Source organism: Lepus europaeus, chromosome 7 (assembly GCF_033115175.1).
Source record: "Lepus europaeus isolate LE1 chromosome 7, mLepTim1.pri, whole genome shotgun sequence".
In the NCBI taxonomy this organism is placed as follows: domain Eukaryota; kingdom Metazoa; phylum Chordata; class Mammalia; order Lagomorpha; family Leporidae; genus Lepus; species Lepus europaeus.
In genome coordinates, this window is record NC_084833.1 from 22,772,734 (window position 1) to 22,916,912 (window position 144,179).

The 144,179-nt window shown below is 38.6% G+C and overlaps 1 pseudogene; it reads right to left on the reverse strand.

Annotated features, from left to right (window-relative positions):
• Window positions 1–86,426: 86,426 nt before the first annotated feature.
• Window positions 86,427–87,904, reverse strand: LOC133764356 (importin subunit alpha-7-like; annotated as a pseudogene).
• Between the last annotated feature and the right edge of the window lie 56,275 nt (window positions 87,905–144,179).

Genomic DNA, 144,179 nt, shown 5'->3' on the forward strand with positions numbered 1-144,179 from the left:
GAAAGAGAAAGAGAAAGAGAAAGAGAATCTTTATCCACTGGTTCACTCCCCAGATGGCCACAATGGCCAGGGTTGGGCCAGGCTGAAGCAAGGAAACAAGAGCTTCTTGTAGGACTCCCACAAGTGCTCAAACTGTTTTTTCCTCATGTTTCCCTAACCTATAGGATTCATACTATCTTACTTAGAAGGAGAAAGTACTAGTAAAAAAAATTATGACATCACTTATGTCTCTAATGCTTTCAGAAAGAAAACAAAATCTTTGGTTTTTAAAAGAAATAGTCTAGCTTAATGTATTACTATCTCTGCAGCAGAATAACACAGAATGACTGTGGAAGCAGCACTGGACTTACACCTGGCCCACCGGACATTTTTGTACTCTCAGTGAGCTGGCTCCTCAGGAAGCCCACCTATAGACACAGCTCTACTCCTTCCTCCCCTCCTTCCTTCATCACAGCCCCTCTCTCTACCTCCTTTTCCCCCCACTATACTGAGGAACCCACCAGGCCGCCTTTTAGACTCTGCCCAGAGGATATCCTAAGACATACCTCTTGACTTCTTTGCAGCTTGGGGTGAGTCTATGCTCTCCAGATGTTTTCTTTTCTCTTTCTGCTTCATGGTTCAACTCTTTGAAGAGTTACACAAATCAGGTAACCCTTCTCCCTATAACTCTACTCTCAGGTAGTCGTTTATGGTAATAAAAAATTAAATTTGAAAATTCAAAGACAATAAATCGCAGGAGAAGCTCGCTAGTCTCCAAGTCACTGTCCTGCCTAGTACTCAGTACAGTGTCAGGACTGTTATGTTCCAAGTCGCCACGCAGCCTCAGCATTCTAAGAGTATTGATGACATCACTCTATTCCAGGGCCTCAGCCGGTATTTAAAGGTCTAGAGCATGTCCACAAGCCATTACCTGTGTCGATTTATTTTGTCCAATGCTAACTCTACTGTTACCTTGAATTTTTGATATTAAATATAAGAGACAGAGGACCTGGATTAAACAAAGAAAAATCTTTTATGCACATAGGGAACTTGTATTACTTAATCTCTCCAAGGGTGAGGACATGGCAATGCAAAAGAGGATTTGACTTACAGTCATGTTTTTCTCAGGACGATCCACATCAGTGTGTAGACGGTAGGCAAGAAGAGGCCTCTAGAATCCCATGTTCATTGCAGCACTACTCACAATAAGCAGGAACTGGAAATGACCTAAGAGTCCATAGACAGATGAACAGAACAGAAATTGTGAGATACACACACACACACACACTGGAATATTACTCAGCTTTAAAAAAGCATGAAGCCTTATCGTTTGTAGCAAAATGGATGGAGCTGGAGGTCACTATGTTGGGTGAAATAAGCTAAACACAGAAAGATAAATATAACTTAACCCATTGCATATATCAAGTCTGAAAATGAAAAGAAATTTCACAGAAGTTAAAAGTGTCATTTGGAGGCCAGAAGCTGGGAAGGGAAGTGTGAGGATGGAGTAAATAATTAAGACTGATTGCTGGCTATAGATTACACCTATATACAAGTAAGAAGTTCTGGGGTTCTAGTACATAGTGAGATGAACACAAATAATGTTAATTTACCACATATACTTTTGTAAATATAAAAGAAGAAAGGATTTTTAAAAATATTTTAATTATGAAGAAATTTTAATTGCTTGAAGGGGCAAATGCATTTATCCTGATTGGATATTACACAATGCACACATGTAATGAAACATTACATGATACCCCATAATTAGGAACAATTTTTATGTTTGATAAATAAAATATTTTTTAAAAATGTGAAAAAATTAAAATAAGATCGTACTGGCATAGAAATGAACAGATAGATTAATGGAATATAGTATTGAGTCCAGAAACTAACCCATATACTTACAGCTAATTTATTTTGGACAAAAATTCCATGAACACACATCAGAGAAAGAATATTCTTTTTGGGGGTCAATGCTGTAGTGTAGAGGGTAAAGCTACTGCCTGATGTGCCATCATCCCATATGGGCACCAGTTCAAGTCTCAGCTGCTCCTCTTCCAATCCAGCTCTCTGCTATGGCCTGGAAAAGCAGTAGAAGATGACCCAAGCACTTGGGCCCCTGCACCCGTATGGGAGACTTGGAAGAAGCTCCTGGCTCCTGGCATAGGATAGGCTCAGCTCCAGCCATTGTGGCCATTTGGAGAGTGAACCAGCAGATGGAGAGCTCTCTTTCTTTTTCTGCCTCTGCCTTTCTGTAACTCTGCCTTTCAAATGAATAAAAAATAAAACACAATAAAACCAAAATTCAGAATTTAAATTATACTTTAAAAAATATGCACTTTTTGATAAATGGTGTTGGCAAAATTGGATATAAATATGTGGAAGAATGATTAGATCTCAACCTCTCATTATAACAATCATCTACTCAACAAAAATCTAAATGTAAGGTTTCAAAATATGAAACTGCTAGAAGTAAATATATATATGGGCAGAACTTTGAGACAATAGTATCCTCCATGATTTCTTTTTTTTTTTTAATATAAGCCCCATAATACAGGCAATAAAATTAAAACTAGGGGCTGGCACTGTAGTACAGTGGGTTAAAGCCCTGGCCTGCAGCACTGGCATCCCATATGGGTGCCAGTTTGAGTCCCAGGTGCTGCACTTCCGATCTAGCTCCCTGCTAATGCGCTTGGGTAAGCAGTAGTGTTTGGACTCCTGTATCCACATGGGAGACCTGAAGAAGCTCTTGGCTCCTGGTTTAGGCCTGGCCCAGCCCTGGTTTTTGCAGCCATTTGGGAGGGAACCAGAGGATGCAAGATCTCTCTTTCTTTGTCTCTACCTCTCTATGTAACTCTACCTTTAAAATAAATAAAATAAAACTCAAAAAAAAATTAAAAAAATAAAACTAGACAAATGAGACTATATTAAACTCAACAGCTTCTGAACAGGAATGGAAACAGCCAATAGAGTGAAGAGATTTTAAAAAATGAGAGAAAGTATTTGCAAGTGACTTATCTAACAAAGTGTTAGAATCCAGAATATAACATGAACTTAAAAAAAAAAAAAAAACAAACTCAGCAACCAATGCAGTTAAGAAATGGGAAAAGGATTGAATAAACAGCACTCTGAAAAAAAGAAATGCAAGTGTCCAACAACTATATAAAAATGCTCAAAATTATTAGTCATTGGTGAAATGCAAATCAAAATCACAAAGAGATATCACTTAATTTCTATTAAAATGGCTATTCTCAAAAAAACAAAGTAACATACACTGGTGAGAACTTTGAGAACAAGAAATTGGGAATGTGAATAAGTACAATCACTGTGAAAAGTGTGGAGATTAATTTAAAAACTAGAAATAAAATCGATAGATGATCGTGCAATCTCACTACTATTTATCTAAATGTGAAATCATTTATCTAAAAAAAGATACCTGCTCAGCCATATTTATCACAGCACTATTTACAATGATTAAGATATGTGATCAAAAAAGATGTCTATCACCAGACGAATGGATAAAGAAAATATTGTATAAAAACTCAATAGAATATGATTAAGTCACAAAAAAGAATGCCAATGACATTTCAACAGCATGGACAGAACCGGGGAACAGCATGTTCAGTGAGATAAGTCATGCATAGAAATCCAGCTACTTCATGTTCATGCTTTTATGCGGAGGTTAAAAAAAATGCTCAACCAGTACAGAGAATTGTGACTATGGGAGATTGAGAGCGATAAGTGGGGATAGAAATGGTTTGTATAACAGGGAAAAATCAAGTTTATATCAAAGAAATTAGTGTATAGTGTTATATACCACAGTGGGAGAGTGTAGTTTCCAATGGCCTACTATATATTTTTATGAACAAATAGAAAAATGTGCTTCAAGCTTCCAAACATAAGGCAATGACAAAGAAGGGGGGATGTTATTATCATGATTTGATCAATATGTATTTTATGGACATATTGAGATGTTAATCTATAGCTCACAAACATGTATGATTATTAGCATATTTTTACAATTAGTTTTAAAACTAAAACTAGAGGAGGAGAGGTGCTGTGGCATAGTGGATAAAGATACCACCTGTGGCTTCAGCATCCTCTATGGGTACTGGTTCAAAACCAGCAAGTTCACTTCCAATCCAGCTCCCTTCTAGTGTGCCTGGGAGGGCAGCGGAGGCTGGTCCAAGTGCTCGAGCCCTTGCACCCACATAGAAGCCCTTGAAGAAGCTTCTGGCTCCTGACTTTGCCTGGCCCAGCTCCAGCCACTGTGGCCAACTGGGGAGTGAACCAGAAGACAGCAGATTATCCCCACCCCCACCCCCTCTGTATCTCTGTAACACTGAATTTCAAGTAAATAAATAAATAATTTTTTAAAAAAAGATAAAACAAAGCAAAAAAGATATAGAGATATGCCAAGCATATATGAACCAAAGAAAGCATTGATAGATTGATAGCAGTCAAAAAAAGAATATGAACTGAATGTGTCCATATGAGTGAAACATTTAAGGGACAATCTATGAAAAGGCTATGACAATTAAGAATATGTAGAAATTCAACAACATAAATTTTGAAGCATGAAAAAAATCCCAGAAAATTGAGAATTACTTAAAAGAATTGATAAACTCATAATCGTACTGGCAGAAATTAACACCTCTCTCTCAGAAACTATACATTTCCAAAAGTTGTGAAAAGTATTTGAGTAACATATACACATACACACACACACACACAACACTACACTCAACAGAGAATATACTTTCTTTTTTTTTTTTTTTTTTTATTTGACCGGTAGAGTTATAGACAGAGAGAGAGAGAGAGAGAGAGAGAGAGACAGAGAGAGAGACAGAGAGAAAGGTCTTCCTTTCGTAGGTTCATTCCTCAAATGGTCACTATGGCTGGCGCTGTGCCGATCCGAAGCCAGGAGCCAGGTGCTTCTTCCTGGTCTCCCATGCTGGTACAGGGGCCCAAGCACTTGGGCCATCCTCCACTGCCTTCCCGGGCCACAGCAGAGAACTGGAACTGGAAGAGGAGCAACCAGGACTAGATCCCGGCGCCCATATGGTTAACCAAATGAGCCACGGTGCGAGCCCAGAGAATACACTTTCTAACGCATGCACACATTATATTATCTGATTGAGAGACCATTAAATAGACACTTATTATTAGATATAGTAACTAAAGTTTTACAGGTCTGAAAAATTTAAAAATATGCAATGACTGATTAGAGAATAAATCACCAAAAATTATGAAGTGAAATAGGTGATAGTAAAAATATTGAAATATTAAATTTATTTTAAAATATCCATATTTGTGATACACACCTTAAGCAGTATTTGAAAGTTATCAGTAGTCTTAAATATATACTAAAAGTTACTGAGTTAACCCTTTATCTAAGAAGTTAGATAAATTAAAAATTTAAAAATTAAAGCAAGAAAACTATAATAACACAACAAATTAATAACCCATGAAATAATTAATGGAGAGGATATTTTTAAATTCTCTTCCATTGAAAGCTTACAAACTGTTCTTTTAAAATCTAAAGCCTCAAGGAAGTTTGATTTAAAAAGATATGTACAAAATTAATGCATTAATCATATAATGGAACACTACTATGAAGCAATCCCACGGAGCTATTCAAGTCTGGGTGTGTCAATGTAGCAAAATCACAAAAACATATGCTAAAAAAATGACCAAAGTTGTTGAATGGTAAAAAATCTCTGTAGTTTGTTTAGTTATCCATTCAATGATGTTTTATATATTTATATAAAGTCTTCAAAAAATTCATGGTAATATGTATGATGAAAAGCCTATACATGGATTCCAAGTTTTTGCATCAAAATAGACTTATCTTTTTATTCCATGTTTTGTGAATTTTTATGTACCCTATTCAGAGGCATGTGGAAGTATTTGTAGATAATTATGTAATTACCAATAATACACTACTGATGTAATTATGAGGACTTTAAAAATCTATCTTTTAATACATTATATACATATACATATGGAAAAATAATTGTAGGCTAGTAGCTATGAAAATAATTTTAAACCTGATCCATTCTCTCCATTTAATTGCTGTCCATAATGAAGCTCTATAAGGTAACTTCCTGATAATCTCCATCCCTCACATCTCACCATGAGACTACCAAGTCTTCTTCACAGAAAGGCCAGAACCACGGCTGATACACAGAATTGATTCCTTGTAACTATAACCTTGAGAAAAGTAAAAATGTTTGTTTTTACCAGTGTGTGTCAGGCACTGTGCTAGGTGTTTCACAAATATTAGTTATCACCATAACTTTTAAAGGCAGAGATTATTATCTTTAGCTTGAGATGACAAAATTAGATTGAGAGAGGTCTACACACTTGTCCAATATGTCACAGTAAGTGAATAATACAGGTAGAGTTTAAATGAAAGCTATTTCACCTCACATTCTAGACTCCTCCCAACCAAAGATATTAATCAATTATTTATTGTTAAAAAGGCTTCTCACCTGAATTGGTGGGCCTGAATATGACTCCCAAGATTTATGTGTTGGAAACTTGATCCCCAATTCAGCAGTGTTGGGACAAGAGGTCTTTAGCAGGCATTTAGGTCATGAGGACCCCACTGGTGTTTGTGGATTACTGGAAAAGGTTCATTAATCTTCGCCCTTTCTGCTTGCAAGGATTGAGTGAAAACTCTGTCACATGATGCTAGCACCTTGATCCTGGACTTCCTGGCCTCCAGAACTCTAAGAAATAAAAATTTTTGTTCTGCATAAATTGCCCAATCTGAAGTATTCCATTAACATGAAACACATTAAGCACATAACAGACTAAGACACTGACGTTAACAACAAATACCTTTCTGAGGTCTCAGTTGCTCCTCTGTAAAGTTGAGCCATTGGAGCGGGTAACAGCTACAGTCTTCCCAGTCCAGAGACACAAGCAACTCCATTTCTTCTCCAAGACATTTTCCAAACCAGGCCATGATCTCCAAGCTCAATCATGCTCAGCCACTTGGAGAGTTTTTAATTTCAAGGCAGGGACCTCAAATTCAGGTCCCTGACTGGATTTGGACTTTGTGACAGGAATGGACTTTGTTATAAGCTTTATAGATGGAGTTGAGAACCCCATCCTGACTTTTCTTTCTTTTCCCTTCTGTGTACCCTACCCTTTCCCCAGTGCCTCTTTCCACACCATGCTTCCAACTGGAAACAGAATGATCTTTCTAAGAACTTCCACTTTGACTATGACCCTATTGGAATAAGATCAAAGTCAGCGAACTCTAAAGGCTTCCATAGCCCTGGCAACTCATGACTAGAGCCTAGGGAGATTACTGACGCCATGAACAGGAGTGTCAAATTGTTAAGTCAGCAACAGGAGTCACTGTGTACTTACATCCCATGTGGGATCTGTCCTTAATGTGTTATCTCATGTGCAGTGATGCTATAACTAGTACTGAAACAGTATTTTTACACTTTGTGTTTCTGCGTGGGTACAAACTGATGAGATCTTTACTAATTATATACTGAATCGATCTTCTGTATATAAAGATAATTGGAAATGAAAAAAAAACTGGTGTTAAATTGGAAATGGCATAGAAAATTAATTAATTTTTTATTTAATTTTTTTTGAATTTTTTTTAAACTTTTATTTAATGAATATAAATTTCCAGTGTACAGCTTATGCATTACAATGGCTTCCCCCTCCCATAACTTCCCTCCCACCTGTAACCCTCCCCTCTCCCACTCCCTCTCCCCTTCCATTTGCATCAAGATTCATTTTCAATTCTCTTTATATACAGAAGATCAATTTAGTATAAAGATTTCAACAGTTTGCACCCACATAGAAACACAAAGTGAAACATACTGTTTGAGTACTAGTTATAGCATTAAATCAAAATGTACAGCACATTAAGGACAGAGATCCCACATGAGGAGCAAGTGCACAGTGGCTCCTGTTGTTGACCCAACAAATTGACACTCTAGTTTATGGCGCCAATAACCATCCTAGGCTGTCGTCATGAGTTGCCAAGGCTATGGAAGCCTTCCAAGTTTGCCGACTCTGATCATATTTAGACAAGGTCATAAAAGACAGAGTAAGGATAGTAACCAATGATCCTAAGAGTGGCATTTACAGGTCTGAACAATTATACAGCATTAAGTGGGGAAGAGGACCATCAGTACACACAGGTTGGGAGTAGAGCCATTGGTGGTAGAGTAGAGGTTATGATTACAAAGGAATGAGGCCCAAGTGCACTAGACAGGGCCTAGAACAAAGGACAGAGTCATTATTAGAGGAGCTAAGAAAGGTGCTGTCTAAGCTACAAGTAATTTTTCTGATTGAGAGGCAAATAGAACCTGATAGAAGGGGCTTGATAACAATCTGGTGGGCTTTAGGCCTTGTAAATTCAGAGGCCCAGACCCATCTATCTCTTCACATGGGGTATATCCTAATTAATTTTTTAAAAAAAATATTATGTAGGATCTCTGTCTTTAATGTGCTGTACACTCTTATTTAATGCTATAACTAGTACTCCAACAGTATTTTTTTCATTATGTGTTGCTATATGGCAGCAAACTGTTGAAATCGTTACCTAATATATACTAAACTGATCTTTTGTATATAAAGAGAATTGAAAATGAATCATGATGTGATTGGAAGGGGAGAGGGAGCGGGAAAGGGGAGGGTTGTGGGTGGGAGGGAAGTTTTGGGAGGGGGAAGCCATTGTAACCCATAAGCTGTACTTTGGAAATTTATATTCATTAAATAAAAGTTTAATTTAAAAAAAAAAAAAAGACATCGCCGTGGGACTTCATTGCTATGCAACTTCAGTATCTGCCCAGGGGTTTCCAGATAGGGTCTAAAGATGACTCCCAGGCCATTCCGGAACTGACTGTAGTCCCGACCTACAACAACTCTGCAGCCACTCCGCACCAGCAGCCCACAGATCATCTGACCTGCTGAGAACCCTCCATGCACTCTCACAACACTAAGCCTAGACTCACTCTGCTTCCCTCTCAACTAGAAAATCTTCCCATCCTGTTATTCATTCCATCCACTCACTCAGCTTTCAAATCCATTGTCTTCCTTCTTCACTGCTCACCTTCACACCTCACTGCATATTCAGAGAATACTTTTCTGATTCCCTCAGGTGGAACTAAGAGTTCGCTTCTATGCACTCCTGTATGTTGATTAGACAGTTATTAAGGCCCTCACAACACTTACTCATTAGGAACACATGCTTTGCTCACCTCTGAGACTCTGAGCCCTGTCAGAATTTTGTCATTTACATTCCTACACCCCTAGAGTACATAATATGTAAATATGTAACGATCCCCATAGGAGCAGGTGTTCAGCTTAGTTATTAAGATGTCAATTAGGATCCCCAAAGCCCATATCATATTTCCTGGGTTCAATAACCAACTCTTGCTCCTAACTCCAGTTTCCAGTGAATTCAGACACTGTCAATGGTGATGGCTCAAATTCCTGGGTCCTTCCCATGCACGTGGGAGACTGAGAATGAGTTGCCAGCTCCAAGCTTTGGGTTCATCCCAGCCCCAGGCATTTCAGGCCTTTGGGGAGTGAACTAGTATATGGGAGTGCTCCTTCTCTCTCTCCACTTCAAATAAATGAAAATGAAAATTTAAAAATTAAGATAATTGGCCCACATCGTGGCTCACTTGGCTAATCCTCTGCCTGTGGTGCCAGCACCCAGGGTGCTAGTCCCAGTTGGTGCGCCAGATTCTGTCCTAGTTACTCCTTTTCCAGTTCAGCTCTCTGCTGTGGGCCGGAAGGGGCAGTGGAGGATGGCCCAAGTGCTTGGGCCCTGCACCAGCATGGGAGACCAGGAGGAAGCATCTGGCTCTTGGCTTTGGATCGGCTCAGTGCGCCAGCAGTAGTGGCCATTTGTGGGGTGAACCAACGGAAAAGGAAAATCTTTCTCTCTGTCTCTCTCTCTCTCTCACTATCTAAGTCTGCCTGCCAAAAATAAATAAATAAATAAATAAGATAATTAAAATGTTGACAATTAAACAATATATTTAAAAATCTATCTGTACCCACAATATTTATTGGATGGGAAAATGTGAATACTATGTGCAGGTTTCATCATACTTCAGATTTCTCATCAGGCCACGAGGGAGTAAGAGGAAATTTTTAAGGGCTGGAGCTGCGGCATAACAGATAAAGCTGCCCTTTGCAGTGCTGGCATCCCATGTGGGATCCGGTTCGAGTCCCAGCGCTCCACTTCTGATCCAGCTCTCTGTTATGGCCTGGGAACACAGTAGCAGACAGCCCATGTCCTTGGGCCCTTGCACCCATGTGGGAGACCTGGAGGAAACTCTTGGTTCCTGGCTTCAGATCAGTGTAGTTCCAGCGGTTGCCACCAATTGCTGAGTGAGCCAGTGGATGGAAGACCTTTCTCTCTTTATCTCTCTTTCTCTGCCTCTCCTTTTCTCTCTGTTTAACTCTGACTTTCAAATAAATACATAAATATTTTTAAAAAGATAAGAATTTACTGAATACTACAGGAAAAAAGTTGCCAGCCATGGATTTTGAATCTAGCAAAGCTATCCTGCAGATCTGAGGAAGACTTAAAGAGCTTTCCAGGTAAACAAAATCTGAGAGAATTTTATCACGACCAGGCCTGCATTACAAGGAAAGTTAAAGGGAGGTCTTCAAACTGAAAGGAGACTTCACAAGAAAATATCTGAAGCTAGAAAACTCACCAGTTAGAGTAACTAAAGCAACAAATTCAGAATATTCTAGTATTGTAAACATGGTGTGTAAGTCAATTCTATCTTTACTGTGCAGTATAAGAAAAATTTAAATTGCTGCACTAAAAATTCTCAAAAGACAGGCAACCTTGAAAGAGGTCAAATGTAACATCAAAATTCAAAATGTGGGGAGAAATGGAGCACAAATGTAGAATGATTTATCAGGACTTCTTGTCTCCCTTTTTTTTTTGTTTGTCTCTTTTTCCCATTTTTATAATGAATGTTAAGTTATTGTCATTTCAAGGTATCTCTTTATAGCCAACAGAAGATTACTGTAAACCTCAAGATAACCACACGTGAACTTTACACATAGACTTACTACTAATAATAAACAAGGAATCACTAGAGTAAGCCATCTAACCACAAATTAATTTTGTAATACCAGGACAAAGAAAGAAAAGAAGTAAAGCACAAAAGAAGATTCAAAATGGCATTAGTCAGAGCTCATCTATCAATAGTTGCCTTAAGTTGTGGCGTAGCGGGTAAAACCACCACCTGTAGTATCGGCATTTCATATTGGCGCAGGTTCAAGTCTTGGCTGCTCCACTTCCAATCCAGCTCTTTGCTACGGTCTAAGAAAGCAGTAGAAGATGGCCTCTGCACCCACATTGGAGACCTGGAGGAAGCTCCTGGCTCCTGGTTTCAGATTGGCACAGCTCCGGCAGTTGCAGCCAACTGGGGAGTGAACCATCGGATGGAAGACCTCTCTCCATGCCTCTCCTCTCTCTGTGTAACTCTGACTTTCAAATAAATAAATAAATAAAACTTTTAAAAAATAATTGCCTTAAATGTCAATAGACTGCTTTCCCAGGTACATTAGCCTGGAGCTATATGTCACGTGGAGCAGCTGGACTCAAACTGATGCCTATATGGGATGCCTGCATTGCAGGAGGTGGCTCAACACACTCTGCAATGCTGGCCTTTCAATGCACTATGTTTAGTACAAAGAAATGTTAATGCTTGAAAGGATAAATATGTTTAGCCTAACTAGGTATTACACAATGCACACATGTTATAAAACATCACATAGTACCACATATATATATATATATATATATATACTTTTTATATTTTCATTAATTTTTAAAAAAGTTTGTAAAATTCATGTGACAGAAATTAAAACAGCATGACACTGGCACAAAAACTGACACACCGTTGATTAGAACAGAATACAGAAGTCAGAAATTAGCCATGTACAGTCAATTGATTTTTGACAAAAGTGTCAAGGATATATACTGGAGAAGAGATGGTCATTTGAATAAATGGTGCTGAAAAAACTGGATATGCATCTGCAGAAGAATAAAATTGAATCTGTATATTTCTCTATATGCAAAAATTAACTCAAGTTTAGTCAAACCCCTAAATGTGAAAGCTTGAATTATGAAATTGCTAGAAGACATGGGGGAAGCCATTTAAGACATCAATGTAGGCAAAGATTTTTGGGGTAAGTCCTCAGAAACACTGGGAACAGAAGCAAAACTAGACAAGTGGGTTTATATTAAACTCAGAAGCTTCTGGATAGCAAAGAAAACAGTCAATAGAGTGAAGACATCAAACAGAAAGTGAGAAAACATTTGCTAGTTACTTATAAAAAAGAATTAATATTCAGAATACATGAAGAACACAAAATAACAAGAAAACATCTAATCCAGTTAAAAAATGAGCAAATGACTGACTAGATTCTCTAGAGAAGAAATGCAAATTACCACCAAATATGTGAGCAATGCTCAAATCACTAGCTCAAATCACTAGGAAACACAAACCGTAATCATAAGTTATTACCTCACCTCTGTTCAAATATCTATTATCAAAAAGGCAAAAAGCAATGAATTCTAGTGAGGATATAGAGAAAGGGGAATTTTTTATATATCTTGTTGATAGTAATGTAAATTAATAGAGCCAATACACAAAACATTATGGAGATGTATTTAAAAAGTAAAAGTAAAACTGTCAATATGATCCAGCAATTCCACTACTCAGTAAATATTAAAAGGACATGAAATAATTGCATTTAATATATACCTGGACCACCATATTATTGCAGCACTGTTCACAATTGCCAAGATATAAAATCACCAATATATCCATCATCAGATAAATGGGCAAAGAAAATGTGATATAGATTATTCAGCAATAAAAATAATGAAATAATGTAATTTGTAGCAACATGGATGGAACTGGAGACCAACACATTCAGTGAAATAAGCCAGACACAGAAACCCAAATATGGTGTGTTCTCTATCATATTTGGGAGCTAAAGAACTCAACCTGAACATATAATGACAACTATTAGAGGCCTAGGGTGAGAGGGGAGTATAATAGGAGTTTCGAAATGGGTACCTAATAACAGCTAAACAAAAGGAACAAGTTTATAGAGTTACTCACTATAAGGGGAAGACTATAGTTCACAGAAACCAGTACATATTGTATAAAAAATGGAAGAGAGAAATTCCAAGACTGTATTCTTAAAGTAATGTCAAAGAAGGGGAGATATTGATTAACCTGATTTGATCAATGCACATTGCATATAGGTGTTGAAATGTTACATTGTAGCCTATAAATGCATACAACTATTATGATTTAAAAAGTTACAAAACTGAAATACACAAATAGAAATAAACATTAGCAATCACAGAAGAATGTTTCATCTCTACTGGATGATATGAAAAAATGGTGTACATAGCTTTGCACACAAACAGGCTGAGTAGACTCCATCCATCTGTAGAATATATTTGATCATGGCAAACAGCTCTTTTGGAAAGACTTGGTCATTCTTGGTTCTTGCAAGCAATAACAAAGTCCTTTTTCACCTGTCTACATGACATGGTGTACTCCAGAGAGACAGACGTACCTTGACATGAAAGCTATTCTCTCACCCTTTCCTTTATATGACTTGTCAGAAGTGTAAAAAATGAACCAGTCAACAATGGGGTGAAAAATGAGCTTGGGGGTTACAAGTTTTAATCGACTGTGATGATGTCTGGGAGACATTTTCATTATGTGATAGTGGAATGGGGAATAATGGAGACTTTTCCTTTTGAGAAAAAAAAACACCTTGGAATATTTCTTTTTATGTTCCCTGATTAAAGACCCAAGGTTCTTTCAGTATTGGATATTCACCTTTGAAACCCAAAGAATTTGAGACCATTTCAGGGAAATAGACCAGAGAGTTTTTTATTTCTCAGACAGTTGATAATTCTGTGATATCATCAGCAGAGAACAGTCCTGGCAGGTTTCACGCAGAGTATTCTATATTGAGTAGAGTAAAAATCCAATGATAAGTCAATCTATATCTGAGAAGATATGAAACCCTTTTAAATGGTTCAGAAAAACATCTTTCCACCTCTCCATCCTTTGATATTCATCTGTCTATATAATCTGTACATCCATCATGCTAACTAGTCAGAAGCCACTGCATAAAATGTATTCATTTGTTGCATTATAATACATACAACATTCTAAGAAATTTGTTGGAACTATGAGATAGAGAAGTTAAAATATAACTAAAATCAGACTGATAAAGGAAAACAAATCATCTACTCCAATATAATCTTTGTAAAGGTAGAAAATGAAGTAATACTAAGTGTATTTTCCAAGACAGCAAATTTGTACAGCCATGACCACCACACAAAGCAAATTAGTAGCAGATCCAGGGCTAAGACTTAGACCACCAAACTCTTAAAGACTGTATCTGCTCTTTCTGTAAGAATTTAACTATGGAAGGAGAACCAACATATTTGGCAATTTGAATTTTTAACTGTGTCAAACATGTTGATATTTTTATGTAAAAATGTATATAATGCAAACATACATGATAAATATTATAGCCTTATACTCTGATATAATATATACATAATATCATATATACATATATTATATTAATATATGCATTATTATGTATAGCATTATACAAACCTTCAGAAAATTCATAAAAAATAAAATTAAAAGATAAGTTGACTTTGGTGAAAAAGTTTTGGAAATCCATTAATAGGCTTTTCATAACACATGTTTCCCATGAATCTTTTGAATATCCTTTGCATATATGAGGTTCACAAAATTTTGCATCAAAATAAATATAATTTTATTAAATATAATTAAAAGTTGTTCAACATTGATGTGTATATGCATATATGTACATATATGAGTATTTATATATGTATATAGTATTCTATGTGGTATATATAGTATAAGTGCTATATATATCTATTATATTCTTATGTGAATATATTAAGTATATACTATATAAGTATATAATATTATCCACAGTACATATTACATAATAAATAAGAAATTTACATGACAAGGGGTTTTATGTTTTTGGAATAGTAAGAAAAAGCTCCTCAGTAAATATAAATATGAACATACTTAGTTTGAGCTATGATTTTGAGTAAGATTTAGATAAATGAGGAGCAGAGGCAGAATTGTTAGATGGAAGGCCATGGATAAAAGGAGTGGGGTCATTGTAGCTTTTAATAGATTAATGATATGACTTTTCTAGCTGTACAAGAAGTTGAGGCTGGCAAAAATGGCAAATATGTATTCATTCTCTGATGATAAACTTCAAAACTCTAAAACTTGGGGAAGTATTAGGTAGCTTTTGTATCTAGTTGTTTTGTTGTTGTTTAATTTTAATGCTACATTTTATTTTGGTCCAGTATCTTTCTTTGGGTTTGAGTTTGTCTTGGTAAACTGCAGGAAATTAAGGCATCCTTGCATGTATTCCCCACTTTGGTATCACCCATGAGGAGAGCATGGTGGTGTCTCTGGAAATCACAAAGTGTTCAAACTCTCTAAATATAAATTAGACTGTTTTTCAGGTTGCAGTGAATAGTTTCTGCTAGTGCAATTGGCTTGCTACCCCGCCCCCCACCAACAGCTCCCTTCAATATGTATTGGAAAAATCTCCACAGCTTTTACCCTTGTTGATCAGCATGGCAGACCCCTACTAATTCCTAAGCTGCAAATTAAATGCTTGAGGCTGAACAGAGATCAGATTAAAAACTTCACACTTCATAGATATCAGCTCAGCAGGAGCAGTCAGACTCTTTAAGCCATCTTGAAGGAGCGAAAACAGGCTGCTCTTGTCTGGAAACCCATTAAAGCAGGATCTGGAGGAGCTGTAATGTGATATTAAAACTAATTTCCTACAGGCTAAGAGGTATCTTAGAAACAATAAATAGTAATAATAATAATCTACTGTCTTGTCAAAACATGCTTTACATATACATTAATATAATTTATTATTTAACAAGAACATTGACTATAATCTCATTGATATCTACCAGAGCTTTATGAAATAGAATTAATACTACAATGGGCTCATTTCCTGAGGGACTCTGATGCAGCATGAGACTGTTTATAACACAGTGTAAGTTGACTTGAGATATAACTACTCATAGTACCCTTTTGAGCTGTCCTTTTGATACATCTTGTTAGTAAAATCATCTCGATGGGAAGATACAAATAGATTAGAATTGCCAATTGGAGAATCCGAAGACTTAATTTTTGAAAGGTATTGATTAATTAATTAAGTAACATAGTCCTAAAATAGACCTAAAAGGAATACAGACATTTTTATTGACAAAATGGTACTAGCGGTCCCTATTGTTCTTGTGTTACAGAATTATCTGAATTTATTTTCTCATATTCACTTTATATCATTCAGTAACTCCTAGAAACTTACTCAGAACTATTGAGTTAGGATTTTGTTGCCTTTAACAGGTGTCACAACAAAGCCCAATTGCTAAGAAACAAATATTTGATGCTATTGGATTGTTAATGTATAATGTCTAACAACAAGGCTTCCTACCTGAATTGGGCCATCCCTGTTATTCATCTTGGCAGAAGATTCTGGCTGCTAGTTCGACAGTCTTTTTATCATCGTTGTTAGTAACAGAATCTGCATTTTTTAAAGACAACCTTACACTCAACTTCATAGGAATAATTATGCTGATTAATTCAATTGTAGTGAATCTATTCTCTTCTTCCAGTGATAGGACAGAAGTGGACTGACACTCCATTCTATCCATAATAAAATAAATAATCATCTAGAGTTTTTGGAATAAAATCTGCCTAAGTAAAAGAGACAGTCCTGGAGATGGGCTCCCAGAAATTCTGTTCATTATTTGGGTACTGGTATAAAAATATGATACTTGGTGCCACAGCAGCTATATTGCCACTATGCAAAATTTGGCTACCAGATGAGCTAGCAGATGTTGCAATGACAAGACAAGTTATGGTGGAGGCTAGAATGGGATAACATGAAAGAAACTGAAAATGCATGAATGGAATAAAGTAGTATTTTAGAAGAGAAAATCAACGGACTTTGTACATGATCCAAGGCTGTCAATGAAAGAGAAGGAAATCATGATAACTGATAAGATGACTCAAAGATATAATATAGAATGAGAGGAAAATGAATTTTGTAAAATACCAAGAGTAACACCCATTTAACTTTCAGATAAAGAAGGAAGAAACCAGGAAGGCACTGAATAGTCAAAGAGGAAGTGATAAATTGGCAAGTAAATGGTCACATGAAATTAAGGGATTAAGAAGTTGTTTCTAGGAATTGAGGATGGTCAACACTAATATGTGTGGAGTGAGAAGAAGTCAGGAAATGCAAGTTTTAAGAGTATCTAGAAGATTCCATTATTAAAAGGCCATGTTGTCCCTGGCATGAACATTTCCACTGGGACTCTGGTTCTAAGGGGTATTAGAAGCTTTGAAGGATGTAGCCACTTATCTGAAAGGGTCCATTAATCTTCTGTGATTAGTCCCTCTAATATGAAGAGCCCTGGCAGCTCTGCCAGCCAAGACTTGGGTCACTGGAGTCAAAAGGTGCCAGGTCAGATTTGAAGCTCTTGTTGGCTCTAAGCTAAAAAGCGCTTCACTCAGCCCAGCTTCCGAAGTAATCACTGCTGAAGAGGGGCTGGCCAAGTGAGGTCAGCAACATTGCAGGCAGAACTGTAAAATAACTAAAATCTTTTCTTTTGGAGATGCCACCTACCTTCTCTTCCATCCAGTTCTCCTTCCAGGCCAGCTAGGGAATGGAAGACTACAGGGTGCTTTTCGTAAGGAGGTTCACATAGATAGGTCTGGACCTCAAATATATCTGGCAAGGCCTTAAAGCCCACCTGATTATTATCAAGCCCTATTTGTAAATTTCTATTTGCCTCTCAATGAGAAAACTTGCTCATGGTTTAGACAGCACTTTTCTTAGGAACTCTAATAATGACTCTGTCCTCGCTTTTAGATCCGTGATTTTAATCTGATTGTCAGTTTTTACAGACTTGATTCTAGGTGGCCATGCACACAAAACCTCAGATGGAAGCAGTTTCTGCAAGCTGGCACTGCACGCCCCTAGAGAGCCATCTCCTGCTGAGAAGCCACCTCCTGCTGCAACCCTGTCTTGACCACCCTTTCCAATGACATTCCTTTTCAGCATGAAACAGCCAGAGCGATCATTGTCCAGTCCCCCTAACAGATGTTAGGGTCCATTTTTGTTGAGGGGGGAATGTGATGAGTCAGAAGGTTTAATAGGCAGTCTGGAAACTGAGGGTGGAAAATGTACTCCCTAAAAGCTATCCTTAGCAGGTCAGAAGTACCTGCTTGCCCACTCCTTGGGAGCTTCCAAATTTACCATGAGAATAGCAAGGGTGTGATCATTCCATATTCCTGAGTTTACAATTTATTGTGAAAACAAGTTACCTAACCCACCCTTCTGGATGTTTTTTGTTTGTTTGTTTGTTTGTTTTATTATGAGCAAGCCAGATAGGATAAAGGTTTGTAAATCAGGTCTTTTGTTGGGCTTTGTCCCTGACTTGTAACTGAATGTCAATCAAAAGTGTGCTAAAAAAACTGCCCAGGACCACTTTGGGTTTTTTTCTCTCTTAGAAACCCCTCTCATGCTACTCTGGATGGAGGTCTTGCTTTTTAAATAAAAAAAAAAAAAAAAAAAAAAAGAGATGTCAGCACTGCTGCTGTAGTCTGCCCTAAGAGTGTGGGGCCTGCATATGACAGAAAATGCCAAGTATTTTTGACAGTAAATAAGAATAGGAATGTGATCAGAGATGAGGAGCTTAGGAGACAATGTCCAAGGAGGAGCCCTGGATTTGAGATCCAATGTCCATCTGTAAGTGAAGCAGTATTTCAGAATCAGAAATATCAGTGGGTCTAGGGGAATCAGGCAGGTATCTGAAAAAGAAAAAGCCATTTTTTCATTTAATTCTTTATCTTTCTTTGGATCATTTCATCATCAAACATGATTTTAATTACTGTTGGTGGGTCTGACTTTAAGACTTAACACTTGCTTTGTCATCTGCATTTTGCTTTTGAGGTTTAAGCCCATATATACAACTGTCTGTAGGGCATCTGTTTTTAAATGTCTCACGAACACCAAAATCCAACCTGAAAAACTGAAGTAATGATCTTATTCAAATCTGCTTCTCATTTCCTCTACTCGATTGATGGCATTTTAATTCATCTAGTTGGTTAAACGAGAAATTATTTGTTGGTTGTGCATTTTGCTTTTTGTTTGCTATCTTCTAATCATAACCCAACTCATTGATTTCATTTGCTAAATACCACTCAATTTCATCTCTAATTTTCATCTTCCTTAACATTATCACATTCCAGACTACTATTACCTCTTGTCTTATCATCGCATAAACTTGCTTACTTGCCTGCCTATCATAAGATGTGGCTCTTGACAATTCACTCTGCATAATGTAAGCGAAATGATAATTGTAACATGCATAATTAGTTTTGTCATTCTCCTTATTAAAACACTTCAAAGGCTTTCTAGTGCTCTGTGGATAAGGTCCACTTTTATTAACTTAATTTTAAGAGTGCTATAATCTGGAGCTTGCTTATCTCTGCAGTATTGTTTTACACTGCTCTTCGTCTTTCTTCTAATTCCACCCTCACTGACCTTTCTTCAGTTCCTAAAACAGAAAGCTCAAAAGTTCTGCCAATCTATCTGTGCATAAAGCACAGTCATTGAAATAATGTATCTCCTTCACACTGTCTTTTTGCATATGTAGTTGTAATTGCTGCTGTGATTAATAAAATAAATACTTTGAAAAAATTACTGAATTGATATGTAGAAATAAATACTGATTCTCAATTCATAAAAAAAAAGTTCTTCAGGTGAGTATTCTACCTCTCTATCAATTTTGATTCAGTTATCTTATTAGATGTGTTCCTTCTGCAATCTAAATATCCCCAAAGAAACTATTCATATTTCATTTTAATTAGAATTATTCACTTTTTCTTCACAGATATAAGAAAATACAAAGCATTCTGTCTCATACAGGACAATAAGCAGAGAAATTTTCAATAAACAGTATTGATTAACTGAACAACTGGAAGATAACAACCTTTATCTTGAATTTAACCCTGTCTTGTAATATCTTCAATCATATTTGACATTTTTTTAAACATGTATTTTATTCATTTGAAAAACAATTACAGAGAGAGGAGGGGCAGAGATAGAGGTCTTCCATCCACTGGTTCACTCCCAAGATGGCTGCAAGGGCCAGAGCTGCACTGACCTGAAGCCAGGAGCCAGGAGCCTCCTCCAGGTCTCCCAAAAGGGGCCCATGCATTTGGGTCATCCTCCACTGCCTTCCCAGGCCACAGCAGAGAGCTGGATCAGAAGTGGAGCAGCCGGGACTAGAACTGGTGCCCATATGGAATGCCAGCACTTCAGGCCAGGGCTTTAACCCACTACACCACAGTGCCGGCTTCCATATCTGATATTTTCTAACAGGCATGCCACCACTCATGAATACCACACTTAATGTAGGTGTACCTCACTGATGATGCCATTCTTCTGTGCTGAATCCAGATAGGGCTTTAAAATCTCTCTGAACTTGATGGCCATTACAAAAAACTGGAATTGGCAAGTGGGATAAAAGTTTTTCTTCCATATCCTGGACGACACAAACTAAATACAAATGCCCTTAAGTCTGTCCTATGTTCATAGTTTTTATTCTGCTCTGGGAGCATAAGAAACCTGCTTCATATGAAATAATGTAATTCTGCATTTTAGATATGGTTCTTGGCGTGGGTGTTTGATACAGCAGCTAAGTCACTACTTGTAATGCCTGCATACCATTTTTTTTTTCTTTGACAGGCAGAGTGGACAGTGAGAGGGAGAGACAGAGAGAAAGGTCTTCCTCCCATTGGTTCACCCTTCAATGGCTGCTGCAGCTGGTGCGCTGTGGCTGGCGCACCGCACTGATCCAAAGCCAGGAGCCAGATGCTTCCTCCTGGTCTCCTATGCGGGTGCAGGGCCCAAGGACTTGGGCCATCCTCCACCGCACTCCCGGGCCACAGCAGAGAGCTGGCCTGGAAGAGGGGCAACTGGGACAGAATCCGGCACCTTGTCTGGGACTAGAACCCGGTGTGCCGGCACCACAGGCAGAAGATTACCCTATTGAGCCACGGCACCGGCCATGCATACCATCTTAGAGTGCCTGGTCCAAGTCCCTGGTTCCCCTGCCTCTGATCTAGCTTCCTGCTGATGCCAAACCTGGGAGACAACAGATGATGGCTCAAGTCCTTAAATTCCAGCCATTCATGAGCAAGACCTGGATTGAGTTCCAGGCTTGCCTTTGGCCTGGCCCAGCCCTGATGATTTGCAGGCATTTAGGGAGTGAATAGTGGGTAGGAGTTTTTTTTTATCTATTTATACAATTATCTGTCGCCCCCCCCCCTTTCAGATACAATGAAAATAAGTATATATAACTTTAAAAATAAAACACAGTTCTAAGAAAGGCCAAATTTTTTTCTTTAATGATGATATCTAGATGATACCCATGCTGGTATTCATTTCTAAGTGCCTTGACAATAAAAGGGGGGAGTGGTTCTCTAAAATCTTTCATCAATCAAGGATTTCATTCCACAGAAGCTTACTTACTGCATGTTCACAACTGTGAACAACTGTGGTAACTCCAGTGATTTGGGCTGTACCCCTACTCTAGAATTCACATTCTATCCAGAGGGCAGAATCCTATAAGGATCTAATGACAATACACAGTGAGTGCTTTAACAGAGTGATGCACAAAGTTCAGTGGGAATATGTAGGAAGAACACATTAATAATGACAGAGACAATAAGAAAGATTCCATGAAGAAGTGGCACCTGGGATGGAACTGTGACGCCAAGAGAATGACTTCAGTTCTTCTCTGCACAACTTTACAACTTACTTGTAATTCAGACAGGGTCCTCTTTACTCCAGAGATAAATGCCCTCCTGCCTCCTTCCAAAATCTTCACAATCTTCCCTTCCACTCTCTATTTTAAACCAATGGCTCTAATTCTTATTTCAGAGGGAAAAAATATCTAAAAAGAAATTCCCGGGGCCAGTGCTGTGGCTCAGGTTAATCCTCCGCCTATGGTGCCGGCATCCCATGTGGGCACCAGTTCTAGTCCCAGTTGCTTCTCTTCCTATCCAGCTCTCTGCTACAGCCAGGAAAAGCAGTAGAAGATGGCCCAAGCACTTGGGCCCCTGTACTTGTGTGGGAGACCTGGAAGAAGCTCCTTCCTCCTGGCTTCGGATCAGCTCAGCTCCGGCCATTGCAGCCATTTGGGGAGTGAACCAGTGGATAGAAGACTTCTCTCTCTCTTCTCTCTCTCTCTCTCTCACTGTCTGTAACTCTACCTCTCAAATAAATAAATAAAATATTTTTAAAAAAAGAAAAAGAAATTCCAGAGGTCCCCAACACCTTTTTATTTGATGAATTCCCCAAGGCCCTATGATCCTTTTATACCTACATGGTCTTACCCTACCCTCACCCCCACCATGCTCCACCAAAATGCTGGTTCTAGGCACATGGGCCTCCTAGGTATGCCTCTCCAGAAGGAACATATTCCTGCCTGAGAAGGTTGGTGCTTGCTCCGTACCAAGTGTGAAACCCTTTCCAAAGGTATCAAAGACACTTTATCTTTCAGTATCATCAAGGTTGCAGCTGAATAGCTACTCTGTAGTTAAAGTCAGTCCTGACCACCCTAAATGACAGGACATTATCTCCTAACCCTCTTTTATTTTTTTCCATACCTTTTATTTATTTTTAATTAATTAATTAATTTGAAAGAGTTATAGAGACGCAGAGACAGAGAGAGAGGTCACCCATCTGCCGGTTCACTCCCGAAATGGCTGCAATAGTCAGAGCTGGGCCAAACCAAAGCCAGGAGTCCCAAGGTTTTTCTGGGTCTCCCATGTGGGTGCAGGGGCCCAAGAACTTGGGCCATCTTCTACTGCTTTCCCAGGCCATAGCAGAGAGTCAGACTGGAAGTGGAGCAGCCAGGTCTCGACCCAGCACCCATATAGGAAGCCAGCACTGCAGATGGTGGCTTTACCTGCAATGCCACAGCGCTGCCCTCCACACCTTTTATTTCTAAATACCACCTACAGTTTTTATCCAATTATCTCTGTTCCCACTAAAAAGTAAGCTCTATGAAGACAGAAACATTAACAGTCTTGTTCACGGATACTTCCCCAAAGATTATTAGTCTTATTTATTGGTGTTGTCCCACCACCTACAATAAAGACTTTCATTATTATATATTAAATAAATATCTTTAAATGAAAGAATGGACTGAAATAGTGTAAGTTAGCAAATAAGTTACATCTGATAAATAAACTGAGTATGTTCACACTAGGTGAAGTAATAAATTTATAATGGATAATTCCATACAGTAAAAAAAGAATATCCAAGTTAACAGAAGCAATAAGAACAAGACTTGTTCCTTAACATCTTTGTAGCTCTTGAGTGCCTCCAGTGTCTGGCAAACAGTAGATGGGAAGTTAATAAATGAATGATAATAAATACTGAAATTGAATCAATTGAAGTCCATTAAATGAAACTTAAATGTTTCATTCTATGGGACAATATTTTAAATCAATATTTCATGATAGAATCATGTTATAGGGGCCAGCATTTTGGTGCAGCAAGTTAAGTTTTCCCTTGGGATGCAGGCATCCCATTTTAGAGTACTGGTTCAAGTCCTAGCTGTTTCACTTCTGATCCAGCTCCCTGCTAATGTGTTCCTGGCAAAGCAGTGGTGATGGCCCAAGTTCTTTGCTCCCTACCAACCATGTGGGAGACCCAGATGGAGTTCCAGGCTCTTACCTTTGGTCTGACCCATTTTTGGCCACTGGGGGAATGAACCAACAGATGGAAGCTCTCTCTCTTTAAAAAAAAAAATAATTAATTGATTGATTTTTTAAGGAATACAAATTTCCTAAGTACAACTTTAGGAATATAGTTATTCTTCCCACCATACCCAACCTCCCACCCATACTCCCATCCCTCCTCCTTCTCCCTCTCCTCTTCCCAGTCTCACTCTCCATTAAGATTTTTTTTTTGACAGGCAAAGTGGATAGTGAGAGAGAGAGACAGAGAGAAAGGTCTTCCTTTTTGCCATTGGTTCACCCTCCAATGGCCGCTGCAGCCGGCGCATCGCGCTGATCCGAAGCCAGGAGCCAGGTGCTTCTCCTGGTCTCCCATGCGGGTGCAGGGCCCAAGGACTTGGGCCATCCTCACTGCCTTCCCAGGCCATAGCAGAGAGCTGGCCTGGAAGAGGGGCAACCGAGATAGAATCTGGCGCCTCGACCGGGACTAGAACCTGGTGTGCTGGCGCTGCAAGGCGGAGGATTAGCCTGTTGAGCCACGGCACCAGCCAAGATTCATTTTCAACTAACTTTGTACCCAGAAGATCAACTCTATACTAAGTAAAGATTTCAACAATCTGTACACACATGCAAACATATACACAAATTGTTTGAGAACAAGTATCACAGTTAATTCTCATAATACAACTAATTAAGGACAGAAGTCCTGAATAGGGAGTTAGTTCAGTGATTCCTGTTGTTAATTTAACAATTAACACTCTTATGTATGATGTCAGTGACCACCTGAAACTCTTGACATGAGATGCTTGGGCTATGGAAGTCTTTTGAATCCACAACGCCATCAGTATTTAGACAAGTTCATAATCAAAGTGGAAGTTCTCCTCCCTTTAGAGAAAAGTACATCCTTCTTTGATGGCCACTTCTTTCCACTGGAGTCTCACAGAGATAGTTCATGTAGAATATTTTTTTTTTGCCACAATGTCTTGGATTTTCATGCCTGAAATGCTCTCAAGGCTTTTCAGCCAGATGGGGAAACCTTAAGGGCTGATTCTGAGGTCAGAGTTTTACTTAAAACAATTGTCATTCTGTGAGTTTGCTGTGTGGACTTCTTCCCATGTTGGGACATTCTCTCCTTTTTAATTCTGTCTATTATAATTACCTGACACTTGATCCTATTTATATGGTCACTTTGATACTTAATCCTATCTATATATTCACTTTAACACTTAATGTGATCACCTTAACACTTAAGTGACATTTTTATCACACAGCTTAATGGGATTTGGGGTCCCATGACAAGTTTTTTAAACTGTACACTTAGAAGTTAGTCCTTAGAAATGTATGCAGAACCATACAGATATACAGTTACAAATTTCCTTCTCCCTCTCTTATTCCCATTTTTATTTCTTGCTGAGATCCATCCTCAATTGACTTTATACACATATGATTAACTCCATGTTAAGTAATGAGTTCAACAAAAAGCATGAAGAGGAAAAAGTAAAAAAAAAAAGTTCCTCAACAGGCAAGACAAGGGCAGCCTAGGTCATCCCATCTCAATGTGTCAGTTTCACTTCTGCAGATTTCATTTTAAGTGCTCTATTCGTTCTCGCATATCAGGGAGAACATATGGTATTTGTCCCTTTGAGACTGGCTTATTTAATTAAGTATGATGTTTTCCAGATTCATCTATTTTGTTGCAAATGACTGGATTTCATTTTTTTTTACTGCTGTGTAGTATTCCATAGTGAATATAACCCATAATTCATTTATCCAGTTTTTGGTTGACAGGCATTCAGGTTGGTTCCATGTCTTAGCTATTGTGAATTGAGCTGCAATAAACATAGGGATGCAGATAACTATTTTATTTACTGATTTCATTTTCCTTGGGTAAATTCCCAGGAGTGGGATGGCTGGGTTAAGTAGTAGGTCTATATTCAGATCTCTGAGGTGTCTCCATGCTGTCCTCCAAAGTGGCTTTACCAGCCTACAATCCAACCAACAGTGGGTTAGGGTACCTTTTTCCCCACATCCTTGCCAGCACTTGCTGTTTGTTGATTTCTGTATGAAAGCCATTGTACCCGGGGTGAGGTGAAACCTCATTGTGGTTTTGATTTGCATTTCCCTGACAGCTACTGATCCTGTACTATTCTTCTTGTGTCTGTTGGACATTTGGACTTCTACTTTTGAAAAATGTTGCTTTAAGTCCTTCATACATTTCTTCATTCGGTTGTTTGTTTGGTTGTTGTGGAGTTTCTTGATTTCTTTATATATTCTGGTTATCAATCCTTTATCAGTTGCATAGTTTGTATATAATTTCTTGCATTCTGTCAGTTGCCTCTTCACTTTCCTAAGTGTATCTTTTGCAATCTAGAAACATCTCAATTTGATATAATAGCATTTGTTAACTTTGGCTTTTACTACCTGTGCCTCTGGGGTCTTTTCCAAGAACTCTGCTTATGTCTGTATCTTGCAGGGTTTCCCTGATGTCCTTAATAATTTGATGGTGTCTGGTCATAGATTTAGATCTTTAATACATTGTGAGTGGATTTTTATTTAAGGTGTAAGGTAGGGAATCTTACTTCATACTTATGCATGTGGAAATCCAGTTTTCTCAGCACCATGTGTTGAAGAGCCTGTCCTTGCTCCAGAGATTTATTTTAGCTCCTTGGTCAAATATAAGTTGGTTGTAGATGTTTGGATTGATTTCTGGTGATTCTATTTGCTGTCTATCACTAAGCCTTTCAAATAAGTAAAATCTCTTTTTAAAAAGAAAGGCATTTTATAGAAGTTTCTGCAAAACAAGATTCTAATATGTAAATATTTAGCATAACTGTATGCATAGCAGTCTAGGGGCAAAAGTTAAAAAAAAGCAGTGCTTATTTCTAGGTTATGACAGAAAATGAGTCATCTTATACTTTTTACATTTTCAGATTTTTTATAATTATTTTTAAATTAATGAATTAAACATGTATAAAGTCATCATGCATGAAAACAGGACTGGAAGAAGAATAGGAAGGAAACAGAGGAGCCTTAAGTTGCCTTTTCACATTAATACAGTTTTAGGGACCATTTGAATGGTTAGTATTCATATGTTGTGCTTAAAGGTTGAACTTCCATCAGCAGTTTCAAAATGTCGCTTGAACTCCTGTCAAGTAAAGAGATATTCATTCATCTTCATCAGCTATAAATTTGGAATCCAAATTCAATTTTAAAATATTTATTGAGCCCTTAATATGTACCAGGCACTCAGCCAGGCCTTGGAAACACAAACAAGTCATAGTCCATGACCTCAGAGCTTTTCATCTGGACACGAAGCAGACCCGTTTTAAAGAAGAAAAGGCAGGATGAAAACAAGAAAACAAAACCACCAAATTTCAGTGTATTTATTATCATGAAATCTATGTGAGGGCAGAGACCAGTCTGCCTTATCTGCTTGGGCATTATTTCTGACAAACTTAGTGTGAAAACACAAAGGGAAGTCAACAGCTATTTGTTACAGTTTAACTCGAAGTACAAGGTACTGTGAAGCACATGCCTTCTTCAAATGGAACACTGCTTTCTAGTAATGCTTAGTGACGATTGCATTAATGTCAATTATTAGGTCTGTTTTTAAATGGGCTGGGCTTATATTTAAAAAAGTAAAATCTCACTGATTGCATGCTTTGTTTAGCAGGAATGGGAGTGTAATGGCAGGTATAAAGCCTCTTTAAAGACTTGTAGCTAACTATCTTATCTCACTACATATCACAACCTAGCTCTTAAGAAATATAGAAATGGGGGCTGGTGCTGTGGCATAGGAAAGCCACCAACTGATGTGCCAGCATCCCATATGGATGCCCATTTGAGTCCCTGCTGCTCCATTTCCTGTACAGCTCTCCCGCGTGGGAGACCAGAAGAAGCTCCTGGCTCCTGGCTTCAGATCAGCACAGCTCTAGCCATTGTGGCCATCTGGGGAGTGAACCCTTGGATGGAAGACCTCTCTCTCTCTCTCTACCTCTGCCCATCTGTAACTCTGCCTTTCAAATCAATCAATAAATCTTAAATAAAAGAAATGAATAAATGGATAAATGAATATGCAGAAGAGACAACATGGAAAATAAAAGTAGCATATTTGAGAATAACCTGGATTTTAACCATGACTCTTTAGTATGGCTGGATGATCAAGAGTTAAGTTGCTGCTGAAGCTGGCAGATAAATCTCAGAATTACCATGGAAATTAAATGAAGTAGTATAAGAAAATGATATGAAAATTTGAGGTGATAAGTTTGGTATATTGGATTGCTCAAGCTCCCAGAACAAAATACTACAGATTGGGTGGCTTAAACAACAGAAACTTATTTTCTCAAAATGCTGAAGGCTAGATGCTGAAGTTCAATGTGTAAGTAGTGTTAATTTCTTCAGAGGCATCTCTCCTTGGCTTATCGATACCCATGCTTTCCCTGTGTTAACACACAGTCTTCCCGGTAGTCACGTGTGTGCTGATCCCACCATGATGCCAGTCATACTGGATTAGGGCCACTCTAGTGATATCTTTGAACTCAATCACTTTTTTTAAAAAAGATTTATTTATTTATTTGAAAGTCAGAGTTAAACAGAGGGAGGAGAGGCAGAGAGAGAGAGAGAGAGGTCTTCCATCCACTGGTTCACTCCCCAATTGGCCACAATGGCCGGAGCTGCACAGATCGGAAGCTAGGAGCCAGGAGCTTCTTCCGGGTCCTCCGTGTGGGTGCAGGGGCCCAAGCATTTGGGCCATCTTTCTGCCTTCCCATGCCATAGCAGAGAGCTGGATCGAAAGTGGAGCAGCCAGGTCTCAAACCAGTGCCCTTTTGGGATGCCGGCGCTTCAGGCTAGGGCATTAATCTGCTGTGCCACAGTGCCGGCCCCACTCAGTCACCTTTTTAAAGGATGATTATCTCCAAATAGAACTGCATTTGAAAAGTACCGTGGATTAGGACTTCAACATATAGACCTGAGGGACACAAATCATCTGATTAAAATACAGGGTTCCTTTCTATTTACTCATTGCTGTATTTGGTGGCATTTTGGCATTCTGAGTCACTGAAAAAGTTTGCAGGTGAATTAAGTACTCCCCCCTCTCATTGCCCCAAATAAGGCCAAGGGATGAGCCTGATGGATAGTATGAACCTTCTTCTTTGGGATCAGTGGTTATCTTCTTAGATGTAACCTTGGTTTAATGAAGATACATTGTGCCATTTTAGACCCTATAGCAATTCTAAAACGTGTTATATATTTATAGACAGCCAAACTTCTAAGCAGAAACAAATTGGGGTTTAACCACTACATTCAACTCATTTGATTACTCTTATCACTCAATTTCAACTAAAATGCTGAATAAACCAGAAGCAGATGTAATAAAATGAAGTACCCAGATGCCCCATGTTGCAGAACATACTGATTGCCCTGGCCTGGCTCAGACAGGTGCAATATTACCAGCATCACTTTCTGTACATAGTAAAATTGATATAAAGAGCAGCTCAATAGAAGAGATACAGTCTGCAGTGAAGAGTTTATAACACTTGTCATAATGGATCTGTCAGAAGAAAAAATGTTTACAGTTCATTGCAGAATATAAAATGTTTGCTAAATCAGCAGTAAAAGTCAAAGCTCAGATAAATTTGCAACAAGGGTAGCAACACAACACAGTATAACATAAATACACCCAGCAGGAGAGTAGGAGGGGGAAAAGCAGCAACAACTTAGTTCTGAGTAGGATTTGATTTATGTCAAAAATAAATATAATGGGTATTAGGAAGATTAGTGCATGGGAATATTAACACAAATCAAGAAGTTCTGTGCCAAGCAGGATTGCTAGCCTAACAATAAACAGTGCCAATGCCAGGGAAGGTGTTTAAGCCTCTTCCTGAGCTTACTCAACCTGGGAAGTTGCTGTATGTGGAGTTGCAATGTAATAACAGCTAGTGGTGTTAGGACATCCAATTGGAATTCAAATACGTGGACTATTGTCTGAGCATATATTCAGCTCTTCCTAGATAAACAGGAAACTGCTGGTTCTGGGTTTTGAAAAGGAGAAAAGAAGAAAGTGATGAGGAAATGAAGAAAGAAAGAATAAAAGGAAAGACAGAAGGAAAGAAGGAAGGGAGGGAGGGAGGGAGGAAGGAAGGAGGGAGGGAGGGAGAGAGAGAGGGGGATAGCCAATGCTATCTTAGTAATTGACTCTTCTTTGGAGGTAAAGTGCTGGGGAATATATGTAGGGATCTACACAGTAACAGAAGGGCTTAGGAGTTATGTGGGCCTGCTGTGATTCTCCCTTCCTGGTATAGCTGTGTGGATCAGAAGTGATCAACAAATAGAATTTGGAAAACTCATACTCTTTCTGTCCAAATTTGTAGCTCCTCATGAATGAATTGTCTTTGTCATTAAATATGTACTATGCATCCTCCCATGAGACATGGCATCCCCTGCAGCCAACCCCTGGTCCTGGAGTCTGGGTATATGTTCTCCCTGATTGCAATTGCTGCTTCCAAATCAATTATTCTCCTACCTTCCTAAAATTTCCAGCATACAGATTTATCATTCCCACTTCTTTACTCCTTTGCCACATCCTCATTCTTTGAAAATGTTGGTCTTTGTTCACTGTTTCACTCTCCAACATTACAGCCACCATATGCAACCTACATATTATTTTAATTATCTTATCTTGGACTTTTTAATATTTGTTTATGAAGGGAAGTTTTATACATGCGCACACACACACACACACAGAGAGACAGAGAGAGAGAGAGAGAGAGAGATCTTCCATCTGTTGGCTCACTTCCCAAATAGCTACAATGGACAGAGTTGAGCCAAGCCAAAGCAAGGGTCCAGGAAGTTCATCTGCGTCTCATCCATGGGTGTCAGGGTCCCAAGTACTTGAACCATCTTCTGTTGTTTTCTAAGGTGTTTTAGTATGGAGCTGGATTGGAAGCAGAGCAACTGGGGACTTAAATTGGTTCTCCGATACAGGATGCCAGTCACAGGAGGCAGCTTAGCATGCTGCGCCACAACACCAGCCTTTGAGATCCAAGGATCATGTGCTCCACTCTACATTAATTACATAAAGCTATAGTCATATTCTAGGAATATTGGCTGTAAATACAATCCTGCTATAATCTAAATTTCAGACATTTTACATTTAGAGCATCATCTCATTTTTCCGAGTTGCTCCCTACAGCTCCTTACTATAACAAATTTCCCACCCTACCATAACCTTCTGCCTTTTTACCACTGCTCCTTTTCAATGTCCTCATTTCCTTCCATTTAGTTCCTAATTTTAATTCTTGGGCAGTTTTGATTTAGTGACTCATCATTATAATAACTACCTGTGCACATCTTCAATTGCCCTGCTCATTTTATATTCTCACCTGACAAAAGTATGACCTTGACTATAGCTGTCTTACCGGCTCCTGGCTAAATATGGCTGGAGAAGAAAATATACAGCCATCATGCCTGGTCTCACGTTGAAGTATTGACTACAATTTTCAGATGGACTCCTACTTTTGTCCCCAGTTTCTCTGAATTCACTCTCCTACATTCCTCATTCACACTGTCCCTTATTTTCCTTAAGCATCCACTCTTCTCTTTCTTGGCTGTTTGTCCTACGTTGCAGAGGAAGAATTTCCATAATTTCCCCAAAGCTATTTGAATCTTTACTCATGTATTTTTACTTTCCTCCTGTTAAAATAAGAACAGTTAATTCTTCTCAATGGGATCAACATTTCCACTTGTGCATGAGTGTTACCCTCACTTTCTCGTTTAAGAAAACCATTCCAGTTAATTCTGGCTTTCCATTATTAATATCCCTTGTGTACCAGATAATTGCCACACTCTTATAAATCTGTGATTATATCTTCCATTTTAATCAGTAAAAACAAGACTTGTCTGTTGACTATAATCTCTACAGCCATTGTCACCACGTTTCCTCACCACTCCACAAACTGCCTTTGTACACATCAACATCAGTCTTCTAACTAAAGAGTCCTCGTTCTAGTCATGTTACCAGAATTTTAACCCTTTCTTTAACCCTTTCTTCCATCGACTTATTAGGAAACATAATTGTTGATTCTTTCTTGTTTTATTGGTCTCTCGATCTTAGTGTCCTTTACTAGACGCTTTTCTCTACCCAGTAGCTAATATTCTCAATTTTGGTCAGGTATTGTGGCTCAATAGGTTTAGCCACTGGTTGGACTTATCAGAGTGTCTGAGATCCAATTCTGCCTCCAATTCCAATCGAACCTCCTACTCATGTGCACCTGGGGAGGCAGCATATGATGTGTTAAGTACTTGGATTCCTGCCAGTAAGGTGGGTGACCTGGATGGAGTTCTGGCTTCTGGCTTCAAGAAGAAGCCTATTCCAAGCCTAGCTGTTTTTGGCATTTGGAGAGTGAACTAGTTGATGGAAGATCTCTCTGCTTCCTTCTCCCCTTTTTCTCTTTCTCTCCCTCCCCCCTCCCTCTCTCTTTTGTACTCTCTTTTAAATAAACAAGCTCAAGAAATAAAATTTTCAATTAGCTGTAGTCATTCTCTCTTCTTTCACCTAAAGTCATGGATTTAAATGACACTTCTCTTCTTGACCCACAAATATGCAAGGGCACATCAAAAAGTTCATGTAAAATGGAGTTAAAAATTATTTTACTTTGGTGCAAAATTCTGCATTCCATACAGATTTTGGTAATACAGATTTTTCCATGAACTTTCTGAAGGTACCTTGTATATATTTATCACAAACTGCTCTCCTGAAATTTATATTCATCTATAAAAATTTTCTATTAAACTTTCACACTTAGATGTATAAAATCTATCTCAAACTTTAACAAATGAATAATTCCTGATATCTTTTTCCTTTGTCCCCAAAAGTCAGTATTCCCATAAGATGATAACTCCATCCTTCCAGTCTTATGAGCAAAATCATGAAAAGAAAGTGCCAATGGCTAATTTGCAAACTTTCCTTCACCCTCAGAGACACATGATTCAAATCTTGATCAAATCTTACCACACTAAACTAATTCGTAAAATTATAGGATTATAACACATTTGAGTCTTTCGAGATTATTACCCTGGTGATTACTTATAGGATCAAGCATTTGGAACTCATTGAGGAGAACATTTATGGGCACCGAGTATAAAAGCTAAAGGGTCTTCAAAGCTAATGGGTTCCATGATCTGACATCAACTCTTTCCACTCAGCTGCTTTCTTACTGAATTTATGCATGGAAGATAAAGAGTAATTTGAAGGTTTAAGAAAGTTCTGTATGGGTCACAAAACCCCAATTAAAGATTCATTTATTTGTTTATTGAACATGACAAAGGCAGAGGAAGAGGCACAGGGAAAGAGGGAGAGAGGGAAAGGGAGGGAGTCACACACACACACACACACAGAGAGAATCTTGCATCCCCTGGTCAATCCCTAAATGCCTTCAACAGTCAAGTTGGGCCAGGCTGAAGCCAGGAACCAGGACCCCAAGTACCTGAACCATCAGCTAATGCTTCCAAGGCACATTAGACAGGAACGGAATCAAAGTAGTTAGGACACAAACTATCACTCCAATATTACATGTAAGTTTCCCTAACAATGGCTTAACCTACTATGCTACAGTGCTGGCCCCATTGCCAATTGATTCCTATCCTGTACCCTTTCTACATACACATGATTCTTGGTGAAAATTGTCCAATGAATCTGACCATCAGTCTAATATAAAGATAAATGCTATTGGCCAATGTCATTGTGTTTCCTTTCATCGTCACACATATCCAGTCAGCCAACATGTTATGTTGGCTGTATCCAGAATCCGATAAAATCTCACCAGTCTATACTGCTCTCCTCTTGATTCTAGCCACGTTAAACTCTCCTCTAGCTATAATAACAGACTTCTAACTAGGGTCTCTGTTATTTTCTTGTCCAACGCCTCTTCTCAAAACCTCAGGGGAAGTGTTCCTCTCACAATATGATCAGGTTATGCCACTGTTCTGCTGAATAGCAGAAGAATCACCTCAGTGCCTTGCTATCTCAGCCAAAGTAGAAGTCAAACATATATGGTGATCAAATAGGTCCTACTTGGCCAGATACATGGTTTCCTCTATTTTCTATGTGTTAGCACCCTAGTTACTCCTTGCCGATGAAGTACAGTTCTGATTTCTACATACATACATTGCATCTACAGTTTTTTCTGCTGGAAAGGTCTTTCTCAGAGTATCTGTGACTTTTCCATTCACCTTCTCCAGGTCTTTACTCCAATAGCATCTTTTCAATGAATATTTCTTATCAAATGTTTCAATCTTTCTCTCTTTCTACTTTAGTTTTCTTCATACTCCTTAACAGTCACTGGCATATAGTATATAATTTTACTGCCTATCTTTCTCTAGTACAATATAAGTTCTACTGGGACATGATTTTTCTGTGTGTTTTATTCACTTATGCATTTCTAGGATGAAGAATAGCACAGCATTGCTAAATGTTCAGGGAAGTTTCATTAAAATGCATCAATTTTTTGGGAGGGCTACCAAAAATACCATATGTAGTTAATAATCTATGTTTTTCACACATCTTATTTTCTGAGCCAATGTATTCATCTGCCTGGTCCTGTGAATCCTCTGTTAATAGAATATAGGTAGTTCTGTTTACCAGAAAGTGCCCGGTTGATTTTACTTATCCAGAGGAGGCATCCAGCAGCCATTCTCTAGCTTATTTTGTGGTATACAAGCCTATCCTTTTGCCGCTAAGTCAGACCATTTTTGTTCATGAATGTCTTAAAAATCTATCTTTGATGGTTGATTTCCCAAGCCCTTAGAGTCACATTTAATAAATCACTGGATATGTCCTACCATGGAAATAAATTTGACCTTAAGAAGGAATCCCTGAAGTTACTAATGGCTGAAAATGGAATGCTGAAAACATTCCCAGAAGCTGTGGCAAAATGGTGAAGAGCGCTGGTTGCATATAACATTGGTTCCCATACATACTAATATATTGGGGGGAAAAAAGAGACCTCTATTCTTTCATTCATTCACTCACTGAAAGATCTACTTACTAAGCACTAACTGAGGATGAGGGTACTTTAAAAAGTTCATGGGAAGTATAATGAGAATGAATATTGGGGAGTGGTGCTGTGGCATAGTAGGCTAAGCCTCTGCCTGTGGTGGCAGCATCCTGTATGGGCACTGGTTCATGTCCCCTCTGCTCTTCCAATATAGCTCTCAGCTAGGCCTAGGAAAGCAGTGAAAGATGGCCCAAGCACTTGGGCCTTGGCATCCACATGGGGGACCCAGAAGAAGCTCCTGGCTCCTGGCTTTGGATTGGCTCAGCTCCAGTCACTGCAGCCATCTGGGGAGTGAAACAGTGCATGGAAGACCTCTCTCTCTGTCCCTACCACTCTCTGTCTGCTACTCTTTCTCTCAAATAAATAAAAAAATAAATCTTTTTAAAAAGATTATATATTTCTTTTGGTGCAAAAAAGTCTGAAATACATGCATATGAGGAGTTTTCAAAAAGTCCATGTAAAATTCACACTGAGAAAAACTAGGCATGAGTTTCAAAAACCTTATTTTACCAGAATAAACTTATCTTTTAATTCCATTTTCTATGAGCTTTCTGAAGTATGCTTGTGTGGATCATTGTGGCAGGTAATAGAGATATGATAAGGAGTAAGACTTGGTCCTTCTAAAATGGTTAATCGTCAACTGTGGGACAAGAATTGGATGTAAACACATAAATATGAACTTGTGAGTGCTATTTCAGAAGTAAGAAGACAGTGCTGTAGGAGCACAAAGGACAGAACAAACAGCTCAGCATGGGAATTTGGGGGACACTTCACCTTGGCTTCAGCACTGATTTATGTCTAAGTAGCTGAGCTGTTTCTACAGAAAATTATAAAGAAATTGTTGGCATAATGCATCATTCTCAATGGGTGCTCATTGTAACATTTTAAAATGTTGTTTATGGCAGGACTTTGTGTTCAGACAAATGAATGCCTCAAATTGTTTATTTAGCTTCTGGCATATAGCAAATCAAGCTCTTGTTCAGAAATTATGAAGACTTAGTTATGTCTTCAAGAGATGTGTATTACTCAACTTGAAGACATTTTAAATTATTTAATTTATTTGAAATGCAGAGATACACAGAGAGAGAAACAGACACAGAGACAGGGAGAGACAGAGAGAGACAGAGAGCTCCCATTTGCTGGTTCACTTCCCCCCCCAGATGCCTGCAATGGTCAGGGAGGGACCAGGCCAAAGGCAGGTACTGGGAACCCAATCCAGGTGTTCCACATCAGTGACAAGGTCCCAACTACTTGAGCCACCACCTGCTGCCTCCTATGTGGATTAGCAGGAAGCTGGAATCAGAAGCAGAGCTCGGAATGAAAGCAGGCACTTCCATATGAAATGGTCTCTCGATTGGTGCCTTAACTGGTAGGCCAAATGTCTACCAACTTCAGAAACTTTTAAATGATTGAAAATAAGAACCCTTAGGATAAAATTCATTTTGGAGTAAAATGGTTTAGCAAAACTGATTGTCAAACAGACTCAACATAGTAATCAAACACAAGTGCTCAATAAAAGCTGATTTTTATTTGACTATAAAACTTATTGATTCCTTGAACAAACAAAAGCATTCTGAGAGCTTCAGTGATCAGGGATTATTGAATTTATGTATATTTAAGTTCATTCTGTCACCAATGATGTGAGTCTTAAAACTGATCTTACCACTGCCTGAACAATACATATTTGATCACTCATATCAATATATATTTCTTTCTGAACTTTTGGAGATCCCCTAAAATAAAAACTTAAATAACACATTAGCTGGAAGTTCACAAAAAACATAAGAAATCCGGAACCTGATTTGAAAACTAGCTATGGGAAGAAATTTGTGGTTCTGTAACCAGGGGTGTTGAATTATAAGGACCTACAGCTTATTATTTAAATTATCTACATTTTAACTTCTTTCTTCAGAGAGGAGAGATAATATCCCCCCCCCAAAAGAAAACCTCTAATGTTTAAATAAAATAATTCTCATTAAGTGGTGGGCTCTGAGTAATTACTCATAAACGTCAATCCCTTTGACCTTCCATTTCTTGAAAATATTTTCTAAGAAAATTACTGTGGGAGGATACAATGTCTAATAGGATGAGCTCCTTCCATGAATGAAACCAGCACTTTGATTTCAGAGTTCAGAAAGGTTAATGTCAGTATTTGTTATAAATACCATCAGTAATGACCTGTACTGCCATTTACATCAGTGCACAAGAATACAAATGTCTGTGTATACAGAAAACTTCAGGAGGTTTTATAAAAACAGTGAAGACAATGGGCAATGCCACAGGAGGAACTGAATGTTAATTACAGAATACATGTAGTATAGCTATGTGACCTTGTAGAGGTAATTGTTTAATCTATTTGAGGTACCACCATTCACATAAAATGGAGGATAAAACACCTCAATTTCACACGGCATTTGTAACAATCGAATCATGTAATATGCATTAAGTACTGAAAATAGGCATGATTTTTTAATGAGCCTTTAAATGAATAAACAAACTTATGCAACCTTCAAGAACTTCACACCTGCTCTCTCATTTTGGTTTTCCAATTCGATCTGTAATTGCTATAATTGTTTGGCACGTCTTATATTACAAAACTTTTGAAAATAGTTTCTCCAATAATTCCAAATATCTTCACAGTAGGTTGCAGGCATGCTCACTAAACTTACATTTCTGTTTATCAAACACCACACAGTATTGCCACTAACAATATAGAAATTATAGTTCAGAACATGCACATTCCTAGGATTTGAGATGGTCAGAACAGGAAATGGCTTTAGAGCTATTTCCTCTACTTCCCTCATTAAACAAGGTATTGTGCTCATTCAGTTCCTCTTCACCTGAGACTTAGAATGCAATTCATGCAAAACATTGGCCCTATACAAGATGTGTTTGACATTAGCTCATGATGAGTTTCAAATCACCTTCAGTTCATGATGGAACATCATTTTTCTTTGATTGCTGACTAGTTCAACTGATGTATGAAAGAATTCCTTCTTACCTGGGACTTTAGATGCAACTGCATTTCAATATATGAATTTTACTGTGTGACTCCACTCCTTGACTTTTCTGACTCTTATTGCAAAGTTTGGATAACTGACTTTTTTTAACTTTTATTTAATAAATATAAATTTCCAAAGTACAGCTTATAGATTACACTGATTTTTCCCTCCTATAACTTCCCTCCCACCCGCAACCCTCCCATCTCCTGCTCCCTCTCCCATTCCATTCGTTTCAAGATTCATTTTCAATTATCTATATATACAGGAGATCAATTTAGCATATATTAAGTAAAGATTTCAACAGTTTGCACCCACACCGAAACACAAAGTGTAAAGTTCTGTTTGAGTATTAATTATAGCATTAATTCACATTGTACAACACATTAAGGACAGAGATCATACATGGGGAGTAAGTGCACAGTGACTCCTGTTGTTGATTTAACAATTGACAATCTTGTTTAGGGAGTCAGTAATCACCCGAGGCTCTTGTCATGGGTTGCCAAGGCTATCGAAGCCTTCTGAGTTCACCAACTCCGATGTTATTTAGACAAGGTCATAGTTAAAGTGGAAGTTCTCTCCTTCCTTCAGAGAAAGGTACCTCCTTCTTTGATGGCCCGTTCTTTCCACTGGGATCTCACTAGCAGAGAGCTTTCATTTAGGTTTTTGTTTGTTTGTTTGTTTGTTTGTTTTTTCCAGAGTGTCTTGGCTTTCCATGCCTAAAATATTCTCATGGGCTCTTCAGCCAGATCCAAATGCCTTAAGGGCTGATTCTGATTCTGAGGCCAGAGTGCTCTTTGGGACATCTGCCATTCTATGAGTCTGCTGTGTATGCCGCTTCCCATGTTGGATCAATCCCATCAAGGTGGCATGTACCAAGGCCATCTCACTAGTCAAAGTGATCAGTTTCAGTTCACAATTTATCATAATGATAGGATTAAGAGTCAAAGGGATCACATAAGCAAGACTAAAACTAATTGATAGAATTAAAAATTTGGATAACTGACTTTAGTCAAGTGACACATTGTTCACTCTCTAGGATCAGTCAACTTCATTTCTCTTTTCTTTATTTGTAACAGATGATAACTTATTTGATATCAGAGATTATAGTTTAACATCTCAATAAACTCAATAAATATTAACTTTTAAAAATAAAGTGTACAAATTCTAGTTAATTGTTACCCAAAAGATCAATGGGAAATAACTAGTATTTGTTGCACTAATGTCTTGCCAATTGCTATCCTTTGCACTTCATTCACACCTATTAACTCTTTCCATCTTCACATAGATAGAACTATAAAGTAGGTAATATTATATGGGAATTTTACAGATAAATAAATTGACTCACAGATTTCAAATAATTTGCTGGTATTCATGTATTTGGTAGATAGCAATGTGAGGATTAGAATCCAGGTAGAATGAGTGTCCAATGACTTACAACGACTCTATAAGGCATCTGTAACCTATATACAATGAATGAATACCTTTCTAAAAAGATTTGTTTATTTATTTGAAATAAAGAGACAGAGGACAGAGTGAGAGAGAGTGAGAGAGTGCAAGAAAGATATCCTTCACCTGCTGATTCACTCCTGAGATCTTCTCAACTGCCTGGGCTGGACCAAACCAAAGCCAGAAGCCAGTAGCTTCATCCAAGTCTCCCATATGGATGGCAGGGGCTCAAGCACTGGGGCCATCTTCCAATGGTTTTCTCAGACCATTGGCAGGGAGCTGGATCAGAAGTAGAGCAGCTGGGACACAAACCAGTTCCTATATAGGATGCCAGTCCTGCAGGTGGAAGTTTAACTTACTATACCTCAAAACGCCAGCCCTCAAATGAATATCTGAACCACATGGATCTCTTAAGAAGTCAACAGTGAAATAATCCAGGTACATTCTTGACATAGTTGTTTTTATTCTTTTTATTCCTTTCTTATTCTAAATTTTCTGTTTTATGCACTGCATTATTAGCAAGTGTTGTGCTATAGATAGCTCACCATAATATGACCCCTGTGTAATGTTGTTTAAAGAAAAATTTCCTCCCAGAGCTAACTAGGTCCCATAACATTCTCCTCAAATTCCTTCCTGTCCTTGTCAGCAGCAGAATCAGCAGCTCTGGCCAGGAGTGTCAGTAAAGAGGCTTGATTAAATATAAATATGTCTGTGGAGTCATATTTAAGGCAAACTTTTTAGGTCACCACTGTTGGGAACAGAAAATGATTTTGGATTTCAAATATGAGATTAATTTCTAAATAAATGAGGCTGAAAACGAGAGTATATGGTACCTATGGGCATCCTGAATGCAGAGATAGAGAAAAACATATTAAGAACAGTTTTAAAAACTTACCACATGAAATACACTACAATATCTTTTGTTTATTGTCCCTCATAAAAAACAAGTCCTGCTAGGAAGACTGGAAATGAAACATGCATAACTTCCACTAGTGGTGCTACTTAAAATGAAACAGAAATTTCTTTTACCACTCACCTATCTTTCTAACCACAGAGGAACTAAAATAATACAAATAAAAGACAAACTTTGAACTGATGGAGCCTATACTTGAAGTTTTCCATTAACATTTATATTTTAAAGATAAATTGAGAGGATTTCTGGCTCCATTCAAAATAAAGTAGCCAATTTCTTTCAGGTGCTCCCTCCTTAAAACTAAAAGTCTGTGGAAATAACGCAAGAAACTTATACAGGAACATGGAAAGGTGAAAAGATAGTAAGGAAGGGGATTGGCTAAGTATCATGAGACATGTAGAATGACGTAGTGGTTAGTTCCCTGGGTTTCCTTACAGGCTCTATATATCCAAGGCAGATGCTGTGGAAGCTTCCAATCCAGAACTGCCAATAGACCAAATGAAGCTCTGAGAAAGGCTGTTAGCTTTAGTTAAGTGACTGGGGAAGTAGTAGTATAAGGATGCAAGAAAAGCGTTTGGGCAATACAGTCATGAGTCATTTAACAACAGGGATTCATTTTGAACAGCAAATTGTTAGCTTTCATCAGTGCAAACATCAGTGTGCACTTACAAAAAAACTAAGAAGGGTATGACATCACTAAACAATGTAGTGTTGTGGAAGCAGTTTTGTGTATGGGTTCAGTCCTTGACCAAAATGTCACCCTACAGCCAAAAACTGATGGGCAAAACTACAGCCTACTTCCCAGGCTTTAAGAAGATGTGACTGAGTAGTTAGAGTCCTACCACTGCATCCAGCCAGCTAAATGAGAGGCACAGACAATAGCGCCATAATTCATCTGCTTTTTAAGAGTAGTCCCTGATAATGAGCTAATTTTCTGTCTTTAGCTCAACGCAAATATGTGGCACTTGTTTCTCCAGCCAGCCAAGGTAGTATGTGTTGGTCTAAGTCAGGATATGGTTCTTCCCCCAACCAGCAGGAATACGCCATTGTAGCAGGTGTCAGCAGTTCAGTGGCCAGTTGAGTATCTACCCCAACCCAGCAGCAATGGAATTTCACTAAGTTGTGCAAGGCAGGGGGAAAACAGGAGCCCATGTTCCTCTACGCTTGGTGTCTATGGGATCTGATAGAGTGGAACATTCACAAACCCACCTGGTGCCAAGGAGATGAACAAAGAAACTCAAAACATGATTGTTAGCACTCCAGGTTCAGCCACGTAAAATCTCCATCTCTGTTGCAGGGACTAAGTGGGAGTGAGTCATCATCCTTATCTGTCTTTTTTTTTTTTTTTTTTTTGACAGGCAGAGTGGACAGAGAGAGAGAGAGAGAGAGAGAAAGGTCTTCCTTTGTCATTGATTCACCCTCCAATGGCCACCGTGGCCGGCGCGCTGCAGCCAGCGCACTGCGCCCATCCGAAGCCAGAAGCCAGGTGCTTCTCCTGGTCTCCCTGGTCTCTCATGGGGTGCAGGGCCCAAGCACTTGGGCCATCCTCCACTGCACTCCCCGAGCCATAGCAGAGAGCTGGCCTGGAAGAGGGGCAACCGGGACAGAATCCGGCACCCCGACCGGGACTAGAACCTGGTGTGCTGGCGCCGCTAGGTGGAGGATTAGCCTGTTGAGCCACGGCGCCAGCCCTTATCTGTCCTTCATGAAACAAAATGAGGTGGTACACGATGGGGAATGATACCCTAATAATTGCTTTGTATTTACTTTCTTCAATTCCCTATTAACCATGATTATTTCTTCAATTTCCAAATAAAATACTTGTGCTGGAATCCTTAACATAGAGCCAACTTCTCAAGGATCCAAGGCATCATTCATCTAGTATTGATTCAATATTTTCTAAATTCAGAGTATTATTTTAGGAGGTCATGCATTTATGTTAAAACGGTGTGAAGTAAATTGCCTCTACTCTCCAAAAGCTGTTATTTCATTGGAAGATACAGAGATCATGTTATTAATAGTTTAATTTAACTGTAAGTGCCATGAGGAGAAAAGAAATGACACAGGGACAATCTATCACTAATAATATATATTAAGCCTAATGGGATTCATTGCAATCCCATCCTCTCATAATCTGATTTCAATCCAACCTCATGAACAGTCCTTTAACACCATTCCAAAATTTTTTAATGTCTTGTCAAATGGTAAGTTAAAGTAACACACATTTATTCATTCAATAATTCATCTGCCAAATAAAACCTTATTGAGAAACTGTGTCAGAAATTGTATTAAAATTGATGTTATACTGGTATCATGAAGTATTAAATCAAAGAGAATGTAACATCAGTCAGAAGATGAAATGTATATCTAAATAGAAGAAAGTGACAGAAGAGAGAAAAATCTCAATGAAGGCTGGAAGAATAGGGGATTTCAGCTTTGAAGAAATCACTTTTCACCAAAAATAAAGGAGGAAAACAGCAGGGTGCAAAGAAGGAATCTCCTTTTCTCAATTTTCACTTGCACATTTAAAAAATTGAAAGGCTAATAGATTCCTCCATCTTGTTGCAAATGACTGGGTTTCATTGTTCCTTACTGCTGTATAGTATTCTATGGAGTACATGTCCCATAATTTCTTTATCCAGGCTACTGCTGATGGGCATTTGAGTCTAGAAAAAATACTTAGCATGCACATTTCAATTTATTTTAGTACATTATCCATTGTCTATCTCATCTAAATAGTTCACATAAACTAGCAGGATAGAATTGTGAGGGACTTAATGTGGACTGCAGTAGCATGGACTGTGCCTTCTTTGATGATGGAATCAACCCCTTATTTCATTATGCTTTTGTATATCCCCTATATTAAACCCCAAGCCTCATCATCCTGATATTACTGTGATGAGTGACTGCCAAATCAATTTAAGAACCATTGCACTGAACAGCAAGAAATAGTTAAATCATACTTTGGAGACTGAGTTAGAACAGACTGTGATGTGTGCTTGATTTAATCATTTCATTCTATTGAGACAGAGAGAGAGAGGATCCGAAGTGTGAGTAATGTAGTAAAATTCCACATGGGACTCCCCTTCTTGGGTTTGTTTTATAATACAATAGTTCATCCCTTGAATTACAACAGAATCAAATAAAGTAAATTTATTTTATTTTATATTGTTAAAAGATTTATTTATTTATTTGAAAATCACAGAGAGAGGAGAGGGAGAGAGAGAGAGAAAGAGGTCTTTCATCCAATGGTTCACTTCCCAACTGGCTGCACCTGAAGCCAGGAGCCAGGAGCCTCTTCTGGGTCTCCTACGAGGGTGCAGGGTCCCAAGGACTTAGGCAATCTTCAACTGCTTTCCCAGGCCATAGCAGAGAGCTGGATTGGAAGTGGAGCAGCCGGGTCTTGAACCGGCTCCCATATGGGATGCTGGCGCTTCAGGCCAGGACATTAACCCTCTGTGCCACAGCTCTGGCCAAGAAATACCTTTATTTTGTTCCTTGTGACTCTTATCTGATATTCTCTCTCTCTCTGTCTCTCTCTCTCTCTCCTTTTCTCTCTCTCTCTCCCTCTCTCTCTCCCACTCTTCCTCCTTCTCTCTCTCTCCCCCCACCCTTCCTCCTTCTCTCTCTCTCTCTCACTCCGTGTGTGTGTATGTGTGTGTATTTCATATATGCCACAATGCCAAACTATACCGAAGACATTGTTTGCTTTACCTGTGTTATCTTCTCCTAAACAATTCAAATTTCTCCTGTGTATATTTTTGCTGCAGTTAACATGACAGTAATAAAATCAGAAATTGAAGAGAATATTGTTTAATATTTTTCTTTATTGCTAAATTTTGCTCAGTTGCATAAGGACAAGGCTATACCAAGCTTGCTCATCCCTGAGTGTCCAGTTTTTAACAAAGTGCTTTACACAAAAATACTTGTTGAATGAGGATTGAAATGCCAAGAAAGCTGATTTTTTAATATCAATTCATCTCAAAATTTAACACATATAAAGATATCTTGGTCACTCTCTTCTTCCCCAGCTAAATATGTAGATGTATTAAACTGGATGATTTATATTTCCAACAAGTTCAAAAGTGATGACCAACTTGCTACTTTGGGTACTGTACTTTGGATCAAATTAGTCTACATGATGTTGGAGCATAGCAGTTGCAGAAACATATGGTAATCTTATGTATCTGAACTTGGTTCACTGTGGCCCCCACAGCACATTTCAGATATTGTGCATAGTGGTTAGGGATTTCTGGTGTCCCCATATGAATAGTGAATCTCTATAAAAGATTATTCTTTGTTATGACTTATTTGGGCCAAGGGTAGCCCCAGAGATTATGAAAATCTCTGCATATTGTTACTCTATACTCTGACTATAGAAAATATCACTTGTGATGAGGATACCTTCATTATGATTTTAAATTTCTTCCTTTATACCAGTGTCTGTCTATATAAGTCACAACAAAGTGATGATCAATACTGTTTTGCTTCTAGATGTTTCCTGCCTACCATCCACAGACTGATAGTCAATCCTGTATGTCAAGTCAAATCCAAGTATATGTGCCATACCATATCTCTTATTGATGGTGCTACTGGTTTATCTTTCTACTGCCACCTCCCTGGTTGCAATTTTCTATTCATGATGTCCAGTTTCAGAGAAGTATAAACTCAATTCAAGTATTTATTGCAATAGCTATGGGGTTACTGACCTTCTAGTAGCTGCAGGGAATCAAACTAACTCCAAGTTATTCCTACACATGACTGTTTTAAGAGGAATGGCTTTCCTACATCTTAAGAAAGTGAAAACACTAACTCAGTTGGGAAAGTTGGGAAACAGAAAGTATGAGTGCATGTAAGAGTATGGAAAACACTGTTACAATTGCTGTGGTTCCTGCCCTTATTCTCATGAGAAAAAGGCAGGCTGCAATTCTATCCCTTTTTTTATCATAGACTTTCTGATGTGGCCTATATGTAAGTCTCTCTGTTCTAGATATGGCTGTCCATAAGTGCCTGCTCCAGAAAATAATCCATTCTTATGGATTAAAACCTTCATCCTTTTTTACATCAAATTACTTTGGAGCTCTGCAATCTAATACTCCTTTCCATGAGGGCCCAGGATTCATTGCTTGCCATTCCTAGTCATTAACATATTTTCCTGGACTACACAGAGTGGAAAGGTAATTCAAAAAGTTTACAGATAATGGCAATGAAAGATAATTTTGTTTGGGCAATTTTTTTTGAATCCATGAATATACATATTTTCTTCAAGCATCTACAAGTTTATATCTTTAAAACAAACAAAATAGGGTTGTCACTGTGGCACAGTTGGTTAAAGCCATGGCCTGCAGCACCAGCATTCTACACGGGTGCCAGTTTCAGTCCCTGCTGCTTCACTTCCTATCTAGCTCCTTACTTATTGCACCTGGCAAAGCACTAAAAGGTTGTCCACATTCTTGGGCCCCTGCACTCATGAGGGAGACCCTGAAGAAGCTCTTCATTCCTGGCTTCCCCCTGGCATAGCCCCAGCCACTGCAGCCATGGAGGGAGTAGACCAGCAGGTAGAAGATATATATATATCTCTCTCTCCCTCTCTCTCTGTCTTTCCTTTACTCTAATTCTGCCTTTCAAACAAATAAATAAAAATCTTTTTTAAATAGAAAGGACTTATTTAAAAAACAAACAATCAAATTAATCAAATGAAAAAGCATATAAGCATATTCTTTGGCTGATACAGTATTTGATTCAGAGAAGATATGATTGGTAGAAAGTATATTTGGATATTTTACTCCAAGGTTCTAGTATGCCTCTGGTGACAATATACTCTTAGAATTCACGTTTGTCAGTGCTCTGATATGACTGAAGAAGCTGATGCGTATTATAGACTATCATCAATAACCCATCCTTCTTATTGAGAACTTACCATTATCATGTGCTCTGAACTACAAATGACCCTCCCCACGACCCCTTTACACCTTCAACTAGAGTGACTGTTACTTATTGTTACTCTTTTAGCTTAGTTTGTTCTAAATCTGGATTCCTGTCTATGAGTAAATCATGTTGGCTCCCTAGTATGTGGGATTCCCCTAATTAATCAACACTTCATCTCCTGCATTGATCTGTCCACACTTTCTTTTTAGGATTTGATTCTCCCTATTGGTTACTTTAAATACACACTTCCACTATTCAGCTAGATAGGGTTAGGTTATCACTGTGTCCAGCTTACACACTGTGAAGTGTGTGATCCCGACCTTCTGAGAGCTTTGTATGAATATACAGATTAAGGACTGGCATTATGGGTCAGTAGGTTAAGTCTCCACTTGCAATGTCAAATTCCATATTGGAGTGCTGGTTCAAGTCCTAGATACTCCACGTCCACTCTAGTTCCCTGCTTATACACCTGAGAAAACAACAGAAGTAGTTCAAGTACTTGAGCCCCTGATACTCACATGGGAGATCCATATGAAGTTCCTGGCTCCTAGCTTCAGCCTGGCCTAGCTTTGGCTATTGCAGCCATTTGGGGAGTGAACCAGAAAATGGAAGATCTCCTATCTCTCCCTTTCTGACTTTCAAGTAAACAAATATACCTTAAAATAATATACAGATTAGATTTCTGTTGTCACATGTAATTCACTGGGTTGGAGAAAAGTTGTATAAACTAGACATAAGGAAAGCAGAAACACTCATATTTGGCACTTGAAGAATCCTCACTAGCCAACATCATTGCCAGTGTAAAGCTTTATTTATTTATTTATTTGTTTATTTATTTATTATTTTTGACAGGCAAAGTGGATATTGAGAGAGACAGAGAGACTGAGAGAAAGGTCTTCCTTTGCTGTTGGTTCACCCTCCAATGGCCGCCACAGCCAGCGCACTGCGGCTGGCGCACCCCGCTGATCCGATGGCAGGAGCCAGGTGCTTCTCCTGGTCTCCCATGGGGTGCAGGGCCCAAACACTTGGGCCATCCTCCACTGCACTCCTGGGCCACAGCAGAGAGCTGGACTGGAACAGGGGCAACTGAGACAGAATCCGATGCCCTGACTGGGGATAGAACCCAGTGTGCTGGCGCCGCAAGGCGGAGGATTAGCCTAGTGAGCCGCGGTCCCGGCCTGCCAGTGTAAAGCTTTTGACTGCATTTTCAGTAAATGTTTTTAGCTGATGTACACGAGTGTTCTCCTGTAGCAAAAACAACCAGTAATGCATAAAACACTAGGTGTTAGAATAGACAACATCACATCTCATATCAAAAATATTTATTGAATTAGGTAACTCAGTAAATGAGTTAAAATCTTGGAAAACTATATGGAGTTTGTTTCTCTGCAAAAATTAACATTCATCTATGCAACCAGCACAGAAAATATTTGTGGGAAGCGGGAAGCTGAGCTGTCTTTATTTCTCTACCTACACTCTCTATAAACAAGGACATCTGCCCTCCTTTGTCTAACACAGTTACATCACAGTTTGAAAATAATAGAAAGAAGAGTTGTCCTTGAGGTCAAGGAATGCATCACAGTGCCTAGCAGCATGCCCTGGTTTTTGTAGATATATGTATATGGTGGATATTCGTTGGAGGAGAGCAACACTGGAAGGGGAAAAAAAAAAAAAAGCAAACCAAAGCCACGGAGAGCTCTCCAAATCACCCCCTCACCATTCAAATATTCATGAACTGATGAGGCAGAGAATTTGTTCTGCTCTGTTACAATATCTGTCCCCATTCTCTCTTCCACACATGCAAGCAGCAAGCACTTACTGTCAGCTTGTGACCCTGGGGAAGTCATTCATTTCCACTTGAACCAGCTGTTTCAAATAACTTGTGCATGTTGAGTTTACCAAAGGAAAATTATACCTTTTTTCCCTTTGATTCACTGAGGGATTTTTATTTGTAAAACATTTACTTGTATCTTTCAGCTGCTGTGACAGATTTCACAGCTAGCTTCTCATTATGAAAGAGGAACCCCTGCAAACTCCTAACCTTCCTCAAGGTCTCTTGTGATGCCAGAAGAAGGAGAGCATGAAGGGAAATGGAAGGGGAGCAGGATATTCTCCTGGAATCAGGGCTCAACAGGGACCACTTCTGAATATACGTATAGAACAGCAGTCTGGAAGTTAGAGGGTGGATTGCTAAGGGATGGAAAAGTCAGAGTAGGGTTCAAAACTTGGATTCAAAACTTTAAGTTATTGAGCATCTGTTACATCTGTGCAAAATGAGAATAACATGCAACTTATAAGGCATATAGTATAATGTTTCTAGTATGCAAGAATTGATCAAAAACTGTAGCTAGTATTAGAACTATTCAGGGAAACCACTTCTGTTCTTTTTAATGAGGTAATAATAAAATTTACACACCAGAAGGACGTCATTAGGACAATTTGGGAACACTTCAGATTGTTTCCCATTAGAGGTGATAGAACTACACCAGTGACGGCAATGATATTTCACATTCCATGGCATATCACATTCCGTGTGCCAGGTTGAATCTCTTGCAAGATTCAATTTGTAACAATTGAAATTTCTAGGGAATAAGCCTCTGTCCATGGTACCTGCTGTCAGGCAGACATTGGTCATTCAATAAGCACATGTTTAATAACAAACTGTGGATTCCAGAAGAATGAGATGATGATAAACCATAGTGAAACATTTATTTAGCAACAGCCTAGCTTACAGAGCTTTAGGTGATGTGGCCGATAAAACTAATGAAGGAGACACTGTCTTTGGCCTGAAGTGTGATTGGGAGTCAGAGCCTATAGGACATGTTCTAGGAATAGTGAGTCACCTTGTGATTGGAGCATCAGATTTGGGGATATTTGAGGGCTAGTGTTAAATATATTTCAAAATGTGGAATGATACGATGTAATAAATTACTTCGAGTTCTCAGAAACCATCAAGAATACTTGATTCAGAGGAAAGCAGATCAGATTGAAGCAGTTTGGAGGATATTAAAATAGTCTAGTTTTCCAGTTTTCTAACTACAACCTATACTACAAAGAAATGAGTGTCACAGCTCTAAGATCCATATCTTTACTTTGAATGGAGTCAGTCTACTTTTAAAAAGGTTACATATTGAAACCTAAGTAGTATTTGTGGGGAAGGAAGAAGATGACCAGTTTCTGATCTAACATGTCAGAGTTTTTAAAAAAAGGTCAAATTTGGCAGTTATTAATTAATTACATCCAGGGTTTAGTGGATAACTTTAGACTGAAAGAAGAAAAATCACAAGATATTTATATAATGGCAGTGCTGGAATACAGATGAAATTAACCAATGTAAAAAATGTAAGAGGAAGAACAGGCTTGGGTTTATCAAAGAACAAAATTTCAACTGAGTTTAAAGACCTAATTGGCTTTTGTTAATCAAGAATTAAGCACCTTGTCATCTACAACATAGAGAGATACTCTGTTAGGCTGAGTAGAAGGGGTAGGCTATATGTTTGGAAAAGCTAGAGAAAGCAGAACCAAGGAATAAAAAGCAGATGGATCTTTTGAGTTGCTTTCGTTGTAGAATTAATGCAGAGGACCTTTCCTTATCATGTGGATCAGGGTGACTGAGTCTCTTTGGACTGGTTGCCAGTTCTAAAGAACTAGTCAGTTTCCAAGATCAATTCGATTGTGTGACACCTACCATAGGGGATGCATTCTGCTTTGCTCTGGTATGTTACAGCCTAGTGCAGCAGCTCAGTACAAATCTCCCATAAATTTGATTTAATAGGTGAGAGGATGAACAATTCTATTTATGGAATAAGATAAAACTAATTATTTTGAAAAGAGAAGAGCAAGTGACTCCATAAGCAAGATGGACTGACTATCTTAGATTAGTGAAGATGAACTAGGTATAAATTTAAATAGTCCTGGAACTTTTCCAAGATTTGTGATCAGCACATGGGATAGGGAAGAGGAAAACAGAGACTTCCCAAAGTCGCTGATGTTTTCCAAAGAGCAGCCCATGGTTAGAGTCTCTGATCTATCTCAGTGCCCTTGGTTGTTCACCTGTGTCTAGGTCTGATTTGGGCCTATGAATGGAAAAGGTAATAAGTTAAGGATGACAATGATATATATGTTCATTCACTGCTGATTTTTTTTTCTTACTGATTTCCAATGATGAAAAGACAAATGCCAGCCCTGAAGAGTTCAAGTTTTGCTTTGGCTAATCTGGTCCTTCCATGGTGGTGGGGAGGTGTCCTTGTTCTTCATAAAAACCTTCTTCTCCTTGATGCTGAAGCCAAGCCAAAAAAATGAGATTTTACTTCTTGTAAAGGAAATTTAAATGAAGTATTTAAAATTAAATTTAAATGAAGCACCATCTCAACATTCTATCTTTAAAAAATTTTTTTGAGAAACAGAAAGACAGAGAAAGATGTCAGGAAAAACAGCTTCTACTTGCTAGTCCATCCCCAAATTCCCACAAGAGTTAACAGCCTGAAGCCTGAAGCCAGAAACTCAATACAGATTTCCCATATCAGCAGCAAGAACTCACCTACCTGAGTCATCACCGTTGCCATCCAGAGTTCACATCACTCAGAGCTGGAATCAGGAACTAGAGTCAGAGCGAAACACAAGTGCTCTGAAATGGGAAGTGACCATCCTAATCAGCAACTTAACTAGAAGGCCAAACGTCTGCCTTCATTTTAGCTTTGTGGTACTTCATGACATGATGCAATCATCTCATTTAAAGAAACTGATAATGAGAAGAAATTATTTGATTAGTCTTTAAGATTAAAAGCTTTCTTGGCCGATGCTGTGGCTTAACAGGCTAATCCTCCACCTTGCGGCGCCGGCACACCGGGTTCTAGTCCCGGTTGGGGTGCCGGATTCTATCCTGGTTGCCCCTCCTCCAGGCCAGCTCTCTGCTATGGCCTGGGAAGGCAGTGGAGGATGGCCTAAGTCCTTGGGCCCTGCACCTGCATGGGAGATCAGGAGAAGCACCTGGCTCCTGGCTTTGGATCAGCGAGATGCGCCGGCCGCAGCGGCCATTGGAGGGTGAACCAACGGCAAAAAGGAAGACCTTTCTCTCTGTCTCTCTCTCTCTCTCACTATCCACTCTGCCTGTCAGGAAAAAAAAAAAAAAAGCTGTCTTGCTTTTGTATTCTCCATGATTTAATGCATTAGTGTGTGTGTTTGTGCATATATACATATGAAGTCCATAAGAATACTAAATTATATAATTATTTCTCCTCTCTCTCTCTCTCTCTCTCTCTCTCTTTCTCTCTCTCCCTCTTCTCCCTCTAACCACATACACAGTTCAATCATGAACTATGGTTTAGTTCCAGTAAGTGTAATGTCAAGATTCATCAAATGCCAAAGAACAGCTTTACTGGATATAGCAATAATATAGTTTTTTTTTTTTAACAGATTAGTTCTAAAATGTTGTAACAGAAAGGTAATGAGAAACTCTTCATTAATTTGCCTTTTTTGGAGAAATTTTCTTATTTTGAGGTCTTTATTTATTGACCTCAAAATTATTTATAGATCCTGAAATTCCAAGGATACAGAATTTTGCATGAGACTGTCTATAGAATTTAGATGATGACTATACTGACATTATTACTTGTATGGTTATCAGGACAGAAATGACCCAAGTTAAAGTAAGGAAATGTTCCAAGGCAGATTAAAAAATTGGTGAGTGCATTCAACTTTCCTTCAAACTTTGAAGACATTTGGAGGATTTGATTAAATGTCATTAAATGATTTGATAATCCATACATTTATAGAGAGATTTCCAATTTGAGAAACATCCTCAGAAACACTATTTCCCTTAATTCTCATAATAACCACAATGGGGATTCCAAGAGAAATTAATTTATTCAATTTATAAATGAGAAAATTGAGACATCAAGGATCAATTAGAAGTATTTAAGCTGTATATTTTCTTGAGTTTAAAAGGCTTTTACAATTTAAAAATCAACCTAGAAGGAAGGGAGAAGAAATGCTTTGTCACACTTTCCTAAAGACCAGGAAGAACCACCTTTGAGAAAAGACCATCTGATAATGTTACAAGCCAACAGCTTAGCTCTTGCATTGAAAATGAATTTACATAAGATAATAATCAACTTCATGTGGCTCCATTATTGATTTGGCCATATATTTTTATCTTGATGAAGGCAAAGAACATAGCATTTTTAGTCTGCTTTGGCAACTGTAGGATCTAAAACAGCTCGGTGTATTTAAAAACGTATTCAATTCTACCATTTACACTACATTGGGTTGTTCTGCAATGATAACAAATGCTGAGCACAGGAACTCCCATCTGAAGATGAACAGCTCTGCCTATTGATTAACATCATCACTGCCTTTGTGACTTGACTTGGTATTCACTTCCTGGGATTTACAAGAGTGGTTATTTGCTAAGAAAATGGAAGAAAACTGGCAAGCATCAATGTTTACATGACCTTAGGCTTTCACAGTAAAAGCTAAGACCAAAGAGCAAATTAATGAATATGTTGGTTCCAAAGCAATGAGGCAAATGTTTGGAATATCTTAGAAGTTTTATATACATATGTTATATATTTTCTATGTAAATATATATGCATATCTATACTACTTTGGGAACATTAAAAAGCTTTGAATTTTTGCATAAATACCTGAGTGGGGGAGGAAGAGAGATGAAGTCTGAGCTGGACATGATTTAACAAAGTGAATCTAAGCCTGGTAATGTGAAATGTTTACTTAAGTCAGCACAGCGGAGTGTTGTCATCTATGGAGTAGGGATAAGGCACATGCACTCCAAATGTGTCCAGTAACTATCAGAGTGATTGTCATAAATTATTTGAACTTGGTGGGTTTGATATAGCATATCAAGGCAAAGAAATTATTCTGCAATCGACAAAACCTAGAATAGGATTCTAAAACCCATTAGAAACCCTTCACTCTCTGAATGTAGCTACGTCACCCACAGCCCGAAACATTGATATTATACATCTAATATTTAAATCAAAAATTTTGTTATTGGATTTTTCTCCTGGGACAGTCCAGACCAAGTCAACTCCTACTTGATATGTATGTTTCTATCTCACATAGCATAGAAATTCTGGAACTTTGTAAAACTTGACCAGGAAAAGTGCAAACCCAAGGGATAAAATACCTCGACATGTCAGATTTGTACTCATAGTATATCATCATCGTGTTCTTAATATTTACCTAATCACTGGATAAAAATAAACATGGAGTGGGGAAAGGTGTATATAATAAGGATTACTGAAATTTTATAAAAATATCTGGCAGTATGAAGTATATAAAATGGTAAACGTATTTTGGTTGTTTCCACAATTAACAGCATAAAAGTACCAGCAACAGCCACAAGATCACATCCAAGGCTGTTCAGTAGTTCTATCAAAAAGTCCCGAAAATAGCAACATTGAGTGCAGTCTGTATTCACAATTGGCTCAATATAAAATTACATTTATAAGACCATAAACCAAGTGAAGAATGTCCTTAACTTGATAATCTAGATCATGTCACACAAGACAGAAGATGATCTGGTTCTATATACAAATATAAAAGACAGAATAGTAATACACAGAATTATTCAGAGAACCCATTATATGTTCATGTTCCCTTTTACCTTATTAAAAAGTCTATTAAAAATAATAAGGGGTGTCTCTGCAGCATAGCAGTTAAAGCTGCTGCCTGTGACACCAACATCCCATGTGGGCCCTGGTTCAAGTCCCAGCTGCTCCACTTCCAATCCAGCTCCCTGCTAATGTATCTGGGAAAGCAGCAGATGATGGCCCAAGCCCTTGGTCCCTGCACCCACATGGAGTACCTGGAAGAAGATACTAGTTCTTGGCTTCAAAATGGCCAAGCTTTGGCCATTGTGGCCATTTGACAAGTGAACCAGAGAATGGAAGATATTTTCGCTCTCTCTCTCTCTGTCTCTCTGTCTCTCTTTCTCTGCTCCTCACTCTCTAACTCTGCCTTTCAGATAAAATGATAAATCTTTAAAAAATAATAGGGGATGTCTCATCTCCTAACATTTATCATGAAAAATATCTACGAAAACATCTGGATTGTTTTCTCCATACCTTTTGCTATAATTGATACAGTCTTTGAGAGAGATGAATGACAAACTCTTTGTTCTGTTGATATGAACAAACAGAACAGACTAAACTGTTTCCTAAAGCAATCCCTTTAGAAAGGAAAGTTAGATTTAATTATTACAGCTGAATTAGATGTCCTGTGGTCAACAGACACTGAGAGTCCACATGGGATACACTGTCCAACTCACAAATTTTCCACACCAGGGGAGAACAATGGTTTCATAAAACACTCTTTCCAGGGGTACCGTATATACCCTTGAGATTGAAAGTTGTTTGTAGAAGCCAAACATTGACTTGCCTTTCCCCTGAATACATGGGGGCTTAATTTTAGGAGTAGTCATGGAGAACTTCAAGTGGTTAAGGAAACAGCTCCAGTGTTACTTGTAGCCCTCAGATGTCTTCAGGACTACCTTTGATTGTTCAGATGGCTTCTTAGAAGGAAGACTAACATCTAATTTCTATGTACCTTCCAATCAATTGTCCCAATGGTGACGGTCATTCAATTAGAAAACCTGGTTGAGGTCGGCACCGTGGCTTAACAGGCTAATCCTACGCCTTGTGGCGCCAGCACACCGGGTTCTAGTCCCAGTTGGGGCACCAGATTCTATCCCGGTTGCCCCTCTTTCAGGCCAGCTCTCTGCTATGGCCCGGGAAGGCAGTGGAGGATGGCCCAAGTCCTTGGGCCCTGCACCGCATGGGAGACCAGGAGAAGCACCTGCTTCCTGGCTTCGGATCAGTGAGATGCCTGGCCACAGTGGCCATTGGAGGGTGAACCAATGGCAAAAGGAAGACCTTTCTCTCTGTTTCTCTCTCTCACTATCCACTCTGCCTGTCCAAAAAAAAAAAAAAAAAAAAAAGAAAATCTGGTTGAAATTTGTTCCTGATGTTTGCTGAAGCATGTTGGCCCTGAAGTACATGCAGGTCAACCTGACTGGCCAGGTTTGTTATGGATGATCAAATTACCCTAGACTTCCTTCTTGCAAGCCAGCTTAATGCAATTACTAAAACATCCTTCTGTACCTGGACTGATGCCATGAGCCAAATGGAAAAGTCTGTACAGACTCTGGGTTTCAAAGTTACACTCTGATAATTCCAAACCATTCAAGATGATTGGTGTAGGACCCCAGGGAGCATGGTTGGGGTCAACATTGTAGGTTGACCTCATTTGCTGTGTGGAGTCTTGTTAATATAAGCTTTATTAAATATTGTAGCCAGCCTAATTGATTTGTAGTTGATTTGTAGCCAGCCTAATTGACCATTTAAAGTAGAGTGGTCATTGGAGCATCATACCAATAGTAAATTTTTAGAATCAAAGATAATATAAGATTGCATATATGGTTGATAATTTTCTGTGTGTTTTGCATGTCTTACACACAGAGATACTGACTCCTTTGGTCCTATATTATCTCCTCAAGGATTTTTGTAGAGGTGAAGCAAATAGCTTAGCAAGACAGAAATAATTTTTCCCTGCAGAAAAAAAAATTGCTGGTTTCCTTACTGTATAAATATTGTAAAGTTTTTATTTCCACCTTAAACAAAGATCAGGTAGTTTCGTTGTCCATCATCAAAGATTTGGGTCCTCTAAACTGGAGGTTCTCTCCTGTACACAACTGCATGTTTAAGTATCATAAGGACTTTGACAATTTTTATTTGACATAGTGGCATAAAGACAGAGCTCCTATCTGCTGATTCATTTCCCAAATGTTCACAAAACAGCCAAGCTGAACCTCGGAATGGGGAATTCAATTCCTGTTCTTCCACATGGGATACAAAATCCCGACCACTTGAGTAGTAATCTGCTGCCACCCAACATGCACATTAGAAGAAACCTGGAATTGAATGTGGAGCTGAGTTTTAGACCCAGGTACTCTGATATGAGGTGTGGGTGTCCCAAGAAGCATCTTAACCCCTATATCAAATACTCATCTCCATGTGATCTTATGTACATATCTCATTCCATGTGATCTAGGGTTTTGAGAACCAGCACAAATGCTAATATACTAGAAACAACCATTACTGTGAATAATAAAGTTCTTTCTGACCCATGAGTTCCATGTCTTTTACCATCCTCTATGAAATCAGGCAGCTAATATTTTAGTTTACAGTTGGAGTAAAATCTCAAACCCTTCATAGCTCTGGACAGAGGAGGGACAGGGTGGTAGAATTATACTAGTAAATCTTTTTAATATTACCTTTTTTGCTTTTTTTGTGATAGCTAATTATTTTTCTCATAATACTTAGTCTCAAACATGTAAGCTAACTCCCCCTGAGATCACCATGTATAGTTTTTTTTTTTCCTTTTTATTAGGGAAATGATTACATTAACAAAGTGTGACTGTTTTCCACTAATCTTGAAATAACTGGAAAAAGCTATTTACTAGAGGTGAACTTACAAGAAAAGATGTAGTATAAATTATATTAAAATTAAAATATCTTTGCAAAAGCTATATATTTGTAAAAATGGACTAGGCTTATGATGAGACAAAACATAACCCTAAAATTTTAGTGATATAACAATAAAGTTTATTTCTCACTCATACATGTTATGCAGAAAACTCCCCCAGGCAGATTCTGTTATATGGTGACTTTATCCTTCAGATTTACTGGATCCCGATTTCTCATTTGTGCCTCCAAACTTTACTCAGAGTGGAAAAGAGGGCCGCGATGTTTCACAGGTGCTTCTCACTGCCTAACACAGAAGTGACACATGCCAGTGCTTCTCATAGTTCAGTGACCAGAATTAGACACACAACCTAACAAAATTGCCAGGAGACTGAAAAGTGTCATCTTCCATTACTGTAGATAAGACAACACTTTATGTAATTTTCTACAAAAATTAGGATATGCTCATACCTTTGTATCCCATGAGTCACTGTTTCCAATGACTACCAAAAAAATAAACAAACAAACATGACCCGGTAACACCTTCTTATCAGCTAGAATAGTCACCTGGTTGCCTCTAAAATGGGTGACCTCAGACATTTTGAATGGCTATTCTTTTATCTTTCTATGAGATGATGTAACAAATAATGCTAAGAGAGAAATACAGTTTTGAGTATACTTCATATAAGTGTGCACATACACACAAGTAAATTACATGATACAATAATGATTTGTTAAGTTGTATCATTATTTCTCTTTTTAAAATATTTAATTGTTTTTATTTGAAAATCAGAGTTATAGGTGGATAGGGGAGAGAGAGAGAAAGAGAGAAATCTTCCATCTGCTGGTTCACTCCCTAGATCGTCACAATGGTCAGGGCTGGTCCAGGCTGAAGCCAGGAGCCAGGAGCCAGGAACTTCTTCCATGTCTATTACGTGGGTGGTAGGGCCCCCAACACTTGGGCCCCCTTCCACTGCTTTTTCCATACCATTAGCAGGGTGCTGGATTGGAAGTGGCACGGCAGGAATATGAACTGGGGCCCACATGGCATGCCAGCATTACAGGTGGCTACTTTACCCACTACGCCACAATGCCACCCCCTTATTTCCATTTCTTAAAGTAGAAAAAAAAAAACAGGTAAGGAAAGGTAGAATAATTTGTACATGGATTCAAACTCTAGGCAATGGGGATTCCAGGCATTGTTGCTCTTAAAACCACAGTTCTTTCCATCTCAGAGCATCCACATGTAGCCAGGACATGTGTTTGCTGGGTTTACTAAGTAGTCAATATCTCTTACAATACTGCAAGGACAAAAATTAAAATTGGGACGGGCACTATGGCGCAGCAGGTTGAAGCTCTGGCCTGAAGCACCGGCACCCCATATGGGCGCTGGTTCTATTTCTGGCTGCTCCTCTTCCAATCCAGCTCTCTGCTATGGCCTGGGAAAGCAGTAGAAGATGGCCCAAGTCCTTGGGCACCTGCACCTGCGTGGGAAACCTGGAAGAAGCTCCTGGCTCCTGGCTCCTGGCTTCAGATCAGTGCAGCTCTGGCCGTTGCAGCCATCTGGGGAGTGAACCAGCAGAAGGAAGACCTCTCTCTTTGTCTCTACCTCTCTCTATAACTCTGTCTTTCAATAATAAAATAAAATAAATTAAAAACATCTTTAAAAAGTTAAAATTATGATCTGGCCCCACATGTAAATACAGATCCAAGTTTGAAAAAAACTTAGAATATGAGTGTAGTTTTAAGAGTGAAGGGAGTTAGGCTGGTGCTGTGGCTCAATAGGCTAATCCTCTGCCTCGCGGCACCGGCACACTGGGTTCTAGTCCCGGTCCGGGCACCAGATTCTGTCCAGGTTGCCCCTCTTCCAGGCCAGCTCTCTGCTGTGGCCCGGGAAGGCAGTGGAGGATGGCCCAAGTCCTTGGGCCCTGCACCCCATGGGAGACCAGGAGAAGCACCTAGCTCCTGCCTTTGGATCAGCGCGGTGTGCTGGCTGCAGCGCGTTGGTCGCGGTGGCCATTGGAGGGTGAACCAACAGCAAAAGGCAGACTTTTCTCTCTGTCTCTCTCTCTCTCACTGTCCACCTGCCTGTCAAAAAATAAAAAGAAAATAAAAAAAAAGAATGAAGGGAGTTGAAGCCTTTTTCAATCTGGGATGTTTTTGCTTTATTGTGCTTCATAATTTGCATTATGGAGATTGCTAAGACACTTTGGGACCCAGGTTATTTGTCTAATATTTGTTTCATCTCCACAGTACACAGAATATCCATATTCTAAAACCATTCTTTTAGATCATGATTTGGGCAAGTGTGGTTATATTTGGGGTACTAATCACAAATCAGTGAATTATACTGCAATGATATCTACATTTTGCTATTAATACCATAAATATAATATTGATTATATATTAATTATACATTTTACTTGGTTTGCTTAAAAGGCAGGGAGTCAAGGAGAAAGAAGGAGAGATATGGAGATGTACAGATAGAGATCTGGTATCTACTGATTCACTTCCCAAACTCTTGCAACAGTAAGATTGGGACATACCAAAGCCAGGAGCTTAGAATTCAGTCAGGATCCCCCACATGAGCAGCAGGGACAAAGCTAACAGAGCCATTATCTACAGTCATCCAGGGTGCTCTAGCAGAAAGCTGGACTTGAACACTGGCACTCAGATAAAGGATGCAGGTGTTTCAACAGCTGTCTTATCCACTCTACCAAATGATCTCCTTACTGTATAAGATTTGGTAGCACATAATATAATTTTTGTGTCTGTTTTCTGACTTCAGATTTAAAATATGCTGGTAGTAGAATATCTGTCGTTATTGCCATAATAGAGATGAGAAAACTGGCAGAAGTTAAATGGCTTTATGCATTTTTAACACAGATGAACCATTTGACCTACAAGCCAGACTGAGTGACAAAGAATAAAATAAAGTACTCCTTAGACATCAAATAATGTGCAGTCTCCATCAGGTTGTGTACAGTGAGTCAGTGATGGACCCAACTTGAATCAAACATAATTTGATTAAGTTCTCATTAGGAAAGTATATTGATGTCCTGATTGTGATCTACTTTAATTAGGAATACAAAGATAAGATAATATTCAAATTAGTTTGATTCATGGGTCAATTCATAGTTACTATTTTTAGATAACTAAGGATATTCATGGCGTTTTCTTGTTTTGGACTCCAGGTTTGTTTGTAAGTTGCTAATAAAATTTGAGTATACATAGGAAGAAAACAGTAGTTATTTGGATCGAGGTTATGTGCATGGTTCTATATATGTGATCATCACAACTCTGAAATATATTGTCTTGATTAAGCAAACTTTCTATAGTCACATAACTACAAAGTGTGAACATTGGGATTGCTGTGGTTGTACGAGTTTGAGATCCATATGCCTTCATTCTATAGTTTATGCCTTGTGTTCATAAAATTGTATGGTCGTTCTTTCGTGGCACATATTTTTGAATAAGCTCCGATTTATTTTGTTAATAAAATATTTTCTGTGTAGAAATATTTCTTTTATGTTTTATCAACCCAAATAATACAGTGTAAAAGATTTGTTAAGAAACTTTTGTTGGGGGCTGGTGTGGCACAGCAGGTTTGTTTCTGCCTGTGACACTGGTATGCCATATCAGAGTGCTGGTTTGACTAGCTGTTCTGCTTCCAATGCAGCTCCATGTTAATGTACCTGGAAAAGCAGCAGAAGATGGCCCAAGTACTCGGGACCCTGCCAGTCATGTAGAAGACCCTGATGACATTCTAGGTTCCTAGCTTCCACATAGTCCAGCCCTGGCCATTGCAGCCATTTGGGGAATGAACCAAAGGATGCCAGATTTCTTTGTCTCTCCTTCTTTCTCTGTTACTCTGCCTTTCCAGTAAATAAAATAAATCGCTTTTTAAAAGAAATATACCTTTAAAATGTATTTAGTTTACAATTTTAATAGTACATTAGCTTATTTTCTATGATTACGCTCCATCTGTATACTCCAGTAAACTCTTTCCAATCACATCTGTTATCTATTTGCTGTCACATAACTAAAGCCCAGATATCATGCACAACACCTAAAGTCCCTAGGGGTAAAAATTCAGCTCCATGGAAAAGTGATTTAGAGTAAGAAAGGAATACAGAATTCATAATTCTATACCTGGATTACCATTTAGATTCATTGTTGACCCTGACTCAGGAGATCTGTTTGGATATTGGGTGAGTTTTTTGTATCAATATCATCCCTTCAAGCTAGGGTTTTATTGCATCTTTCAAAAAAGTTGCAAACTAATAAAATATAAGGGAACTCATCAGGTTTCTGGAGAGTTTAAATTTCACATGTGCAGACTGTCAGCTTTAAGTAAGTCATGCAAAACTTCATTTAAATGTTTTAGCTTTTCCCTGAATATGGGAAATGGGAAATGTTATTTGGTAGTTAGAATAAAATGGTTTAAATGGTGAGGAATAGATTAAAGCTGCTCACAGTCACTGAGCAGAGATAAGAGATGATTTGAAAGTGGAAATAGTCATTTGTGATGGGCTTTGCTGTTAACACACTAGTATGTGTGAACATGTTAGAAATCATGGGTGAAAACCAAGGAGCAACCTTCCATCTCTGTAAATGAAGCATTCACCAGAGGTTCATTTCTGCTAGTAATTCTCATAGGTTGCCTTGGACTTCTGTTCCCTCAGCCAACCCGCAAGGAGCACGGAAAGAAATACATCAATGAAAGCAAATCAGGAAGCCCTGTGGAAAGTGTTCCCTGGAGATATCTTAGCAGTATGATCTCTGACAATCAAGGTACATGCAGAAGAGTGCTAAGGGCAATATGTGCAGTGGAGAGCTTCAGGGCACACTCTGGGACTTTTACAAAGATGGATTCCATATGTGCACTGTTCCTTTTATGCGTTACGCTAGCCTGATGAATTAAGTTAATTAATGTCTTTGGGTCAGAGTTTCCATATTTGCTGAAGAGCAATGGTAATGGCAGCACAAGCTTATCACGGATTGGGGTAGGTCAAACACACAAAAATGCCAGGCACAATTTCTGATCCAGAGAAAGCAGTCAGTAAATATTACTTTTAAGACAAAAAAACTATCAGATATAAACAATTTTCAGGTTGTTTGAACATACATGCAATGGATTGACAAGCACTGTATACTTCCTCAACCAGTATTTCTAGGTATTATTGTGCCCTTGACTCTGCCTTCCAGAGCCAAAGTCCTGAAGTCCAGATGTCAAGATAAAACATACTTCTCTAAAACATATGTAATTTTTTCCCACTCCATAAAATCCAGCAAATTTCCAGTTGTCTGGGCATTCAATAGTCTATGGTTTGCCAAACACGGGGTCTCTCTGATGCTCTCCATGCTAAAGATCCCTCCTTTTGTACTACTTTGGAGGAAAAATCCTTTTGTGATTCCTTCTTTTAGTTTTCTTCACCTGTTTTAGCCTGTCTTTTTGTGTACAATGCTTCCTGTGACTGACAAATGTCTTCATCTGTATACACTAGTTAATTACTTTCCAACACATCTGTTGCTTGTCTGACAAGAAAGTTCTGCTTCTCCCTGAAAATGGCACTTCTTTCTATAAAATTTAGTGAAGACATTTTGTTCCGTGAAAAAGGAGATAAAATACTTTCCTTTTGTTAGGCCTCTGTTGCTGTCTATCTCTAGTAATTGCCTCTAATTCTTTAAGCAACTCAGTATGACAGGGAATATTGTTACCTTTTTTTAAACATCAGAGGGGAAAGGAACTACAGAAATCTAGACAATTAGTACATAAATTGAATCCAGGTCAGTATTGCTCTACAAAGGGGCAAGAGAGGGGCAAATGTTTTCTCAAGGGACATTGGAATTGTGTGAATCATGATGAAGACTTTCATAAAACAACACTGATAATCAGTCACTGCATTATCATATTCACCTCCTAAAATACACAGGAATTCCATATTATAGGACATCACACGTCAGCAAAAGGTTCTATTTGCAGTAAGCAAGCATAACGAGCAAGATTGTGAGGTTGCATCCCCCTCCACATATGCTCCTTATACAAGGGTTCTTCCAAAAGTTCATGGAAAGCAGAATTTAAAAGTTAATTTATTTTGGTGCTAAAGATGCTTAAATCTATGAATTTAAGGGATCTTCAAAAATTATGCATATGATATAAAAAGTATACATGAATTTAAATTTTTTCATGAAAATGAACATCTTTATTCCAATTTTCTATTAACTTTTTTTAAAAAAAATATTTATTTATTTAAGAGTTACAGCAGGAGAGGGAAAGACAGAGAGAGATAGGAGAGAGCTCTTTCATTTGCTGGTCCATTCCCCAAATGACCACAATGATCGGATGTGGGCCAGGCCAAAGCCAGGGTCCAGGAGCTTCATCCAGGTCACCCACGTGGGTGCAGCAGTCCAATCTTTCGGGTCATCCTTTGCTGCTTTTCCAGGCACATTATCAGGGAGCTGGATCAGAAGTGCAGCCGCCGGGACTCAAACCAGTGCCCATATGGGATACCAGTGCTCCAGACGATGGCTTAACCTGCAGCGCCACATTGCCAGCCCTCTATTAACTTTTCTACTACCATTGTATATCCATTTCCCTAGAGCATGATTGGAACTTGTGCATGTAGTAGCTCATTATATTTGTAATTATATTATCTGGCAGAAGGACTATTTTAGCTATAATTAGTGTCACTCATCAGTTGATGTTCTGTTAAGAAAAAGACAGGTTATACTGGATATGCCTGAACCAATCAGATGAATCTTAAAAGAGGTCAAAAGATTCACAGTGAATGAAATTACTCTTGCTTTCAATGAAGAAGCAAGCAACCATGTTGTGAACTGAGTATAGAAGCAGTCATGTGGCAAGGAACTGAAATTTTCCTGTAGAAGATGAGGGTGACAACTATACAATAGCCAACAAGAAAATGAGGAATTAATTCCAGTAAGTACCAGGAACTAGCTTTTGCCAACAATTCCTCAGTACAGAAGGAGAACTTGAGTATTCAATGAGATCACAGTTGCTACTGACACCTTGATTTCAGTTTGGCGAGACACTGAGTAGAGGACCCAGTAAAGCTCTGCCTAGACCTCTGAGATAAGGAACTTCTGAAATAATAACAATACATTGCTTTAAGCCACCAATGCATTGAATGTCAAATGAGTGACAATGATAAGTGCTATAGGACTTTAGTGAACTAGAAATAAATCAATTTGGGGAAAGAGTGTGGTAGGAGACATAGTAATATGAGCATACTTCAAAAAGTTTGTGGGGGTGTATTTTGGCCTAGCACTTAAGATACCAGTTGGTATGTACACATCTCATATCTAAGAGCAGCTCTGACTCCTGACTCCAGCTTCCTGCTAATGATGAAAGCTCAAATAATTGGTTCCTTGCAGTCCATGTGGGACACCTGGATTGAGTTCCTAATTCCCAGTATTGGCATGGCCCAGCCTCAGTCTTTTGGCCATTTGGGTAGTGAACTAGCAGGTGGGGACTCTCTATTTGTTTCTCTCTTTTTCACTGTTAATTAATTAAAATATTTAAAAACTTAAAAATTAAAAGATTGTTTAATAAAATTTTATTTGGATGTAAAAACAGTAAAATCTGTGTACAGATTTTTCAAAATACACGTTTTCCATGAAGCTTTTGAAGAACCTTAATATTTATCTTTTAATTTATTTTCCATCAACTTTTTAAAGTATCCTTGTATTTCTGCAGATGTATACAACTGTATGGGGACTAATCCTTTGTAACAAATTTTTCCACTCTCTTTGTTTCGTAATGTGTCATTCTCATTGATTGGTATTCCCAGAAGCAGACTCCACAAGATTCACAAGATTCACTACAGAATGCTGTGAGTGAAAGCTGTGCAGAGAGCAAGAAGAAGCCACGCAAGAGGAGCAATTTCAAGAGAAATCCTGGCAGTTGTTGAAACGCATATGGCCACTCTGTTCTAACTACACCCTGAACTTCATCTTTACTTGGGAAAAGGTGCAGACACTGCCCACTCATTGTAAGCACGAACAAAAAAGAAAGCTCCATCAATACTGAACAGAGACACAGGTATGAATGGGAAAATGAAACATAAGAGGTGAATAATTGCAATTTATAAAAGGATTTAAGTGACTTTTGAGTAACATCAGCAGTATATACTGTAATTATGAACCACCGGAAAGATTACAATTAATAGTTTAATAACCATGAAATACTGCTTATGAAAAAAGTTCATGGTAAATTGATTGAGAAAATGTGTCTCTAAATGTTGATCATTAAGTGACTACTATGTTCCAGGCACTATTTTGTTTAAAACTGAGTACAATTTTATATTAGTTCTATTATAAAACTCACTGTATATGTGAGGGAATTTGGCTTAAGGAGATTAAATAAATTTGCCAAGTATACATCTTGTAAGTGGGTAAGCTAAAATTTGAATTCTTTGAGTCAACTGTATTCTCATCACACTACACTAATCCACTACCACTTGCAGTAGATTTTGGTTAAAATAGGCTGGCAAAAACTAGAAATAATAATCATAAAAATTGCTTGCTATGTGCCAATCTTCACAGCAATTTACATAAATGAACTCAGCTAACACATTGTTTAAGAGGATATATCTGTCATCTTTTGGAGTAAAATATGTTAAATGCTATGCCCTGGTGGGGCTGGTGCAGTGGTGCAGTAGGTTAATTCTCTACCTGAGGCACCGGCATTCATTATGGGCACCGGTTCTAGTCCTGGCTGCTCCTCTTCCAATTCAACTCTCTGCTGTGGCCTGGGAAAGCAATAGAAGATGGCCCAAGTCCTTAGGCTCCTGCATCCATGTGGAAGACCTGGAAGAAATACCTGGCTCCTGGCTTCGGACCAGCACAGCTCCGGTCGTTGTGGCCATTTGGAGAGTGAACCAACGGATGAAAGACCTTTCTCTCTCTCTCTCTCTCTCTCACTGTCTGTCTACCTCTCAAATAAATGAATAAAATCTTTAAAAAGAAATGCTATGCCCTGGCAGTGTATCCTAAAGAAAGACACTAATAGCCAGGAAAGATTGTGCTGATAACCTACCTTTATCACTACCATTCACCTTCTCTTTCTTCGTTTCTTTTTGTTTCTTTTTATATTGATTTGGTATTTAAAGAATTTGCATGGGACACTGCATTTATGCCAAAATTCATGATGGAATTATCAAGTTACAAAAGATTAATGAAACCTGAAACCTGCCATCTGGGAACCTACAATCTTTTACTGAAAATTAAATGAACGCAAAAATGCCTATAACATAAGCTCAAAATAAGGGCTCAAGAGAAAATTCTGTACTTAACTCAAAATAGAAAAAAGTTTCATTAATTTGAAAGTTGGACTAGAATTTTAAATAGAACTTAGACTCATGGTAATCAAAAGGCAAACTTTAGGTGGAAGAAACAGTAGGAATAAATTTATGACTACAGGTTTTCTGTTATCAAGATAATTCAATTTGATTATACTAAAAAAGTCACAGAGAATTTTAAATAGGTAGTGACAGATTTGTGTCTTTAATTTCAAATTAGAAAGTTTAGACATGGAGGAGGCATTAGCTGTGGAGGTTAACATACTGCTTGGAATGTCCAGCATTCCATATATTTTAGTGTCTGGATTTGATCCTGGGCTCTAGATCCTGATTCCAACTTCCTGATATTGTCTATCCTAGGAGGCAGCAGGTAATCCTTTAAGTAACTGGTTCCCTGCCCCCCAAGTTTCTGGACCTTGGCTGCAGTCTGGCCCAGCCTCAGCTATTGTGGGCATTTCAGGAGAGAGCCAGTGGATAAGATATCTCTATGTATCTGTCTCTTTGCTTTTCAAATAAAAAACTGCCTTTTAAAATGACTTTTTTTTGGTTTCACAATTTTTTATATATTTTTGAACTTTTATTTAGTAAATATAAATTTCCAAAGTACAGATTATGGATTACAATGGCTTCCCCACCCCCCATAACTTCCCTCCCACCCGCAACCCTCCCCTTTCCCGCTCTCTCTCCCCTTCCATTCACATCAAGATTCATTTTCAATTCTCTTTATATACAGAAGATCAGTTTAGTATATATTAAGTAAAGATTTCAACAGTTTGTTCCCACTTAGCAACACAAAGTGAAAGAATACTGTTGGAATACCAGTTATAACATTAAATAACAGTGTACACCACATTAAAGACAGAGATCCTACATAATATTTTTTAAAAAATTAATTATTTTCTATGCCACTTCCAATTTAACACCAGGTTTTTTTTTTTCATTTCCAATTATCTTTATATACAGAAGATCAATTCTGCATATACTTAGTAAAGATTTCATCAGTTTGCACCCACACAGAAACACAAAGTGTAAAAATACTGTTTCAGTACTAGTTATAGCATCACTTCACATTAGACAACACATTAAGGACAGATCCCACATGAGATGTAAGTACACAGTGACTCCTGTTGCTGACTTAACAATTTGACACTCTTGTTTATGGCGTAAGTAATCTCCCTAGGCTCTAGTCATGAGTTGCCAAGGCTATGGAAGCCTTTAGAGTTCGCTGACTTTGATCTTATTCCGATAGGGTCATAGTCAAAGTGGAAGTTCTCTCCTCCCTTCGGAGAAAGGTACCTCCATCTTTGATGGCCCCGTTCTTCCCACTGGGATCTCACTTGCAGAGATCTTTCATTGAGGTCTTCTTTTTTTTTTTTTCTTCTCATGGTGTCTTGGCTTTCCATGCCTACAATACTCTCATGGGCTCTTCAGCCAGATCTGAATGCCTTAAGGGCTGATTCTGAGGCCAGAGTGCTGTTTAGGACAATTTAGTATATATTAAGTAAAGATTTCATCAATTTGCACCCACACAGAACATAAAGTGTAAAATACTGTTTCTGTACTAGTTATAGCATTCATTCACATTAAACAACACATTACGGACAGAGATCCTACATGAGGAGTAAGTGCACAGTGACTCCTGTTGTTCACTTAACAGATTGACACTCTTGTTTATGGAATCAGTTATCTCCCTAGGCTCTAGTCATGAGTTGCCAAGGCTATGGAAACCTTTTGAGCTCATCTCTGTACTCACAATCCACCTCCCATTTGTATTCAGAAATGGAGGCTAAGTTGGATATCTTTCACTGATTTGCCTCTTGGGTGTTCCTGAGGCCTGCCAGGTGTCCTGGAGTACTTGAAAGGGCTTTTTCTTCCAGGAACCCCAGAGACTTCCTGCTTAATGACAGTATTCTTCATCTGATGTCCCACTTGCTGCTGCTTCTTTTTTTTTTTTTTGCAAATGAACCATTTCCATTTTTTAAACCTTTTATTTAATGAATATAAATTTCCAAAGTACAGATTATGAATTACAATGGCTTCCCCACCCCCCATAACTTCCCTCCCACCCGCAACCCTCCCCTTTCCCGCTCTCTCTCCCCTTCCATTCACATCAAGATTCATTTTCAATTCTCTTTATATACAGAAAATCAGCTTAGTATATATAAAGTAAAGATTTCAACAGTTTGTTCCCACATAGCAACACAAAGTGAAAAATACTGTTGGAGTACTAGTTATAGCATTAAATCAGAGTGTACAGCACATTAATGACAGAGATCCTACATGCTGCTGGCCTGCAAGTATCAGTTACTCAGGAATGGCTTCAAAACCGACCTGGCAATGGAGCCTGCCTGGCAATAGGCTGTGTTTGGTGGCTTCGAATACTGCCTGGCAACAGGCTGTGATTGGTTAGGGCATAGACCACCCCTTGACCGGATTGGCTGCCTTGGCTATTTAAGCTGCTGTACCAAGTGAAATAAATGAGTCTGCAGGCTGTTCGCCTCTGGCCTGCTTTCACCCAACTCCCGGGGTCTGTGCGGTGACTCCACGCCTCTTGCCCCTACCGCGCTCCTCCTCTCAAAATGAATCCACAGCAACAATTCATAGTATTTTAATTTATATATTTATTCTTACAACTAGTGTCTAATTCCAAGAGACAAAAAATGTATCTTTCTTGTTGGTCTCTGCAGACACTGCCACTAGGTGATGCTCAATAAATACTTGTTGAATCAAAGAATGGATGAAAGAACACAAGAAAGTTGCTAAGGGTGATGGAATAAGAGTTAAAACTACAAAATCTGAACTCATAGTCTAAGTGCTTAGCTACTTCTTTATACAATCTCCCTAGCTCATAGTGTCACTGTATTCAATGAGAAACTTGCTATGGCAGGAAGCTGAAGAGTAGCAACTCACTTCCTTTTCTTCATTGCAGACCTGCAGCTCTGGGAGATACTGGCAAAAGAAACACTAGAAAATAAAGGTACACCGTTCTGCCAACCCCTCAAGGGTCTTCTCATTTATACTGGAGAGCTCATTTAATGATTTACAATGGATGGATATCTCTTTTCTTGGCAGGAAATCTATTTGAAGAAAACAAATTAAGATGAGTTATTTGATGTGCTTATGGGACCTGATCCAGGAATACCCATAAAGGAATTAGTTTATCAGAGTCTCTTTCAACTAGCTAAGTTACTTTTTCAATGTTTCTGATTGAGGCAGACCCTTGGAAGATATTATCATTATCAATTTTATTAATGAAAACAACATTAGCACATTCAAAGATCTGTAAATGAGTGATGTTATAAAATTCATATCACTTTCAAAGTGAAATTGCATCTTGCATGACCAGAGGTGGGTATTCATGGTAGGACCTGTACTTCTAAATAATAAGCCACATGAGAATGCAGAAAATTTGGAACCCTTGTACACTGCTGGCAGGAATGGCAAAGAATGCAACCACAGGAGAAAAGTTTGGCAGTGCCTCAAAAAACTAAACACAGATTCATCATATGGTCCAGCAACTCCACTTCTAGTAATATAACCAAAAGAATTGAAAACACAGATTCCAACAGTTACCTAAATGTCTATCAACATGTGGGTGAATAAATAAAACCTGATATAATCATAAATGGGTAATTATTCAGCCATAAAGTGGTGGGACACTCTGATACATGGATGTATGTTAAAAGTATTAGGCTGAGTGAAATAAATGAGACACAAAATAAGAATTACTGTATAATTTCATTTATGTGAAATATATGGAATAGGCAAATCCATAGAGAGAGAAAATAAACTATACCAGGGCTTGGAAAAAATGGTAATGAAGAGTTATTGCTTAATAGATACTGAGCTCCAGATTGGAATGATGACAACATTTTGGAAATAGTGGTAATGCTTGTACAATGTTGTGAATGTATTTAATACCACTGAATTGTACACTTAAAAATGAGAGTTCTGGCTACTCTGTTTCTGATCCAGATTCATGCTAATGCATAACCTGGGAGGCCATGGATGATGCCTCAAGTACTTAATTCTATGCCACTCATGTTGAAGACCCAGAATGGGGTTCCTGGCTCCTAACTTCTGCCTGGTCCAGTCCTGGCTCCCTGGCTGTTACCAGCATTTGAGAAATGATCCAGCAGACAGAAGATTCTCTCTCTCTCTCTCTCTCTCTCTCTCTCTCTCTCTCTCACTCTCTCTTTCTCTCTCTCTCTCTTTCAAATAAATTGAAAAAAATTATCAAAAATGTTAAAATAGCAAATGTTATGTATATACATTTAACCACAACAAAAATAGAAAGTGTACAATGTGACACTTTATACTCTTCTCATGCCAAATGTGATAAGTCTAATAAAGTAACATAAACTGAAATTTTGCAGGAAAAGAACAGGATATTTTCTGAAACATGGAACTATGTTTTTATTTAAAGGGTTGCTGGACTGTAGTGAAGGAAGTACAAGACTAACCATGAGAATATTATAGAGAACAAAGATCGATAAGAACCATTTTACTCCCACACTTAAAGATTTGCAGACTTGTCAGGAGATATTCCCAGTGAATATTATGGTCCTACTGTGCCACCAAAGTTCCCAGAGCTGACATCATTATAATGATATTTTTCAGCATGAAAAGAGGTCTCAAGTCAATAATTTGGCAAGTATTGGATCAGATAGATTACATAGGCCATTTTATTGTAGAACCATGCACATTGTTTAATATACTACTATATACTGCAAAATGCCAAGAAAAAAATTCCATCTTCAAAAGTCACAAAATTTAGCCAACCCTAGAATTCAGTTATACAAATTATCATTAAGACAAATGTGTATTTATCCCAAACCGCAGTCTTGCCACATAGTTTCTATACCCTCAGCAAATGAGAGCACAGAATGATAAACTTCACTTTTAACCAAAAAAAAAAAAAAAAAAAAATCCTCTCCCTCCTTGCATGAGGATTATTTTTGCTTCATTCTATTGTTGTCAGGCTTGCCCATGAAGTGGGAGTAGAATTTGCTGGGAGAATTTTTAAGAACCAATGTGAGGTATTCTTCCCTATCCCATGAGATGAGAAATGTTCTGTACTGAAGTTGTTCTGTCAGCCAAATGCATGATAGACATGTTCTGAATGTGGGGAGGAAGAATGGTGAATGTTAGTCATCAGGAAGGTGAGCTGGTAAACTGTATCACTGCTTAATAATGTTTTCCCTTTCCCCTGTGGAAGGATTAATTTCTTTTTCCCAATTTTATGAGTTGGCCTTAGGACTCATTTGCTAAATGGCACTGGGAAGAAATGTGTATTCCATCTAATAAGCCAATGTAATGCATGTTATACCTCTTTTCTCTATAAATGAAACTGGAAACATTCCATATAAAAGCTGTTCAATCAGTTTGCATCCTGAATTAAAGATGACATTAGCATAGAGTAAAGGTGTAGCTGATTCAGTAACTTGCTGTGGTGTTAGAGAGAAATAAATCATTATTATATTATGCTTCTGAAATGTTGATGTTGTTTGTTACCTCAGCATAGCCTAGTTTATTCTGACTAATAGATTAGGAAAACCAGGATAGACTAATTAAGTATTCCAACTCCAGAGATACTGTGAGTTGAATAAGAATGAGCTCATTAGTCAAATCAGACTAATCAGCTTCTTCACCCACCACTCATCCAATTAAAAGAGCTGGTTTTAAGACAATCCATATTAAACTTCATTCTTCTGGGGAAAATTGACCTTAATAAATTAAATTACCAAGAGTCTTCAATGGGAAGCCAAAGGGTGAGGGAGAGGGAGAGGGAGAGGGGAAGGGAGAGAGAGAGAGAGAGAGAGAGAGAGACAGAGAAATTCTATGTCATCAGTGACACATTAGCAGATATAGTTGCTCCTGAAACTAATTCTTTGTTTCTCTCTTTTTTTTTTTTTACATGAGTCAATATACTATCCCCCATTCAAACTATTTTCTTCTTCCTTTTATGTATGTTTGCTTGGTTGTTTTCTACCTGTACAAAAAGGAAAATGTCTTACTCATTGTAGGTTACATTAGGTTAAGTAGGTTTCCTAGCTACAGGCTTTGTCAGAGTTTTGTGTGTTTTGTTTTGTTTGCCTTTTAATATAAACTAATACGTTTGTGTTTCTCCAGGAGATGTCTGTACCATGTATATTCTATCCCTGACTTATTTTTATTACAGAATCCACTTCCAGAGATTAATGTTTTCAAAAACATATTTTGAGAAACTCTGTTCTACATGGATCTTGTAGGTTTTAAATGTCTTTTGTTAGAGAGGGTGGAACTTCAAATCTATGTAACTAAAAAAAATGTTGGTTTAGGTAAGTTTGTGGGGACACAATTTCCCCCATGGAGATTTAACATTCATTATGATTAATTTTGGAGAAATCAGAAAACATAATGAAATTCTAATGGCCGTGCATGCGATTGGTGGCCAATATGTTTAGCCTACAATGAGTTAGTTGTCTGATACTCTAGCACGCTGCACATTCTTGCTGCCACTTCCACGTAAAGAACTAGGTGTTTCCAAGATTTGTTCTGACTCTACAACTTTATTATTATATTTATGGGACAGTATTTAGAATATTAGTCCATAACCCACCCACTAATAGTTTGAAATTTTCCTTCTCCATGCATTTCACTATGTAAACAAAAACACCTTATTCCTCATCTCAGATATAGAACACCTCGCTCAAATTGAGTCAATCAAATTATATTTCCCTGGGAATTGGAATTGGAATTAAAAGGCTGCTTCTGTTTGTACAACAAATTCAACATACAAGAATGCTTCAAAAAGCTTGTAGAAAAACAGAATTAACATTATAGGAATGAATATTTAAGTCTGTGGTTAAGACAGCAGTTAAAATATCTGCATTCCACAACAGAGTACCTGGCTTTAATACTGAGCTCTGCTTCTGACTAGCTTCCTGCTGAATAGCCCCTTGGAGGCAACAATGATGGCTCAAGAATTGGTTCTGCCACCCAGGAAACCTGGCCTATGTTCCCAGTTCCTGGCTTTAGTCTGGCCCTGCTCTGGTCATTGCATGGATTTGGGGAAGGAACCAGCAGAAAGCAATCTGTCCGTCTCTCCTTTTCAAAAGCAACAGTAACAAAAACAAAACAAAAAAAAGATGAATTTTGAAAATACAGAGGTCAATAGAAATTAATGTATCTTTACTATGTAAACAATATATAGTACTAACTATTAGCTAGGCAATCTTTTAGTACATTACATAATTTCACTTTTCATTAATTCCATTATCAGTAAAGTGATGATGATTAGGCTAACACCTGTATCAGAAAATCGTACTAAGGATTAAATGAGTTGATACAAGTAAAATACTGCCATAAGGCCCTGGTAACACTAAATGTTGGTATGCATATTATTCTGCATCACAGTGTCCAGTAGTCAATACAAAACTGCTAAAAATTCCAGGAAGCAGGAAAGTGTTACCCATATATAGAAGAAAAATTGGTGAATGAATTTAAATCCATAATTGTTAGAGATAATAGAATGTTCATTCTTGGATATTAGATCAGTTAAACAGGTATGTACAATAATTTAATAGAAAGTATACATATAAAAAAGGGAAATCTGGAAGGAAATATGGACCTGAGATGAAAGATTCACTGGAATTGTTTAACCTTAGAGATTTGGAAAAGATCTCTGAACTCTGAACTCGTCTCTAGATGCTGTTAATTTTTAAAAATTTTAGTTAATATATTTTATTTATTTCAAAGAGAGAAAGAGATGTCCCATTTGCTGTTTCACTAACCAAATGCCAAAAGCATCTGGGGCTGTGCCAGGAACAAACTCAATTTGTGTCTCCCACTTGGGTGTCAAGAACTCTAGTGCTTGAACCCTCACTTTTGCCTCAGCCTCCCAGGGTGTACATTAAAAGAAGCTGGAATCAGGCCGGCGTCGCGGCTCACTAGGCTAATCCTCCGCCTTGCGGCGCCAGCACACCGGGTTCTAGTCCCTGTCGGGGCACCGGATTCTGTCCCGGTTGCCCCTCTTCCAGGCCAACTCTCTGCTATGGCCAGGGAGTGCAGTGGAGGATGGCCCAAGTGCTTGGGCCCTGCACCCCATGGGAGACCAGGAGAAGCACCTGGCTCCTGCCATCGGATCAGCGCGGTGCGCCGGCCGCAGCACACCGGCCGCAGCGGCCATTGGAGGGTGAACCAACGGCAAAGGAAGACCTTTCTCTGTCTCTCTCTCTCACTGTCCACTCTGCCTGTCAAAAAAAAAAAAAAAAAAGAAGCTGGAATCAGAACTAGAGCCCAAACTTAAACCTGAATTCAGGCACTGTGATATGGAATGTGAAATGCCCAAATCTATTAAATTTTATCACTGATGATTTTAGGCAATTTTATTATTATATGACTTAGTGTTTTTCTATATATGTGCGTGTGTGTGTGTGTGCGCGCGCGCACTTGGGGACTGATTTGAAAGTTTCTGTGTGTTTAACACTGTGATTAAATTTAGGGAATTTGTGGTCACTATAACTTAACTTCAAACATATTATGTTCTCATCTCACATTCTTTTCCTTCTGGGGTTTATTATAGACCATATGATATTTTCCCACTGGCTTGGAGGTTCTCTGTGCATGTCAATCTTTTATATTCTTTTTGTGCCTTATTTTTAAACTTTCTGTGTTGAAGTTCAGAGATCCTTTCTAAATCTCTAAGGTTAAACAATGTCAGGGAATTTTTCATCTCAAGTCTATATTTCTTTCCAGGTTTCTCTTTGTTTATATTTATACTATCTATTAAATTATTATACATACTTGCTAAACTGCTGTAATATCCACATATGCATATTTTATTACCTCTAACAACTATGCATTTTAATTCATTCACTAATTTTTCTCCTGGATATAAGTAACATTATCCTGCTTCCTGGAATTTTTAGCAATTTTATGTTGACCACTGGACATTGTGATTTTGTACATTGTTGAGTATTTCAATTTCATTTATTGTTTTCAAGAATGTCAGACTTTGTTCCATCAGGCAGTTCAGTTGATTGTATGCTGCTTTAATCCTTTCAAGGTATGATTTTAAGTTATTTTTTAAATTTTGTAGCAGGTTTTATTTTTGCTTTACATCTAGTACAGTGGTTGAAGCCTAAACACACTTTTTCTCTTCAAATCAGGATGTGTATATAAACATTTCTTGGGACTCAGCGCACTCAATGCCACAGTTTCTTGACTTATGTCTGCTCTGAAAACATCAAATTTGTCAATCTATCCAGGGGCCCTGAAAATGCAGAAAATATCCACAGTTTACCTTTTTTTTTTTATTTGACAGAGTTAGACAATGAGAGACAAAGATAGAGAGAAAAGTCTTCATTCTGTTGTTTCACTCCCCAAATGGCCGCCATGACCAGCATTGCACCGATCTGAAGCCAGGAGCCAGGTGCTTCTTCCTGATCTCCCATGTGGGTACAGGGGCCCAAGCACTCGGGCCATTCTCCACTGCCCTCCTGGGCCACAGCAGAGAGCTGGACCGGAAGAGGAGCCACCCGTACTAGAACCCGGCTCCCATACAAGATGCCGGCGCCACAGGCAGAGGATTAACCAATTGAACCATGGCACCAGCCCCAACACAGTTTACATTTCTTGGAAAAATAAAAGCAAATGAATTTGGAAATAACAGCCAGGGAAGTAAAAGATATGATTCACCTTCCTAGGGTTCTCAGCTAGAAACCCAAGCTATTTTGGGGAAATATCCGACCTGATAAGTGGCTGGGACCTGACAACTCCTTCTCTTCTTTAAAAGCTCAAAGGACTGCCCACAAAGGCTAGCAATAAAATAAAATAAATAAAATACAAATCCAATACCAAAATCCAGGGCCTAAGGTCCACATACATGTGGGACTCCTGAGGGGCATCCTCTGACTCCAGAGACTCCCAGTCAGTCTGAGAATTCTGAGCTCCTCCACAGGAGCTGGCATTTGGCAGTAGGGGTCAGACGGGATCTAATGTATCCAGATACCTTCAATGAGGCAGCCTAGCAGGAGCTGGAGCAGCTCAAGTCCACTAAAGACTACACAAACTTTTTCTCGATAGTGCTCTGGACCCAAAATTGAAGGCTGCCATTCCTAACTCACAGCCAGCTTTGCTTCCGCACATTGCCCAGGACTGACATAACTTCCCTCTCCCAAGAAAAGTAACAGCTCTAATCCACAGATTAAGTTGGTTTTGACCTCATATTCTTCCCTTGCAATGGTTTTAATCTGAGAGTGGGTCTAGGGGATGGACAAATGTAACTCAATAATTTGTAAAGACTACAGCCACGGAACAGCTGGTGTCCACCATGGATCAGTGTAAGGCCAAACTTTCAGTTTGCTGAATAAATATTAGAGCCTAAAAGCTAACAGAAAAAAAGAAAAACACTTGACAAGGTTGCTTGATAATCTATTCTAAGCAATCTCTGTTTCACACTCAGTTCTAGAAGTACTAGGTGGAATCCAACACATGTAATGATTAAGGGATCAATTCAAGAGGAAGATGTGACCATAATAAATGTACATGAATGCAATTGCAGGGTGCCTGAAGCAAAACATATAAAAGATCAGTGAAATGAAGAGTTGGTTCTTGGAAAAAATAAACAAAATTGATATATCATTTGCCCAACTAACCAAAAAAAGAAAGAGAAGACCCAAGTCAGTAACATCAGAGATGAAAAAAGAATTTTTTTTTTCTCAGATACAACAGAAATAAAAAAGAATCATCAAGAATTACTACAAAGAACTATATGACAACAAATTGGGAAACCTAGGGGAGAAGGATAGATTCCTGGTAACATATAATCTAACAAATTTGAGTCATGAAGACATAGAAACCTCAATGGAACAATAACACAGAGGGCAGTAAATCAGTAACAAAGACCTTCCAAGCTAAGAAAAACCCAGGACCAATGGCTTCACTGCTGAATTCTACCAGACATTTAACGAACAACTAATTCCAATTCATCTCTAACTATTATAAAAAATTGAAAGGGAGAGTATCCTCCTAAAATCCTTCTATGAAGCCTGCATTACCTTAATAGCTAAATCAGAAAAAGATAGGACAGAAAAGGACAACTATAGACTAACATGCTAGATAAACATAGATACAAAAATCCTCAAAAAATATTAGCAAATTGAATCCAATAACACATCGGAAAGGTCATTCACCCAGGCCAAGTGGGATTCATCCCTGGTATGCAGGGATTGTTCAACATTAGCAAATCAATAAATGTGATACATCACACTAACAAACTGAAGAACAAAAACCAAGTGCTCAGTAGATGCAAAAAAAAAAAAAAAAGCATTTGTTAAATACAACATACCTTCATGATGAAAATCTTCAGCAAACTGGGTAAGAATGGAATACTCCTCAACACAATTAAGGGAATTTATGATAAACACATGGCCAGCATCCTACTCAATGGAGAAAACTTGGAAGCATTCCCCCTGAGAGCCAAACCAGATAAAGATGCCCACTCTCACCATTACCATTCAATATGGTCGTAGAAGATTTAGACAAAGCCATTAGGGAAGAAAAAGAAAACAAAGAGATACAAATTGAAAATGTGGAAGTCAAACTATCCCTATTTTCAGATGAAATGATTCTATATAGAAAGACTATTGGAACTCGTAAGAGAGTTTGGTAAAGTGGCTGGATATAAAATTAACACATAAAAATCAGTAGCCTTTGTATACACAGACAATGCCATGGTTGAGAAAGAACTTTAAAGATCAATCTCATTCACAATAGAGAGAAAGGAGATAGCACTCTGGCCTCAGAATCAACCCTTAAGGCATTTGGATATGGCTGAAGAGCCCATGAGAGTATTTTAGGCATGGAAAGCCAAGACACTCTGGCAGAAAAAAAAAAGACCTAAATGAAAGATCTCTGTAAATGAGATTCCAGTGGAAAGAATGGGCCATCAAATAAGGAGGTACCTTTCTCTGAAGGGAGGAGAGAACTTCCACTTTGACTATGATCCTTGTCTAAATAAGATAGGAGTCAGTGAACTCAAAAGGCTTCCATAGCCTTGACAACTCATGACTAGAGCCTAGGGAGATTACTGACACCACAAACAAGAGTGTCAAATTGTTAAGTCAACAACAGGAGTCACTGTGTACTTACTCCTCATGTAGGATCTCTGTCCTTAATGTGTTGTTCAATGCTATAACTAGTACTCAAACAGCATTGTACACTTTATGTTCTGTGTGGGTGTAAACTGATGAAATCTTTACTTAATATATACTAAATTGATCTTGTGTATATAAAGATAATTGAAAATGAATCTTGATGTGAATTGAATGTGAGAGGGAGCAGGAGTTGGGAGGGTTGTGGGTGGAGGGAAGTTATGGGGGGGGGGAAGCCATTGTAATCCATAAGCTGTACTTTGGAAATTTATATTTGCTAAATAAGTTTTGTTTTTTTTTTTTTTTGACAGGCAGAGTGGACAGTGAGAGAGAGAGATAGAGAGAAAGGTCTTCCTTTTGCCGTTGGTTCACCCTCCAATGGCTGCTGCGGTAGGTGCGCTGCGGCCGGCGCACCGCGCTGTTCCGATGGCAGGAGCCAGGTGCTTCTCCTGGTCTCCCATGGGGTGCAGGACCCAAGGACTTGGGCCATCCTCCACTGCACTCCCTGGCCACAGCAGAGAGCTGGCCTGGAAGAGGGGCAACTGGGACAGGATCGGTGCCCCGACCGGGACTAGAACCCGGTGTGCCGGCGCCGCAAGGCGGAGGATTAGCCTATTGAGCCGCGGCGCCGGCCGCTAAATAATAGTTTTAAAAAATTCTACAGTTCTTAAAAAAAAAAAAAGTTAAATACCTTGGAATATATTTAATCAAGGATATCAAAGAGCTCTATGGTGATATTTATAAAACATTAAATAAAGAAATAGAAGATATAAAAAAAGAAAAATCTTCCCTGTCAATGGATTGAAAGAATGATTATCAGCAAAATGCCCATACTACCAAAAGCAATTCACAGATTCAATTTGAACCCAGTCAAAATACCAACATCATTATTCTCAGATCTATATGCTAAAAATCGTATGGAAACACAAGAGACACCAAATAGCTAAAGCAATCTTATACAACAAAAACAAAGATAGAGACATCACAATACCAGATTTTTAAGACATAGGGCAGAGCAGTTATAATCAAAACAGCCTGGTACTGATACAAAAACAAATATGCAGATTAATGGAACAGAATAGAAATTCCAGAAAGCTAGCCATGCATCTGCAACCAACTTATCTTTGACAAAGGTGTTAAAATCAATCCCTGGAGAAAGGACAGTCTCTTCAACAAATAGTGCTGGTAACTTCGGATCTCTGCATGCAAATGTATGAAACTAGACCCCTACCTTACACCTTAAACATCAAATTGAGAAGTTTCTGTACTGCAAAAGAAACAGTCAGGAAAGTGAAGAGGCAACCGACAGAATGGGAAAAAAATATTTGCAAACTATGCAACAGATAAAGGGTTAATAACCAGAATCTACAAAGAGATCAAGAAACTCCACAACAACAAAACAAACAACCCACTTAAAGATGGGCCACGGACTTCAATGGACATTTTTCCAAAGAGGAAATCCAAATGGCCATCAGGCACATGAAAAAATGTTCAAGATCACTAGCAATCAGAAAAATGCAAATCAAAACCACAATGGGCCGGCTCCATGGCTCAATTGGCTAATCCTCCACCTGTGGTGCCAGCACACTGGTTTCAAGTCCTGGTCAGAGCCCTGGATTCTGTCCCGGTTGCTCCTCTTCCTGTCCAGCTCTCTGCTATGGCCCAGGAGTGCAGTGGAGGATGGCCCAAGTGCTATGGCCCTGCACCCGCATAGGAGACCAGGAGAAGCACTTCACTCCTGGTTTCGGATCAGCGCGTTGCACCAGCCACAGTGCGCCAGCTGCCGCAGCCATTAGAGGGTGAACCAACGGAAAAGGAAGACCTTTCTCTCTTTCTCTTTCACTATCCACTCTGCCTGTAAAAAATTTAAAAAGTAAATAAATTAAAAACAGGAAAGAAAAAAAACCCCACAATGAGTTTTCACCTCACCCCAGTTAGAATGGCTTACATTCAGAAATCTACCAACAATAGATGCTGGAGAGGATGTGGGGAAAAAGGGACACTAACCCACTGTTGGTGGGAATGCAAACTGGTAAAGACACTGTGGAAGTCAGTCTGGAGATTCCTCAGAAGCCTGAATATAACCCTACCATACAACCCAGCCATCTCACTCCTTGGAATTTACCCAAAGGAAATTAAATTGGCAAACACAAAAGCTGTCTGCACCTTAATGTTTATTGCAGCTCAATTCACAATAGCTAAGACCTGGAACCAACCCAAATGCCCATCAACAGTAGACCGGATAAAGAAATTATGGGACATGTACTCTATAGAATACTATACAGCAGTCAAAAACAATGAAATCCGGTCATTTGCAACAAAATGGAGGAATCTGGAAAACATCATGCTTAGTGAATTAAGCCAGTCCCAAAGGGACAAATATCATTCGTTCTCCCTGATTGGTGACAACTAACCAAGCACCAGAAAGGAAACCTGTTGAAGTGAAAGGGACATTATAAGAAACAATGACTTGATCAGCCCTTGTCCTGACTGTTGATGTACAATTTAATACTTTATCCCTTTTAGTATTTTTTTGTTCTAGTTAATACTATTGGTATTCTTATTCTTAGGCGTTTAAATTTAACTGAAAAGTGATCCCTGTTAAATATAAGAGTGGGAATAAGAGAGGGAGGAGATGTACAATTTGGGACATGCTCAATTGGCCTTGCCCCAAATGGTGGAGTTAGAAATGTGCCAGGGGATTCCAATAAATCCCATCAAGGTTGCATGTAGCAATGTCATCTCACTAGTCCAAGTGATCAATTTCAGTTCACAATTGATCATACTGATAGGTCTAAGAGTCAAAGGGATCACACAAACAAGACTACTGTCTGCTAATACTAACTGATAGAATAAAAAAGTGTGAGAACGATCCAACATGGGAAGTGGGATACACAGCAGAGTCATAGAATGGCAGGTGTCCCAAACAGCACACTGGCCACAGAATCAGCCCTTAAGGCATTTGGATATGGCTGAAGAGCCCATGAGAGTATTGTAGGCATGGAAAGCCAAGACACTCTGGCGAAAAAAAAAAAAAAAAAAAAAAAAGGCCTAAATGAAAGATCTCTGCATGTGAGATCCCAGTACAAAGAACGGGCCATCAAAGAAGGAGGTACCTTCCTCTGAAGGGAGGAGAGAACTTCCACTTTGACTATCCTTGTCTAAATAAGATCGAAGTCAGCGAACTCAAAAGTCTTTTATAGCCTTGGCAACTCATGACTAGAGCGTAGGGAGATAACTGACGCCATAAACTAGAGTGCCAAATTATTAAGTCAACAACAGGAGTCATTGTGTACTTACTCCTCATGTAGGATCTTTGTCCTTAATGTGTTGTCCAATGTGAATTAATGCTATAACTAGTACAGAAACAGTATTTTACACTTTGTGTTTCTCTGTGGGTGCAAACTGATTAAATCTTTACTTAATATATACTAAATTGACCTTCTGTATATAAAGATAATTGAAAATGAATCTTGATGTGAATTGAATGTGAGAGGGAGTGGGAAATGGGAGGGTTGTGGGTGGAGGGAAGTTATGGGGGAGGGGAAGCCATTGTAATCCATAAGCTGTACTTTGGAAATTTATATTTACTAAATAAATGTTTAAAAAAAAAAGAAATGGGCAAAGGACTTAAACAGGCATTTTTCGAGAAAGTAAATGCAATTGGCCAATAGATACTTACGTAGTATATACTAAGTTGATCTTCTGTATATAAAGATAATTGAAAATGGGATGGCAGAGGGAGTGAGAGATGGGATGGTTGCGGGTGGGAGGGAGGTTATAGGGGAAAAGTCACTATAACCCAAAAATTGTACTTTGGAAATTTATATTTATTAAATAAAAGTTTAAAAAAATATAAAAATAAAATAAAAAAGAAATGAAAAATATTTTCAGTATCACTAGCCAAAACATAAATGCAAATAAAAACCATAATGAGGTTTGACCTCACCCCAGTTAGAATGACTGATATACAGAAACCAACGAACAATAAATGCTGGCAAGGATGTGGAGAATAAAATACCCTAATCCACTATTGGTGGTAATGTACACTCATTGTGAAAGACCGTATGGAGATACCTCAGAAATCTGAATATAGACCTACCATATGATCTAGTTATCCCACTCCTGGGAATTTACCCAAACCAATTCACAATAGATAATATATGGAATCAACCCAGATGTCCATCAACTGTCGACTGAATAAAGAAATTATGGTATATATCCACTATAGAGTACTACTCAGCTGTAAAAAAATAAATAAATAAAAAATAAAAAAAGAAGTCCTGCCTTTTGCAACAAAATGGATGCAAGTGGAAACCATTGTACTTAGTGAGTACTTAGCCAGTCTCCAAAAGATACCACATGTTTTCCCTGATCCAATGTAACTAATAGAGTACTTAAAATGTAATGTATTGGAGTGAAATGGACATTTTGAGATTCGTTGATTGTTTATAGTCCTTGTCTCTTTTATTGAAGAGCAGTATTTTTTTAATCACACTATTTGTTGAACTCTTTTACTAAGTGTAGGGTTCACCTAACATGTATTAAGTAAAGTGAAGATAGACCTTTATAAAAATTAAAAGTGGATTAGGAGATGGAGGAGGAAGGTTTGGCATGTGGGTGGGAGGTAGAGTAGGGTGGGAAGTATCATCACTATGTTCTTAAATCTGAATTTACAAAATGCAATGAACTTGTGTAACAATTTTTTTTAAAAATCAAAAAAGTAAAATTTAGTTAGTTTAATCATTTTGTAACATGTACATGAATATAAAACTATTATGTTGTATATCATTACTGGTAGATTATTTGTTAATAAAACTAGGATGAATAAATCAAATTAAATAGTAAAACAGACTTATGTCCCTCTCTACCTTCAAGGAAGCAGACATGCACACTCCTAGGAGACCCTAGGCAGTCTGTCTTCCTTCCTCAGTCCAGGAATGCCTGCACATACCCAGAGAAACTGGTTCCCTGCCTTCAATTAAGAATTCAGAATCAGAGTCCATAAGATGAATCCACTGAGAATTAACCAAGATGATGGAGACCATGCTGTGTGGTTGAGGGGAGAAAAGATGAGAACTGAACAAAAGAGCTAGAGCCTTCAAAGTGGGACCTGGGGCATGAGGAGGGTAGTATTGCAAGGCCTTCCTCTCCTCTAGCTTTCGAGAAACAGCTTTAGCTCCAGCGTGTAAGAAGAAATCAAGTAGATATGAACAATATGGAGATACAGTAACCCCACTAGACAGTATTCATTTTAAACTGGTTTGGCTTGAGAGCAACAGAAAGAACCTCTTTTTGTTCTCCCTTAAATAGATGCAACAGCACTTAGATTCTGTGTAGCTCAGCTCCAAAAAATAGGGATCCTGGCAGACAGGCTGCAGGGCAAAAGAATCAACACGTAGATCTAAGGAGTCTAGGTAAAGGGGTATGCACCAAAGATCCCGGAAAGCTGAGGTCATCAACACATACTCCTTGGATGGGTCATCTGTGTCCAGTGACCCAAGTACCCAGGCTGGCCATGTAAGTATGAAGCCTATGTGGTTTTACCAGAAGATTGCAGGTAATGTCAAGACCAGACTGTCACTGGGAACAGCTGGGAAACGAAGAAAGATTTCTAAAACCAGAAACTCTGTTGGTACTAGAGAGGATAATCAAGGGTAGGGTACTTACAGAGTTTGGCAATAAAGATTAGCTGGCACTGTTCAGAATAGTATTTGAACTCATTAGCTGGGGAAAGGCCTGTTGTCCTCTTAATCCATGCCTAGATACCGCTACACCTTCAGAGATCTCAAAATGGATATATGAGTAATAGGTCCAAAAAGGAGCATTGTAAAAATATGCCTTGACTTGGGTTATTCTCTGCAACAGGCCAGTGATCCCCTCCCCTAGCAGAAACCATAAAGCTTTTGACCCCAGGACCTGATGTCCAGAAGGGAGCTGTTCATGAAGAGTGGCTCTTTGTAAGATAGCCAAAGGAGAGGAGCAGATACAACAGATGAACTTACTGTGCTGGAGGAACTTCACCTGCAGACTGAAAGAGGGTTTGAAGAAGATAATGGGAGACATGCTTTGGGGAAGACTCCAAGAGAAGCTCTTACAGGCCACCTTTCTCTTAAGAGGCCACACTGTCCCATACACAGCTTGCATACTTTGCATTCCTTAGAGAAAACCTACTTTAAGCAGCAGCCAGGTGACCAAGAGTAATCTATCTGGGACACGACTCACATCTAAAGCCATAGTAGATCTTGGAGGAACAGTTGGTAAGGCAGGATGGACATGTTTCACACTGAGAGTCTAGAGCCAATGTCAGAACTTAACTGTTGCCTGGAATGTACAAAGTAGGTTTTAAATTGCTAAATAAATTGCTAAATTTCTAAATAAAGAAATGTGCAAGGATCTGTTGAAATCGCTACCTAATATATACTAAACTGATCTTTTGTATATAAAAAGAATTGAAAATGAATCATGATGTGATTGGAAGGGGAGAGGGAGCAGGAAAGGGGAGGGTTGTGGGTGGGAGGGAAGTTTTGGGAGGGGGAAGCCATTGTAACCCATAAGCCGTACTTTGGAAATTTATATTCATTAAATAAAAGTTTAATTAAAAAAAAAGAAATGTGCAAGGATGATGTGGGGATAGGAGTGCTTTTCATTGAACTGTAGAATATTTCTGTAGGTTCAAAAAAAAAAAAAAAAAAAAAACCTCCTGCTTCTTGCCCTCCTGGGAGACTGGGAGTTGGTAATCATTGAGAGGCAGCCAGACGTGATAATATATGTGGACAATGGTCTCTGAAACTGGATTGAAAAAGCAGACTGCTCTCCAGCAGGATGCTCAGCAGGAAGGACTGGATTGGTGGAGTTCACCAGGCCCTGAGGCCATCTTTGCTCCCTGCAAGTACTGGGAAAATTAACACTAGGCTAACTTGTTTTATGAAGGTTCCTCAGCTGAGAATCCATCCCAGGTAGTAGCTCAGAACCCAGGTGGGGAGGAAAAGGACCAAGCCCAGGCCTCCTGAGGGAGGGAGCTTCCACATCTCTTGCTGGTCTTCCTTATGATGTCCTACTTACAGAAGTTATAGACAGTTCTTGCTGATGTGACCAATTAAGATCAGCCTACCTAATATATAGAATATAAAAAAATGCAGAACTTTTTGACATTCTCTCTTTCGGAAGTAAAATACACATGATCCCACTATGGAAGAAGAAAAAGAAAGGCCAAAGGCAGGGATCCCTGACTATCCCAATACATGCCACTCTCACTCCCGCCTCCTCTCTGTGATTGATGGGTCCCTGCAGCAAGGGCTTTTTCCTCAGGAGATGAAGACCTGCATGCCCCTGTCTTGAGCTCAGGAGAAAATACAGTCTTTTCAGAGGTTCATTCCACTCTGTGGGGAATTTTCAAACAAACATATGAGGTTGAGTTTGACCATTTGGAAGGTGGATAGGAAACATGGGATCAGTAGCTACACATGGAGAAACTATGACAAAAGGCCTGTCTTCCTCCCCTCCCCTCCATGAGGACAGGGACCCCAGGAGAGTGAGGGGTCTTCTGAGCTAAAGAGATCTGGGCAAAGGGTAGGAGGATGGGAAGAGGCCTTTGTCTCCTGTTGGCCTCCCCATCAGCCTCTAGTCCCAAACAATGCTGACAGCCAGGATTCCTAAAATGAGAAACTCATGGATCTTGGAAACAGCAAACTTAATACAAGAAAGAATGTGCAAAAGAAAAAATTAAATAATTCAAGCATAATAGACTAATATTCTGTCTGATCAACAACACTTCGGATTTCTCTCTTCTTCTGCCCTCCCACCTGCCACCTCTGAAACATTCCATCTGCTCAAGCATCCAATATAAGAGTTATACAATCAGGACAGACAACTAAGAAGAATGACTGAAGAAGATAAAAGGGAGGGTATTCACCACCAAAGACAAAGAGAAAAAAAAAAAGAAAGGCGATGATTACCTCAGTCCTCCTTTCTCTACTTCTGGGCTCCTGGGTTAAAGACATGTGTGCAGCCAAAATATAGTGCAAAGAGGAAAACTAAACACATCCCCTTCTTGTCATAAAACCCAAATGTGACCTCAGATGGTTCTGTGTGTCCAGAGGGGGTGTTCTCCACAGCAAGAGGCAGATCAGATCAAGACCTGTCTCCAGGAGAGCAGAGGTATACAGTGGCTGACACTGGGGACTGGCTTCTTGCCATCCTACTGCTCTTCTGCTGGCTGATGGTGCTCCCTGGCCACTCTGCTCCCTGAAGGCAAACTTTATAGCTGGAAGCCCTGTAAGGGAGACTCAGGCTGCTGGAAGCTGAACTGCTGTTGCATTTCATCCACTTGGGTAATCAGGAGCTATCACTATCTTCTACATCAAAATAGTGTTCAATGAAGTCAAAGACCTTCTGGTAGATCTCTGGATTATTGTGGCTCTGGAGAAACTCAATTTTATCCAAGCCACAGGCTTCCTCTATGAGACCACAGTAGTGCTGGAGACTCCTGAGCCACTGAACTTGCCCTCTTGCTCTCCAAACTGCAGGATGTTTTCCAACCCACTTGCATAATCTTTTAATCAGCAAGTCACACAGGAGTTTGATGTAGCCCAGGGAAACCAGGTACCTGCTTTGCTCAGGGAAGATATTTACATCTATGACAGCCTGTAAGTAATTTCTGTTGCCAGCAGTGATATCTGAAATGGTCCAGCAAGACTCCTTCCAGACGGATTCCTTAGGGCTCAGCAAGCGGAGGAGGCAGGGGAGAGCAGAATAGTTGAGATTGATCTGGGCTTGGATGTCACTCTGGTGAGGATATCACCCACTGCTCTCAGGGCAGGGGAAGCCATGTTGTGATCATTTTGCATTAGAAGCTCCACCAATCTTTCACAGACCCCCAGAGTCTATGATGGCCTGGATCTTCTTACTGGGGCAGCAGGCTGATAAGAGAGGGCCCAGCAGGTAATTGCCAGCAAGTCCAAATCACTGCTGAAGAGTAGTCAAGAACGTACAGGCGAACAAGGAGAGACAGTTGCAAACTCTGGGGGTCAACTTTTCCCTCTACAGAGGTTTGACCGGGCCCAGACTGCATTCGTGTCATTATCAGTCACATGGACTTGGTAAGTAGTGTTAAAGGATTCAGGATGGAGCAGTTCAAGACATAATCTCAGCAAACAGAGCTGTCTCCAGCTGTTTCCCAGGTCCCAGAATGCCAGTTCCTGTACATCCTCATAGTCTTCATGAAAATGAGGACAGCCCCAGCTTCAATGACAATTCTGATGAGCTGAGACGTTCCAGAGGCAATGCTTGCTAGAGCCCAGGCAGCTTCAAACAGTAACGTGCAATTCTCATTCCTCTTCAAAAACTCCACAAAACCATCCACTACTCCTGAAATGTTGACAACTTAGTCTATTGGAGGACTAGACTCTTTGGAGAGCAGCTCCCAGAATTCCTGTGTGCTTGCTAACTGCAGGTCAGAACAACCATACAAGGGCAAACTCATCTCTCTTGTGAGTACACTCGCCCCCGGAGGTAGAGTTCACGCAGGAGTCCATGAAGAGACTATCAAACATGGCAGCTTCTTCATTACTTAGTTCCACATTTCTCTGCTTAAAAAATTGCTGCTTTCGCTTCTGTTTGCGGAGTGGAAGGCCCTATTCTTTGCCTCATTTCCCCGGGGCTTAGGGCATTGTTCTTATAGCTCTTAATTTCATAGTTAGCTCTCCCTTGGCTAGCCATGGTCTCCAGCGCCATTAGGTTCTTTCGGATTTGGTAACAGATTCAGGCCCAGATTCAGCAGAAATACAGCAGATCTACAAGACGGCAACCCAAAAGGGACAAATACTCCGCCCTGGATGAAAGGTGTTCTTGGCCACCCTGCTTGGATCTCCCGAAGGCACTCACTTAAATAGACCACAGTTCCTCAAAGTGGGCATAGGCCTAGATGGACGGAGACTGGGAGGAATTTGCTCTAAAGAGATTAACGTGTTTAGCAGTTCTCAGCTTTTTCTGGCACTGTTTTTAAGTTTTAAAGAATGTTCTAATGAAGTCTTTCTTTAGAAATAGTTTAAATATAGCAGCATACACTTCTTAGTCTTTCCTGATCGCCCTGGGTATTCAGGAAAGACTGATCATTTTGACACATTAGAATTCAAATGTTTTCAAGCTCTGTGTGAGTACTTGGGATAATTACTAGTTCTTTGCTTTGTTTTTCATTTTTGTTTTTTGTTTTTGTTGTTGTTCTTTTTTTAATTTGCTCAACTTAATGGAATGTCATAGTCAAGGCTCATAAGGAATCCACCGCAAGTTGTTTTTCTGCCTACCTCCCTTTCTTCTGAAATTCATTTTCACCCATTCCAGCTTTCATTTTCTCTGAACTCTTATTTCTCTCTCCACAACATGGTGAGACTACAATTTTCTTCTTAGGTCTCTCACTGCATCAATGATCAGAAATTGCTTCCAGACAAAAATCTGTAACAAATCAAAGGTTTGTCTTCTTTGTTTCCCTACTCCCAGGGATCACAATCTTTTGCTGTCATCTGTTATCTGAAAACAATATATAGTCCTTCAAAATAAATAAAAATCTTTGTTTTAATTTTTTTTACCACAGGAGCATAAGTCTAGCTCAACTTATCCTATCTTTGGCAGACACAGAATTTTCATCATTACTGTTACTGTTTTTATGCACTGCATTCTTTTATAGTAGCTTCAACAATTACCTCTATCAATATCATTTCTGATACTGTCCTGATGCTGTTACTATTCTTGGAAGACCAAGTATTTTTTAGAAGTTCAATGATCTTTTGTAGGCAAAATTTGTTCTGTTTGGTAAATATCTTCACTATAGATTAAATCAGAGCTGTATGTGCTCTAAAGAAATTTTCCTCCAAGGATTTTACATATTAATATTAGCTACTGTTTAGTAGTATTTATTCTGAGTCACATTTTATATTAATGATCTTGAATTTACCTGACAACCTGGTATATAAAATGAGTGTTACTTGTTAACTGTAAAAATATGAATTTTTATTTAATACATTTAATTAACAGTTAATAAGGTAAAGGACTATAATTTGAACCGAATTCTTTCTGGTTATTTATATAGTGAAGCAAAAAGAAGAGAAAGCAAGCCTGGACTTAGATTGCAGTACTGTCTTCCACTGATATTCAAGGTATGAGCTGTAACAGACTTGCTGTTTGAGACTATTAACTATCCACCGTAAAATAAGAATCATGCTTCAAATGTAAATAACTAAGCCTCTACGTGGATTGTTGGAATCCTAGTAATAATTTTCATAGTAACATTTTCTCAATGAAGGAAGCAATGAATTAATTTGTTTTTTAAATGTTCTGTAGCTAGCCTCTTGTGTCATTACAAAGTAAAAGCCTTTGGAGTAGCATTGTCTTATACTCTCTGAACTGACTGACTCATGTAAATTGCCTGAAATACAGATTCTTCAGCATAAAGCAAGAAATTGGAACAAGTCAAACTTGAGCATATTTTCCTGATTTTAGCATTATTTCATGATGATGAATTATATAACAATAAGCATACATAATAGGACTGGGATGAATTGAGGATATAAATCCCTTTCATTTTTCACATTAAGACATTGGAAGATATCTGAAAAAATACAAGTTTTCCCTATGAGTATTTAAAGCATTAGGGTACTGAATCTCTAGCTAGCAGGAAATTTAAATAAATAGGCTCTGTTACCAGATTAACCTCAGTTAACATCCTGATTGCCACTTACCAGCTGTGTGGTCTCAAGAAAATTCCTTAATCTCTGAGTTTCCACTTAAATTATTTCAATATAAGAGATTTTAATGTCCAGCTCTGATAAATCATATGCTTTTTAAATGAGCTCATAAATGTGAAGAGGTTAGTTCAGTGTCTGTTGTGGTTTAACTGATTACAAATTGTACTAGGGATTAAATAAATTGTGCCTTTGTGACTTCTTCTGGAATCACAGAACACTTTCATTCTACCTGTCTTATATTATGTATATATCCTAAGTATATAGATTGCCTTTTGGGTTATGTCTTATCCTCAGAACTATACTCCCCAGCTCCTTCAGATCAGGTAATAGTCTTTTTTTTTTTTTTTGACAGGCAGAGTAGATAGTGAGAGAGAGAGAGAGAGACAGAGAGGAAGGTCTTCCTTTTTGCCATTGGTTCACCCTCCAATGGCCGCTGCGGCCGGTGCACCGCGCTGATCCAAAGCCAGGAGCCAGGTGCTTCTCCTGGTCTCCCATGCGGGTGCAGGGCCCAAGGGCCCAAGGATTTGGGCTCCACTGCCTTCCCGGGCCATAGCAGAGAGCTGGCCTGGAAGAAGGGCAACCGGGATAGAATCCGGCGCCCCAACCAGGACTAGAACCCGGTGTGCTGGCGCCGCAAGGTGGATTAGCCTGTTAAGCCACGGCGCTGGCCAGATCAGGTAATAATCTTAAAAAATGCACAGGAACCAGCATTTAGCCTAGCAGTGAAGATGTATGTACTCTACATTAGAGTATCTGGGTTCAAATCCTGGCTCCAGTTCCAGATCCTGGAGGAGAGCTCAATTGATTGGACCCCTGTTATCCACGTGGAATATCTGGGTTGAGTTCTTTGCTCCCTGCTTTGGCCTTGACCAGATAGGACCACTGCAGGCATTAGGATAGCAAGTTAGGAAACGGAAAAAGCTTTCTCTCTCTTCCTCTCCTTCCACTGTCTCTCTGTTTCTTAGATACATAAATACATACATTTTAAATGTAAAAAGAGTTCATATATAATCATTTTAATTGAGAAAACATATATTAACTACAATCCTAAATTTATAACAATGTAGTAGCATATTTGTTATTTAATGATTTATTTATTTTGAACGTTAGAGTTACAGAGAAAGAGGGAGTGCGAGAGTGAGAGCGAGAGAGATCTTCCATCCACTGGTTCACTCCTCAAATGGCTGCATCTGCCAGTGCTCGACCAAGCCAAAGCCAGGATCCAGGAGCTTCATCAGGGTCTCCCATGTGGTTGGCAGAAGCCCAACCACCTGGGCAATCTCCTACTGCTTTTCCTAGAACATTACCAGGGACTTGGTAATAGAGTAAGAGGAGCAGCTGGGACATGAACAAACACCTATATGGGATGCTGCTGTCACAGGGAGTGGCTTCACCCCATGATATACTGACATTTGCTGAACCACACCAAAGTGTCACTTTCAAAGGTAATTACTTATCAAACAAGCACAGTATAGTGCATTAGAAAATATTTTGAACATTTGATGTTCGATACAAACATTTTCTTTCTTTTTTTCTTTTGCCTGTATTAGTTCTCTGGGAGTGCCAAAACAGAGTGTCACAGACTGGATGGCTTAAACAATTAGAAGACACCTATCTCAGTTCTGGAGGCTAAAAATCCATGGTGCAGGTATTGCCAGGTTAGTTTTCTCTTGCGGACCCTTTCCCTGTCTTTTTGCTGCTTCTCATGGTGTCTTCACATGGTTTTTTCTCTGTGCCTTGCATCTCTGGTGTCTCTGTGTCTGATTTCCTCTTCTAAGGACACTAGTCATATAGGATTTGGGGAGAACCCTAACATCCTCATTTTTACTTCATCACCTCTTTAAATACCTTAACTCCAAATATGCTGTATACCAGGGTACTGGGGGTCATTACTTCAAGAAATGAATACTGGGGGAACATAGTTTAACCCATAACACTGCATTGCTCTCTTCCTGTCTGTTTTGAATAAGCTTGTTGATTAACTGTGGTAACTTGAGTGAGCAAATTGCTGCTCTATCTGTGTTGTGTGCTTGGTGGGATCTGTGCAAGAGAGCATAGTTAACACTGACACCTTAGGAAATTTCACATTCTGGATGGAGAGGTGAGGCAAATACAAGGCATTGTGTTTCGCATCAAGTCAGTAGTATAGTTCTTTAAGCTGCATGTGTGCCTTGGGAAAGTGCTTGAACTGAAAGTACTATAAAACCAGTATTTGATAGTTGATATTAAACAATTTAAGACAGTTTCCATTTTACACCTGAAAGTTTATATTGAGAAATGTTTCTTCTCTCTGAGAAACAAATCTCAAATGACAACTGAAGTTAGGGTACCTTCAATCCTTTGCATTTTTCTCCTGTGTGCACTGTGTTTCCATGTAGCAGACCTTTCTGTCCTCTCTTTGGAGGACACGATCCCTTAAATCATCTGCAGGATTACCATGATTAATCAATGAAGGTCACAGATGTAGGAGTAACTACTTCTGCATGCTCAGTTTCCTCTGAAGCAATACACGTACAGGGAACTTGGTTTTGTGAGTTTGAAAGCTAAATTCGATTATTAAGTTGTCTCTTATTATAAGTAAGCTCCTTTATGTTGGTGTTTAGAAGCCTGCTCACAGACATTTGTTCAAAGTATATACAAAGAAATAAGCAAAATTAATAATGAAACTATGAAACTTTATATTTAGAGACACATCACGTTAGCACAGGTACTCCCATTATTTTATGGAGGTTTTAACAAGTGGAAGTATTGGCTAACAAATTATGGCTATTTTGTCGACAGAAGTTCAAATATTAGGAGTTGAGATTTTAGCAAATAAAAATAAAAGGATTTTCTCACTTCTGAAGTGTTCAAATATGCTTTCTCATTTCAGTAAATGGAGTCTTTGTGCAATATTTACAACTTCCTTTATGAATTCAACATAATCATCAGGTGAGCTATCAGAAATAATGGAAGAGAGAGAGAGAGAAAAGAAAACAGAGAAAGATATTCCTTATCTGTTTTTCAAGATTGTGTTTTCCATTAACTTCTTGAATTGTGATTTGATGTATTTCTATAAAAATACTGAAATAGGTGTTTTTTACTTTTAATTGAGTAATAAGTTATAGGAAGAATCCCAAGAAGCTATGAAACTCCTCTATGGAAATTTTCTGTGGGTGCTTACAGGCAGGATTTTGTAAGTAAGTTCAGAGCTATGAATCCTCTGATGCTCTTTGATTTGAATTTAAAAGAAAGAAAACTTTCATAATAAATTAATTTGGCTGTAAGAATTTTCTGAGATCACTTTTTAGCTTTGAGTAATTACAAGATCAATATTTCTGTTTAACTTTTGTTCAAAAATAATATTTACACATAGTAATGTACAGAATATTTTTAAAGATTTATTTATTTATTTGAAAGAGCCACACAAAGAGAGAGGAGAGAAAGACAGAGAGAGAGAGAGAGAGGTCCTCCATCCGATGGTTCACTCTCCAGTTGGCTGCAACGGCAGGAGCCGTGCCGATCTGAAACCAGGAGCCAGGAGCCTCCCCCAGCTCTCCCACATGGGTGCAGGGGCCTAGGGACTTGGGCCATCCTCCACTGCCTTGCCAGGCCACAGCAGAGAGCTGGATAGGAAGAGGAGCAGCCAGGACCAGAACCAGTGCCCATATAGGATGCCAGAGCCTCAGGCCAGGGCGTTAACCAGCTGTGCCACAGTGCCAGCCCCTGTACAGAATATTTAATCTCTATTTTAAGTCAAGTGCAAAATATTTTAGCTACAAAGTATTGCAATATAAGCTTTAGACACAGACCATCAAGTCTAATAAAGGGAAAGATATTAGTTGTAAAAACAATCAAATGAAAACTAAATAATGCCATTTTGCATCTCACAATACAAGTATATAAGTTTTCAGTTAGATTTTCATATATTGTTGAATCAAAATCTATATATTGATATGCCTATGGTATAGATTAATAATAATCAAACAATTATATATTAGTTTTCATCAAATATCAATTTTTATGAATAACTAGTTTAGTTATTGGGGAAAGTAAATATACATATCTGACATGCCCTATGGATTTGTGGATATTATAATTATGACAAAGCCCACACATGAATCAATTAGAGAATAATTTTGCATACCAAGCTGTGGAGCATTTAGAACAATGTTTTTAAAAAACTTAAGTAGCAGGATATTTTGGCATAAATAAAATTTTGATAGAGAGGAGAAAGTATTTTGGTTTATAGAAACTTTTGCTGAAACAGATAAAGACACACATTGATTTTGTTGCTAATTCAAAATTTCCATGTAAGTACACCTGACACATACTGCAACATTTTCATCCTAATATACCTTAGATCATAAGATAGGGCTTTTTTTCTAAGATCTGATGTAATCATAGAAACATTTGCAGTGAAAACAAAATCTTGATTAGAAGAAATTTTACTTTTATTAATCTGATGGGATACCATTACAAAATTCTACAGACTGAGAGAAACAGCAGACATTTATTTTCTCACTGTTCTATGGCCAGATGAAGGAGTGAGTATGGTCAGTGTATTATGAGGGCTGTTGACTTTGACTGTAGGTAGCTATCATCTTGCTGTATTTAAATGAGCTCTTTGTACATAAACAGAAAGAATTCAAATTCTATTTGCACTAAATCTGTGTTTCAGGTCCCCACCTTTGTGGCATCTTGTAACTTTAAGTACATCCTTAGAAGTCACATCTCCAGATATAGCCTCATGAGGATTAGGACTTCAAAATACAAATTTTGGGAAAGGAGACACAAATATACAGTCTGTAACAATAATTTTAAATGAGTAATTTTAAAAAAGGAAAAATAAAGTTGTAGAGAGCATACAAAAATGTTAAGAGATATAGATAACTGAAGTGTTAAACTAATGCTTCTCCAAAAAGTAGAGAAACATGCAAATCAGGTATAAATAATTTTAAAAATCACTATATGTGTGTCTGGAAACACCAAAACCTCAACATTAGGTTACCTTATATTAAACAAGAAATCATTATATATATATATATATATATATATATATATATATATATATATAACTGAAGGGAATTTAAAATAGTACTCAACAATATCTGACACAATTAGCAAAGAGAAAAATACAGTAAAACAATGTGATATCACTTTATACCTATCCAATAGATCAAAATAAGAAGGTTATATATATATACTTTTAAGTGCTGGCAAGAATATGAGTACATACAAGAGTATGAATTGGTAGCAAAATTCTGTAGATTAATTGAGTGGAGTTTAGTATCCCTAATGACACTGAACTTTGCACTGCTGAATTTCCACTTCTGCCACAATGATTTCAAGGGAAATGCAGTAACTAGTACATCTTGACTTTGCTTTTTTTTTTTTTTTTTTTGGACAGGCAGAGTGGATAGTGAGAGAGAGAGAGAGACAGAGAGAAAGGTCTCCCTTTTTTTGCCGTTGGTTCACCCTCCAATGGCTGCTGCGGCCGGCGCATTGCGCTGATCCGAAGCCAGGAGCCAGGTGCTTCTCCTGGTCTCCCATGCGGGTGCAGGGCCCAAGGACTTGGGCCATCCTCCACTGCCTTCCCGGGCCATAGCAGAGAGCTGGCCTGGAAGAGGGGCAACCGGGATAGATTCCAGCGCCCCAACCGGGACTAGAACCCAGTGTGCCGGCGCCTTACGGAGGAGGATTAGCCTGTTAAGCCACGGCGCCGGCCGACTTTGCTTTTGATAGTAAGACATTGCAGATACCTTCAGTATGTTTATAAAGGGACTTGATAGGTAAAATGGGACTGATATATGTCATGAGATACCATAGAATAGTCATGAACAAATCTGATGTGCATTAACCAACATGGGCCTGTAGTATATAACATTTTTATTTAAGATATTTAAGGTATACAGACCTCAAGCATTTCATATATGCAAATTTAGAAACACTGTGATTCTCCCCATCCTGTCCTTTCTCCCACCTGTGCTTCCTCCTCCCTCTCCTATTCCTATTCTTATTTTTTAGTAAGATCTATTTTCAACTAACTTTATACACATAAGATTAACCCCACACTAAGTAAACAGTTAAACAAATAGTACTTTTAAAAAAGTGTTCCTAAACAGTTGAGGCAAGGGCTGTTCAAAGTCATCACACCTCAAAGTGTCAATTTCACTTCTATAGATTACCTTTTAGGTGCTCTATTGGTTACCACAGACCAGGGAGAACATATAGTATTCGTCCTTTTGGGACTGGCTAATTTCATTAAGTATAGTGTTTTTGAGTTGCATCCATCGTGTTGCAAACAACAGGATTTATTTTTATTATCTCTGTATAATATTCCATGGTGTACATTTGCCATAATTTCTTTATCTAGTCTTCAGTTGACAGACATCTGGGTTGATTCCATATCTTAGCTATTGTGAATTGAGCTGCAAGAAACATGGAGTTACAGATCACTCTTTTTTTTTTTTTTAAACTTTTGTCCTATGGAACATTTTCTTTTTTTTTTTTTTAACTTTTATTTAATGAATATAAATTTCCAGTATACAGCTTATGGATTACAATGGCTTCCCCCTCCCACAACCTCCCTCCCACCCGCAACCCTCCCCTCTCCCGCTCCCTCTCCCCTTCCATTCACATCAAGATTCATTTTCAATTCTATTTATATACAGAAGATCAATTTAGTATAAATACTTCAACAGTTTGCACCCACATAGAAACACAAAGTGAAACATACTGTTTGAGTACTAGTTATAGCATTAAATCAAAATGTACAGTACATTAAGGACAGAGATCCCACATCAGGAGCAAGCGCACAGTGGCTCCTGTTGTTGACCCAACAAATTGACACTCTAGTTTATGGCGCCAGTAACCACCCTAGGCTCTCGTCATGAGTTGCCAAGGCTATGGAAGCCTTCCAAGTTCCCCGACTCTGATCATATTTAGACAAGGTCATAAAAGACAGGTTGAGGATAGTAACCAATGATCCTAAGAGTGGCCTTAACCAGGTCTGAACAATTATACAGCATTAAGTGGGGAAGAGGACCATCAGTACACACAGGTTGGGAGTAGAGCCATTGGTGGTAGAGTAGAAGTTATGATTACAAAGGAATGAGGCCCAAGTGGACTAGACAGGGTCTAGAACAAAGGACAGAGTCATTATTAGAGGAGCTAAGAAAGGTGCTGTCTAAGCTACAAGTAATTTTTCTGATTGAGAGGCAAATAGAACCTGATAGAAGGGGCTTGATAATAATCTGTTGGGCTTTAGGCCTTGTAAGTTAAGAGGCCCAGACCTATCTATCTCTTCACATGGGGTATATCCTAGGGGAGGTGTGAACCTCCTAGGGGAAGGCACTCTGTTGACTTTCATTACTTGGCTGGCCTTGGAGGAGAGCTGGCCAGGTAAAGGCAGGGGGCATCTCTAACAAGAAATTTACAGTTCTGCCTGCAATGTTGCTGACCCTACTTGGCTGTCCCCTCAACTGCAGTGGTCACTTTGGAAGTTGGGCTGAGTGAAGGGCTTTTCAGCTTAGAGCCAATAAGATCTGTGGCTCTGACCTGGGCATCCTTCGATTCCAGGGCAGGTCCATTTCCAGTGATCCAACTCTTGGCAGAGCTGCCAGGGCTCTTCACAAGCTGACCTCTGCTGAAGCCCAGGCTTACCACATTGAAAGCCACTGCAGTGGACTGGCCTGTTGGGTCTCCTTGAGGGCAGATCACTGTACAGATCAGCCATTAATAGGCCTGCCACCCATTGCTTCTGATGCCTAGCTTTCTTTTCCTCCTGGTTTGTGTTAAAGCAGACCAGACGATGCAAGTCAAGGGAGTGCCCGTGTCCCATCTCTAATCTTTGGTGGCCTGAACTACAAGTCTATAGTCACAGGCATGTTCTGTAGTAGTTTTTCTAAGGTAGACAATGCCCATGAGGAAAATTATATTCTCACTTTAAAACTTTCTTTCCCTTTGGTCTGAAAGGTAGGTTTTTTTTTACTTACTGTATACTTCGCTGATGGCGATGTGAATCTAGCTATGAGATTATTAGTTAAGTTCTTATTTTGGCTATGCTATTACAGAAAAATGTTAGCCATCTCTTATAAGGTCTAAAGATTAAATTGTGCATCCTACAGATTCCTTTATAATAGAATTAGTTCCCTACCTTGAAGAGAATAGAGAAGTGAAAGAACAAGTTGGGCTTAGAATTTTCATATGCTGATTTCATTTTCTTTGGGTAAATTTCTAGGAGTGGAATGGCTGGGTCCTATTGTAGGTCTCCATACTGCCTTCCACAGTGGCTGCACCAGTTTATATTATCACCAATGGTGGATTGGGTTTTTCCATATAAATCAAAGTCATATATGAATCTGAAGTCATGATATATATTCCTAAAAGACACTTATTAAGCAATTGTAATAAAGGTTTTTGGGGAGAGAAAAGAACTGAATATAAAGGAAAAGGATAAAACAGAATAAAGCAAGAAAATTTCCCAAGGAGTCCTGGATTTTCAAAACTAATCAAAATCATTAATTCAGCTCCTGAATCTTTTCTTTTTAAGATTTATTTTTATTTTATTTGAAATACAAAATGACAGAGAAGGAGGGAAATACACAAAGAAAGAGAGATCTTCCAACCACAGGTTCACTCCCCAAATGGCCTAAATGGCCAGGATTCTACCAGTCCAATGCCTGGAGCTCCATCTGGGTCTCCCACATGGGTGGCAGGGGCCCAAGTACTTGAACCATCTTTTGCTGCTTTCCCAGGGACATTAGTAGGGAGTTGCATAGGAAGCAGAGGTGCCTGGATTCAAACTGTAACTCCAATGTGTGATACAGCTTTGCAAGTGGCAGCTTAACCTACCAACCCCCAGATCTTAGGTGTGAAAACATTTTAAATAAAATAGTAAGTAAAAAATTAGTGGAATCAAATTTTATCCTGCAATGACTAGAGCAATTGAAGATTACCTAGAGAAATGACAAGCTGAACTATGAAGGTAGAATAGCTTTTGTCTGGAAAATGACCCATTAAATAGTTTAAAATGATTAAATCTTCACAAACTGGCAATAAACTGTAGGTTGTAGAATGAATTACATCCAAACGGCCAGCTTTTGGCATAGCCATTAAGACACCATTAAAGATACTCATTCCAGTACTGAGCATCTGGGTTCAAGTCCCACCTCTATTCCCAATCCCATTTTCTTGCCAATGTTGTCCCTGTGTGGCAATCTGATGGCTCAAGTAAATCGGTCTGTGGTACCTGGGTGGAAAACCTGGATGAGTTCTTGGTTCCCTGATGTAGCCTGGCTAGGCCTCAACCATTGTAGGCATTTGATCTTGAACCAGGGGATATGAGTCCCTATCTATTTCCTTCTTTTTCTCTCTTATTCTGTCTTTCTTTCTGTTTCTCTTTGACTCTCAAATAAATATATTTTTAAAAAAGAAGGAAAATAGGGGCCAGCGCTGTGGCTCACTTGGCTAATCCTCGGCCTGTGGCACCAGCATCCCATATGGGCACCAGATTCTGTCCTGGTTGCTCCTATTCCAGTCCAGCTCTCTGCTGTGGCTCAGGAAGGCAGTGGAGGATGGCAGTGTGCAGGCCATAGCAGCCATTTGGGGGGGGGGGTGAACCAACGGAAGGAAGACCTTTCTCTCTGTTCTCTCTCTCACTGTCTAACTCTGCCTGTCAAATTAAAAAAAAAAAAAGAAGGAAAATTTAAAAAAGTATCCACAATGATTGTTTATTTGAACATAATGGTTCTGTATTTGGGTACATATATCCGATTTTCCATCTTTCTCTAGTAGAACCATAGAGCTCTGTACAGTAGAAAAAGATGATAGATAATATGATTCAAAAATATAGGTTTAATTTATTAAATGCTCAGAGGGTAAATCTTTCTCTGTTCTAGACACAGAACTCATGCATGAGAAAGATGGCTAATATTGTAAGGAATAGAGTAAGTCATAAAATAGGAAGGAAAGAAATGATTTACAGATTTGATAATACTTCAAATGAAATAGCTTTGAATGGCAGTCTTATAAAGTTATTTAAAAACTATTTAAGTTTGTAAGTGTGATTATGTTAGGTTTTTGCTAAATTATGCAGCAATGACCATTTTAAAATCTCATTGGCTTGCAAAGACAACAGATTATTTCCTACTCCCATCATATGTTGGTGGCTTCAGGTCAGCTTCAGCTCTTTTCTTCCAAGCCAGACTAAAGAAGCAGTTCCTATTTGGAAAATGATGTTGTGTGTGTGTAGCAGTTGGAAAGAGCAAGATGCCAGCTCTTAAATCTTCAGTGGCTCTTAAAACTTGCGGGCAGTCATGCCTATGTCACATCCAATTATATCCCATTTGCCATTTAGTCACATAGATCAAGTCCAGTATCAGTGGGGTGGTAGAAATATATTCTTCCCAGTGGAGGTCTAATAACTTCAAGTACAGCAAAGGATTTATGTTTCTCCCAAAAGCAATAAATAGTTAAGAACAATATATATATATATATATATATATATATATATATATATATATATATATGTCTGTTTCCTGGTACATCATCTTTCTAGAAACAGCAAGTGTTGACTGATAATCCTTGCTTTAGGATAAGTAGGTTAGGGGCTGGCATCATGCTACAGGATTGCCACATACCAGAACAATGAGGACCTTGCTCCTGCTACAGCATATTCATTAGAAATCGTATATCTTTCAAAGGAGTATGTTCACTCTGGTCAAGAAGTTTGGTATTGTAATCTGTGTGTGTGTATGTGTGTGTATGCGCACGTGCATTAGGCTATAATCTACTGCTATGAGAAGACATGGAAAATTTTAATTAAGACTGTTTTCAGCCTTGCTTTTTCTTCTTGCCATTCTACAAAAGCTACTTCTGAGTTTGAAGATTTTTCCAGCACCTACTTCCAACATACTCCTATAATTTTTTTTTATTTATTTGAAAGTCAGAGTTACACAGAGACAGGAGAGGCAAAAAGAGAGAGAGAGAGAGAGAGGTCTTCCATCTGCTGGTTCACTCCTCATCTGGCCGCAACGGCTAGAGCTGCACCAATCAGAAACCAGGAGCTAGGAACTTCTGGGTCTCCCAAGTGGGTGCAGAGGCCCAAGGACTTGGGCCATCTTCTACTGTTTTCTCAGGCCACAGCAGAAAGCTGGATTGGAAGTGGAGCAGCTGGGTCTCGAACTGGTGCCCATATGGGATGCTAGTAGTGCAGGTCAGGGTGTTAACCCACTGCGCCACAGTGCTGGCCCCACCCCTGTGATTTTAATCTAGGCTTTGGGTTTCTTTTTTTTTTCTTTTCTTTTCTTTTTTTTTTTTTTTTTTTTTTACAGGTAGAGTTAGACAGTGAGAGAGAGAGAGAGAGACAGAGAGAAGGTATTCCTTCAGTTGGTTCACCCTCCAAATGGCCGTTACAGCCGGCACACTACAATCCGAAGCCAGGAGCCAGGTGCTTCCTCCTGGTCTCCCATGCGGATGCAGGACCCAAGCATTTGGGCCATCCTCCACTGCCTTCCTGGGCCACAGCTGAGAGCTGGACTGAAAGAGGAGCAAGCGGGACAGAACCGGCATCCCAACCAGAACTAGAACCCAGAGTACCGGCGCCACAGGTGGAGGATTAGCCTAGTGAGCCCTGGCACCAGCCGGGTTTCTTAACAATAATGTAATTATCAACACTGCCTTCCATCTCTTGTATTAAAGAAAAATCTGAGAAATGGGAACTCTTCCATCTGCTGATGACCTTTCCCCAGTAATGGCATAGGTTTCTAAGAAAACAAGTGGTAGTTATTTTGACATGTCCACTTAAGACATAATTACCATACTCATCTACATTTTTAAAAAGATTGCAATTTCTTGAATTAAATTGTTAACATGATTTTTAATTAGCAATTTATTTATTTATTTTTTTTGACAGGCATAGTTAGATAGTGAGAGAGACACACAGTAAAAAAGGTCTTCCTTCCATTGGTTCACCCCCCAGATGGCCACTACGGCCCGTGCTGCAGGGATCCGAAGTCAGGAGCCAGATTCTTCCTCCTGGTCTCCCATGCGGGTGCAGGGCCCAAGCAGTTGGGCCATCCTCCACTGCCTTCCCGGGCCACAGCAGAGAGCTGGACTGGAAGAGGAGCAAATGGGACAGAACCAGCACCCTAACCGGGACTAGAACCCAGAGTGCTGGCGCCCCAGGCGGAGGATTAGCCTAGTGAGCGCGGCACCAGCTATTTAGTAATTTATTAACAATATAAATAAGTGAATTCAGAACTTAGAGGAGAAACTCTATGGAATAGGAGTTGTTCAGCTTGACCAGAGAGAGTAAAGAATGCTACTTTGAGAAAATACATAAGTTTGAGAGGAGATTTGGTAATGAGAAAATATGACTAGAAACTAGGAGTATATGACAGAGACTATGTTATGCTGGAGTTGTTCCAGTTTTGCATGTGAAAGATGATCATTAAAGTCTCAGGATCCTGAGAGCTGCTTGTTAATTAAACAGAACCCTAACTAAAGTTTGAACTACATAAACACTTTAAAAATAAAAGTAATAAATACTCAAAACACAAAACACCTCATGTTCTAATTTTTTAATTGGTTTTGAAGTTATTTGCATCTAATGAGTCTGTATCATAGGTCAAATATATAATGGTGTACAACAACTGTGTATCTCTTCCAGTTCCTCATTCAGTTGTGTCACATTGGCCATTTAAAATAGTCATTATGCGGTTGTTTACAGAGATTGGCCAATGTTGGGGCTAGTGTTGTGGTATAGCAGATTAAGCCTCCATGTGTGACAAGGGCATCCTGCATCAGATCACCAGTCTGAATCCCAGCTACTATCCTTCGAATCAGCTCCCTACCAATATGCTGGAGAAGGCAATAGAAGATGGTATTTGGAAATTTCCCATTCACCTGGGAGACACAGATACACTTCCAGGTTCCTGGATTCAGCCTGGCCCAGCCTTAGCTCTTATTGTCACTTGGGGACTGAACTAGCAAATAGAAGATTCTCTCCTCTCTCTCTCTCTCTCTGTACCCCATCCTGACTCTGTGTCTCTCCCTCCCTTCCTCTCTCCTTCTATCATTCTGCCTTCAAATAAATAAATAAATCATTTTTAAAATTGGCAATGTTATACATCAGGGAAGTTCCCTGCTTTTTTTTTTTTAAAGATTCAGTTTTTAAGCATTCACCAGCATACACCACTGTTTAAAGGAGAAGGGTAATGTTATGCCATGATTTCAGAACTCTTTGAATGAACAGATACGTGTGTGTGTAGGTGCATATGTTTGTCTGTATATGTAATACACTTACAAGGAGGAAAGAAGAAGATGGAGTTGATTAAAAAAAAAGACTGAAAGTAAGATAGAAGGAAAAACAGAAATAGAAAGTCCATAATATTTTCCACACTTACTTGTCCTAAAGCCTTCACTAAACTGGATAAAATTAGGTTAAATCTATCAATAATTTTGTGAATATAAAATGAAGATATCCATCTTCTCCCATGAGAGCTGAGCAGCCACATGCCAGCTTCCATGCACCCTTTGAGGCATTATCATGTGACAGAGTACCAAAAATGTAATGTATAGGAGTGAAATTGACATTTGGGGATTCTCTACTTTTTTAAGTAGCATTGTTTTTTTTTTTTTTTTCCTCTTACTATTTATTGAACTCTCTACTTAGTGTAAGGTTAATGTTTATTTAGAGTAGGGTTAATATAAAGTAATCTTTATTTGTAGGTAACCTTTACTAGGGTTAACTCTTCACTTAGTGTACGGTTAGTATAAAGTAAACTAAAATAGAAAATAGATCATTATAGAAATTAAGGGAGGGAGTAAGAGAGGAAGGAGGAGGAAAGGTGGGAAAGTGGGAGAGAGGATAGGGTGAGAAATATCATTACACACCTAAATTTGTATATATGAAAAATATGAAGTTTATTTACATTAAATAAGAAAGGTAAAAATGATTAGGATAAACAAATAAAAAACAATTTGAACTGAATCAAATAAAATTTCAGTCTTGTCATTAAAATTGGATACACATCCTCCTTCCTGGTATTTTCTTCTTACCATGGGCTAGAGTAGTAATAATAGTAGAATTCAAGCCTTGGACACCAAATGTCAATGCAGGCAAAATGACCATTGTCTGTTTATGAGTAACAATGTCAAGGAATCACTTTTGGATCACTAGCTTCCTTTTCAGAACCCCACTGATTTGGAAATTTGCCAAAATCTTATGTGAAAGGAGAATAATATCAATGCTTGTTGATGAGAAAAATAATTTTATATGTATTTATTACAGCAGTTTAACATATTTTAACTATGTTCATATAAACACACAAAAGAACAAAAGGGTAACATGACAGAGATTTTTCTCCAGAAGATAGATACTCATGTCAACTCAGCCAGAGAAATAAATCAGATCAACATTTGCCCTGGATAATAACTGTGCATTTACTAGATTGCCTTGCCTCATCAGCATTGATCCGCTGTAGTTTTTTTTTTTTTAAAGTTTATTTTATTTATTTGAAACAGTTACAGAGAGAGGTAAAGAAACAGAGAGAGACAGCCGGCGCCGTGGCTCAACAGGCTAATCCTCCACCTTGCGGCGCTGGCACACCGGGTTCTAATCCCGGTCGGGGTGCCGGATTCTGTCCTGGTTGCCCCTCTTCCAGGCCAGCTTTCTGCTGTGGCCAGGGAGTGCAGTGGAGGATGGCCCAAGTGCTTGGGCCCTGCACCCCATGGGAGACCAGGATAAACACCTGGCTCCTGCCATCGGATCAGTGCGGTGCGCCAGCCGCAGCGCGCCAACCGCGGCGGCCATTGGAGGGTGAACCAATGGCAAAGGAAGACCTTTCTCTCTCTCTCTCTCTCTCTCACTGTCCACTCTGCCAGTAAAAAAAAAAAAAAAAAAAAAAAAGAGAGAGAGAGAGAGGTCTTCCATCTGCTGGTTCACTTCCCAAATGGCTGCAATGGCCAGAGCTAAGCCAATCTGAAGGTAGGAGTCAGTAGCTTCTTTCAGGTCTCCCAAATGGGTTCAGCGGCCCAAGGACTTGGACCATCTTCCACTGCTTTTCCAGGCCATAGCAGAGAACTGGATTGGAAGTGGAACATCTAGGTCTCAAACCCGTGTGCATGTAGGATGCCAGCACTGTGGGCTGAGGCTTTAACCCTCTGCACCACAGTGCTGGCTTCAATCAATTGTATTTATCTATGGATGCAATATTCCTTGTTGAGAGAAGAGCTCAGGGAAACCAAAGGGGTGGAGGGAGGCTGGACTTCGCAGCTTACTCTTATCTTTCAAGGTTTGATAAATTCTGAGAGGAGAAGAAAAAGGAATTAGAGAAAAAAAAAAAAAAAGAATGGAGGGAGAAAACTAGAATGGGGAAAATCCAGTTGAGGTGAAGGTGGGTCTGGTTTTAAGGTCATTTCCCAGTGTTAATCCATGACAGATCCTAACTAACCAACGTCAAATGCAATCCTGTGGCTCCACATTTTACTGAAAAGGAAGCTTGCTTCCTCAATGTCTGTGATAAAGACCCTTTGCAGGTGTGCTCCATTACTCTCCAGGGGTTCATTTGGAATGTAGGAACTGCAGTAGGACAGCTACGCTGTGTCATATTGATACTTTCACAAACTATTTGTGAGTAAATGAAAGCAAACGGAGAAAGCAGAGCAAGGGAAAATGATGTGTGTCAAATCATTACTGCAAAGGTACAGGAACGGAATGAAGCTGAGATGCTCTTTCTTGGTGGCTGTCTGTCCTGGCAAGCAGGACTCCAACCCTACTGAATTAGGAAGAACCCTCGCTCACTCTGTCGGTATGACCGCATGTTTTTATAAACTTGACACACAGAATGTTATTTGCCACCAAGGTTTGTCTCATTACTCTGGAGAGAGTAATAACAATAGAATAACTAATAGTGCCGAGGCATCTCACTATTTATAAGCCCTTTACTGTGTGGTTGTCACTGGTGGTTTGCATTTTGCTCTTCTATGCCTCCATCCCCTGCCCTTCTCTTCCCTGCTGTGTGCTTTGTGTGATTGTCAAGGAAACTCATCCTTAAAGATTGTTTTACTTGGACCTCACAACCTCTGACTTGTGTTTGAGTTAGGCCAAAAGGAGAGATACTCACTAGTAGAGCGGAACATAGTGGTCACGTGGTCATGAAAGGAAGGTTTATCTATATCCAGGCATCTTTGGGCTGCTGCTTTAATTTACTCATTTGTTCAGTTTTTTACCCGCTAAGGGTTCCTAAATAGGGATCAGAATGCTTTTCTGTGTTTTTTTCTGCAAAAAAGACTACATGTAAAAGGGAAGATGTTATCCAATCCCCTCCTTTAGCCAAATATGGAGAACGTTGTTGGGATAAATAGACAAGGTTTATTCTGCTTCTGCCTCATAAGGATCATGCATGCATCCTCTACGGGAACTAGGAAAGGACAACACTCAAGCAAGTACTTTGCTAAATGAAAAAAATCTCTGTTTTCCCAGCTGTTTGAGGTCAGTTCCTTCTCCCTGACATACACATCCTCACTGTACTACCACCATTTTTACATTAATGCCATTCATAAATGTTATACGATAAAGGATGGCATGAATTGATCTGGTTTATTGCAATATGAAAATTTGTAAATGTAAATATGTCCACATATATGTTGTACTCACACCAGTTACCAATGACCCTTGGGGTATATAAAACATTGACACAGGTACTCACACCTTCTCAGCATACCCCAGCTATCATTTCTACTAGTCTTAAATGTTTGTTTCACATTCACAAGGCCAGAACTCTTTAGGATAGTCAAGGTCTACCCAGATCACTGCTCGATTATATCTTATGTTAATATCCTAATGGAAGCTTTGCTGCGGAATTTGCAACAACCTATTTGGAAGAGGGAGATAGGTTTACTTACAGCAGCCTTCTTCTCTTTTCTGCCAACCAAAGTATTGCAATATAAATTAGCCCCTCTAAACTGCTTACTCCCCATAATTAACTCTGCTTTAGGAAGAGCTGTTTTATAACTGTTGCAAATCAAAATAGTATGCTACTGAAGTATTCACTTGCCTGGGGACCATGGCATCTCATCCGTTAAAAGGATGAGCCTCTTCTTTTCTTTTTGAAGAATTGTTTCACTGGACAGACCTTGCCTTGAATTGTGTTGAGGGAAATGGGAGTTGAATCAGCAGCAGTTGTACAGTGTATAACTCCTATTACTCTGCTCCCAGGAGCACAGGAATTTGCATGGCTTAGCAGACTGGAAGTTGTAATGTAGGACTCAGAGTGTGTTGGCAGCACCAGAATGTCTAAGGATGTACTAGCCCCATACTCTCCTTATTTCAAAATTGACTTCTTAAGAGGTAGATAGTGCTTTTGAGGACAAAGCTAATAGTCCCTAATTCCTTGGGTGTTCATTGTGAAATGTTATTATCCATGCTAAGGTAATTTGCTATTAATATGGATGTAGTACACAATGCTATCAAAATTTCCACTGTAATGCAGCCTTCATAAATGTCTATTACCTTTCAACTGCTCCCATTTCATAGTTTGAATTAACCTATTTAAAGATGAGAGGACATTACTCTGCAAAGCATAACACTATGTAGCTGCAAATGGAGTGGGGGCCGAGGGACAATCAGTTATTCAGCATTTATTACATGGATGAACATATGGTCCGTGTCCATTGTGAGCCACACAAAATACATCTCTAGGCTTACTATCAGAAATTCAGTAGCAAAATAAACCTTATGCAACTGAAAAATTTTTACTTCAGTTTATTATGTTTAATTTAGTACAGTGGGCATATATGGTTAGATATGTCTAGTTTTATGCAAATGATGAAAGTAGCCTTGTTTTGTCCCATTGGATTTTGCACTCAGGATTTAAGAATTTTCTGTTCGTGAGAAACAAGATCAAGTCAATTTCAAATTATTGGTAATAAATTAGAAGGATTTGAACACAAGGATTTAGAAAATTAAAATTAATCCTTACAAGAAGTTTTCAAAATGCAGAAAAGTAAAATTTTATCATTGAGTCTGCAAATATTTTTAAGATCTAGGAAGCCACTCAGCAACTAATCTATTGATAAATACCTTTTTTGCATTTTTTACTTTTTTCCCTATGTAGGACCTCTGCCCTTAATGTGCTGTACTATGTGAATTAATGGTAAAATTACTATTCATACAGTACTCTATACTTTGTGTGTCTTTATGGGTGCAGTCTGTTGAAATCTTTACTTAGTATATGCTAAGTTGATCTTCTGTATGTAAAGATAATTGAAAATGAATTGTGATGAAGAATTGGATGGGAGAGGGGGTGGGAGATGGGATGGTTGTGGGTGGGAAGGAGGTTATGGGGGGAAAAGCTGCTATAATTCAAAAGTTGTATTTTGGAAATTTATATTTATTAAATAAAAGTTGAAAAGAAAAAAAATGATTTATTTATTTGAAAGGCTGAGTTACAGAGAGAGAGATGAGAGACAGAGGGAGAGACAGAGAGAGAAAGATGAGGAGAGAGAGAGAGAGACAGAGAGAGAGAGAGAGAGAGAGATCTTCAATCAGCAGGTTCACTCATAAAATGGCTGTAATGGCCATGGGTGGGCCAAGCTGAAGCAAAGACCCTGAAGCCTGAAACTTCCTCTGGGTCTCCCCCATGGATAGCAGGAGCCCATGCACATGGGCCATCCTCCACTGCCTTTCTGTCCACCCCAGCAGGGAGCCGGATAGGAAGCTGGGCAGCCAGGACTCACTGGCGCCCATGTGGGATGCCAGCACTGCGCCAATCCCATTTTATTTTTTCAAATCCTGTTTGTCTATTCCCCTGGGTAACCTCTTCTTCTTATGCAAGGGTTCATGGCTCATCTCTCTATTTGGAATATGAGCTTATGATAAGAAAACAAGCTGCATTCGCCTCTACATCCTTTTCAGTACATAATACAATATTTTGCATAGAGTAAATGTTTAAAAGCTGTTTGTTGAGTAAAATTATGTTTAGTGATAGTGATTTGTATTGGCTGTATATAATCCATAGTTTTAATGCAAATAAGTGCTCCTATTCTCCTTTATTTATATTAGACTGCTTTTTATTTCTTTGTTTTTTAAGATTTATTTATTTATTTGAAAGTCAGAGTTACGCAGAGAGACATAGAGAGGCAGAGACAGAGAGAGAGAGAGAGAGAGAGAGAGAGGTCTTCCATCATTTGGTTCGCTCTCCAATTGACTGCAACTGCCAGAGCTGCGTTGATATGAAGCCAAGAGCCGGGAGTTTCTTTTGGGTCTCCCATGCAGGTGCAGCGGCCCAAGGACTTGGGCCATCTTCTACTGCTTTCCCAGGCCACAGCAGAGAGCTGGATCTGAAGTGGAGCAGCTGAGACTCAAACCGGCGGCCATATGGGATGCTGGCACTGCAGGCAACCAGCTATGTCACAGCACTGGCCTCTTTTTATTTCTTTAAGGTTTATTTTCACAAATGTTAAGATTAATATTCACATTATGGAATTTCTGGTTACTCTAGGTCTCATACTTTCATTCAAAGAGGGTTGCAGAAAATTTCTTCTGCTAAGTTTGCAAAACTTAGCTAATAAGCTTATTAACACCTTGCACACATAAATCTAATGTCTCAACATTACCCACTTTTCAGTAACTAATATATATCCATATACTTTTTTGGCAAATAAATAGGTAAACAAGTAAGTAAATAAATAAATAATTCTAGGCCTGAAAGCAATGCAAATAGATGTCCTAAACTTGCAAATATTTTCTTGGCATGACACTAGATTTATTTAATGTCATGACTTAAACATATTTTAGTAGATTCTCATCATAAAAAGACAGTGAAAGAGTTTTGCTTGCTCTAATAAAATGATGAATAAATAAATATAATGGCTAATAATAGAAAGAGATATGACATAAATAATGGCAAGCTGAAAAGTAATTGTAGAAGTTTATGGCTGTTGGGCTGAGTCTAATATGATACTAAATTTTTACTGGCATTTCAAGAGCTGTCCTAATTAATCAATTGGTAATTGCAGCTATGATTACCGCTTGTGATTATGATTAATTGCCGATATTGATGGATCCTCCAATAATTCTGGCAAATTCCTCCAAATAGCATCTCTGCTGCATTAAGTAGGATTTGGGAGGCACAGTTATTAAAAGCAAATAATCAAACCCTTCACTCTCATTATGAATCTGTCCTCAGGGGACAAGATTTGTGATGGTGGAATCATGGATAGATTCGCAGTAGGGGAAAGCTAAGAGAGGCTAGCATTATGCCAGAGATTATTTTAATAAAACAGATTCATCGTGGAGATGGAGTGGATATTTTATAATGATTCATTCACTTCAGGCTTACATTCATTACACCCCCTACTAGTTGAGCTGCCTTTCATTATAACAGTATGATCTCTTCAGCCCAGCCCGATCACCACCTTTTCTTTCCAACTGGTACATTTAAAAAATAATTATACAGTTCTTTAGGGAAGTAACATAAACTTAGGCAAGGGAAATATTTCTGTCCATGCATCATAAATAATAAAGTCTTGAAAGTCATTTTCTCTAATATGTCATGAACCTGGCACCAGGTGGAGGTGTACAGTCATTTAACAGGGAGCAGGGCACTCTGCAGCTTGATACCATGAGAGATTTCCAAACCACACATAGGGATTCTTTTAAAAGAGATGAAAGTGAGAGCATTGGAAAATACTGAGAACCCAACTCATTTTCAAGAAGGAAAGTAAATCAAGTATGCATGCTCCACGAGGATAGGGAGCTTGTCTTTTGTGCTCTACTGCAACCTGTGTGTTCTAAAGTGCCTCTTCCAGGATAGAAAGTCATTAACCAACTCCTGAAGGATTTAATGAATGAAAGAACTCTTGTCCCACTCCCAAGGGTGGAAATTGGTTTGTATTGAGAATTTGTTCAGCATACACATTTATATATTACATACAACATATTTTTATATTCATGTAATACTCATAATAACTTAGGCAGGATGCAATTTTACTGTTTTAGAAATGTCTAAATATTATCAAGATAAGTAACATAGTCAAATGCACATAATTAATGATTGGTAATTGAACCGAAAGACTTGAGTTAAGCGCACTATAGCTACAAAGCCTATGCTTTTAACAATGTTCATATCCTAATTTTCAGAAATTTCCAAGAGATCAATTGCATTTTCTTATCTTACAAAATAACAGGCTAAGTAATAATCTGAATGTATAGCATTTTGGACTTGAAACCATCAGTCTTTAGCCAAAGCCTTTCTTCCTTCTATCTGCTGCCTCTACTCTGTCTTTATCTTCCAAATCTGTTTTCCCAAATGGAATAATGTGCTCAGAGAAGCAGTCTTCGTCTAGCTTTAAATAAATCCACATACAATCTTAATTCCATGGTTTCATATATGACTTTGTGCTAGTTTCAATTACTGCTTTAACACATTACCAAAAACTTAGTGGTGTAAAAAAAACACACGTTCATTATTTTACAATTGTGGATGTCAGAAGTCCAAAATCAGTCTCCCTCTAGTAACATGAAGTTGCCAACAGGTCTGGCATCTTCGGGATTTTAGGGGGAAAAGCTAATTCCTTGTGCTTGCCTACTGCTAGAGGCTGTGTTCATTCCATGGCTGGTGGCCCCTTCATTCTCAAGGCTTGCAACACACAGCTCTCTCATTTTCTACTTGACTATGCCTCTGTGATATCATCATCTTCTATGACTTCTGTTTCCCTTTTCTAAGCAACCTTGTGATTGCACTGGATCAACTGATACAAGCAGAGATAACCTTGTCTTTCAAAAATTATACTTTATAAAATGTATCACGGGGCGGCGCTGTGGTACAACAGGTTAAAGACCCAGCCTGCAGCGCCGGCAATCCATATGGGCGCACCAGTTCGAGTCCCATCTGCTCCTCTTTTGATCCAGCTCTCTGCTATGGCCTGGGAAAGCAGTAGAAGATGGCCCAAGTTTGGGCCCCTGCACCCATGTGGGAGACCTGGAAGACGCTCCTGTCTCCTGGCTCCGGATCAGCTTAGCTCCAGCCATTGCGGTCATTTGGGGAGTGAACCAACGGAATGGAAGATCTCTCTCTGGCTCTACCTCTCTCTCTGTAACTCTGTCTTTCATATAAATAAAATAAATCTTTTTAAAAAATGTGTCACAAAATGCAACTCACTTATATGGTTCTGCACGCAAGAATCATTGTTCCCCAATGACAATGCATATTCTGCCTTCTTACAACTACTTGCATATAATTGAAGGTTCAATAAAAAGCCTATGTGTTGGGGCCGGTGCTGTGGCACAGCAGGTTAACTCCCTCACCTGAAGGGCCGGCTTATTAATCTCTTTAAATCACAGATTTTTTTAACCAAAAATTAAGATAATGGAGATAACAGTGATAATACCTAATTTGCCCGAATTATCATTGTATTAAATTAGATATGTAAGTGTCATGTACAGTGTGATCTATAGTGTGTTCACTGAATGGGCTCCATACATATTAGTTATCATAAGATATCCATTCATGTCAGTCCTCTGTAATTAATGCTTGGAGTTTTTTCTCTCTTATATCACAAGTTTGCAGAATCCTTCTGAAATCATGATTTTATATTTACCTGATTATTTCTCTAAGATAAGTTCTTAATTTGAATTTCAAAAGTACTGTGTGTGTGTGTGCGTGTTGGTTTATATTTGTTTTTATAGGATTTTTATTCCTCTGATCAAACTTCCGCATCCAACAAAAGTAAGCAATTTCAAATCTTATTAATTCAAATGTCAAGAATGTTCAGCTTGAATCCAACACAACTTAGATTCAAATGCAATTTTTTATCTTCATGGCTAATAATTGTTTCTTCAGTTATGAAGGAAGGGGAGGAGGAGAAGAGGAGTGGGGGGAGAGAATTAGTTCAGTGTTCACTAGTACACTCTCTAAAGCCTACAACAGCCAGGGCTGGGTCAAGTCAAAGCCAAGAACGTGCAACTCAATCCTGGGTTATTATATGGGTGTCTGGGACCCAAGTATTTGAGCCGGCATGTGCTGCCTCCCAGGGTATGAACTGACAGGAAGTGAGATCAGAGCAGAAGACCAAGGAGTCAAACCCAGGCACCTCTATGTGGGACTTGGGTGTCAAAGTGTAGACAACTGCTGCACCAATGCTGCCACCAAATCCAGGTAAACTGACTTCAAAACCTACACACTTAGCCACTGTGCAATATTACTATTGATCCACCCAATAAGAACAATATCCCATGTTTTAAATCATAAATAGATAGGTCTATATAAACATGAAAAAGTATTTATAGTATATATTAGGTTAAAAAAGTAGGTTTCAACTGAAACTGTACATTGAAATTCTCATTTTGTGTTTTAATTAATTTTTACTTGTATGTACTATACACCAATTGTTAAGTATGATTATATGTAATAAAAAGGCCATTTTTATACTCATCTTATTTTTCTTGTTTCACAAAAATAGGGGAAATTTGTACAACATTTATGATCTCATTGTGCTTAACTTGATGATTTATTTTTCCAAATATTTTGGTCTTTGACATTTAAATCACTCATTACTCAGACACAAATTTTGTAACCAATATAAGATATAGATACACAGTTAACAGAATGACGAAGGAGAATTTTTAATGTGGACCACTTTAGCTTTTGACTGAATCAAAATGCTTCCACTTGGAAAACATCACCAAAGGCTAAAAATAGTTTCTTAAAAATGAGTTAATCAAATATTTTTCAGTCTCCAGAAAGATTCAAGAGTCATTCAACTCTGGAAAATGATTAGGTTTTTTGCTTAATCCCCTGATGAATTCATATCTTGCTAATCCTATGCTGTACCCTAAATGATTACTAAGCTCTGAGTCACTAATGCTCTAATATAAAAATAATGATTATTATTCCCTTGACAAAGAGTGCTTTTGAAAAACTGCAAAATATTCATTTGAATTTTAAAGATTTAGGAAAAACCATAGAAGTATGCAAAAAGAAAACAAATAGTTTTAATTGAATCATTTATTAAATTATAAGAAAAGTGTCATTGTCTTTTGTGTCTCTGCGGTTAGTGAAGTTCTGAGTTGTTCCCAACCTCCTTTTTCCAACTGCTGCAGTTGTTAGAAAGACCAAACACAGGTCAAAATCACAAACACATTCAACACCTTTCATGGACAGACAACTAATGGATAGCAAATATGTTTTTTTCATGACATAAAAAGCTTTCAAACAGTATGTTCTAAATGAAATATGGGTCTCGGGTTTCACAGGGACATTCCCTAACACCCATCCCCTATGAATTCAGACCACTTTGCTCCTTCCTGATCTTGCAAGTCCATAGGGATTCTTGCCCCAAATCCTTGAATAACGAAGTAGCTTTTAAAATTCTCCTGAAAGTTTTGGCCTAGTTTTTAAATCCTCTGCCATTATTTGGTGACAAGTGAACAGGAGAATAAGGACATTCATAACTCTTCAAAGTTGGATCCTGACTATAAAGCAGCAGAAAACTCTCCTCTACTTTTTCTCTGATACTCATGCAAGTCCCTCATCCAATAAGTATGTCTTTTCTTTTTACAGCAATAGAAGTCCTATCAACAGGAACCCAACATAATGCATTCTATTCCACTTTGAGACCAATGGTCAAATATGAGATGTTTTGATATTACAAAAGGAATACACAAAGACTGAACTGATTGATGCTGATAAAATGGAGGTAATAGTAGAGATTGGTTCACTTGAGTAGAGCTCTGCTGCTGGGAGGGTTTGTAAGCACTGTTGCCATTAGGTGATTTTCCATCGATCAACTTTCCTCTCAACTCTTGACATTCCTTCCATAGATATTTATTTAATTTCTTTACTATCTAGACATTTCCTTATCCAAATCATCAAGTAAAACTTGAATTCCTATGCCATTTCCAAGAAGCCAACTATTTCCTTCCAGTCATTGATACATGTAGTCCCATCACATTCTACCTCCAAATATGCAGTGCAGAGATACATATTATACATCATTTCATTTCTTTAGAAATAAAGATCTATCAAGGGTGATATCAAATAAAATCAGCACCCAATAAAGTCCAGTCTCATTGTAAGGTCACTCCAAGAGAAAAAACAATCCAGTGGAAAACTCTAGTTAAAAGAATTTTGTTTACTTCTCTGAAGAAAATACTGGAAATGCGGGCTGCTGGAGACTACTGTGCAAGAGAAAGGGAAGACTTTTTTTAAAATTTTAATTAATTTATTTATTTACTTATTTATTTATTTGACAGGCAGAGTGGACAGTGAGAGAGAGAGAGACAGAGAGAAAGGTCTTCCTTTGCCATTGGTTCACCCCACAATGGCCGCTGCGGCCGGTGCGCTGTGGCCGGCGCATCACACTGATCCAAAGCCAGGAGCCAGGTGCTGGAAGAAGACATTTTAAAGTGGTGGTTCTCACCTGGAGAAACTTCTGTGACTTAAGGAATATTTGGCAACGACTGTACTTTTTTTTTTCTTATTTGGTTGGTTATTACCAGTCAAAGTCTGCTATAGCATCTAGTTGGAAGAGACCAGGGATGCCACTAATCTCCTATATAGTATATAGTCCACTTAAAACAAAGAATTAGTGCCAATTGTACCACATTTAAGAAGCCTTTTTCTCAACTATATTTTTAGAAAAATTTCTCCCAGTTTTTATCATTATCTACTCTCAGGCTCCTACACATTTTTTTCTCTTTCCTATCAATTCCTAACACTGATTTTCTTAATACCTAAAAGGATTATTCCCTCTACCTCTTTTTGTCAGGTCTCTATGCATTCTGATTTGATTCTGTAGACTGGGAGAAGATCTTGTTGGTTCCTATGGCAATATTTCACAGAATCAGTTTCACATCCGGCCTTACTGTGGTTAGAATCTAAAGTCATCATCAGGAATAACAAACTTCATGGTCCTATATTCTTATATAACTAGAAAGCAGTTAAATAAGGGAAAATTTTTAACTGATGTGAATGAACAATTTAAGGAAGAAATAAAACTTTGTTTTTAGAAAATAAGAATGTTCTCATCACTGTCATTGGTTGCAATACAAAGACTGCAAGTATTTATGAAACACATATGCTTTATATAGATAAGTATTTCATTTGACCATTTTAATTTTTTGTAGAAAGTGTCCCATTGTATCTTTGATTAATCCAGCAAAGTAATAGTAAAAGGAAAGAGATGTAGTAAGTCTACTTTATGCCTACTAATTTTTTGAAATGTAAAGTTCCAGTATGTAGATTTGTATCATACCGATGTAAGGATAGAATTGAGAGCTTCTCCTTCTTCTCTTATTATTCTATGAAGAAAATTGGCACTTAGAAAATTCAGGAGGAGGCCGGCGCTGTGGCTCACTTGGTTAATCCTCTGCCTGCGGTGCTGGCATCCCAGATGGGCACCGGGTTCTGGTCCTGGTTGCTCCTCTCCCAGTACAGCTCTCTGATGTGGCCCAGGAAGGCAGTGGAGGATGGCTCAAGTGCTTGGGCCCATGCACTCGCATGGGAGACCAGGAGGAAGCACCTGGCTCTTGGCTTCGGATTGGCGTGGCTCCTGGCTTCGGATCAGCGTAGCTCCTGCCATAGTGGCCATTTGGGGAGTGAACCAACGGAAGGAAGACCTTTCTCTCTGTCTCTCTCCCTCACTGTCTAACTCTATCTGTCAAAAAAAGAAAATTCTAGAAAAAAATATGGATTATTGGAATGTGAATGCACAAACACTATTCTTAGTCATGTATGGAAATTCACTTTTGAAAAGCCCTTCAGAAATAATCTATTTATTAGTTAAATAATCTGCATATGTGTGTTTATAGTAAACAGATGATATAAAAAACAAAAAATGGCAATGTTTAACATTAGATTAAATGATTATGGATAATTTTCACTTTATTCTTTATTTTTATATTTCCAAATTTTATTCAATGGGAAGATTTTGCTGTTAAGAGGAAAAATCAAAGAATATTACTTTCAGCAGGGTCCTACAGAGAAATTTTCCTTATCTTAAGCATTGCTAAAACCATTTCCATATCAGTTCCACCCACTCTATCTTGGAAAACAGAGAGGAAAATGCAAGCTGCAAACAACAAAATGTGGCCCAATCCATAAATCTGTTTGCTTAGCAAAGCAATTTTTTTGTAGCTGCAACAGTTAGAATCAATTAGTGCAGACTTTCATATTATAATGGCGGCAGAGTCTCAACTTCTGGAGTTAGAACTGGGGACACAGTCTCTTACACTGGGCAGAGGGACTAAAAATATAAGAGACCAATTTGATCAGAAATGGCTTCAGTTCACAAATCATCATGCTATTACCCTGTGCTTGAAGATAAGCAGTTTAGGCAGGGTCATGATTTAGCAGTCTCTTGAGACCCTGCTGTCTAATTAGCATGGCTCTCAAAAACCTGAGCTCAGCTCATTTCTCACTGGACTTGTGCAAAAGTGTATTTTTCTCGACTGTAAGCACAATGCTGGCTTTATTAGTCCCATGGCATATGTGGTACAAAAGGGAGTTGATTTGTTGACTCAGAATACTCAGTAGGCAGGGCTTTGCCCAAGAAACATTATCTCCACAAGAGTTGACACCAGCACAACTCAAACATGGGCAGATTGCCTCTCACATTTTACTTTGCAGTGTTTATTACAAAGGAGTATACACTGTCTTTTAGTGAGACCTTTTCAAAATATTTTCACTGCAGAAGCTTCCTGGTCATCTGAACTTTCAGAAATGTTGTTCTTAATAGCAATTGTCTCTTCATTCTTTGGACTTAGGAAGATAATTAGAAATAGAAAACCTTACAAAGAAAAGCTTATCATCAAGCAATCTATATATGTGACCAGGACAGTCCAGAGGTTTCTTCTGCCTTGCAGTCTCATATATATCTAATGATCACCTAGATGACTCCTCTGGATTGCCTCATAGTAAATTAAAGTTAAATTAGCATATTAATCATTGAGCTTTTCTCTTCTGGTATCCTATTCATCCTAAAAGAAGCATTTTATTATCACTTAAATAGGAAACCTTGAAATTCCTGACATTTTCCCTGTTGTGTACACTTACATTCTATTTAAAAGCAAGGCTTTTTGATTATTCCTCTAAAAAAACAGATGCTGTGACTGTATACTTCTCTCCATCTTCACTTTCAGCCCCTTGGCACATGCCACCATCATATCCACTCTAACTGCAAAGCATTCTTCCCCACCTCTTATCATTCTCCTGTAACAGTCAAATTACTTCTTACAAATCCCAGTGCCATCCGACTTTTTCATGATAACAACCTGTCAATGACTCGTCATTGCATTTAGGTTAAACTCAGACTCTTTAACGGAATGATGGTGCTAAGACATTGTCACCTCTCTAAAATTCATGTTGCTACTTTCCCCTCTGTTTGACAGCCAACAGTCACCCTGGGCTCCTTTTATTTTCTCAACATGGCCATGTTATCTTACCATCATCAAGATTGTTTTCTATGTAAATTTATGCCAGTGTGTTTTTCATGACTAAACAAATCCCTGTTCTTTAAATCACAGCTCAAATGCAACTTTCTTGCCACAGCCTTGAGTGAAATAGGTGACTACTTCTCCAAAGGGAAGATTGGAGGTATAGTTTGATGTGGGGTTATAGAGACTTCTAATTCCACAGTCAGACTTGAAGTCTCTCTAGCATTCGTGTATTTACTCACCTGCTTTCTACCACTACAAAACCAGAGTTATGACTCCTCTAAGTCATTGGATTCACCATCTTTCCACGATAGTACAAATATGACTCCTTTTAGCGTTGATAAGAATTTAAGACACTTCTTACACATCATAGCAAATCTAGTTAGTCAATAAAAGTATAGAATTTTGATATAAAGTATGCATTATTTTTATAAGGGCCTTAATTTTTCAAAAGGAGAGCAGAGTGCTGTTTTAATGGTTGGGCTACTTCATTTAAGCAGAGGAATAAACATAAATTGTGCTTTAACACCTCTTGAAATCCAAGCCTTGACATTATCTAATAGGAGTTTCTCTTTCATAAGTCTCCTTCATCAGAAAAGCTACTTTGAGTTATACAACCTGCAGAGACTCAGGCAGGCAGTGCCCATTGACATGATATATTTTTATGATATGTTTTCCTTCTGTGTTATTTCAACGCCTACACTACTTACATATTTATAGAAGCCTCTGGTGATTCTTAATGATGTTGTTCAGTTTAGTTTCTTTGTTTTTATGCTAACATTCCTGCTGTTGATTGTTCTCCCATTTTAATTATGTTGCATTCTAAGTAGTATTTCTGGGCATGGGTTGAAGTTTTCACTGCAGTACATTAAAGATGAAAATCATTTTTAAAAATCCCATGATAGAAAAAGTTCCCTTTTGGCAGGGATGGTCAGGTAGGTAGAGACCTACACATGCTTAAGAAATCATTTTACTTGACTGTAGTGGCTAATAGCCTATTGTACTGAGTTTACAAATATAAATAATTGTGGCTAAAACAAATTGGACATACATTACATGAAGATTTGATTAATTGTCACCAAAACCATATGATTCATATGTTATTCATGTTCCCATTTGACACACATAGAAAGAGAACTCTAGAAAATCTCACAGCTGTGTCCAAAGACATGCACAAATAACGGTTAAAAATGAGGCTCATCTGACTCCATAGCTCAAACTTTTAAAAGTCTACTATGCTTTCATTCAAGTGAAAGCAACTTTAATTGTATCCCTAAAATAGAAAGAACTGTAGACTTTTGGCCTGGAGGTTGAGATGAAGTGCTTGTGTGGATTTTATTTGCTCTGACTCCTGATGCTAGTTTTCTGACAACACAGAACCTAGGAGGCAGCAGAAACAGCTTGGGTAGTTGGGTTCTTGCTACCCATGTGGAATACTTGTATCGCATTCTTGAATCCAGGATTTTGCCCTGAACCAATCTAGTCCAATGCAAGCATTTGTGAAGTGAACCAAGGGACGAGAATTCTCTGTTTTTCATAAATACTTTAAAAAGATAGGAAGAAACACACACATACACACACACATCTTTTCTCTGCATGCAGCAGGATCTATTTAAGTATTTTGTTATTTTGGGTAATTAAGAGGAGCTAGTTGCAGTGTTCAAAGATTGGAGTGAAATCATGTCACTTTTACTGAAACTCAGTTGAACTACATTGTAGAAAAATAAAAAATTTGGAATCAGAATTCTGATATTAAATGATGAATTGACTTGTATACGCAACTACATTGGGCAGTTTCTTAAACTCCCTGAATATCAGTGAGTCCCTATTTTGTAGATGCCAATAATAATATATGTAAGAATTTTAAATGCAAAATTAGGTACTGCATAGAGGATGCCTGATACAGTGTCTGTCGTATATTTATTTAATCAATGTTAGTGCTCCTAGTGTCTACTTCTTGGTTTTTCTTTAGAGCAAGAGGCAAATAATTCCAAATTTTTTCTCTGGGGGACATGAGCAAGAATAAATAGATGTTGTTAGGTCTGGCTGCCGATGACTTCACTTATGTTTACTATGCAAGCAATGTCAGCTCCACGGATCCTCATCCTCTCATTGTGTGTGTTTTTTTTTTTTTTTAATTGCATTTTTCAGTTTTGGTTCTTCATGCTGGCTATAATCTCTGCCTGATATTATCTTCCTTTCCACTTGCCTGGTCATTAGCTCAATTTTTTTTAAGAATCAAAGAGGATTTATTTTAATCTGCTCTACACTGTATGCATGATTTTTAATTTTTTTAATACAGAACAGATTTCATGTAATGCATAGGTACAGTTTTAAAATCTCATCTGCTCCATAAAGGCTTTTCTGACCATCCTGTTGAGCATTGTACACATGTATGCTTCATTTTTACTTCATTCTTCCTAGACTTGAGTCTCCCTAATATATAATTAATGTGTGTTTATTAAATGCCTTAATTTTTCTCCTAGGATAAAAAACTACATGAGAATACTGTTTGTCTGTTTTCTTCAGTGACTTATTCTCATCATTGAGAATAGTAACTGGTACATAATAGATGCTCATTAAAGGTTCATTGATTGAATGAATGATCCTTAAATGACTATTTTCAATAAACAATCAAAGGCAGTCAAGATCGTTGTGGAATCTGTTAAGCTGAATACTTCATGGCTTGGAAGACTAAAATGTTATAAGCAGAAGAACTCTGTTAGGGTATTTAATTTTATGGATGACAGTGAGAAAGAAGCATAGCAAGGTTTGTTTTTAAATTTTTATATCTATAATAAATGAAATGAATTTAATGTCAAAAGAAAAGGAATTGTGCTTTCAGTAGTGTATCTGCTTTTTGAAATCTCTTAGCCATTTTGCAAATACACTTTCTTAAAAAGTTAATTCTGTCATGATCTATGATCACTTTTCTTTCCATTTTGACATGTCATGTATGAAAGTATAGTATGGATTTAAGAACTTGAGCTCAGAATTCCAATAAAATCTAACGAAACTAAATCTAAATCTTGATAACCCCACTTTATCAACCTTTCAAACTTGGACAAGTTAGCAACCTCTAAAGATTTCTCCCCTGTGAAACAGAGTTGCAAAAATAACCCACCTCCTAGAGTCTATGGGTGGAGTCAAAATAGTAAACACTTGGGTTACAAAAAGCAACTGGCTCACAATATGTGCTCCACAGCTAAAATGATAATTCATTTCATGACCCCCTTTTGTGCATTTATGCTTTATTTTGCCTCCCATGTTATAAATTCCCTGAAGACATAGACATGGTTCAGTCCTTCTGTCTATGCTTTAACATGCAACATATGAGCGGGCAAATAGTAGGTACTCAATGATAATACATGTGATTGGCCACCATCTTCATGTTGTTATAAAGTCACTTTTAAGACTTTTTTTAAAGATTTTATTTATTTATTTGAGAGGTAGAGTTACAGACAGTGAGAGAGAGAGACAGGAAAAAAGGTCTTCCTTCCGCTGGTTCACTCTCCAATTGGTCTCAAGATTTCTTCTTTAATTCATGTCTTATTTAGAAGTTTGTCGTTTAATCCTCATTAAGGGAAATTCTGGTCAGAACTTATAAGAAAAACATTGTAGGGAAAGTCATGATCAGAATATGGGTAGAAATGTGGACAATGAAGATTATTTGAATGGGGTCCCAGATGGAGATGAGGAATAAGGTATTGAAGAAAACTGGGGGGAAAGTCCTTCTTGTTATATAGGAGCAAAGAACTTGGGGAGAACTCTTTCTGTGACTTCATGTGAGGCAAAACTGAAATGTGATAAACTTATATATTTGGCAATGAATCTATAACCAGAAAAGTGTTCAGAGTTCTGCTTGGCTTTCATTAACTGTTAATTGTAAAACATAAGAAGAAATTACTTAAAGTTGGAATATGTCATTAAAAGTAAAGAAAAAAAAAGATTTAGAAATTTTTAGACCCAATCATGTAAAAAATAATACTAACATAAAAACATGTGTTCAGTAAAGAACAAAGGTATGGCCAAGTGACTGTTTGATAAGAGGATTAGCATTATTAGGAGAAAGCCAAATGTTACTCATCAAGAAAATGAGGCAACCACCTCAAAGGCATTTCTGAGATCTTTAATGCTGTCACATCTGTCCTAGGACTATCCAAGCTCTTCAGGGCAGAATGGTTTTAAGGGAGGGGGCTGGGACCTCTATGAGAACTTCTGTGTGGCTGCTGGGGACACCTCAGGACCCTCTTCTCCACATCAAAACACAGTGCTCTTTGATCACCACAGCTGTGTCTCAAGGGGTCTCACCCACAGCGCAGACTGGTGCTTCGGAAGGCATATGCTGTTAACTTCAAGGTTGTCCATATGATACTAATTCTGTAAGTTTGTAGAGTATGAAAGCCATGATGACATGGCTGCCTTCAGCTAGATTTCAGAAGAAGCCCTGAAGGGCCTTAAGAGCCAAGTGAAGACTTGCAGCAAATAGGGAGCTGCCGCAGAGAGTGCCACTAGGGAAATACTCAGCAGAACTATAGGACAGAACCCCTAGTAGTGCACCGCATGGTGGAGCTTGGGGGTTGGGGCCACCATACAGAGTCTCTACCAGGGTAATGTCTAGTGAAACTATGCGGTGATGCCACTCCCAAGACTGCAGGCCTGTAGAGTCACCCATGTAGAACAGTATTCTGAGAGAACTGGATGCATGTGACTAACCTGTGAGAGCTGCTATGTTGTCTAATCCAGCAAGGCTACTCAAAGAGGGGCTGCCTGTGGTCTTGGAGGGCCCAACTCATAGCCTACTGTACCTGGAAGGTGGGACATGGAGTCAAGAGGATTATTCTGAAGCCAAAAATCGAGTGAAGCTGGTCTTGCTAGTTTTTGGACATGCACTCCTTTCTTTCCTGCGTCTTCCTTTTGGAACAGCAATGTCTACCTCATTTCTGTCCCACCATTGTACTTTGGAAACCAGTAACTTTTGATTGCACAGCTTCATAACTGGAGGGAGATTTGCCTCTGGTTGAATCTTGCCTTGAGTCTTAACTTACATGCAATTTAGATGAGGCTCTGTATTTAAACTTTAAATTAATAATAGAACAAGTTAAGACTCTCAGAGCTATTGAGATGATATGAATGTACTCCTGAAAATAATGTAAATTTTGGAGGGCCATGTGTGGAATACTATTATTTAAATATGCACCTTCTAGTATTCAGATGTTGCCAATATTATAGGATTAGAATTAGAATGTATGTCTTTTTTTATTTTAGATTTATTTTATTTATTTGAAAGACAGAGTTACACAGAGAGGTAGAGACAGAGAGAGAGGTCTTCCATCTGCTGGTTCAATTCCCAGATGGCCACAACACCTGGAGCTGGGCCAATCTGAAGCCAGGATCCAGGATCCAGGAGTAGGAGCTTCTTCCAGGTCTCCCACGTGGGTGCAGGGGCCCAAGGACTTGGGCCATCTTCCACTGCTATCCCAGGCCACAGATGAGAGCTGGATTGGAAGAAGAGCAGCCGGGACTCTAACCGGCACCCATAATGGGATGCTGGCGCTTCAGGCCATGGCTTTAACCCACTGAGCCACACCGCCGGCCCAGGATGTATGTCTTTTGAGAAGTGATTAGGCCGTGAGGTCTCATCTCTGATGCGTGTGATTAGATCCCCTTAGAAAATGGATTGATGGAAAGAGTTTATTCTTTTTTTCCCCTCTGCCTTTTGCCAAAGGATGACACACACCGTGTTCCTCCTCTCCATGATGCAGAATGCAACAGATCAGAAACTTACCAGACAATGACTTTGATCCTGGGCTTCCAGTTTCCAGAATTGTGAGAAGTATTTTCTATCCTTTTAAAATGCCCTAGTCTGTGATATTTTGTTATAGACAAACAAAATAGACTAAGATGACAACACATACTTTAGCTATGATGGTGAAAATGATTACTGATGTAGTTTCATTAGTACCTGCAATGTCAGCTATTGTTTTCCGTGTGCCAGCCTTGTCCTTTATTACTGTTTTTCTTCTTTCATACTTTCTGTCTTTTTTGTGGTTTAAATTGAGCATATTACATAATTCTATTTTCTGTTTCCATGTATCAATTATACTTATTTAAAAAAAAATCTGTAGTGGCTACCCTATAATTTGCAATATACATCTACAACTAATATGCACCAATTCTCAAAAAACAATGTGAGTACATTATAATAACAAAATAATCTTAATTCTTTTCATCTGTCCCATGTATCATTGTTGTCATTAATTTCATTTATATGTAAGCATATCTACATATACATATGCATACATGTACATAGGAGTATAAAGTATTTATATAACCATACATAATCAAATAAAAATTCACTTTAAAAATAAAATTGTAAGATACATTTAAGCTGACCTATTTTCTTTCTTTTCTTTCTAAATAACTTCTGTTAACATTTATTGCAAGATATGCCTATTGGCAATGAATTATCTCAAATTTTTTGTCTGTAAAATTAGATTTCTCCTCCTTTTTTAAAGGATAATTTTTCAGTGTACATACTTCTATTGTGGAGTAATTTTTTATCTCAATCACTTTAAATATTCCAGTCCACTCTCTTCCTGCATGTATTTTTTAGAAGAAATTGAATGTGATTCTTGTCTTTATTTCTTTACCAGTAAGGTTGTTTATTCCCTTATACTTTTATCAGTTTTTTTTCTTTCTATTTTATGTGTTCTTACTTTTCTTTCCCCTCTCCCTGCAATTTTATACACCTATATTAATCTGCCTTTAAGGTAAATCAAGAAAATCTCATTCAAAATAGCTACAAAAAATAAATATTTAGGAATAAATTTAACCAAGGAACTAAAAGATCTCTACAAGAAAAATGAGGAAACACTGATGAAAGAAGCTTTAAGACAAACACATACACACACACACACAATGGAAATATGTCCCTTATTCATGGATTTACATATTCAATGTAATCCATATCAAAATGCCAATATATGCTTTATAGAATTGCCAAAAAAATCCTAAAATTCATTTGGGATCATTAAAGACACAGAATGGCCAAATAAATATTAAGGAAAAATAAGCTGGAAGTTTCACGATATCTGATTTCAATAAATACTGCAAAGCTACAGTAATTAAAACTGTACAGTACTGACACAAAAATAGATACATAGATTTATCTAACAGAATATAGGACTGAGAAATTAATCAATGTATGTATACCCAATAGATTTTTGACAAATGTGCTAAGAACAACATTGGAGATAAAGATTGGAGTCTTTTCAATAATGGTGCTTAAAAACTCAAAAGATGATCCAGTAATGCTTATACAACTACTGGGCATATAATCCAAAAGACATGGAATCAGTGTAGCAGAGAGACAGCTGCTAACACCTGTGTTAAATGTAAACACTTAAAGCTATAAACTTCATTCTTCATACTGTTTTGCTATATCCCACAGTTGATATATTGTGTTTTCATTGTCATTTATTTCAAGAATGTTTTTGATTTCCTTTTTAATTTCTTCAATGATCTACTGATCATTCAGACACATGTTTAATTTCCAAATATTTTGAGTGGTCTACTGTTCTTATTGTTAATTTCTACTTTTATTCCTTTATGGTCTGAGAAGATACAGATTTCAATCTTTTTAAATTTGCTGAGAATGGATTTGTGGCCTAATATGTGGTCTACCATAGAAAATGTTCCATGCACTGATGAGAAGAATGTGTATGATGTAGCTATTGGGTGAAGTGTCCTATAGATGTTAGATCCAGTTGCTCTATAGTAAGGGGCAGCTCTGATGTATCTTCACTGATTGTGGCCTAGATGAGCTACACATCGATGATAGTTGATATTGAAATCCCCCACTATTATTGTATTGGAGTTAAACTCTCCTTTAAGGTCTAATAGTATTTTCTGTATATATCTGAGTGGTCTTGTGTTGAGTGCATATGCATTTATGACTCTTATGTCTTCTTGCTGAATTGAAACTTTTATCAAAATATAATGTCCTTCTTTATCTCTTTTTATTGTTTTTGATTTAAAGTCTCTTTTTATCTGATATCAGAATGGCTATTCCTGCTCAGTTTTGGTTTCATTTGCCTGGTGCATCGTTTTTGAAACCTTTACTTTCAGTCTGTGCATATCTTTAGGAAGTGAATATCATAGTCTGCATATAGTGGGGTCATTATTTTTTTCTACACTTATCCAGCATAAGTCTTTTGGTTGGTGAATTTAATCCAAATTAAAAATCTAATGATGCATCCAGAAGACTATAAAAACCAAGAACAAACCAAACCCCAAATCAGCAGTAGGTAAGAATAGGGATCAGAGCAGAAATAAATGAAATTGAAGCTAAAAAAAAAAGAGATCAACAAAACAAAAAGTCAGTTTTTTGAGAAGATAAACAAAATCTATATGCCGCAATCAGACTAGAAAAAAGGAAAAACTTAAAATAAAATTAGAGATGAAAAAGTAGACATTAGAACTGACAACACTAAAATGCAATGAATGCTAAGAAACTGCTATGAAGATCTATAAGCCAATAAATTGGAGAACCTTGAAGAAATGGATAAATTCCTGGATTCATATAACCTACCAAGATTAACTCAAAAAGACATACCAACAGCAATTCCATATGGAACAGGGAAAACTTGAAATCATTTCCCCTTAAAAATGGAAAAAGACAGGATGTCCACTTTCACCGCTGTTACTCAGTATAGTAAAGGACATTTTAGCAAAAGCCATGAAGGAGAGAAAAGAAATAAAGGGCACCACAACTAGAAAGGAAGAATTCAAATTATTCATATTTACAGATGCCATAATGGTGCATGAGTAAAAACCTAAGATTCCACTGAAAAGCTGTTAGAATTAATAAACTCCAGCACTGTGGCATAGCGGGTTAAACCACCGCCTGCAGTGCAGGCATCCCATATGGATATCAGTTCGAGTCCCGGCTGTTCTTCTTCTGATCCAGCTCTCTGCTATGGCCTGGGAAAGCAGTAGAAGATGGCCCAAGTCCTTGGGCCCCTGCACCTACATGGGAGACCAGAGGAGGATCCTAGCTCCTGGCTTCGGATCAGCACAGCTGCCGCAGTTGGGGAGTGAATCAAAAGATGGAAGACCTCTCTCTCTCTCTCTCTGTCTCTCCTTCTCTCTCTGTGTAACTCTGACTTTCAAATGAATAAATACATTTAAAAAAAAAAGAATTGATAAACCAATTCAGTAAATTTGCAGGTTACTAAATAAACATACAAAAAGGTAGCTTTTTGGTATGCTAATGATGAACTCACAAAAGATAAATCAGCAAAGAAATCCCATTCACAAGCGCCACAACAAAACCCAAATATTTAGCAATAAATTTAACCAAACACATGAAAGATCTCTGCAATGAAAATTATCAAACTTAATGAAAGAAATAATCAGGAACACAAAAAAAGGAAAGATATACCTTGCTCATGGATCAGAAGAATAAATATCTTTAAAATGTCTATACTGCCTAAAGCAATTTACAGATTCAATGAAATCCCTATCAAAATACCAATGACATTCTTCAAAGTGTTCCATTGACTCCTGATTAGATTTTATTATTTTAGGGACAGTAGTGTGAACTTTGCCAGTGTTTCTCAGTCCTGCCCATCCCTTACATGAAGCAGTAAGACAAGAGTGTTGCTAGGGTTGTGTATTTCCATTTAGTGATAAAATGTCAGCGTTTTAGGTTTGGGTTAAAGGGTTTCTCCTGAGTACCAGCATTGTTAAGAACAGAGTACTGGGGGCCCGTGCTGTGGCACAGTAGATTAATCCTCTGCCTGTCGTGCTGGCATCCCAGATGGACACCGTGTCTAGTCCTGGTTGCTTCTCTTCCAATACAGCTATCTTCTATGGCTTGGAAAAGCAGTAGAAGATGGTCCAAGTGCTTGCGCCCCTGAACCTGGAGGAAGCTCCTTGCTCCTGGCTTCAGATCTGCACGGCCATTTGGAGAGTGAACCAGTGGATGGAGGACCTTTTTCTCTGTATCTCCCTCTCACTCTCTGTAACTCTAACTCTCAAATAAATAAATAAAATCTTTAAATAAATAAAATCTTTTAAAAAATAAAACAAATTTAAAAGCATTTTTATGTTTATATATACATATATAAAATGTTTCCTTTTTTCTTCCATCAACAGAGTATTTTCTCCTGATACTGTGAAGACTTGGTTGAGTTCCTGGAGGAGGAGGGGTGGCTCAGACTGAATTCCTCTGCCACTCTTAGCTCTGAGACTTGTTCACATTGAGACTAGCAATTTGCCAATTACAATTCAGATTTTTTCTTATGTCCATTGGTTCCCATAGGTGTCTCTGATCACTTGGTACAGTGTTATTTTTTCACCACTGAAGGCTTTTTAGTACACTTGAGGATTCTAATATTTTCCATGTACGAAGTGAAGAATAGAAGTAGATGTATTCCTATCAATTTAAAATGAAGTCTCTCTGGAACAATTTATCCAAGATGATTTTTAGTCTGTTTCCTAAAGCTATATGCAATGGCTGGGTCATAACAGGATGAGATAAAGAGAAATGACTAGACATGGAGAGAAATTAAGGCAAATGTATTCCCAGGGGTTATGTATTCATGCAAAGCTTTAATATTTTGGTCATCAACATCACAGAGAGATCCAAGTAAATACATAGTATAGTATGAGGGTATTTGTATTTTATAAGAACAATTTTTTTAATGATGTCACACAGAAATGTTAACTAATTTCATTTTTAATTAGTTTCAGGGTATAGAATAATTAAAAGTGATTATATGTAGAACTTATTTAATTAAAATGGATAAACTATAATTCAAGTGCATAATATAGATAATCTCACTAAGTTCTACTTCTGGCTATCCTACTGATTTAATTAATAGGAAAAGTTACAACATGTTAATGAAACAAAAAATAAATCATCACCTTCTCTCTTTATTTTCATTGCAAGCCATTCTGAGTTCTGGATAAGTGGGTAGTTGATATTAAAGGCAGGAAATGTTTATTATTCAATGCAGTAGGCTGCAGTGACATTTCTTATCATTTCAGCATAACTCTGCCAGAGGGTCTGTAAATAGTATTTGCCAAAGGCAATTTTACACATTCATAATATTCTTTGATGTCTGGGCAGGGCCCAGCTGACAGAACTCCCGAGGCTATCTTTCTGCTACTCTGGCAGGCTGATAAACCAGTGTGGGGGATTATGGAGAAACAAAACAAACCCAAGGCCAGAATTTGGGATTTTTCTGAATTAACTTCACCTTCAGGAAGCTGATGTGTAACAGGCAGTAGTCATTTAATAAGTAGTTATTGAGCGAGGGGAGGATGACTCACAGCAAGGCAATGGAGCATAATTTCAAGAGGTAAAATCTTCCTTCAGGAAGCAACCTGGGCTGTCCTGACCTTATGCTTCTTCTGCAAAGGAAAGAGAAGATGGAAACAATGACAACCAGAAATATGAATAATATTTAAAAATGGAATAACATTTATTAAACTTTCATTCTTTTCAGTGGTTAAAGGACTTTTATACATTTACTCTTTTAACCTTGGCAGCAGACTTGTAAGGTAGATGAGAAAACTGAGCCACATAGAAACTAACCAGGACTACACAGCTGGTAGAACATTAAAAATATAAAACACTCTATGTATTTCCTACCATTTAGCAATAACTATAAAAACATCCTGTGCTTTTTCTTTCTAGAATATGTAATTTTATAAATTACACATCTGTGTTTGGATTTTTATTTAATATTTTAAAAATTTAAGCTTGTTATTGGTCTCTATCTCGTAGACTGTAAGTTTCATAATAACAGGAATTTGTCTTGTTTCCTTCTTTCTCTGCAACACCAAGAATACTTCCTGGACCAGAGTTCAGTCATTAATTACTTATTGAATTCATTCATTAATGATATAACAATTTATCTCAGAAAGTGTTTGTAAAAATAATTGCTCTATCTTTCCCTAATCATAAAATATTGACAGACATGAAATTTAATTCCCCAAAGTGTCAAAATGTGAAACCTGTATTGTACTCGAAATTTTTGCTAACATTTTGACTTTCTTACTTTTTGAACCGTTCTGGAGAGCAAAACCACCTTGCAGATCAGTTTTCCAACATCTTTACAGTGTAGGGGGGTGGGGAACTAATACTTTTGAGATAGATTTAACTTCAATTCCTCGTTCCATTTCTTCTTTGTTCTATTATTCCTCTCAGATTATGTTATTTTACTTCTTTGAGTCTCAGTTTCCTTTTGTCGTTGAATTTCAGAAATTCCACCTTTCCCCTTCTGGCGACTTAACTGAGAACAGTGATCTAAAGTCTCATCTTCCACAGTTGATTCTCTATTGCCCCACCGGGTTAATTTTTTTAAAAGAGCTACTTTGACTGTGTGACATTCATACTGAGATATGTTATTTTTGATGACATCCAGCCTCTTCAAACTAGCATTTTGATGTGGTACCCCTTAATCTATACAAATACATGCCCTTCTGCCTTGAGAGAAATACCCTTATGATCTGTGGCAGACATTACTCTGTCACCGACTTGCTTTGTCCATGGCATGTAGAACTTTCTCTCTTCTGCACCATTGGTCATATTCACACCTGTCTGTTACTTTGTTTTCAAAAACAGAACTCATAGCCTGCACCTTCATCCCTGTTGATTTACTTAACATTCATCACTGTCATCTCCAGGAGCTTCCAGCACTAATTTTTTTTTTTTCTCAGCTACCACTTGGTAGCATTCTGCTTTCTTTTTTTTTTTTTTTTTTTTTTTTTGACAGGCAGAGTGGACAGTGAGAGAGACAGACAGAGAGAAAGGTCTTCCTTTGCCGTTGGTTCACCCTCCAATGGCCGCCGCGGCTGGTGCGCTGCGGCTGGCGCACCGCGCTGATCTGATGGCAGGAGCCAGGTGCTTCTCCTGGTCTCCCATGGGGTGCAGGGCCCAAGCACTTGAGCCATCCTCCACTGCACTCCCGGGCCACAGCAGAGAGCTGGCCTGGAAGAGGGGCAACCGGGACAGGATCGGTGCCCCGACCGGGACTAGAACCCGGTGTGCCGGCACCGCAAGGCGGAGGATTAGCCTAGTGAGCCACGGCACCGGCTAGCATTCTGCTTTCTAAATTGGTAGTGATGCATGAGTTAAATTTATTTCTTAAACAACAATACTGATTGGATTTTCTTCCTACTATCTCTCTTGTAGTGTGCTAGGTGTAGGATGTGAGTAAATAATAGACTAATAGCTACTTGCATTGCTTTATACCTTGCATAGCACTTTAATGAAAAATAATTATTCTCTGTTAGCGTGAAGGATGCTGTGATGTGTTGCTCAGACTCCTATACATGAACAATGAAACTACCACACCTACTGCTGCCGGTACAATAGGCAGAGAGTTATGAGCTATTAAGTTGGTGCAAAGATGGCCTTTACTGAAGAAAGCCACCTTGCTCAAGGCTGCAAGCCATTTTCTATGTGCAGCATTCATGCCTGGTTGGATTGGTGTATGAAGAGGGTTGAAAATGTTCTAGGGAAAAATGGAACTAAAAGACAAGCCTATTTTGGTGCCAGAGATTTTTTAATTCATGCATTTTTTCATCATACTCATTTTCCATGAACTTTTTGAAGAATTTTCACATAACAATCTGACTCAGAACTCTATGTGGGTGCTTCTAGTTTCAGGCTTTCTCATACTATTACCTGTGGTCTCCATTATGCTTTATGGCAGTCCAAGTTCTCCCTCTGTCCAGTCCTAATGCCTTCCTTTGTCTTCTGCAGCTATTGGCTCCAAGACCATTTGATGAATAACCCCTACACTCTGAACCTTTCAGTCTGCATCCCAAAGTGCCTAAACATTAACATTTACTAATCGTACATTCTTCCCCCATTCACAAGGGAAGGTGATTATAAGTGGGAAATGAAGTGAAAGGTGAGACAAGAGAGAGTGATGATCAGCAGGAGTCAGAGTGAACTTTATATTTGCAAATCACGAGAATTTTTTTGTTTGTTTTGCTTGTTTGTTGGATAATCTTTGCTGCCAAACTGCTAATCTGCTTCTTTTTTGTATTGTATTATTCCTGTAAATGGTAATGTTGATCCTCATCATTTTAAAAAATGATGGATAAGAATATATGAGGAGGGCTGGTACCGCGGCTCAATAGGCTAATCCTCTGCCTGCAGCACCGGCACACCGGGTTCTAGTCCCGGGGTTCTAGTCCCGGTCGGGGCTCCGGATTCTGTCCCGGTCGCTCCTCTAACTGTCTAGCTCTCTGCTGTGGCCCTGGAGTGCAGTGTAGGATGGCCCAAGTGCTTGGGTCCTGCACCCGCATTGGAGACCAGGAGAAAGCACCTGGCTCCTGGCTTCGGATCAGCATGGTGTACTGGCTGCAGCGTGCCGGCCGCAGCGGCCACTGTGGGGTAAACCAACGGAAAAAGGAAGACCTTTCTCTCTCTCTCACCGTCCACTCTGCCTGTGCAAAACAAAACAAAACAAAAAAAGAATATATGAGAAGAAGAATGAGAATTATAGTTAACTTGCATAGTTGCAATGAATGAAATGGGGACCATGTGCTAGGACTTTTCTTATTACAGAAACCAATCTGCAGCCTCAAAGAGAGCTGATCTTGAAATTTACTTTATCCATGAATAAGGAGGGAGTGTGTCAGAACTGTCAAAAATGACTCTCTTAAGTGTTTTTATAATCCCAAACTTGAACACTTCAAATGATCTGAAATTGGAGAAATACACCATTACCTTTATCTGAGACTTAAATATCTGCAGATCAAAAATAAAAAAAAAAATCCAGCAGCTTCTATCATTATACATTTACCCCCTCATTGAAATTGTCTGTGTGCAGTCACTTTAGCAGCACTGAATAATTGTCCCAGCTCTGTCAATAAATGCACTGCCAATGGTGACGCTGTTCAACTTTATACACATTCAAAAATATTCATTCAAATTGGCTAGCTCCATAGCAAACATCTTTGTAAGGATGAACACCTTCAGTGGTGAGAACAAGAATTTCAACCCCTTGAAAATAACAGCAAAGATGTTTTTCTTCTACTATCCCTCCCCGATGAATATTAAGCCTCTTTTCCTTGAAGAGAGAGAACAAATCAAGCACAGAGTGTTCATTTCTCAACTTCATGTTAGTGGCAATCACGGGTCCGAAAGTATCTTTGGGGGCAGCCTTGACGCTTGTTTTTCTTTCTGAGAAAAACTACATTAGACCAAAAAAATGCCCCTGAGATTTAATTATCTTTCTATATCATTTTTCACTACAAAGTCACTTACTCTTTTTTATTGTGTTTCTCTGTTGAAAAAAAAAAAACTTTAGTAGATGCATTTTTTTTTCTAATGGTAAAGACAGTCTAACTTCAAAGATGGAATGCTCTGGCTTTCTTGTCTTTGACAAAAGAGGCTGAGTGCTTTGAATAGTTTGAAGGTGATGTGAAGGTTTGGGACCAGAAATGGTGTGAAAAAGGTCTAGAATAAAAAATGTGTGGTATTGACCCTTCAATTGTCTTGTATTCTTGCCTCCTGTTTTAGGATGATTTTGATTGCTGGTAACAAAACACATATGCTTTTAGGTTATTCAAGAGTCCCCTCTATAAAATTGTAAGGTTGTCACACATCTCAGATAGGAGGGAGTTGAAAATGGACATCAAGAACAGGCTGATGCAAAGGACTATAAAATGACAAGAAGCCAGTAAGTCCTCTTCTTGAACTTTCACCTATATTTGTCTTTTTACTTCTGTTGTCACTGTTTTAAATTTTCTCTCTTACCACATTTCTCTTTAACAATCCACCTGATGGGACCTATGCAACAGCAAAATTGCCCAAAAAATAAGAACCTCCAAAATTCCAATTTTGAAATTCTAGCAGCCCCAGGGATAGTATCTGGGGCAAGGAGAGCATTGTGGCTTGGAGTAGTGATCTGTTAAAGGAGAGCATGGAGAGCTGCTTTGCCCCTTCCATCATGTGAGAACACAGGAAGAAGTTGCCATCTATGAACCAGCAATGGGTCCACACCGGACATAGAATCTACCAGCATGTTGACCTTGGACTTGCCAGACTCCAGTATTGTTAGAAATAAAATCTGATGTTCATAATCCACTGAGTGTATGGTATTTGATTATATAAAAATGAATAGACTAAGGTCATTAGCTATATGACTTCCATACTCAGTTGGACAGAGATCGAATATCCTTCCATTTTACATGTGCAGGGGAGACTTTGATCCATTCTGGAATGTTTGTGGTTCATTTATTCAATAAATTATTTCTACTAGTCAGGGTCAAACTGAACATTCATGGCTGCTTTCATTTCAATTATGTGGATAAGGAGAAGGGTTCCTGTAAACAACAATAACCAGCGCAGATGCCTGAAATGTAAGGGTTAGCGAAGTGGGGAGGAAGAGACAAATAAGTATCCATTTGTATCATGACTGTGTCTGAAATATGGAGAACATTAGATGAAATATTTCATTTTTAAAGATTTATTTATTTGAAAGAGAGAGAGAGAGAGAGAGAGAGAGAGAGAGATCTTCCACCCACTGGCTCACTCTCCAAATGCCCACAACAATCAGGTCAGACGAAAAAAGATGCCAGGAACTCCATTCTGCTTTCTCACATGGTAGCAGGGACCTAAGTGCTTAAGCCACTTTGTATTTTCTTCTCAACCATATGACAAGAACGCTGTGTCAGAAGCAGAGTAGCCAGGACTTGAATTGGCACTCTGATATTGAATATCCCAAGTGGTAGTGGCTAAACCCGTTATGCCACACCACTTGCCCCAGATATATTTTTGGAATGAGCAACATTTGGGGGAAAAACGTGGAATTAGTTTATTGTAGAGAGTATGTGGATACGTATTTGCTCATTTATTAATCCATTCCAATGTCCTTATTTGTTAATTCATCTGGGTAGTGATGTTTTTAGTATTGTTATTTACTTACACGCTTACTTAAGGGATATAGAATTAGATAGGATCATGTAGGTAAGAAATGTATGCAAGATAACTGCCAAAGTTAATAGATAGATGAGCAAGGTAAGCTAACTGCTAATATATCAGTGCACTTGTACACACAAACACACAATGCATGGAATTAACACAAAAGCTCTTTATTTTCATCTGCATGAGCCCTGTCTACATTGGTTGTAGGAAGGAATTCTGCTTCATGCAGATATTTGGGGACTTGAGTTCTTTCTGTCAAAGGACTCCTGCGATTCCCTATAACCCCAGTGTTTTTGCTGGGTCCTCTGCTTCTGGAAAGCTGATGAATAGAAAGGTGGGATGATCTCACAAACCATTTTACAGTGCGTCCCTATAAATATCATGTTCTGCCTCGTCATACACTGTTACTGCTCATAAACTCCCTTACAGAGCTCTATGTATGCCACAATATAAACTAAACCCATGTACTCAGGAAGATTAATGAGGCACATCGCCCCCAGACCCTGAGCAAGAGAGGCCCATGCTCGGGGCATGGACTTTTGGGTAGACACTGCATGATTTCCTCTAGGTAAACCACTTCCCACATATGTGATTATGAAGTCACTGTTGTCCAAGGATGCTTCAGATCCTGTAATTCTCTGGAAAATATGTAGTCATTTATAAGGGAGGTTTTTGGGGCTGGCGCAGTGGCGCACTAGGTTAATACTCTGCCTGCGGCGTTGGCATCCCATATGAGCTCCACTTCTAGTCCCGGTTGCTCCTCTTCCAGTCAAGCTCTCTGCTGTGGCCTGGGAAAGCAATGAAGGATGGCTCAAGTCCTTGGGCCCCTGCACCTGCATGAGAGACTAGGAGAAGGCACCTGGCTCCTGGCTTTGGAATGGCTCAGCTCCAGCCTGTGCAGCCACTTGGGGAGTGAACCAATGGAAGGAAGACCTTTTTCTCTGTCTTTCTCTCACTGTCTGTGACTCTGCCTGCAAATAAATAAATAAAATTCTTGGGGGCCGGTGCCATGGCTCACTTGGTTAATCCTCCGCCTGCAGCACCTGCATCCCATATGGGTGCCGGGTTCTAGTCTCGGTTGCTCCTCTTCTGGTCCAGCTCTCTGCTGTGGCCCTGGAAGGCAGTGGAGGACGGCAGATGCTTGGGCGCCTGCACCTGCGTTGGAAACCAGGAAAAGCACCTGGCTCCTGGCTTCGGATCCGTGCAGCGCCCCGGCCGTGGCGGCCATTTGCAGGGTGAGCCAAAGGAAGGAAGACCTTTCTCTCTGTCTCTCTCACGGTCTAACTCTGCCTGTATAAAAAAAAAAATTGTTTAAAAAAAATCTATATAAGGGAGGTTTTCCATTCTTCCCTGGATTCATAAACCCAAACTTTGAAAGTGTCTTTTGGATATGCATCCATAGGCCTCACTGGTAACAAGAGAGTGAGTGGAGGATTTGGACTTGCATGGTTCGTAAAGGAAATGGATACTTAAAATACCTGGCATCCAGTATAAAAACTTAACTGCTATATTTCATCAAGCCTTATTCAATGAACCATTTCTGCTTATATCAGCTTACATATCACTAATACATTCTGAAAAGAAATGAATAAAACCATTTTTAACTCTTATCATGTGCTGGACAGTATGCTAAAAAATTACATGCATTCTTTTATTTAATTTTAACAATTGTGGAAATTCATATCATTCCCATTTGACAGAACATGTAACCTGAGAAAGGAAGCAGCAGATCTAGAAATCAAATGAAGGTTTAAGGGGACTGGGGCTGTGGCATTGTAGGCTAAGCCTCCTCTTGTGGCTCCAGCATACCCTTTGGATGACAATTTGTGTCCTAGATGCTCCTCTTTCAATCCAGCTCTCTTCTATGGCCTGGGAAAACAGTAGAAGATGGCCAAGTCCCTGGGTCCCTGAACCCACATGGGAGACCTGGAAGAAGCTCCTGGCTTTTGACTTAAGATTGGCCCAGCTCTGGCAGTTTTGGCCATTTGCAGAGTGAGCCAGCACTGTCTGTCTGTAACTCTACCACTCAAATAAATAAATAAAATCTTTTTAAAAATGCATATCTGGGGCCAGCGCTGTGGCACAGGAGGTTAATCTTCTGCCTGCAGTGCCGGCTTCCAATATGGGCGCCGGTTCTAGTCCTGGCTGCTCCTTTTCCGATCCAGCTCTGTGCTATGGCCTGGGAAAGCAGTAGACGATGGCCCAAGTACTTGGCCCCCTGCACCCGTGTGGGAGACCTGGAGGAAGCTCCTGGGTCCTGGCTTCAGATCGGTGCAGCCATTTGGAAGTGAACCAGGGGCCAGAAGACCGTTCTCTCTGTCTCTCCCTCTCACTGTCTATAACTCTATATCTCAAATAAATAAATAAAATATCTTTTAAAAATGCAGATTTACCTTAATCAATCATCTATGTTCCATTTAGCAATGGTACATCATTGTCTTAGATTGGAATGGATCTTAGATATCACGAAGATCCAGTGCTCCTTTATACTCATTTTGATTCCTGAATAATCTGTAATAGTCCAATCAAGTAGTTTAGCTGACTCTATGAATACTTCTAGTGACAGGTTTTTAATGTATTCGTACACTGGGAACATTAGCATACCACAGCAGTAATTTGTAACCTATGAAGTATAGCCCACACATGTGTTGTGTTCAGTAGAAAAAAAAAAAAAAAAGTGGTGCTACCACAACCAAGGGAATAGGACTTGTAGATTAATTAAATCCATCAGAGCTGTAGTATCTGCTGAACATCTGGATATCCTGATGTTAGTGAGTCATGTATGTGAATATCAAGCTGGGAAAAAAAGATGTATTCAAAATTGAAGGATTCAAGTTTGGTGACTTGTCTCTGTGTTTGTTTTATTTTTCTTTTTATTGTGCAGATGGAGGGATTAGGAATACTATTGGGCAGAATATGGTACAGTATTCTTTTCTTTTTCTGTCATGTGGCCTCAAATCAATCCTGTGTGGAGATGCATGTGTGTGAGTGTGTGTGTGTGTTTACACACACTACTGCAATGAGCATGATATTAATTATCTAGATTATGACATTTTTAAGAATGAAAGTGGAGGCTATTAATAATTATGGATAAACTGATATGATCGAGGTACATGAGGACCATGTTTACCCTACCATTAAACAAAACAATATTTTTGCTGTTTCTGACCAAGACACATTTTTTAAAAGATTTTTTTTTTTATTTATTTGAAAAGCAGAGTGACAGAAACAGAGAAAGATTTTTCATTTACTGATTCACTGCCCCTAATGGCTGCAAGAGCCAGGGCTGGGCCAGGTCAAAGCAAGGATCCAGAAATTGTATCCATGTATCTCACATGGTTGGCAGAGGTTCAAGTACTTGATTAGTCATGCACTTTTTTCTCAAGTGCATTAGCAGAGAACTTGTTGGAAACAGAGCCACCGAATCTCAAGCTAGTGCTAGAATATGGAATCCCTGTGTAGCGAGTGGCAGCTTCACCTGCTGTGCCGTGACCCTGGCCCTTAAAGATACTACATGACTACAAACATTTGTCAGAGCTCCTAGCACTCTGAGCCAAAAAGGGGATTTTGCTGTATGTATATTATATACATCATTTAAAAAAATAGAGTAGGGTTAGGAGAGCCTATAACAAGATGGGCAGAACCTGAGTTTGGAAGGAGCCACCCATTTTTACTTTGGTTTGTAAAGGAAAAATAAGAGGAGCTTATACTTTCTCAGGAAAACAAAGCAAGATTAGCATTAGATTCACTTCAAAACAAAGTTCATGAAACACTAGCACTCTAAAGGAGTAAAACTCTTAAAAAAGAGGAGTTTTCTTCTTCCTCTAGTATCACCTGCCACATGGCAGCAGGCAGCCTGATTGGCCAGATGACCACTGATGTGCTGCTGGGTAAGGACAGCAAAGTGAGGAAGCGCCCAGCAGGACTCGACTGGGCTATCTGGCAGAGGTGGTGGTCTCCATAAATGGATACAGTAAAACCCAGGAATAATTGGTGAAGAGGAGGCACAGTTAACCACTCTGACAAATCAGATTTATTCCTGAGAACATGTTGAGATATGTCTTGGGTAGCACTGTCCACTGTTTGAAGGAGTGCTCCTTAACAATGACTAAGTATGTAGTACTCAGAAATAAACATGGGCTGTTCATGTCAATGCAACTACATTGACACCCATACATGGACAAGGTTAGCAAAGTTTGAATTATTTAAGACTTAAAATGTATTATAAAAAAGCTTCTTAATTTGTCGTTTAAGACATCTTCTTAATATTTTGTGTTACTATTGACAATGTCACTAATTTCTTAGTCAATTTTCTCTTGATACAACTTAATACTTGAGACTAGATAATTGAGAAGTCCAAGAGTATGGCAGCAGCATCTGCTCTGTATAAGGTGAGGTTCTTTTTGTAGCACCATTACGTGCTGGAGAGTATCACTGTGTGAGGCTGAGCAATTGCCTGTCTTGGATCTCAGAATGACATTATGAGGACCCCAATTCCTAAAACCATGAACATACGAACTTGTGGATTAAGTTCATGAAGTTATGGAGGACACAACTAAATCACAGCAAGAACTATTCAATTTAAATAAGATGAGGCTCCCAAGGTTGCTAAAAAATACTGTGTATATGGTGTATGATTATCATCATTCAGTTTTCCCCCAATCCTTTTATCCTATATCTCATCCTACTTTTCCCTATCAAAAGAAGCATGTGCTCAGTTTTCCCAGGGTGAATTGAGATCTCCAAAATCCTTTATAGTCCTAAAATTCAAGGACCTTGAAAATTAAATTTGCATTTGAAAGTCCTAACCAGCTAGGTGCTAGTATTGATATTAACAGGAAACATTGCAAAAGTGTTGAAAAAAATTTCAAATCCTGGCCCTTTCCCTTATAGTGCAAGCTTAAGCACCATCTCCACAGGTATAAAACAGGAGAGAATGCATAGTACTTTCCAATAGATATAAAGTTGTTGTAGGGATAAAACGCAGGAATTAACTGAGAAATCTATGTTAAGCACTTATATCAGCATGAAATACACAGCAAGCCTCCAGTATGTGTCAACTCCATGGTGCAAGACCTGGAATAACAATTCAGTGCTGTATGCTGTCATGACATCTGAAGCTACATGGATCTTAATAGGCTGTACCAAAGGTTCCCCTCTGCATCTCTACTCTTGTAGACAAGATCCCTGAGCCAGACACATTTGCTTGTCATGAAGACCATATATAGTGCTTGCTTATCCCTGAATAATGGGCTACTGCTCTCTGCCACTCTGCAGAAATATTCAATCAAATACTTTCATTCTCTCCTTACTCAAAGTCTGCTCCCCTGATATTTATTGCTATTATGGTCCTGAGTGTAACTCCTTCAGTATCTCTGTGCATGGCATGTAGTGACCACCTCTCCTGAGGTATACATGATTAATAAATTTTTCCTGATCGTATATGTGTCAGGTGTCAGACATTCTTTGTACTAGGGTGTAGAGAAAATCAAATAAGCTGCTAATAACAATGACCAGTGTTAATACTAGTCATACAGGGGGATTAAAAAAGTTCATGGAAATATAATTTAAGAAAGTGACTTTATTTTGGTGCAAAATTTTTGAAATCCACCAGGCAGTTTTTTCATAATCCATATTTCTGTGAACTTTTACAAGATCCCTCCATACTATTAAGCAATACTGCTACCAGAATCCACATGAATAGTGTGAATCTTTAACTGGGAAAAATAAATAACCGCACAGACTGTGGCGCTGAGACTAATGATGTAACTCCTGCAGTCGGGACCTCACCATGCTATGATTCTGATATCCACGCAAGAGATTAGCAAAACACTCCAGCTTACACAGAACTACCCATAGTGGAGGAGCAGACAAACAGATTCACTTCTGGATTTGTAACTTGGCCATACTCAAGGACTTTGAAGACTCTGACATGGAACTAAATTTTGCAGAATTAGAGAACACAAATGAAAATTTTGTTACGTATTCATAACTTATCTAGCAAGTTTTGTGTATCCAGTGCCTAAACTAAGCTCAAGACCTGCTGAGTAGACATGAAAATGATAATAATTGCAAAAGTCTAGGGAAATGAAGGATGTAATTTTGTTCTCCATAGCCATATAATGCAATGCAAACATTTCCAGGCCACACCAGCTAAGAATTCTAATGATGTCATATCATGACACACATAACTCACATACTGACATCCTTTCCATTTAATTAACTCAGAACTATCAAAAAATTCTCCTTGATGTGAATTAAGATCCCCAGCAAATATTTGACATGATTTATTCCTCTCTCTTATTATCACAGAACTTTACCTGACCATTTCTTTTCTCACTGCTGCTGCTGCTATTGCTATCATCTGTTACCTTGTAATTACACATTCCAAGGTTACTATCTTTTGATATTTTCTACCTTTAATTGCATAGTGCTATAATAATCTTACGTTCCCTGGAGTTTTCTTGTTCTGGAGTCATGCTACACATCTGTGAGAAAATGAGATATTTTTTTGGCCATACTTTTACTTATGCCCGTAATACAAACAGCTCTTCCAGCCTCTGTGACTACTGGCCTGGCCATCATTTGTCACTTTCACTGACACTTCTTTCCAAGAAAGTCAGCCATTGTTTTCTTTCACACTGACAAAAATATCATAAATGAATCAAATTGCAAATATCCATTTATTTTACTAGATATACACAGACATGTCTCAAATTTTAATTAGTCTCAGGCCATCATCTCTAATATATACAATCTGAGCAATGACAAAGAGCTCAACAGCCAGTATGTTCACTCCTATAGTCATTCATTCATTTCCTCATTCATTTTGTCAGGAAAGTTATTTCAGTCTGCCTCTCTGTAAGGAGCACTTTGCTAGGCACTGGAACACAAGGGTGAACAAAATTGACTTGACACCTACTTTTACATAATTTACAGGCTAGGACACACAGAATGATTGCATTATGATTGCATAAAACATTTGTTCAAGAACATAAAATTCTGTTCTCACACTTGTTTACCAAATCAAAACCTCTGTAGTGGGGGCAGGCCTTGAGCTGAAACATTGAGTTCCCTTTATTGGAGACAATTGGCTGGCTAGAAAGTACTAGAATCAGATTAGTTACTGAAGCTCTTGAAAAGCCAATGAAATGAAATTCAATAGCAGGAATAGAATGAGGTGTTTGAAGAGGAGATTAGAATCTGTTAGGCACAGGAGTCATAGGCAGCTAATATATAGGACAGTCTAGAAATTTCCCAAGGGCTCTGTGTGAAATATACCTTGCTTTCAAGGAGGAACAAGCCATGCTGAAGCCTGGCAATGGTACAGCAACTATCCAATGCCTACGTCCTAAGGAAAGGAAACTGGGTAGTGACTTGAGATCCAATGAACCAAGGCAAAAAGCATCGGCCCGCTGCCCACTGGAGGGGCCCTATCAGGCCTCTGGGATGAGTAGTCTGAGGACTATTGATAAGACCACTGGAAGGAACAGAAGCTGGAAGGAGCATACTTGAGGAGCTGTCAATGATCCATCTTCCTTCACGAGCTTGCTCCTCTGAGTGCCTCTCAGGCAAGACACCTGACTGATTTTTCTATCACTCTTTAATAGTTAATCCTCACCTTGTCAGTTAAAATATTTCAGCAATTCCCTTAGGCCAGTTAAATCTGAAAAAAGTTTAAATTAGATGCCTCAGCAACATCAGTCATTCAAAAAGCTTCCAGACAGAGCAAGTCATGCCATGTCCCTCATTATAGAGGGAGGGTCTTGAATGAAACTCCTTAATGGGCCTTTTTCATGACTCTGGGGCAGAACGGGATACATTTGTATTACACCTCAGTAGGAATGTTTTTACAAGCCCTAGGAAGAATACATTTTACATTATTGGGAAGCCTCAAGATTTTTCAATGCAGCTGTAAAATTCTACTTTTAACAGAATGCCGTTAGCCATGCAAAACCTGATGCTGTCACCCCACTAAATTGTGCCCTACCTTCTCCTGCTAGAGTCAATTTGAGTGCAGCTGGGCCACACACCTTTCTCAATCTCAGCTCCATTTCACATAGCAACCCTTTTAGACCTCCAGCCCACCAGCTCCCCGTATTCCTTTCCAGGACATATTTTCCTGAACACCGATCCATAGCCAGCTCACATCTGCCTTTATAGGGAAAAAATATCTTGTGTGCTTGCAACTGTGTTTGCTGAAATTTTACCTATACTTCAGAATCCTTTAAAATATTACCGTCTGGGGCTGGCATTGTGGTGCTGTGAATTAAGCCACCAATTGTAATGTCAGCATTGCATACAAGAGCTCCTGTTTGTGCTATGGCTGCTTTGCTTCTGATTCAGTTCCTTGCAAAAACACCTGGAAAGACAGCAGAAGATTACACTAGTACTTAGGCCCCTGCCACCCAATATATATGTGACCTGGATGTAGTTCCAAGCTCCTGACTTCAGCCTGATCCATCCTAGGCCATGTGGTCAGTTGTGGAATGATCCAGGGTATGGAAGATCTTTTTTCTCTCTGTCACTCTTTCAAGTAAATAAAGTAAACCTTTGTAAAATAATGCAATAAAATAAAATACCATCTTCAACATTATGCTTCTTCATAGTTGAATAAGGATAGTAAATCTCCAACCTGTAAATTTTCATGATTCCCTGACTTCCATTATCTAACTCCCAGTATCCGAATTTCATTTCTGCAAAGCCTTCTGGCTTGGTCTTACTAATATTATCTTGCATTGGTCATCTTGCTCTCATATATCAGTGCTTCCCTACAATGCACATCACATTTCCTTGAGGATGATTTATTTTTACTCCTTTATTTTTTGTGACTTTCATCCCTTCTTTTTGTCTTTTTAATTTTTTTCATGCCCTATCAAATCTCCATAGGGTCAG